At 43.2% G+C, this 142,323-nt stretch overlaps 8 protein-coding genes across 24 annotated transcripts; 3 read left to right on the forward strand and 5 right to left on the reverse strand.

Annotated features, from left to right (window-relative positions):
* The first annotated feature begins 18,859 nt into the window (after nucleotides 1-18,859).
* Nucleotides 18,860-21,728, forward strand: cryaa (crystallin, alpha A). The gene is made up of 3 exons (XM_040142372.1): nucleotides 18,860-19,057; nucleotides 19,684-19,806; nucleotides 21,519-21,728. The coding sequence occupies exons 1-3, from the start codon at nucleotides 18,860-18,862 to the stop codon at nucleotides 21,726-21,728; spliced, it is 531 nt and encodes a 176-aa protein (XP_039998306.1).
* A 6,730-nt stretch (nucleotides 21,729-28,458) lies between these two features.
* LOC120798051 (heat shock transcription factor 2 binding protein) lies at nucleotides 28,459-38,109 on the reverse strand. 6 transcript variants are annotated; one of them, XM_040142023.1, is made up of 9 exons: nucleotides 37,991-38,109; nucleotides 37,079-37,214; nucleotides 36,010-36,113; nucleotides 35,524-35,673; nucleotides 35,171-35,315; nucleotides 34,556-34,688; nucleotides 32,829-32,932; nucleotides 30,798-30,997; nucleotides 28,459-28,800 (listed from the first exon to the last, which is right to left on the reverse strand). In XM_040142023.1, exons 2-9 carry the CDS (start codon nucleotides 37,158-37,160, stop codon nucleotides 28,771-28,773), a joined length of 948 nt encoding a protein of 315 aa, XP_039997957.1. In that variant the 5' UTR covers nucleotides 37,161-37,214; nucleotides 37,991-38,109; the 3' UTR covers nucleotides 28,459-28,770. The 6 variants fall into 6 exon arrangements, with proteins under 6 accessions (XP_039997957.1, XP_039997960.1, XP_039997956.1 ...); XM_040142026.1 differs by lacking the exon at nucleotides 37,991-38,109 and adding an exon at nucleotides 37,660-37,981 and having other exon boundaries at nucleotides 34,571-34,688; XM_040142022.1 differs by lacking the exon at nucleotides 37,991-38,109 and adding an exon at nucleotides 37,660-37,981.
* Nucleotides 38,110-38,195: 86 nt separating this feature from the next.
* On the forward strand, nucleotides 38,196-52,646 carry ankrd10a (ankyrin repeat domain 10a). Its single transcript, XM_040142019.1, has 6 exons — nucleotides 38,196-38,418; nucleotides 39,362-39,514; nucleotides 39,906-39,997; nucleotides 48,676-48,905; nucleotides 49,636-49,716; nucleotides 49,864-52,646. Exons 1-6 carry the CDS (start codon nucleotides 38,221-38,223, stop codon nucleotides 50,262-50,264), a joined length of 1,155 nt encoding a protein of 384 aa, XP_039997953.1. The 5' UTR covers nucleotides 38,196-38,220; the 3' UTR covers nucleotides 50,265-52,646.
* Nucleotides 48,963-59,520, reverse strand: ccdc14 (coiled-coil domain containing 14). 6 transcript variants are annotated; one of them, XR_005708613.1, is made up of 13 exons: nucleotides 59,318-59,514; nucleotides 58,887-58,942; nucleotides 58,692-58,767; nucleotides 58,500-58,572; nucleotides 58,170-58,271; nucleotides 56,258-56,788; nucleotides 55,980-56,118; nucleotides 55,673-55,758; nucleotides 55,408-55,551; nucleotides 54,934-55,036; nucleotides 54,222-54,734; nucleotides 53,610-53,669; nucleotides 53,389-53,440 (listed from the first exon to the last, which is right to left on the reverse strand). XR_005708613.1 is itself a non-coding variant. In XM_040142015.1 (12 exons), exons 1-12 carry the CDS (start codon nucleotides 59,339-59,341, stop codon nucleotides 48,978-48,980), a joined length of 1,857 nt encoding a protein of 618 aa, XP_039997949.1. In that variant the 5' UTR covers nucleotides 59,342-59,514; the 3' UTR covers nucleotides 48,963-48,977. The 6 variants fall into 6 exon arrangements, 5 of the variants coding, with proteins under 5 accessions (XP_039997949.1, XP_039997952.1, XP_039997948.1 ...); XM_040142015.1 differs by lacking the exons at nucleotides 53,389-53,440; nucleotides 53,610-53,669 and adding an exon at nucleotides 48,963-48,987; XM_040142014.1 differs by lacking the exon at nucleotides 53,610-53,669 and having other exon boundaries at nucleotides 53,108-53,440; nucleotides 59,318-59,516.
* Nucleotides 59,521-60,133: 613 nt separating this feature from the next.
* Nucleotides 60,134-68,422, reverse strand: ddx4 (DEAD (Asp-Glu-Ala-Asp) box polypeptide 4). 7 transcript variants are annotated; one of them, XM_040141988.1, is made up of 23 exons: nucleotides 68,303-68,422; nucleotides 67,425-67,465; nucleotides 67,249-67,297; nucleotides 66,993-67,040; nucleotides 66,819-66,911; nucleotides 66,294-66,314; nucleotides 66,158-66,211; nucleotides 65,493-65,537; nucleotides 65,354-65,380; nucleotides 65,131-65,181; nucleotides 64,959-64,994; nucleotides 64,843-64,878; nucleotides 64,706-64,750; nucleotides 64,458-64,600; nucleotides 64,117-64,269; nucleotides 63,884-64,038; nucleotides 63,587-63,716; nucleotides 63,325-63,491; nucleotides 63,066-63,211; nucleotides 61,250-61,349; nucleotides 60,904-61,174; nucleotides 60,679-60,786; nucleotides 60,134-60,539 (listed from the first exon to the last, which is right to left on the reverse strand). In XM_040141988.1, the coding sequence occupies exons 2-23, from the start codon at nucleotides 67,443-67,445 to the stop codon at nucleotides 60,453-60,455; spliced, it is 1,986 nt and encodes a 661-aa protein (XP_039997922.1). In that variant the 5' UTR covers nucleotides 67,446-67,465; nucleotides 68,303-68,422; the 3' UTR covers nucleotides 60,134-60,452. The 7 variants fall into 7 exon arrangements, with proteins under 7 accessions (XP_039997922.1, XP_039997924.1, XP_039997926.1 ...); XM_040141990.1 differs by lacking the exon at nucleotides 68,303-68,422 and adding an exon at nucleotides 68,119-68,282; XM_040141992.1 differs by lacking the exon at nucleotides 68,303-68,422 and adding an exon at nucleotides 68,007-68,064.
* A 2,130-nt stretch (nucleotides 68,423-70,552) lies between these two features.
* Nucleotides 70,553-83,931, forward strand: LOC120798020 (ubiquitin-protein ligase E3A). The gene is made up of 11 exons (XM_040141923.1): nucleotides 70,553-70,861; nucleotides 71,547-71,591; nucleotides 72,620-72,924; nucleotides 73,095-74,347; nucleotides 74,453-74,597; nucleotides 78,289-78,494; nucleotides 78,626-78,790; nucleotides 79,767-79,922; nucleotides 80,023-80,096; nucleotides 80,472-80,615; nucleotides 82,887-83,931. The coding sequence occupies exons 1-11, from the start codon at nucleotides 70,785-70,787 to the stop codon at nucleotides 83,005-83,007; spliced, it is 2,691 nt and encodes an 896-aa protein (XP_039997857.1). The 5' UTR covers nucleotides 70,553-70,784; the 3' UTR covers nucleotides 83,008-83,931.
* A 7,871-nt stretch (nucleotides 83,932-91,802) lies between these two features.
* Nucleotides 91,803-96,696, reverse strand: LOC120797953 (cyclic nucleotide-gated channel cone photoreceptor subunit alpha-like). Its single transcript, XM_040141787.1, has 6 exons — nucleotides 96,625-96,696; nucleotides 95,703-95,755; nucleotides 94,848-94,920; nucleotides 94,330-94,431; nucleotides 94,141-94,247; nucleotides 91,803-94,045 (listed from the first exon to the last, which is right to left on the reverse strand). Exons 1-6 carry the CDS (start codon nucleotides 96,639-96,641, stop codon nucleotides 92,685-92,687), a joined length of 1,713 nt encoding a protein of 570 aa, XP_039997721.1. The 5' UTR covers nucleotides 96,642-96,696; the 3' UTR covers nucleotides 91,803-92,684.
* Nucleotides 96,697-113,541: 16,845 nt separating this feature from the next.
* Nucleotides 113,542-124,619, reverse strand: atp1b1b (ATPase Na+/K+ transporting subunit beta 1b). Its single transcript, XM_040142215.1, has 6 exons — nucleotides 124,297-124,619; nucleotides 121,084-121,212; nucleotides 119,013-119,168; nucleotides 118,309-118,493; nucleotides 115,432-115,515; nucleotides 113,542-115,229 (listed from the first exon to the last, which is right to left on the reverse strand). Exons 1-6 carry the CDS (start codon nucleotides 124,385-124,387, stop codon nucleotides 114,969-114,971), a joined length of 906 nt encoding a protein of 301 aa, XP_039998149.1. The 5' UTR covers nucleotides 124,388-124,619; the 3' UTR covers nucleotides 113,542-114,968.
* Nucleotides 124,620-142,323: the final 17,704 nt, after the last annotated feature.

Genomic DNA, 142,323 nt, shown 5'->3' on the forward strand with positions numbered 1-142,323 from the left:
CCAACTTCATGATGAATACAAGGTACCTCATTTGAGAGGCAGCTCCCTCAAAATGAAGTACACACACACACACACACAGAGAGAGAGAGAGAGAGAGCGTTGCGGTGCCACAGATACAGCCGATCCTTACATAACTCCTCCGGTGAGTGAGGACAATCGACAGCTGTGCCAGCTGGCCCCACCCCCGCCGCTCACACACAGACATACGCAGCAAACGTTTGAAGTAGGGCAGGAGAAAATCCATACACATTATGTAATGTGACATTCAGCGCTTGGCGATGCATTTGTTCGTCTTGACTCAGTTCAACGTCAGACAGGCTTTCCACAGATACTTAAGTATTAAAATTGTGTCTTTTACTGATTGTCCTGTAGCCTGCTGTCAGAGGCCAGACTCCATCCAAATCCCGAACTAGTGAGCAGACATTAAGAGAACTGTTTTTATACCATTATTTTATTACCATTATTAATTATTTGCTTTTTCTTCTCCCTTATATAGAGATGAACACTGAAAATAAGTAAATCCGTCTCATACTGGACACTCGATTAAGAAGTGTCTACACAGTGATTTATCACAAACTACTGTCTGTTTGTTGATTCACATGCCCGTTCCTGAGTCGTGTCTGTTCTGGTTCTCTCTCTCTTTTGGGAATGATCTCTCTCTCCTCCCAAAACGCAAATAAAACCATCTTCCTATCTAGTTAGAAAATAAGTGAGAGAAGGAAAAAAGAGTCACGGAGAGAGGGAGAAAGGGAAGAAGATAAAAAGAGAACGCAAGGGAGAGAGAAGGGCGAACATAAAAAGAAAACTTCTGTACAAACGCAAATGTAAAGATCCCCTCCAGACATCATAAAATACTCTGCTTTAAATAATACAGAAACATATAAATGTATGTATATGTTTCATTTCAAAAGTTTAGCTGTTTGGTGTCTGTGCACTGGAGGCATCAAATTTCCAAAACACACCTGTGTAAGTTCCATATTGGACCACAACTGGTTCCAAACTAGTCGTGATGTCATAAATCCTGCTGGTACATCCAGGTGCCTGTACCTGTGCCATCTACCACGGCTTCGCAGATACAAAATTGTCAGTTAGCATCGGCAAGCATCAGCATCAAGTCGACTAACCTCCAGCCTGTGCCCCAGCCAGTCAGACTCCAGCTTCTTTGCCTCCTGCCTGTTCCTCAACCGGTTACCCTTTTGCTGTCCTCTAAATCACCTTTCCGAATTTGGCTAGCTTTGGGCCTGCTAGCCTCCAGACTGCCTCCCAGCCGGCTAGCCTCAGGCCTGCTAGCCACCTGCCTGTGTGCCAGTTGGCTAGCCTCCTGTCTGCTCCAGGCTCTGAGTCGGCGAGCTTCCCGCCCTTGAGACCTCCGGCAGTCACCTTTCCTGGGGACACCCCTCGCGTCATAAATACTTGTTCATTTCCAATTACCTGCTGCCAGATTGTCTGTTGTGCCACACCAGCCGTAGAGGTCCAGCCTTTCATTCCAGTTTGTTTATCTTGCCTGCTTTTGACCTCCCGTCTGTTTCTTTGACTTTGACTTTTGCCATTTCCTTTTGCTCTGACCGCCTGGTGTTTTTGTGCTGGTAGACCTCTGCTGTCATCACCGTTTTCATTATAAAAGTTCTTTCACTGCACTTCCCTGCCCGCCTGTGTCTGTTTTTGGGTCCCCCTTCCTGACCCCGAGTTAACAGCCAGTTGATAGCCACCTTCATGATACTGGTTATCCAGGATGGCCGATTTTAGGTTCAGTGAAACCTAATAAGAGAGCCAGACTAAGAGCTCAGAGAAGCCTTCCCCCTTCAGCAGATGAATGTGAAAACACATTCTGTGCACACGTCATTCCTCAATGTGGTGGGGGAAATGTCATAGTCAAAGAAAAAGAAAAACTTTTATGACTGGAGGGGGACTTTTAACTTGGAGATTCATACTTGACCTTCGAAATATCAGCTCACCAAAGCACTCTTCAACACAGGGTCTAACTTGCTTTAGCATATGCACAGTGGTCACAGAGATGGTTTAGTTGATATCACATGACATATGTGACAAGTACAGAACTTTGGTCACATGATAACAAGTGATCTTATGTGAGGGGAAATGGTAACCCTGTTTGAAAAATGATCTCTGGTATCCAATGCGGTCCATCCAGTGACTCCACTCACACCTAACATTTTAATATCTCAATGTGAACTCTAACCATCACTTACAATAGAAAAGATAAAAGGATAAGTAGTAAGGTCCCTCCTACACTAGAATTGTTGTTCAAACTACAATGAGAGAGCAAGATTTACACCGATCCGCCACAGCATTAAAACCAGTTACAGGTTTTAACATCACACGACACAACATGGGAAAATATAAAGTGAATACTACATTCACACTCGGACCACCGACCATAGATGGACATCGCTGGGTTTCGTTCAAATTAATTGAACAAACTACATGTTAGTTAGAATTCGGTGGAACTTGAAACCTTTTTGAAAAGGTGCCAGCCCTACCCTACACAGGGCGCGAGCGAGGAGGAGGCGCAGAATATCCAAGGGGGGGAAACAGGGCCAACAGGTACAAGGAAAGATCAAGGACGACATTCACATTTGACACCAGAGACTATCGTTGAACAGGGACGGGGGTGACGATCTCTCCCCATATACACTTGTCACATGAGAAAAACTAAACTTTCTACACAACAACTACACAACTCCATCTGCTGATGAAGGCCACGTGACGTGGTTGAACGCTCCAGAAACAACAAGTAAATTAGAACTTTGTTGTCAATAAATCTAACTTTATTAGGCTTGTATTTCAGTTAGATACTGAATAAAAACTACAGATGAAACTCTCAGCCACAGTCAGGTAGCGTACTGCTGAATACAAGAAAATGTCAACGCGACGCGTCATGGATCTGTCACTGCAGACAATTACATTTCAGCATTCTACAAACTTTGATACCAGCTTGAGCACCACCCGGAGGTTACCACAAACCTCCAGCTGGTTGAAGTTCTCACCTTGCTGCAGTGATGTAGCAAGGTGTTAAGTTATTCTCTGAATCATTCAGTCTGTGTATTCAACATCATCCGTGTATTTTTCCGTGTGGGTTTGTTTGACTATGGCAAGGAATTACAGAAAACATTCAGGTACAGAGGGTCAAACGTCATTCAGCAGGTTTGTCTGGAGCAGTGAGAGGGCAGCTGTTAAGGGATAGGCCTGTTTACAAGGAGGGACTACAATTAGATTAGAAAATCACATGCACCAACAGTTTCTAAGGCAACAGACAGGCCAATATTTGATTCATAAAGACGGCTACAGCAACAGCATTCATATTGAAAAGACAGTGAGCTGTAACTTTGAAGTGTCCTGGAAAAACACAGCAGGGTAGGTTGGTTAAATCTAGTCTAGATTATATCCTTCAACTAGCTGTTGACAAATTGACTGCGCGTCAGAAAAGCTGCTGGTAAATGAACTGTTGGAGTTAGAACACTTGAAAATATTGGGCTGGGATCCACTACAGAGCAATGAGATCATTCCACCTCGGTTTCTAACTCTCACTCAAGTTTGGAAACGTGTACATTACCTGGTGCTAAAAAAGGGGAAATAAAGACGGAGCGAAACTTCCTGGATCCTGCATGTGGGCTGCATGTGGAAGGCTGTACGTAACTGACAGTGGCCTGGCAACAGTTCACATGACGGTTAAGTATGGTGACACTCAGGATTATGCCATGTGACCTGAGTCATTAGCAATCCCCGAACAAAACTAATTTGCGAAATGACTGCTGCATGTTTCCGTAAGATAAAAACCTGAAGATTCTATCTCCTCTTTTTAATATCCAGTATCTCAGATGATACATGATTTTTACCTTTACTAAATAAATCTACATCTACTGTGCATCACAACATTCTTCTCCCCGAACTCTCTCTAGGTGGTTGTTACACATTTGGTCGCTGTTTGTGCATAATTAGATCTCCAGCAGACCTCTGGTCAGGTTGCTGGGGGATTTGTAGCACTGCTGCAAGTCAACACTGTTGGTTCCTTACTGAGTGAACAATGCATCATGGACTATATGCGGACAGAGCCAGAGGCTGCATGGAAGATAGCTTCTGTATTTTCAAAAAAGTGTGCCACTCTGTAGGCGGTTCTGTTTCAAATCCAAGAAAAAAGGTGTCATGAACCACACCCACCACATCAGTACTGAGCAACAAAGAAGGAGTCAAAACCAAGAAAAGGGCATGAAAACTACTGATGTCTGATTTCAAAACCTCTGAGTGCCATTTAAGGCAGTAGCCTCTTATTTTGGTAAATATGCTTATCTGCCTTCTGACTTAGGACCGGAAGACGTCATGTCTGTGTTTCCAGTAAACATTCATTTAGGCAGTGTCTGGCCTAGATTAGCACAAACAATGGCAGCAGAGGGAAGCCGTCAACTAGCCCTGTCAGTAATGAAAAAAACACCCATCCCAACTCCAAAACCGTCTGAATCACATGTCATATCTTCAGCCAGGAAGTCCAGTCTTGACCCTCAGAAACAGGACATGGAACAAAACGATCTAAGCGTGAAGTCCGCTCACTAGCTTTCGCAGTGTCAACTGCCCATCGGATCACGGTGAGAGTTTGATTCGCCATTTAAGCGACAGGTGCTAGAAAAGGACCTCAGGTGGCATCACTTGACATTACTGTAGAATAATGTCAAGTGAAGCCCGGGGAAGCGAGTGAATGAACAGCGGAGACAGACAACATCTGCTGTCCGTGAACACCAGACCCAAACTGCTCACGGCGTCCACTGGGAAAGGTCAAAGATCACTGGGGCAGATTGTCACTGGCGGTGACCGGGATAATGGAGAGAGGCTAAGCAGTATGCTAAAGTTAGTTTAGTGCGTGCACACACTCAGACACACACACACACACACACACACACACACACACACACACACACAAATTCTCTGAGCTATATCATCTGTTTTGTTCGTATCACAAAATAAGAGTCTCAAACATGAGTGGGTTGTGTATGTTTATGGCTTTTCATCGTGTGTTTTGGACGGCGGTCGCCATATTAGAGTTGTTTTGAAAATCATTGCTCAATTTGTTTGTATGATCCAGTGGGAGGAACCCACCTTGTATTAACAAAGCTCCGACCAGAGCAGGGGCTGATTGTGTAGGAGACTGTGGTGCTGCGCAGACACGAGGTAAGCATAGGTCCAGTTTTCTGATGTCTGAAAACTGCTCTTTGAGCTAATAAGTCATTTTCCCCAGGTAGTGTTTTGGCCAAAATACCCACATTCAACGACAGCGAGTGTGACCAGGAGTCACAAGCAAAAAAGCTCTTTGTAGTTATACAACTCAGCTGTGTACACACAAATCTGATGGTGCGTTTGCACAAGACAGACGTGTGCAAACACACCATCAGATTTATGAAGGCGTATCGTTTGCCGGGGTGAATCTGACGGTCCCCCGCGCAAGCGTATATGTGGATACACCTTTAACATTGCCATCTGCTTCCCCTGGTTTTAAACATGTCCATGCCAATTACAGAATAAAATGGAAAGACTATAAACTTTAATTAATATAAATGGGCATGAATAATATCTCCAGTATAAATATAAAACAACATATGATAACATTAACCACATGCAATTAATTCATCAAAAATGTTATAGCTGCGCTTCTCACTGGCATTTTAAAGATCACTGTGTAGAGTGTCGGTAGAATCAGTCAAAGTGGGTAAAATTAATGCTTTTGACTGTTTTATTATTAGATTCTGTCTCTCGCCTCATGTTTTTATTCCAAGTGTAGACTGGTCTGAGGTCTGCGTGAGGTGCCCACATCCGCACACAGACCGGTTTCTGCGCAGGATGTGCCGACGTATGGTTTCAGGTCGCATGCATTTATTCTAGATCTGGTCCAAGGACTCCGGCAACAGAGGACAGAGAGGTAAAGGTAACACGGGTTACCATGTCCCCCATATATACAACCACCTGTTATCATGTGACGTATGATACCTAGGTCACATGATGGCAACTGAGTCACTGATGAAGACTATGAAAAACCTTTTGAGCTCAGTTGATTTTGAGACATCACCTTTATCTGATACTTATCTCTCAAACACACACACACACACACACAGTAACAAAGACAAGGCAACCTGGTGATGACCAGGCTAGAGTGTAACATTCAGGTAAAACAGGTTACCAGGAAGTGGCCCGCAGTCCACTATCTCTGCTGAGTTCTGTTTTGGAGTGTCCCCTACCTGTAGGACACCTGCTTCCTGAGGTTCAGCTGGACAAACTCCGCCTCCATCTGGGACACCGACAGCTGGCCCGCCCCCACCCCCTTCTCTCCCGGCACCTGTGGAAAATACATACAGAGACCAAGTCGACTGAGCTCATCTGGACACAACTCGCGCAACGGCGTTGTCCGTCGGTGTGGCCTCGACCAGCTCTTCTGGTGCCCGCACAGCGCAGCGCAGCGCACCGAGGGGCCCTGGCAACAGAGGGGGGCCACGGCTCCCGAGGCGACGGGGAGGCAGTAAAACTGTTGTGTTGCTGTGATACTGTCTCACTATGATGATGGAGGCAAACAGTAAAATACCCCGACGCAAACCCACCTGACAGCTCCCGGCGAACACGTCCTCCTCCTCGGCCACGTCCTCCAGCTCGGGCCGCTCCACCGCCGGGGCAGCGGAGTCTGTCATCATCCCTGCGCTCTCGCGGTCTCCCCCCCCTTTCTTTGGTTGGTTAATAATAACGTTATAATGTGCCGATTACGCCACCGGCACTCGACGGCTTCCCTATTGTGGCCCCAGTGCGTGTAGAAGTTCCTCCTCGGCGCGCAGCCGGGTCTCTCCGTCCCGTCCTCCGTGCACCGCGCTCTCGTTGAACAACCGGAGGGGGGGGGGGGGCAGGGTAGCGCCGGGCCGTCCGGTCCGTCAGGACACCAGATCGCCGCGGGGGATGAAGTGTGTGTCCATGGGGTCCCTCGGGCGGAGATGAGAAGTTGCCGTCGGCGGCAGGTGAGCGGTGTCCTGCTCCCTCCTCCAACTGGATGCGGAGGGAGATCAGCTGTGAGCTTGCTCCTCTCTCTCTCTCTCTCCGCCCCCCCACCCCCCTCTCTCCCTCTCTCTCTCTCTCTCTCTCCCCCTCTCCCTCCTCTTGCCATCTATTATTACCGATACTACAACTCCCAATAATGAATGAGAGGAAAAGCCGGGTGCCCCCCCCCCGGCACTCCGACCCCGCCCCACTGTGGTGGAACGGTACGCACTGATTTTATGGCTAAAATAAGTGTGTGTGTGTGGGGGGGTCGCACGCCACAGCTGGCAGGCAGGCCGCACCTGAAGAGTCCTTATTGACACTAGGGGAAAAAGCAGGTGCTTCAAGATTGGAGCTCATGAACACCAGAGAAAAACTCAAATTTATACTCTGGAAACGTGGGGACTCACAGTCCTCGATCAAGGAAGGACGTACTGTACCAAGAGAGCTTGGGATGGCACCGAAATGTCTGGATGACCTGGGTTTGTCTGTTGGCTTGGACCCGGGACCTTCCGGCAGTACTGAGCTACCTTGGCTCCCAAAAGGCGGCTTTGTCGAGGTGTCCGCCTGTCAGCTATCCGCTACGGCGGCAGGGGGCCGAGGAGTGGCAATGAGGTCCCGGTCAGCGAAGGCCGAGAAACCACATTCGGAAACCCGCGTGTTGTTTGGGCTGTGGTTCGGCTTTTGAGATTAAAAGGGGGATCTGCAAGGGGGAGAGAGAGAAAGTTGAAGGAGGGTTAGAGAAGCCGTTTTTGTGTCAGTGAAGAACCGGTCTAAGCACCTGGCAAATCAAAAATCAATCGTGCCCGCGTGGGGAAGTTCTGTTCTGGCTGACGGGGGCATCGAGTGGGGACCTGGCCGTGCGCCGGGCCCGTCTCCTGGGAGATGGACCTTGTGTCCGATCAAGCGAGCCCACTCGCCAGGACCCCGCGCTGATCACGAGCTTTGCCCCGTAGCAGGCACGGGTCGCTTCGGTCGACTGGATCGGAAGTCCGAACCCTTTTGACCAAAGGCGGAACCCCTGACCGGGGAGCACACAATCTGCCCCCCCTGACAGCAACAGACCCCCCGTGACAAAAACAGGCCACTGCCCTGTGACAACATCGACCCGACCCTTCAGGCCCTCGGGGCATGATGGGACGGGCCTGGCTCTCACCTGACCGAACAGCTGACCGGTGTCGAGGTTCGGCGTTCCACCCTTATCATGGACGACATGCAATCTATCACAGTTCTAATATGCACTATGAATAACACCGATTTAGCTCTTTTAGTATTAAAAGCAACGGAAAAACTTTTAGTCTGTGGGATGTGAAGATTCTCAGAATAACATCTGTGCAGATGTTTCAGCCCCGATAGTCTAAATATCTGACCGATCGATCATGAAAACTATTCTCCTGTGTGTCTTTCCAGTCCCACTGTATCTTGACTACTGATTAATGTTTTGAACTTATTATTGTAGTTTGAGGGGGGGCGGCAAAATGGGTTAATGGTTAATTGATTAATGGACTGACATGAAAGAGAAAACCAGGTAGCAGCATATATATATGTATATATATGCTGCTACCTGCACCACCACCCACTCTTCTTTTCTATTTTGGTCAAACTTTAAAACTGTAAAGTTGTTTTTTCAAGCAAGTTTTTTTACAGCAAAATTGCTGCCCTACAGCCTTTTAGCTGTAACTGGGTTGAACACACACACACACACACACACACAATTAAATACACTAATATAACAAGTATATCCAGAGAGGGAACTTATTATCGATTCTTATTATCTAACAGGTAACAAAAAAATGACAACAGCAATATTTCTCCAACTTCTCATCTCAGTAATTTGTGAAACTGGAGGTCTCGATCCACAAATGTCTGCAAAGGAGAAGAATCCAGGATGAAATGGACCTTTTTCATGCCCCTCTTTTTAACTTGCAAGGGCTCAGCTCCTTCAAGCATCCCGCTAAGTCATGACTTTGCTCCATTTAAACCCCTAAGAATATGTTTTGATCATGCATTTATTACTGGAAACTTTTTTCTTCATATATGCCGAATTGTATGTTTGGGGCCCGTTAAAAAAAAAAAGAAAACGATACCGATATACCCTGCCAGCGAGGCCCCGGACCCTCTTCTGATGTGGTGAATTACCAGCAACACACAGACTGCAAAAGAGAAGCGGGTTAAAATGGATGGTGCAGTTATTGGTGTAATTTCCAGATTAGCCAAGGCTTTAATTGGTAGTTAACACTAAATGAGGATAGGCTGAAGCTGGTGGTGTGGCAGGAGGTGAATCTACACATACAGGCTATCTATTTGTACACAAGAAGGCACTCCGCCATTATTTGGAGGCCGTAATGCTGACCCTTGGAACAATCACATGGCTCACATAGAATGTGTGCAAGAAAAAAATCCGTGCTTCAATTTTACTTTAAACCTGAGCCGTGCTAGCACGCAGTCCTGCAGCCTGATCGGAATCCAGGGAGACCACCGGGGATCCTCCTACAGCTCTTCTCCCAGCCGCTGGGCCGGAATCAAACGCTAAAAATATCACAGAATGTGATTTGAGAGTGCGACCACGCAGAAGCAGGCCCGGTTTCGTGATGTTTGTAGAGGATGGTATGATTATCAGCCCCTACAGACTTCATAGTGCAGAGGACGATATTACTCAACCATGACGTCATCTTTGTGGTTTATAAATGCGTCAAATAACACACTGTTAAAGACTGATCAGATCAGTGTGTGTTTCAAACAATCAGTTCAATGATCAGAAAAGAATTGTGTTTTTTAGAGTTTGGTTAAATATACTTGTTTAAACTTCTGCTCCCATCCTAGAGCTGTGACATGTTCGACAGCCATGAGGAATGTAGCAGAAATGATTCCTTCAGCTAGAGCTGCTGTTCACTAGTGCAGTCTATAGGAAGGCCTCGATGCCGGATGTGGAAACTCTCTGAAAGCCCAGAGCTCACAAATCCCAATTTATGGTAACGTCCTTATCCTTTTGGCATCAGACACGTTCAATCCAAACACCAGGAGGACGCAGTGTGGAGTGGAGGTGGGATGAAGGCCTGTGACGAGCATGCCAGCAGGGAGGCCTTCAGCGGTGAGACGCCTTCTGTGAGGGGGGAAAGGGACAGTTGTCCATGGTTAACAGATTTATACTGTGCACGTCCAAAATACTTAAAAGAAATAGCACAGCTGTACAAATACAGTCCGTAGCCTCAAGCAGAACTGAGGTCAGGGAGGGTTATAACTCAGTTCACCGGGTTGAAGCCCAGGTAAACCTAGGATCTTTGGAAACGTTAAGGTCTCCATCTCGGTCACGGAGGTTTGAGAGTTTATAGGGCGAGGGAGGTGATATGATGTCAGCCCAGCTGGGGGCAGCAGAGCTCAGCCTTTCTGAAAGTGATCTGACTGTGGAGAGGAACTCTGAAAGAGCAGCTTCATCACTGTTGGAGTTCAAATTTTCTCCTACCTGGGTACGAAAGGGGTTTGCTGTGATATAGCTGTGATCTCTGCCAAAAGGTTGGGTAACTAGGTACTGACCCAGTTTGGTGCCCAAAGTTTTAGACATGCCCACGATTACTGTCTTCATTTTTCTATTTTTTTAAGTTCATGAAATAAAAAGTGACATGAACATTTGAAGAGAGGCTTCATTCCGTGCAAAAGGTTTAGGTTGAGTTAATATGAGGCTTCAGCAGTGTGAGGTAGACAAATCAAGTGAGAATTTTCCAAAGTTACAGTCTTTTTTTTAGCATAAAAATTACCTCTCTAGGTTAAAGGTATTTAATGTTACAAATGAGTTTAGTATACAATTTTAGTATATGATAGAATTTCTAAAGGACAGATCTCAGTATAAATAGAATATTGATTACAGTGACCAAAAACTCTGGCATTTTAAGCGTGTGAGTGTTCTTTTGAGATAGACTTGGAAAAAATGTAAAATTGTCAGTAGTAAATAAGAGACACCTTTTTTTCCTCTTGCCTCTCCACAGTATAGCGTTCCCCTTCATATCGAGTCTCATTGCCTCAACGCAATAAGAGAAGATATGGAGTGGGTTCAGAAAATGGGTCTTGTACCTCAGCAACAACTTGATCTTTTAAGAAGACCACCTGCACGTGAGTCTATTTGAGAGACCGCGCAAAATGAGCTGGTTCGTACTATTAAAGACATTTTGGTGAAGGAAACTGAAGATATACATTAAAAAGGCTAAAAAAAAAAGGACTCTGTGATGGATTCCATTTTGAATAACATGCCAACAAACAGTAAGGCACAACACTTTTTTTTTCTAAAATGAATGCCTGAAAAGATATGACTTTTGGAACTCACAAGGAACGTTTGCCTTTAATGGAAATGTTGTAAAAGGGTCTCAAATGTTACGGCATCTCACAATGTTCTTGATGGATGATGACCTGTAGGTTGGGAGGCTTACTCAAGATTCTTAGCTATGTTGAATGTACCTTTATCCGTTGTACCAAGTCAACAAGTCGAGTTCAAAGAAACTGACCAAAACAACTACTATTATTAGTAGAAAACGATGATCAGAAATGGAGACAAGCCCCTTTTCACCTCCTAAAACGCATTTAACCGGATACATTTTTGAATGTGTGTTTGCTGTATTTTTTTATATTTTAAACAGAAATTTGCCACTGCAGAGTCATTTATTTAGATCCACAAAGTAATAACATCCAAAATCCAAAATCCAAAAAAATTCTTTTGCTGCATACAACAAAGGGGTGTATTTTTTTAACAAATGTACAAACCATAAAGTCATTTTTTTAGACAGGTTGTCCGTGTATTTTCTCATCACCTCGTCATAGGTGAGGCCTTTGTCCATTTGATGAAGAAAACGAATGGAACATGTAAATATGTAGGAGGATTCCAAGAGCTGTAAAACAATTAGCCCATACCATATTATTAATGTATACAGCTATCCAATGCTGACCACTCATGTGAGACGGTCTGCATTTATGATCATCATGGCTGGATGCTCTATAGTAAATGTGTTAGGGAGCTGATTACTGACATATACTCCTAAAAGCATCTAGCTGAAAGAATTATTTTTGTTACATTCCTCTTGGCTGTCGATGGTAAAAAAAAAAAAAAAAAAATTCTGTCAGTTCTGTTTTATCCATGTTGTAATTGTTTAAGCAGTTAGCAACACAGGCATCCTAGTGGCTCCTTTGGTAGAGCGTGTTCCACATATCAAGCCCGAGTCCTAACCACAGAAGCCCGGGTTCGAATCCCACCAAGGCTTTTTGCGGCATGTCATGCCCCCTCTCTCCACTGCCTTTCCTGTCTCTCTCTACTGTTATTGTCAATAAAGAAGAAAACGCCTTCAATAACCTTAAAAAGGAAAAAAATTGAAATAGCTAGGAGGGAATCATGAACCCCGTAAACTATTATATTTGTAGTTCGATGACGGGGACTTCTGAAGGGAATCTCAAATCTAACGTTACCTTTTTTTATTAGAGATACCTGATCGCTGCAACCTTCTTTGGTAGACAGGTTACAACTATATCCTCTACAAAATTCATCACGGGTTATTGATAGGGCCTGCGTCTTTAGATTCTTTTCAGTTGTTGGGCGGATTTCAACATAGACGCTTCTTTCTATACTCCTTTGTGTGGGCGGTAACAAGAAGAGATCCATATATCCGTAGCTCTTGTGACTGTCGTGTTACTGTGTGGTTGATACACATCAAAAACTTGTCTTAAACTGATTTTTTGCAGGTCAAAAGTGTAGTTTTATTATTACTTTGTCGTGTGCAAAAGAAATATGTTGATTCTGAACTGACTTCAGAGGTATCTCTATGTCATCATCATGTGCGATTCAGAGAGTGGCTTGTCATAAGTTCTTATGATCATTTGATAGTTTGGGCCTGCAATATGTACGATTCTTAAAAGAGGTACGTAACTGTCCCCTACTGTTTGATTATCTATAATATCGGTGTAGACAAACATGTTGTACATACCCACATTAATATCAGCAGGATGTGGTACCAGACATACATCGGGTGATATATTCTCATCATCTAATACACAGACCTCAGGGGTGTCAAAGGTAATGCCTGGTGGAAATCCCAACATTTGTGCAAGTTCTTATCTAAAAGTTACTTCCATGTCTCTTACTGGAAAAGCAGACACTCTGTTTGTAATGGTATTGTACTGATGTTTGTGGAAATTCATACTATTCTTAGATAAGCAATTATTTATTTCCATTATTATCTGTTTCATGCTTGTATAGAATCCAGGCGTCGCTGTTAGACAGACCCACCCGCTTGTTTGTTTTTTTGTCAAACACAACAAATTCATAGCAAAACGTTTGTCCATGTTTTTTGGATACTGTATTTTGATTAAACCCACGTTATAAGGTACTTTGAATCACAGGGGTTAACTGGAAAACGTTGTTCTACAATTAACTATTCTGTTGCTAGTGTAAAATTTTGAGGGGGAATTGCTAGGCAATGCTAGGCAATGCTAGGCAATGTTACAAAAAAACCCTTCTCCGTCCATGTCAGACAAAAAATTAGTAACCAAATATGCACAAAATTCCTCACGGCATTTGAATGACCTGTTTTTCCGGAAGCCGTGTGTTAATTTTCGTTGGCCAACCCACCCAGTAGCACGACGTTTCACCCTCAGACCCTTTCTATTTTCGAAATTTATTTTTAATTTTATCTATAAGGAATTTTTGCAGCTCTGGTTCATAAAATGTTCCTTGTAATGTTTCTCCATCGTAATATTTTAACTGGTAAACAGGAGATCTTCCTGGTATGCGTTCTTTTAAAGTAAAATATTCGTGAGTATTGTTTTGATCATAACCTTTTTGAACGATCCTCTTAATTTTGAAATTCAGACCATATTACCAACTATATATCTAAACAGATTTTACCCCTTGTCTAATATAGATAATCAAAAAAAAAATATGTTCATTGTCACCTGTTAGTTCAACTCCTTTCATTCTAAGGGCGCAGTGGTAACTTGCATTGTAGGGGCTAAATTTTGCAAAACGTCTACATGACGTCTGGAATTATTGGCTGATAAATACCTCCACATTTTAGATTTAAGAGAGCTGTAGAAACGCTCAGTAATGCTGGCCTTTGTTTCATGTTATTAGCTTTGGTTAATTCTTTAAACCTTTGTTTAAGAACTCTTTTCCCTTGTCTGTTTGCAATTTATTGAGTTTTTTCTGTAAACTGTCATGTCTACTAGATCTATCTGGAACTGCCAGTCTATTTTATTCACTAAAATTCTATTTCTCTTAAAATGTGCAGGTGCCATTTTGTGAAGTGTGCAAACATCCTGTTTTAAGAGACATTTCTCTATGTCAGAATCTGCTAAACAACTACTTTGATGAAGGTAGGATTTATTAGAGGACTGTTAGTTTCAGCTAGGCGTTCCTACTATTTACCAGATCGTTGCGTCATTCATGTTCAGCTTATTGTTGCGTTCTTACCATCCTGTTAGCTGTTTTTTCCTCTGCCTGCCTGTAAGCCCTAACTATCATCACCTCTTCTATTGAAATCACTGAACTGTTCCTGCCTGCTTGGTCTGTGTCTGCATTTGGGTTCTCCCTCCCACTGTACACCAACGGTGACAGTATGATCTGGCCTGTATGGACTCAGCAGACAGCCTTCGGTTCAGCCTGCAATTATCTTGGGTGGATTTTGTTGTTACCAAAGACACTTTTTTGAATGAAGAACCAGTCTTCCTACAGATGCTAGCCACCCGCTGGGAGTGGGACTCTGAATTCAGCCAAATAGTGGCTTTTTACAAATTTATTGCCAGTCCTATTCCAGGCCCTTTTCTGTGTGAGTTGGTCTTTGCAGCCTCTGAAGCGTCCTCAACCACCTGTTTAACCAAACCGCATCTTACCCTGAGGACTGCTAGCAACCAGCCAGCATCCCAGTTGGTCCTTTCAGCTGCCCAGCTCCTCGGCTTCTCAGCTGCCTCAGCTGCCAAGCAAACCAGAGCCACCGCTGCCCAGTGACATGACCGCCTGATCCTGAGTCAGCTGTTCCCACCGAAAGCCCAGCCCGAACCTGAGTCAGTCGTTCCCACCGACACCCCGCCTGATCCCGAGTCGGCCATGCCTGCCGAAGCCCCACCTGATCCTGAGTCAGCTTCCCCCGCCGACACCCAGCCCCTTCCTGAGTCAGCCTCCCCGGCCTTCTCTACTGTCGAGATTCCTGTCCAAGCCCTTTGTATTTTTGACATTCTGCCCCTGCCTCCTGCCACTCTTCATCTGCCCACCAGATGTCCTCGTACTTTCCTCCCCAATCATCAAAGTCCTGACTCCCACACCCACCTCACCTGTTTCCCATTCCCCATTCTGCTCAAAGTATATGTACCAACCGTCTTCCCCCAGTTATGTGCCAGATCATTGCATCATTCATGTTCTGCATGTTGTTGCAGTCTTACCATCCTGTTAGGTGTTTGGTTCCTGTGCCTGGCTAAAATCCCTGACCTACTTCTGCCTGCCTGGTCTGTGTCTGCATTTGGGTCCTCCTTCCTATGAACGGTGACAGAAGTAGATGTATGGCAGATTTGCATGCGCTGTGGGGTGGGTTTTATTGTTTCTAGCAAATTTTTTCATTTTCCCTTCCTCCACGTTTGTCCTATTGAATTTTCTTTGCTCCTTATAAAGAGGAAAAATCAGTGAATAAAACTGGGCATGTCCATCCTGCGGGTTGCCAGGTTGTCGGCCAAAACAGCTTTTCAGAGCTGTGGAAAGACAGAACACACAGCCATTGTCTGTCCCATTGATAAAAACCCAGAATGCTGACTCTGCTGAACCACAGCCAGTCTAACTGCATCTACGTCTAGTCTGCAGCAGCTAGCAACCCTGTACCCCAACAACCTCCCAAAACTGCCCCTAAAACAGCCCCAACCCCCGCTGCCCGGCCCAGTTGCTCTTGGCCTGTGCGTGCATGGAGCAGCTAAGCCCCTGTGCTAGCTGGCCAAAGCCCTGTGGGATTAGCCTAATGCAGGCGGCGGGAAGCCACTGGTGGTGAAACAACAGGCATGGGAAGTGACCCTTATCTTTACTTTAGAATGTACTCTTTTTTTCACATGACAGCACTCAACTCTATTTTACACCAAAGCGCATCTTCATTGTTGTCTTTTTCGTTACAAATCATTTGTTCTTGTTTGTTTGGTTGATCATTTTTATTCTTTTTCAGACAACTTATCAATGATAAAATAAACTAGAGGCCATCTTGCAATGAGATCACACTGTCACACCTGTCAACATGTTGATGATCTGACCCATGAGTACTCAGTAGTCATTTCTACATTACTATCTGACCCCACCCATTTTCAAACTTGCCCTTTCATTTTGATTTCAACTACATACCTGTAAAGTTTTGTGACTGTGTCTTGCACGGTTGCGACGCTATCATGGTGACAAAATCAGACAGACATTTAAACACCTGCCAAAATAATCAAACCGCCTCTTGGCAGTAAGCACTACAGTAGGTGTCTACAGGACCACATTTTGCCATGACACCCACACAAACAGACTCACATGGTTAAAAAAAAGTAACAACCACATTGTCAAAAGCTGGTAATTAACGTGGACACGAAAATGTGAAAAACCACAACCTCAAAGCAAAGCAAGGCAAGTTTATTTGTATAGCACCTTTTAAAAACAAGGTAATTCAAAATGCCCTACATCAGACAAGCATTTAGACAAGATGAAAAAGAGCACTGATGGTGCAGTAACTTTCAAAGCAAACTACCACGTCTGGATCAGAAGACCTGGGCCTCCTCATGAAGTCAGGCACTGATGGGGCTTATGCCATGGTGCCTGCTCAGGGTTAGCCCAGAGGAATGACATGGGGCTGCCACCTTGTGGGCCCGCCATTTGCAAGGCTAGCCATAAGGGTCCGTGGAGTGTCAGTTGGCCAGCAGGTGAAGGCAGGGGCCTCGGCGTGCTGACCTAGGCTAGGAAAACTGTTGTAGAACGTCACTGCTTTGGTGGAGAAGGATCTGGAGTTGCAAGAGATGGAGCTTTACCAACTACTGTAGATATAAACTCACCGAGCACTTTATTAGGAATACCTGTTATTATCCAATCAGATAATCATAACAGTATAATGCATAAACTCTTGCATATACAGGCCAGGAGATTCAGTTAATGTTCGCATCAAACATCACGCACTGCGTGAGTCCACACAAGGCCCCAGCTGAGCACCGCTGTGTTGGGAGTTTTCCCCAGAGAATAAGACGATCACCTTGATGCGACTGAGGGTTGGTAGTAAGAGGGCTCTGGCTGTTGTCTCTGCTTCTACACCGGCTGGCACTTTAGAGAAACTGGGCTCAGAAATGTAGTTTGGTTCAAAGCCTTTTTCGGTGCTTCAGAAACCATAATAGTACATAGTTTTGAAATCAGTTCTTTTATGTGACATCTTGACTGATGTCGTCCACTTTATTGTCCTAGTGAGGACTCTGTTTCATCTACCTTTTACAGAGACTTATAAAGACACCATTACAGTAGTCGAGCTTATTAAAGGTAAAGCCATGGACAAGTTTTTCTAAGTTTTGCTGAGACATAAGTTCTTTCATTCTTGCTATATTTTAAGGTCGTAGGCAGTTTTTTTTTTTTTTTTTTATTGTTGCAATGTGTCTCAGCATGGTTGGTAAAATGTAGGTTCAGTTTGGGATCGTTTTTGGAACCAAAAACAACAGCCTCAGATCTATCTTGGTGTACATGTACCTACAGGGAGTTAACGTAGATCGAATCGCTGATTTCCTCAGTGAAACTCAGTAACTGTACAGTCACTCAGGGAATGTTGTGTGTGTTATGGCCACACAGATTTACACCGTGATCTAAGACGGGCTCAAGATGTACCCTGAATGTCATTTAAGACCCTAACAAGAGCTGTCTCATTGCTGTTTTATGGTCGTCCAGACTGGAAATCATCAATGTGTAGGACAGCAATGTTTACAGCTGTTGACAAACAGCCTTTGCTGTGGTTCTACTTAGAAATGGGCCTTTAACCTTTCATTGGTGAGTTGATGTTAACTGCATGTAGTTTCATAGTTAAATAAATAAGTGAAGTAAAAAAGTGAAGTCTGTATCAAGAGGACATCCTATTAGCTTCCTTTCGTTGGGAAAGTTAACATATTATTTCCATTTTTGCCATTTAAAATAGTAATCATGATTTCTATTTAAAAACCTCAGTGGCAATTTTTCAAGTGCTACTGTTCTTTCAACTTGATTTTCGTGAAACAATTGCAAACCAGACCATCTGTTCTCATCTCTCTGTGTCGGTTGTTTTTGCTCTAGGCAGCATTGTTTCCAAATTTGCTCTCAGTCCAACCACGAAAGCAGAACAATACAGCAGCGTTATGTCACTGACTGACAGAAGAGATATGTGTGTATCTGTTTGATGCATTATAACTCAGGTAAAATCCCTCTGTGTCTTTAGTTGGCTTCCTGACCTCATTGTTTCTGTCATGCCCTCCTTCGGCAGGGTTTGTTTTGGCAGCGCTGGGTGTCTGGTGTGTGGGTGGCACTGGGTCGCAGCAGGGTCTGGACCTAGTAGTGCCCCCCCATCCTCAACCCTGATTCTGCTGACGGGGCCCAACCCACCATGAGATAATGCCATTCCAGAGGGATCGTGGCTAAAGCCTCTCTTTCTGGCTCTCAGGTATATAAAGAGGAGGCAGCTGGAGAGCAGAGGACAAAGCACTCTGGAAACATTCTTCACTCATTGCTTTTCTACGTTGTTCTGTTCTCTCTATCTTGCCTCACCTCCCTTCCTTCACCTGCTGGACTCCGAGCTGAGCAGGTACATCTGCCAATCAAGCCAAGTTGAGCTAGACTAAACTCTCTCCAGTCACAATGGATATTGCCATCCAGCACCCCTGGTTCAGACGTGCCCTGGGCTCTGTCTACCCTGCCCGGCTCTTTGACCAGTTTTTTGGAGAGGGCATGTTTGACTACGACCTCTTTCCCTACACCGCCTCCACCATCAGCCCCTATTACAGACAGTCAGTGTTCCGCAACTTTTTGGATTCTTCAAACTCCGGCATCTCTGAGGTAAGAAGATCAGACTCACATCATGACTCTGACTCCGTTAGTACTTTAGAGAAATTTGTAGACAAAGTTGGTTTAACTTATATGTTTATAGGAGAACAGATATAAAGACAGAGAAGAATTGTGTTCATCTCTGTATCCAAACAGCAAAGCTTAAATTAACATCGCTTAAAATTTAATTCAAAGTAGTAGTAGCAGTAAATGTCTTTTTATGTGTATAGTTTTTGCACTTTGTTTTTCCTAAAGAGAATGGTGCATAGTTCAGTAGAATTTAACACAATTTACATTTCAACTGGATTTTATCATAACTATCAATATTTCTGATAGTTATCAGATTCTTCCACCCTGTTTCCTATCCACTGTCTTGATCTTTGTGCAGTTAGTACATTTCTTTGTACTTTTATTTGGTATCCTAATTTTGTTTGGTCTGTACAATGACAGCCCTGTGACTAGTTGCACTACATCTCAGCATAACTTTTACTGACTTAAACGCAATTTAAAGTCATAAAATTAAATTTAAAAAAAAAAACCAAGAAATTAAATTTCAGAGGTTCAGACCCTTGAAAAAAAATCCTATTTTGACAATGTCGATACAATGGACCCTCTCTATGCTTGTGTGTATCCCTCAGGTGAGGTCTGACAGGGATAAGTTTACGGTTTACCTGGACGTCAAGCACTTCGCTCCTGATGAGCTCAGTGTAAAGGTCACTGACGACTACGTGGAAATCCAGGGCAAGCATGGAGAAAGACAGGTAGAGCTCCTCTTCCATCTCTTATACACACATCACTTACAAGAAATTAAGTTAGTAATAGTGTTCAATAAGGCATGGGATCAATGTATGCCGACAGGGGCTATTTAACATTTTAGTTAATTTCCATCCAAACAGTAATGTAACCTTGATCCAAAAGCAACTTGATGATGACTTTACTAACAGAACCCATTAACACCTCGAGGAAACACTGACAGAGCCCAATATTTTGTAAAACATGCATTGGAAAAAGTAATGTAACTGCGTAATGAACGAGGTAACGATAAGAGGCAGAGTGTCATTTTCAACATAATATATTCTAAGAGGGGGCTCTATAGTTGAAACATTGTCTGCTAATTCATATTACCAATAGAGCCGGACTGATGTGTGTGCGTGATATATATATATATATATATATATATATATACACATACACACATACATACAAATATATACATAGATATATATACACGCATATATGTTAGAGTTATATTGAACAGGGAAAATGATGGGGTCATTGTTTACTCACTTTCCACCACTGTATTTCACAAACTAGTTAGCAACGTAGCATGAAGACACCGCTGACACGTACCCTGTTATATGTGCTGCAGACAGTGCTGAGAATATTGTAACCAATGAAGTCGGAGCGCACTCTGCTGGACAAACTATGTGATGGAACTACTTCTAAATTACCCCAAGCATCTTTTTCTGCATTATGTTCTACAAAAAAAAAAAATAAAGTTTTCATATAAGCGCATATCGGGCAACATATACGCCGATACTGATATATATCTCTGATAGGCCAATATCGATAAATCAGTCAGGCTCTAATGAAGTGTTTCAGAACATTCAAGCCAAGCTTGCTGGTAGAATGGGGCCTCTGCTGGAAGGTTACCACTACGCAGCACTACTGAATTCCCAATTCTCAGTACGTTCAAATTCCTCCCCTAATTCCAGTACAAAAAAAACATGTGGCAGGGAACAAACAGCAGAATTTATGCTGGGTATATCTCACTCTGATGTGTCATCTTCAGACTAGAAAAATGCCTACCAACATATATTCTACCATTATCAGTCAATAAAAAGTTCATACAACCTCTTGACCCATCATGAAGGCAGCTACTGCACTTCCACCACCACACTGCTGAAAAGTTATCAGCCTGGTTGGTAGATTTTCAGTATATGTCTCTAAACACTGTAGAGAGACTCTACTCCTATGTCGTTACTTATACAGTGAACAATGTATAGACAACACTGCATCTGTGGTCTGTCTGAGGGCTCCTTTAACCTCTTGTATTAACTTGGCAAGATAGCCCATTAGAAAACAAAAATCCATTACTTTCAAACAGGTTTTGTTCAGCTGCAAAATATCTGAAATGTGCTGCAGGAGCTGTTAAATAGTTCACTTTTGGTGCAGTTCCTCATAATTCAGTTCTTCAAAATCCAAAATTTTTATCCCAGCCTACTGTTTGTCTTTTATTTTGAAGTTCAACTCTAAGATATGTTGAGTTTCAAAACATCAGCAGTGAGTTGTAAGGAAATTTTGGTCACTATTTGGTGTGATAACAAAATCAATAAGTATTGTTTTGAAAAGAATTTATGGCCTTCAATATAAAGATAGAATTTCAATCTAGGCGTAAACTGTTCCTTTAAGCAGAAAAATTCTTTGCCCAGACTGACCCTGCCATCATTGCATTAATTCTCCTGTTTTGCAGGACGACCATGGTTACATATCTCGCGAGTTCCACCGCCGCTACCGCCTCCCCTCCAGTGTTGACCAGACATCGATCACCTGCTCTCTGTCAGCTGAAGGTCTGCTGACTCTGACCGGGCCAAAGGTCACCGCCGGAAGCGAATCCGGTCGCAGCGAGCGCAGCATCCCTGTCACCCGTGACGACAAGCCCAACGCTGCTGCGTCCTCTTAGAGGCCAAGTGATGAGGGTCGACCAAAGATGCTGGAGGGGCCCAGCCCCCCAACAACCTGTATCAAGTGGGACGGACGACCACGGAATTCTTTTTCTCCGTTTCACTTATCCAAGTCCTCCCACCTTCACTTTCTCCTCTATAGATTCTTCTTAGCACACTCACAGTATTATTAGCATCATTGTTTTGAGTTTTAACAAAAATCTCCCCATGAGGGTGGTTAAGTGAGGGCGGCTGGAGTTTTTAAGGAGAAAAGTCATCTAAGGACGAGACATTCACATGACCTGACACTTCATTCTACTGATTGTTGTTGATTTGTTTCAGAGCAAGCCCTCTGACAGCACAGATGGTTGGAGTTAAGCTTGGAGGTAAATGTCAAACATGTCTTGTCCAAGATTTTCCATCGGTGAAGTTCTCTGAGCCCTGGCTGCTTCCATTCCTGTGTTGATTCTTTGAACCCTCTTCGCTTTTGTCTTAAATATATCCTGTACTGTAGTCTAGGCCTTGTTCAATGGATACCATACCTGCTCATTACTGAGAAGTCCATACTAAAGAAAAATATAATAAAGCTGTACAATTAACAAAAGGCAACTCCTGCGTGGATTTGTCGGTGCGTGTGTGTGTGTGTGTGTGTGTGTGTGTGTGTGTGTGTGGTGGGTGGGGGAGGTGATGTAATCAATTTATATGTCATTGTGTGGAAAAAACACTACGGGATTTGTATTCTACTTCACAAGCTTATTTTGTGGGTGACATAAAGGAGAAACCTGCTTCACGACGTTGTGTGATCTTGAGGGGTAGTATTACATATTAACTGCATATAGCTGCACAGAGAACACATGAAAGCAGCCCATGAGCATCATAGATAATACACACCCAGTACATTTTCTGATCAATCCTGTCAAACGCAATATCGACTGCAGATAAAATCAGCTGCACTGACCAGGTCAGAGCGGTGTACATCTGTTAAAAAAAAAAAATCACAGATGAGAGGATATCAGATTTTAATTTGATTTCATGTATTTTATCATTCATTGCAGCATTAGAAATGCTTATGGTTATCTATCAAACTGATAAGACCATCCCAAAAGCTACATTTTGTTCCACCTGTAGGCGGTAAGGTCACCTTTGGTGGAGCTACCCCCCTCCTGGCCCCCCTGTAATTGAACACTACTCTAACAAGCTTTGCTTTTTGGTTTACCCCTACATAGGTTCCACCTCGATATAGTGAGACAGATCTCGGCACTCACTGCCCAATCAGGAAGTAGCAACCACACATCACACACCCACTATAAATCCCCAGAGCGTCCTGCTCGTCCCCCTTTGGAACTCAGCACCTAGAACTGAAAAAACAGGAGCCACCTGGGCATGTGGTTAGATGGCTACGTACAAACTGATAGAACTGGACTTTCATCTGGGTAACTACTATTTCTATTTTGTATGTGCTGTGCCCTCTAAAAGGCCTCGCTATTTGTAACCACTAAAGGTAAAGGCTGTTATACTCCCAGCTGGACATGGAACTGAACGCAACTAGTCCAGGCCCAAATACTGACTGGGTGAGAAAGAAATCGAACAGCCAGGCACTTGGTGCACCACCTGCCTAGGGGTCCCCTACGGGTCCCACAGGTGAACCAGAAGCTCCAGCTAGGAGCTGAAAATAACCACGAAGTGTCAGTCTGACACAGATGTGTCCTCCACAGATGCTGCACCTAGTACTGCATGAGACACAGTCAGATGTCGTATCCCTGAGATTTGACTGCACAAAGGTGGAAGTTGAAGACCAGGATGCTTCCAAACAGATATCCTCCAACTGACATGCTCCTAAACAGGGCAGCTGATGAGGCAATGCCTCTGGTGGAGTGCTACCTTTGACCATAACCTCGTAGCCCCAGTTAACATCGCAGACCTAGTGGGCTAACTGCTGAGACAAGAGGAGTCCCCTTGACCCTGGGCACCGTAACAGACAGTTGGTCAGACTTCCTGAGGAGCCAACTGTGAAGCCAACTTAACGGTAGCATCATTTTTGAAAATTATATTAAACACATTGCAGGGTCGAATTGTAATTTTTTGGGTGGGGGAATTGACAGGTCTTTATCTTCTAATGTCAGAGAAACTGTTAACCTCTGATTTTGTTTACAGTGTTTACATGTTTATTTTTTATTTCTTTAAATGCGAAATGCGATAGTGCTAAATAATTATTGAATTTAGATTTGATGCAATACACACAAAAATAAGAGTTGGGAAAATGTTAAAAACTGACTATTAGTTGATGCAACCAAATTTTCACTGGAATTGTCCTAAATTTAACTCAAGTTTGCTGACTCCTGACTTTAATAAAGTTTGTTCAACTCGATTTGTTTGTTTTTTCATGTAGGCTCTACATGTATGCTAAGTTTTTTTGTACATGTAGGCTACGTTTTTTTTAAGTTAGCTGTAAGTAACAGGGTCATTGTCATGCTAAAAGGTGAAGCGTCACTCCAGTCTGAGGTTGCGTGGACTCCGGACCAGGTTTTCTTCAAGGACCTCTCTGTATCTCTCTCTCTCTCTCAACACATCCGGTCGGGGCAGAAGGCCTCCCACCATGAGCCGGGTTCTGTTCAAGGTTTCTCCCTGTTAAAAGGGAGTTATTCCTTGCCGCTGTCGCCAAGTGCTTATTCAAGGGGGAATGATGGGTCTCTAAATATAACTACAAAGAGTATGGTCTAGACCTGCTCTACATGAAAAGTGCATTCATCCTTCCCTCAATACTGACCAGTCTCCCTGTTGGGTTCTTGGTCAACTTCTTGACCGAGGCCTTTCTTGCCCAGTTACTCAGTTTGGCTGGATGCCAATTCCAGGAAGAGTACCGGTGGTTCCAATTTTTCTTCCATTTCACAGTTACTGAGGTCACTGTGCTCCCGGGAATGCTCAGAGCTTTAGAAATGGTTTTATACCCTGGTTGTGATATATGCCTCGCCACAATTTTATCGTGGAGGTCTACAGGGAGTTCCTCAGATAAATTTTTATTTATATAGCCCAATATCACAAATCACACATTTCCTTCAAGGGGCTTAACAATCCGTACGGCATACCTAACACTCTCTGTACTTAGACCCTCGATTTGGACAAGTAACCCTCCCCCCATTTAGGATTTTGTATCTCATCAAAAGCACCTTAACGTCTGATCTGATATGAAAAGGGAGTCAATGAGGGTAAGCTAAAATGTATGTAATGTGGTCGAATTTTTTGGATTTAGCTGAATTCTAGCTACAGTATTCTGAACCATTTGAAGACTTTTAGTTCTAGTATGTGGTAGGCCTGAAAAGTAAACATTACAATAATCCATTCTTAATGACACAAAGGCTTGAATTGGGGTCTCCGCATCTGCCATGGGCATAAAAGACCAAATTTTAGCAATGTTACATAGATGTAAAAAGGCATTCTTGGTGATGTGCTGATCAAAAGAGATGGTAGGATCAGACGTAAGACCAAGATTTTTGGCTGGTCATCTGCATTTACAGGCCCATGGAGCTGGGTGTCATCATTGTAACAGTGAAAATTAATTCCATGACTGTATATAATTTGGCCAAGAGGTGAAATATAAAGAGGGCCGAGAACAGAGTCCTGGGGTTCTTAATAATTCACATGAGAAAATATTGATGCAGTATTATTATAGGATGCCAACTGTGATGGTTTTCCAATCAGTCTAGGAGTATACAATGATTTACAGTAAATAAAGCTGCACTGAGATCGAGTAAGAGAAGCACAGAGGTGGAATTTGAATAATAGTAAGTGGAAACTCCTTTACAACTTTAGTGCAGTTTAAGTGGAGTGGCAGGCCCTGAAAGCAGATTGAAAATGTTCAAAAAGATTACTGATTATTAACTAGAGAATGGTTGATAATTATTAAGAGACCCTGGATCAAGATTTAAGACTAGTGGGGATGCTGCCAGTTTTAAGTGATAAATTAACAATATGTAGGATTGCAGGTCCAAAAACTGGCCAGAGATCTCTGGAAAGTTTAGCTTGTAGAGGCTGGAGGCGGCAGGTAGTAGGTTTCGAAGCCAACACCAGCTTAGACAATGATTCAAGACATATAGTCTCAAAATTTGTTAAAACAACAGCATTATGCAGCATTATGTTGAATCCCCTGTTCAAAATAATGCTCAACTGGCTCTGCAGAAAAAGATGGAGATGAGGGATTAATTTTGTATCTAATCTCATCTATTTTGCTGCAGAACAAAGCTAAAAAAATCATGAGCCAAAAAGGGCTGAGCAGCTAAGAGAAGGCTGCTTTTGCTTAAGTCTGGCTGCAGTGTCAAAATAAAAACTAGGATATTGTTTAATGTTACTGACTGAGAGAAATATTCTGGTCCAGCAGCGGACAGAGCATGCTTGTAAATCCGTATTACACTCATGCCGTTCGTTACAGGTGAAAACCTTCCAGTATGGATTTTCGCAATTTGCGCTTCAATCTCCTGCAGGCCTGCTTAAGACAACATTTCTTCAGTAAACCACGGGGACTAGACAGACCTGTGTTTAACCCACTCGTATAATTTTCAACAGGGCCCATCGCCACAGTAAAAGGATTCAGGACCACTGGTAATCACTCACTAAGAGCAGTTAAGTTGATGGACCTATGTGTCTAGCGGTAAATACATCAGCACCGACGTTACGAAGGACAAGAAAGTGATCTGACGTAATGGATGGGATGGGGGAGACAGTCAGATCAGAAACCACTATCCCACAAGACTGAATCAGGTCCGGATTGTTACTACTGTAGTGAGTCGGTTCACACGCAAAGTGGGTGAAACCAAAAGCATCAGTAAGTGCCAGAAAGGCTTTACTTAAAGGATCACAGGCCTTATTCGGGTGAATATTGAAGTGACCTATAATTAGAATCTAATCAGAATGAGTAACAAGGTCTGAGATAAATTCACCAAATTCTTCAAAAAAATTGTGAAAAAGGGCCAGGTCATCTATAGAGTACCACAAGGTGGAATGATCGAAGTATGTTGCCCTGGACAAAACAATTTATAGCTGATGGGGATGGTTTTTAATACAAGAGTCTCAAAAGAGTTAAACATAATATCAAGTTTGGAGGTTAAATTGAAACTAGACTTGTAAATTAATGCAACACCCCCACCATGTTTAGTAGCCCAAGCAACATGGGATTATATATAGTCAGGTGGGAAAGCTTCATTTAATGGTCGAAAGAGATTTGTTTTAAGCCATGTTTCCCATTAGCCAATCATATCCATATTATGCTGAACAATCAAATCATCAGTTAGGTTTCAGTTGATAATGATCTGATATTATGAAACCAAATTTGAGAGTCTTGTCGAGGGTAGTGTTATCAGTAATAGGCCTGTAGAGCTACCAGTAGATGATTTATTAATTGGAATAAGACGCCTTATATTTTTAGAGGAAAATTTTGGTGGCCTGAGCACAATTGTGGTGGTGGTGGCATTTAAATACAATTGTGATTACCTTGGTAATTTGGTTTTCAGCGATTTTATCAAGCATTTTCTGGTATACTTCACCACCAACCGTGGTTGGGATGATTCAGATATTTAGGGACCTTATGAGTACTATGGCGGAGGAAGGAGACAGTCTCAAAGTTGCAGACCTGGCTGTCAGTCTAAGGATTTCCTTGGCTGGACACATGTCGCATTCATGTGCTCCTTGGATTGTCCCATTTTCCAAGTTGGGAAGTCGGTACACCTAACAGGATATCTAATCACCTCTGCCGAGCTCCAAATCCCAAATGTCAAACCTGATTTTAAGCACCTGTCTATATTTCTAGATAAAATAATAGCATCAGCTCCAGTAGGATGAAGGCCGCCGCTTTCAGGAGGTCCCAGAATGAAGGCCAGTTATCACCAAAACTAAATCCCTGCTTACTACAGTGAAAAGCCAGCCAGCGGTTCAGTGGACTAAGCATACTCTTCATCTCATTGCTTGCTCTTGCCAAGCCTTTCCACAACAGGAACACACTCCGCACCATCTGCCGACGAGGCTATGCTGGTGCTAACACTAACAGGCTGACTATCAAGCCTGTGCCTAACACTATCTACAGTGCCTGTCACATCTGAGGTAACGTAAGGGGAAATTAAATGATGTGAGCTTCGCACACAGTGAGTAGCAGAAGATAAATATTGTTATGAGATTAGAAATTGAAAGGAATGAAGAGACTAAAGAGAAACGAGTAGGAGCAGACAGCAATTATCAATCTCACGGAAAATCACGATGTGCGTCACAGGAAGCAGCATCACTGGAAATAATACAGAAACTAATTGATATGGGCTACGTCAATAATAACAAAGATAACACAGGTGTGTGCCTTTCTAAAACATGTCCAATCATTTCAATTTGCCACAGGTGGACTCAAGTCAAGTTCCATCTCAAGGATAATTAAAGCAAACAGGATGCATGTGACCACAATTTGCAGGCATAAGTAAGCATTCTGAATACTTTTTGAAGAGTCTGATTTTTAATAAATTTGCAAACATTTCTAAAAACACATTTTCACTTTGTCATTATGGGTTATTTAGCGCAGACTGATGGGCAAAAAATGGCTACTTTATTTGTTTAAAATTAAATCTACAATATAATAAACTACACAAAATGAAGGAGTTTTAAGCTATGAAGCTATTTTCTACTATATCGATAAAAATTGTATCAGTCTCAGAAAATTCATAGGATGTTTCTATGAAAACAGAAAGACAGTGCGCTGAAAGTATGCAAACCACCATCTTTAATATGTCTTGTACAAACCAGTACTATCATATTCATATTAAGCAGGTAACAACCAATTAAAATACAATATGAACAAATCTGAAGGCTCAAAAAGTTAGAAAAGTTTAGATATAAAAGGTTCTCTCTTTTACTTTAATATGTAGGATTACCTTGAAAGAAACTGAACGAATGAAAAGTTTCATCTCTAGATTTTCTCCTCACTTTTCACATGAAGTACTAATGAGAGCCAAAACACAGATGGCTCTAATTTGACATGAACGGAAGTTAAAACAGGAGGAGGAGGACTGGACTGAAGATGTTGAATCCACATCAAAGGCTGTTCTGTTTACATCCCCGAGCCTGGAAACACACAAACACTCCCACACTTTACCTTCTAAGTCACACTAAATCATTAATTATTTTTAATTAGGCCCACCACAATTTACACGTTAAAAAATAAACTCATACCTTTTCACTTCTTTCTTTAAATAAATAGCCAAAAATAATGAGCTCCAAATATTACCCACAAGTGTCACATTAAGTCAAAATCATGGTTTTCCCTCAAGTCCCCTTCCATTCAAAAGTGTGTTTTGCTTATTGTTCCTTCACTTGGCTTTTTGAGCTTCACTGGACACAACGCGTAGAGTGTGTTTTCACATTCATCTGTTGAAAGGTGAAGTTTCCTAGTGCTCACCTTAAATCTCAGTCTACATTAAGCTGTCTAAATTTTAAAATGCTGTTGTCATGTGAACGCGACTTGCATCCACAAAGCAGTCAGCAATCGTTCCCACATTACTGCAGTGCTGTGATAAAATGCTTATTTTTTATTTGTGTAATAAACCGACATAAATCCAGGTTGATGGCAACAGCTCTGCTGTGTATTCAGTTATACTGGATGAATGATCACAGAGAAAGTTAGAGAGGGCTACAGGCTGTCATTTTAACTTTACTGTTTCACTGACCCCGAGACCCCTGCTGAGTATCATTGTTTTGGAAAAGCTGGTTACCCTTTGCCCCTGTGCATGGAGGATTCAAAAGTGAGAGGGAGGATTTGTTTGCAAATTTGAGCAGCTAAAGTGGACATACTATCAGTTCAACACCTGCATGTACCAGGATGTGACATCACGACTACTTTGGTGCCAACTGAGGTCCAATATGCACCTTACAGAAGTGTGATGTGGAAATGTGAAGCCTCCAGCGCATAGACACTGAGAATGGACTTTTCAGTGATGCAGAGACATCTTGTGTACAGTAGTTGAACTTTTGAAATGAACCATATTTGCACAATCACTGATTCTGGATTTTTCAGTGAAGTAGAAGCTAATTCTTAAGAGATAATAGAACTATTCTGAAGAAAAACCCCATCAGAGACAAAATTATTATCCAAAGCAGAGAAAGTGTACATGCATGTGTCTAAAAACATGTCTGGAGGCAATCTTTAACAATAAACAGATATACATCATCATCAACGTATACATCAAATATAGAAACTAGAATGGAACTTATCTCCACCAAGACCAAACACTGAAAGAAATGTGGAGAAATGCCCAGTCTCGCAATGTTAAGGAAAGTGATAAAAAAAAATTCCCGGATCCGGCCCTGTAACCAGATCTGCCCCAAAATGTCATGGGTTCCCACCACAAATCAGTTTGGTGCAAATCAGTTCGGTAGTTTTTGCGTAATCCTGCTGATGAATACACAAACCAACAAACAGACACAGGTGAAAACATAACCTCCCTGCTGTGTTTTTGAATTTCTTCAGGTAGCAGTGCAATTATTTCATTACCAAACACAAAATCTCCAAATACAACAAGCTAATCTTTAACAGCACATAAGCGGGCTAATGTTTACTGTTCGTATTTAGTTGGATATTTTTTTTACACCTTTCTAATGTTGAAATGCTGATGTTAGTTACAAATGTCTTATATCTTCATTCTTCTATAAAAGAATTAAGATAAAATCGTATCTCCCCAGAAATACCTGAACATTTCACTGGACGGAGGGATGGATTTTTATTTCACTTATATCAGATTTTTAACATTTAAGATACTGTTGCAGCTCTCACTCTGAGTTAAATTAATGTAACACATGTGTGAGGTATGTTTAGTTGGATCCCCTTTTGCGTGTCAGATGCATCAAAAGCTAATTATAGCGTAGACAGTAGCTGGTGTGCTATCGGTACCACTGACTGGTACTACTACATACTGCACAATAGTTTGTTCAAGATTCAAGACATCTAAATGTTATATTTCTTTGAACACGTGTATTTTAACACTAATCTCAAAAAGCACTCCTTGGCTTTGACTTACGGCTTGGAGGAGCGACAACGGGTTCAACATATTTTGTGACTGTGGTACCTGTCGGAGGGCCTGCAGATCCTCCAGGGTCTGCTGGGCAGCCAGTCGCAAGCTTGGTTTCGCACTAGAGCTGAGCTGGCTGACGCGAGCCTGGAGGTCTGGATCCAGCAGAGAGGAGCCCAGCAGGAGCAGCACCTCCTCCTCCAACAACACTGACTGCAGGAGACGCAGAGAGTGGAGACACACCTCCCAGTCTCCATCTGTCGGGAAAACAGAGATCAGAGCTGGTGTGGACATCTGGACACTAATTTTCAGGGACACTGTCTGTAATAACATTGTGAACTGTGTAGGCCTGCAACTGATGATTATTTTCATTATCGATTAATTGATTAATCGATTAATCATTTTGTTTATAAAATGCCAGAAAGTAGTAAAAAAAGTGCCCGTTATAATTACCACAGACCAAGGTGACATCTTCAAATGTCTCGTTTTATCTGGCCAACGACCCAAAATCCAAAGATCAAAATAGTTGTTGCTTAACTTTTTGTAAATCAGCTAATTGATTCATTGTAATGATATACTAATAACAGCAAAGTAAACGTGGTGAATGAAGAGAGTTGATCAGTACACAAATCCAGGCCAAACTCCAGAATGATATATTTTCAGTGTATTTGTTGCTTTTGAAATACAGCAGCTCCCCATAATTCCATATGTACACATTAGTTTGTATTGTACTATTGATATTATTTTGAGTCGAGCGACGGGTTCAACATCGGACCTGCCGTCTCATGAGCCACATGCACCCTATTTAAGTGGCTTTTGCCAAACTCGCAACGACAGAGCAAGCAGCACAGACACAGCCAGACGGGCTGCAGCCGCTGATACTGTAGACGGCTTCAGCTATTTTTTCCACTGACACACGCCTGAGTCAAAACTGACTCCCGCAGGGGGAGAGTCTTGGCTCTTCTTGAAAAGCGTGTATTGACCTCCATATTGCCCGCTTCTATCACGTAGCTTTATTGCATAAATTAAGAACAACCTCCTCACTGAGTCATGTAAACTCTTAGTTTTCCGTCACATGTGCAATTATAAATGAAGAAGTTAGTGTGTTACTCCCACTGAAGTCAAGGCCCTCCCCCGGTGAGACCACCTCACGGCCCTGCAGCACTACTCTGTTATGGCTAGCAGTTAAGGCTGGCGTTATTAGCCTTACTGCTAGCATGTTAGGTTTTTTTTCAAGACTTATAATATATGGCGCATTGCTCAGGAGAATTTCACACTCCTCATAGTGTAAGGGGTTCAAGAAAAAGTCTCCTTCTCCCAGACCGTGGGAAAAAAGACCACTGTTCCCTGTACTTTGAACTTGCAAACTTGCAAACAGTTGTTGCAGATCTTAGGACCTGAGGTTGCTTTGTATGGCCCAAGGTGACATCCCTGACATACGTAAATCTATTAGGCGCTTCCTCAGATCTGTACAAGCTCTTTGAACTCTCCCATTGTGATGTTTGTGGCTCCTTTGAATGCCTGCAGTCAAACGGGCTCCAGAGAAGTTACCAACTGTAGTAAATCATGATTACTGACAACAATTAAGAGGCAATTTCATGAAGTTAAATATATTTATACATTTTTCTAGGCCCACAATATTGATAATATACAGTATGTATATATAATTTTGAACTATCAACTTGTCATATTTTTTAGAAAAACCCACAAAAGATTTATGAAAGAAACTAAATTTATTTTTGACAAAGTACATACCCTGTCACTCTTTTAAATAAAATGAGCAGCTGCAGAAATAATTGAAATCCCCAAAAGGCCATGACATAAATGCCCATTACAAGTGAATACAAACTTTTGATCACAACTACACATACTGACTTTTCAATGTTCTTGTATCAGTGGTGCTTTTGGTGCACAAATTGTATGAACAAACCTTGGATGGGCTGAGGGAAGCTGATCCCCGTATGGTGGAGACAGGAAGCCTAACTATGCCGTACGCAACTATGTGACATCGATGTGCGTGTCTTGCAGTCTGTATCGGAGTTCAGTTGCTCTGAACGAGACTGGCGTGTTTCCTGGTGGTCTTCTTACCGTTCAGCAGGGTCCAGATGAGAGGCAGGAGTCCTGGGTTCTCACTGATGTACTTCAGCCCTTTAACACTGATGCTGACATTATACAGAGCCATCAGCATCAACCTACGGCAGATTACAAAGCATAGTCAGTTTTGCTACAACAATACCATGCAGTAAGGAAGTACAGCACTGACACCCACTGCCCACATCTAGATACTAGCATAACTGACTGAATCTCTTAGTTCCTTCATTTGAGCTTTGAATAACCCGTACGTGATGGATGTGCACACAAATGCTGGCTGGTCGACACTATGTAGTTCAATAAGTGACCGTGTTTCTTTATTCTGGTTAGAGCTTTTGCTTAGAACATCGCTGCAATTACAGCTACAAGGTTTTAACTTAAAAGAGGTTAAGCCATTCTTTAAAATATAGGTTAAGATTTTTTCAGGTCTATCAACACTCACATGCCATATGAACACTGAGCTCCCAGTGATCCTTCCTCCTCTCCACACTGGCCAGAGGTGTTTGGTACATGAACGAACGAATATTTAACACCGAATCTTCAAAGCGAACTGACCATACCGCAGTGGAGCGCCTCATTTGTGACTGTTGTGACTCAGATGTTACACGCAGTACGTTACTTTCTTGTTCAACCATATCAAAAGACTGCAAAACAATGACGTTGTGATACATCTGTTGCGGGCCGTGCTTGCACAGGTTAGTTTCGTATTGAAACTGAACATGACAGCTTGAAGCAGTTACTGCTGCGCGATTAGAAAAAGAGTGAACAATCAGACAAGTCAAGTAGGTCGTGTCCTGGCATTTGTGTATCGCTTTGTTTTCGCAACAAACCCGCATAAACATCACCCTCAAACACAGCTCAGCAAGGAAACACTGTCTGTGGAAACCAAAGGATGGAAAAACCGAGGGAATTTTGTAATAAAAAGACCACCTTTGGAAGATACCCACTTGATTTGTCTATCTCAGGCTGCTGAGGCTTCATATGAAATTCAGCTGAACTTTAGAAGTCATTTGAATACAGAACAAGGACTATGGATTTTGTCCCCCATTTCTTACGGTGTCATCACCCTATAAAGTGATCTCTTCACAGCCAGCATGGACAGGAAGAGTAAGTTATAGTGACCAATAATTCTTTCATCATACACATGGCACGTGAGTGTTGTATTAAGATAGACGTGCAAAAATCTGGACCTATCCTTTAAGAGGCCACACTTATTTCTCTCCTGATCCTCTCTGCAGTATCTGATGTATATATTTCTTTTAATGTTTACCGGAATTCATTCACTAGCTTTCGAGCCGTAAAGCTTGATAACACTGGGACAGAGCCACACCCTGTGAGCACACAATGCGCTTCAAGAAATGTAACGCGTCGTACAGGGTTGAAGACTATTTCACTGTTCTTACAGGTTAAAAAAAATCAAATCATGTAGTCATGTAATATAGTGAAAACAATAGGATTTAGTTATTCAAATGACTAATTCAAAAGACAGCAAAGTTGGTGTGTACTGAGGATCTAGTCCTGTTATTTTTATGATGATTTATGGATCAGATGATCAGATCAGATGCAACTTTATGTTACATATTGTAAGTCTAAAGTCGACATTTCTCTATTTCATGCCATGTTCATACTGATAAAAAATTCTTTATGAAGGCAAACCAGGAAGTATATGAGGGAACAAAATTAGCAACAATGAAACGACCGGTGGTTTGTGTTATGTTTTCTACCACAGTTCCACGTACACCTTCAGTTTGGGGAAGACACCAGGCTTCATCAGCTCCAGAAGCTTCATCAGAGTGTCCAGTAGGATGTGAGCCGAGCTGGACAGGAAGTTCCGCCCACAGGTCGCTGCTGCTATGTCTGATGGATGGGAAATAAAGACACGGTAGGTGACTGGTCTGCGTTTGCTGTAAGCCACTGACACATTTTCAGTTTCTGATGCACTCAGATCCCGCAGGAGGAGTTTCACAGCTGACATCAATGACTTTTACGATGTCGACACATTTTAATTTGTTTGATATAGTCGCAATGTCGTGACTGCGGTTTTCTGTTCTGTTTTTCTCCATCAGCCTGAGAAAGGACATTCTGACAGTACACCCATCTTACACTCTGCTGTAAGGCCGGTACAATGACTAATGAGCTGCATACGTATTAACTGAGGTCAGGAAATGAGATCCACATCTGAATCATATCAGCTGCTGTGACTTAGTGACTCCGTGGATCCAGGCAAAGCTCAGCTGTATGAAACCTACTGACCAAGAGAAAAATGGTGCAAAATACGAATCTTAAAAAAGTGTGTGTGTATAAACCAACATGTTGCAATACAGAAGCTGTGAACTCACTAGTAATGGTTCCAGCCAGAGCCAAAACAAACTGGTGCTCCTGGGAGTTGTGGTCCTCAGTTTGAGTTTTCACATCCTCATCCAAAGACCTGACGAAGCTCTCCAGAGTCTGAGCAGCTACAGTCAGAAAAGACTGCAGCTTCCCCTGGCACCATCAACACACACACACACACACACACACACACACACACACACACACACACACACAAGAAAATACAGCTCCACCAATCAGCTATCGGATATTAAATTATGTCAAAGTTTAATATGAAACTCTGAATGTACAGTTCACCCTGATTGTCATTGGGATGAATATAACACACACACCCACAGACAGACTCGTGGAGACAACTCACATCAGCCAGCCAGTGTGTGACCGTGTCCTCAGTGGCAGAGCAGCTCCACAGCAGGCTGCAGGTGGCAGATCCCAGACCGGAGCAGAAGTCGGCCTGCTGCTGCAGCTCTGCCGCACTCTGCCACAGCTGTTCACGCAACAGCAGTTTCTCCTACACACGCACACACGCGCACACAAAGGTGTCAAGATATAATAAAATAGTGAACGAGGTAAAGCCAGAAAAATATGTGGGGACACGTTTCAATGTTATTGTTATACATTCACCATTGTGTTAATATCAGAAGGATAAGTTATCTGCATAGCTTTATGGCAGTACCAGACTGAGCAATTTTTTCTTTGTGTTTGTTTAGCTGAAACAACCCTTTAAAGCCAGGTCACTGACCTCAGTGTTGTGTAAAGGAATATGAGTCCAATTTAAAGGCCTCACACACACAGTGCGAACCTCACATATCACCAGTCAGACATCCTGTTGCCGGCCCGCTCTCACCTCCCTCTCTCTCTGACAGTCAGACTGCAATGCATCCAGTCGGGACTGAAGGTGCAGACACTCCCGTCGCAACTGCTCCTGTTCCTGCGCAAGGTGGTCCTTCACTACGGACAGGGACACACACACACACACACACACACACACACAATGTCTATACAGGGTTGTGAGTTTAGCTGCACAAGTAAGCTGTAAATTGACAGTAACTCTGAATGCTTTACACTCTAGAAGATGTTTAACCAAGGGTGTAGATTTGCTTAGTTTGGAAGTTAATGGTGGTGGTTCTCCACCAGCCAAAAAAATGCAGCCACGCCACCTGCCAAGGCTGCCTCCTGCATTTCTTCCCACACACATAACAACATGCTAACACTAACAGGCTACGTGTAAAAATAATAGCAACAACCGAGTATAATATTTAGAAATGCCACATTGATTTGTGAATTATTAATGATGTAACCTTGTGGAACATCATTGATTATTATGGAACAAAATTTATTGATGATACCACTATGATGACATCTTCAATCACACAATCTACAGCCCTGAAAAGCTTAAACAGGATTTCTGCAGTTAAACTGACGACTTTTTAATACATTTTAGTACCATATAGAATGCAATTTAATACCGGTTTCATAATCATACTGACCAAAGTATTAACGATATCAATGAAAAGCAGTAGGGACATCCCCACTGGTTGATATCTTTCATACTTTTCATGCACTTGGTGAAGTAATTCTACTAAGTGATTGAATTTCTTGATATTTATATTCATTAGTGATTAAACACAACCTAGACCTGGATAAGCCTCAGCAAATGGCTGGATGAATGGATGGATGGATGGATGGATGGATGGATGAATCAGTCAGGAAATAAATAACACAGCGGGCAGCAGCATCAACCAGAACCCTCACGTGAGGTTGTCTCCTACCACAAAGCCTCTCAGCGGACTGGTCAAATGTCTTCAACTGTCGTCATTTTGCGTCTCCATCGTAACTGTAGTATTTCTGGTCTTACAGTCACCATATAACACAAACACAGGCCTGCCTCGGGGTCACTTCCAAGGGAAGCGTACCTGTCAGAGTTGCTCGAGCTCTATGCAGCAAGTCAATCAGGTCCCCACTCAGAACTCTGGGCAGGAACTCCCTCAGCTGCATGACCTCTGTGGTCAGCTTCTCTAGATCTCTCTTCCTCACCCTGACAAAGCCACCCTGAAAGGAAAAAACGCCAAACCTCGATGCAAACATGAAAATGAAAAGATGTTCAGGTGACATTTTTCAAAGGTAGGACCCCTATCCACCCACTTACTAAGATAAAGGGTTTAGACATGAGGTGACACATCTCATCATCCTCTGGTTGGTCTGAGTTTCTCAGTAATCCATACACTGGCATGAAAATAATCAAGAGGACTGCCTGGACCGCAGCGGCAAACATTTACTCCAGTTTACACTCAAGCATCAAGCACTGTCTGCTCTGCCTGGCCTGTGGAGCCATCTTTAATTCTGCGTGGGCTTCGAGTAACCCTGGACGGTCGCCAAGCCCAGTTGCCTTTGATTTAACTCTGCTGTATTACCCCACTTGGGTGGCCGAGAATTACCACAGACATACAGAAAGTGTTTGTACAACCGTGGTGAGTAGCTATTTCTTCCCCCTTACCTTGGCTCCGTGATTCAGAGCCGGCGATTTCCCGCCTAAAGACGCCGACATCTTATGGCCAATAGGTTTATTGACTTCTACCTGTCCTGTTGAACTACTTTTCCTGTGGGGCTGTTAGCATTAGTGGTCACCCTAGTTTAGTATGTTCGTCATAAATTTGTAATAATATTACACCCCCACATGCGCCGGCAAAACTAGCACCGTTATAAAATTAGCTAAAAAAGTATTTCAATGTTTAATGCAGAGAACTAGCCTGGAGTTGTTCGGCCCAGCATTAAGGAAAAATTTCAAAGACAATTTTATGAGTATAGGTTCAAAGTATCCCTCCGACCTCCAGGGGGCACGACGGCGGATGGAGTTCCTGACCGGTTTTTAGCCAAAACCGTACAAAACGAGTCAATTGCCTCGGTCTGCTTGACTCCTGTCCAGGTTTTGTGATTCTCCAACCAGGCAGAGAAGCTTATCTCCTCTTCCTTTGTATTTGAACCTTTTTTAGTCTGTTATACGAGACCGGGAACATTGGAGAGAAACGTCTCTGCCTGCTACTTTCAAAGTTCACTCATGTCCGTGCGACAAGGGCCCGACTTCTCCGGTGATGAGGTGTTCGTCAGCCGATATCCCATCCATCGCGCCTGCCGGGATGGAGATGTCGGAGCTTTGGTCTCACTGTCACAGCAGCTCTCGAACCAGGCTCATCTGACTGCCGAGGACTCCTGCTACGGATGGACCCCCATACACTGGGCAGCTCACTATGGACAGGTAGGGATTGAGTTACGGGATAGATTAAGAGATTTACCTAGCGAAAGGTAATTTTTATAAGGGGTAAAACTGTAAGTGAAGTTTTTTTTTAACTTAGCTACAGTATACCATACAGTGCTTCATTTAACAGCGGTCAACTTAAATCACGGATTCGCTAATTGTCCTTATAAGTCTTTTCAACTAACATGGCACTGAACAGTAGCGACTAGCACGAACCATTTCAAAAGGGGGATATTTAATGGAAAATAAGTGCTGTTAGTGAAGTCTGCCGCACCAGAACCACCGCTTTTACTTTCCGAGTGTGTATAGCTTGCATAGTGCCCTAATACAGTTATGTCCGTTTGTTACTGTACAATAAAGTTCTGTTGGGCGAAAAAAATAAAGTCAGGGGTTGCAGCATTTCCATTGGCTGCACTGGAGCCAATGACTATTCAGGCGCGAAAATATCTCCAGGAAAACAGGAAAAGGTCCCGTCCATTTTATGATGCGATACTGTAACCCTTAAGCTTCAGTACGCGCTGACATGACATTGTTGGCAGCACCCTGTTGTAACAGTTTCTATATAGAAAATAAACTTAGCCCTGACACAGTAATGATGGCACCTTTCACAGGGTTGCATAGGAATGGCACCAAAATCAATCACAGGTTAAAATGTGATGGACACAGGTTTCTTGTAAAAACAAAGCATTTTAAATCTGGTATTTTTTTTTTTTTTTTTTTTTACAATCAAAACTCAGCTAACGCGTTTAACAAAACCATAGCCCTATGCTTTATTTACACCAGCATCTCTCAACCTCGGGGGAGATTCCTTACAGTAAAAGTGAAAAATCGGTGCACACTGGAGGACTTCACTGACATGAGCCCCCTGGTGACTCTTTAGTTACCAACACATGTTTTCACCGGTTGCATTATTGGCCCGCTTTCTGTGTTTCCGTGCGCACAGCTGGAGTGTGTGGCGCGCCTGGTGCAGATGGGTTGTGAGGTGAACACGGTGACCAGCCGCTTCAACCAGACACCAACACACACTGCAGCGTTTGGAGGACATCCTCACTGTGTGGTTTGGCTGACTCAGGCCGGGGCTGACGTCAACAGGCAGGTCAGTCCTCCAACACTATCTAGTAGCAGTGTAACCAGATGTCCTATTGTGCATTTACATTTAAATTGTGTTATATTTGAATCTGTTATTTTGTAGAGAGAAAGTCTTACTGAGTATCTAGTAAACACAGGTGAATGGATCAACACTAGTCTAGTATATGAAATAAATGCAGTGAAATAGAAGTAAAGTCATTGAAACATTGAAGTAAGGTATGAGTACCTGAAAATTCTTCTTAAGTACAGTACTAAAGTAAAAATGTACTTTATTACTTTCCGCCATTGGCAGTGATGGTGTAGTGACATGTCGCGGTAGTGTTCAAAAACACAATGCTGTGTTTGTAAAAGCCTTCGTTATTGCTGAATATCGCTACAGATGTACTCTGTGTTTTCAGGACTTTGTAGGTGAGGCTCCCATCCATAAGGCGGCTCGGTCAGGTAGCCTGGAGTGTATCCAGGTCCTGCTGATAGCAGGTGCTAAACCACAGTAAGTATCCTGCAGTCTGACCTGTGTGCGGCAACACAGAGGCTCTGTCATGCCGAGTGAGAACCACAGCAGCAGCTACGCGTGTCCCGGCTCAAGTCTTCTTTGAGTCTCTCAGACCAAATCTACTCTAACAGGTTTTGTAACAATAACCACAGCTCCTGTCCCATGTTTACCGTGTAAAGATACACTCACTGATTTTGGTGGAAAATCTTCCCAGCTAGTAAATCAAGAGGAATTTAATAAGATGGAAGCAAGCAGCATCATATACACCCACTCAGTTTTGCATTTGCTGTATGTTCTGCATTGTTTGATCAGAAATCTAACATCAAGTAAGTAAATCTGAGATTAAAAATATCCCGAATTAAGATCAAACTGGGTTTGGCTGCCAGCCCTATGCATTTATATTTCCTTCAAATGCTGACATGTTTCCTAACATTGTAGAAGCTCTGCTGCTGTGGTGTATTTTCTTAAATCTCAGTGTACTGCTAATGTCACATCAGCTGTTTGGAAGGAAATGGGCCACACTGGTTTACTTTCTCTTATAGTCATCAACCACTTTCTAAGCATTCCCCATAATGACGTAGGACATTGTTACCAATGGTGTTTTAACCGTTAAACAACACTGTGATTCTTAAAGATTCATTCAAGATCGCCCCAGTTCTCCACATTTCCTCCCAGCTCACTGTTGTGTTGATGCTTAAAAAACTCAAATGGGTTTGAGGTCAAAATGTCAACACTGAGTCTGGAAGCAATTTGTGGATTTGGAGCAGTGCTGAGCACTTACAAAGTGAGAGCACCTATCTTTAAATACTGTTACAGATACTTGATATAAAAATGTCACCAATGATTTGGAACTTGCGCCACTCTAAGTGGGTATCATAACTTTCAAGGATTACACTTAAAAAAAAAAAAAGAAAATCCATTCTATAATTATATACTAAAATCTTGTTTTCTTAAAACTAGTAAAAACAAGTCAGAAAGCAGATGTTGGTTCATGTCACTTGTTTCCTAAACAAATCAACTTGTTCTATCAAGTGGTATTTCCTTGAACTGAAGTACAGTGATGTGGTTTGCCTTAAGGCCTGAAACGCACTGTGGTTTGGAGCTGTCCCAGGCAAAAGTTGACAATCATGAAAAAAACACAGTGAAATCCGTGGTCCAAAATCAGTCCAGTGACCAGCATCTACAAACGATCCAAATCAGATTACGACAGGAAATTACACTGAATACACTGGCTGGTGCTGATGTTCTAAGGCTGTTAAATCTGATACTACCTGACATGATGTTTTTGTAGTGTACCAAAAAAAGGTAGTGCTAGTCCTCCCAACACACCAGGATTTGAAGTGTAGAAATATTCCAGATGTTTCATTTGGCCGTTCTCTTCCAAACTAGCTGATTTAAAGTGGATTCATACAACTGAGTCATATTTTATACAGTCTTAGTTAAAATTATAGTAATTTTATATGTGTTGTGTGTGTGTGTGTGTTGTTTTTTCTTCAACAGCTGCAAAGGTAAAAATGTTCTCATATTTATATGTTAGAGTTAGTCCATCAGAATGTTGACATTATGCAAAGGCAGAAAAGCTCATGTGTTTGTATTTACACGTGGCACACTGACAAAAGGCGTTAGTTGCACCTGGAGACAAATAGGGGAAAGTACTGCATTCATGTTGATTCAAAAAGAGATTGAAGAGATCTATAATTGAATAACGATGTTAAATATATTTCAACTGTTCCTCTCGTTCTTAAATATACGTTATATCATAAAAACTGAGAGGGTGAGACTGAGATCAATTCTGGTTCTGATGATTTTGTGCAATGTAGTGAAAAAGTGGTTTGTTATGGAAAATGGTATTTTTAACATTAGAAAACAAGAACTCTTAACAGTGCAATTAAAATGTAGAAGCTGAACGTATTCATTTGGAGTTATTTTATCAAAAACGATGAATGTTGCTACTTATTAAAAAACATGGATACTCAAGACACATAAGAGTAAAATTACTCCACAGAAGGACAGATGCATGTTACATCTGACTGCACCTGATGATGGTAAAAGCAAAAGCAAAAGCTTCAGAAAACGGCCACCAAGCCTCTGTCCTTCTTTGGTGTAACTTTACTCTCATATGCTGCTTATAGGTGGAAAGGTTTTGGATTTCTCTTTGATTTCTCTTGAAAAGCAGATTCCGCTGCCTCTCTCCATTTATTTAGACAAAGCTCTTGTCTTGTAAATACTGATGCATTTAAAACCTTTGGCTATTTTTTTTTTTTTTTTTAGTAAAATGAAAATATTCCTCAAAGTAAGGTCTGAACAAAAACAACATTTAGTATTATGCAAATACTTTGGTATTGTACTGAACAGTCAAGTCAACACTGTGGTAAAAGATCAGGGGCTATACAAAGTTCTCTATTAATTGAAAAAAATTTGAGTTAGAAGTTGAATAACTTGAAATTAATACAATTTGCATTTACTTATATATTAATGAGAAAAGATTCCTGCAGGATATTTAACAGTGAATCAGCACAATGTTTTTAAGTTGACAACCTCTAAAAAGTTAATCTGACGCATTGCTCAGTTGTTTTATTTGAAATAATTGTTTAATTTCACAAACTATGATTTAAGTTAATATAAGAATTATATTCATAAATAGCCACACCGCAACTCTTCCCCTGCCTGGGACAAACTGCAGGAGATGCAACCAGAAACGATCGGTTTCACTAAATGTGTGAACGTTATTTGTCTCTACAGCTTCAGGGCATGTTCTCAGAGGGAATTCATCTCAATTCATATTATTTACAGACGATCAAAACTTGAGAGCTACAAGAGAAATTTCATCAATTTTTGAAGATGTAGCTGAACATCTCTACAGACGTCACCGGGAGACCGAACATAAAAGCGTCTCTTTGGACATGAGTAACAGTTTGAAAGTGATAACACTTAACCTTTAGTGTGTTTACAGAATGTGAGCTGGAAATATGCAGTGTCCTTGTTGAATTTTCCCAGGCTTGTTAATGGGGAGGGAACTCTATACTTATAAAATAAAGACTGAGAAACATTACGTCATCAAACTAAATTTCCTGACATTATCTCAGGTTTAATTAAATCTTTTATCAGTGAACAAAGAAATTTGAGTTGCAATTAGTTACAATTGTAAGTTGTTTTAATTGTCAATATAAAATAACACAACTCATTAGAATTATGTTTGAAATTTAAAAAGTTGAACTAAATCACATTTAGTTAAACAAGAAATTACCAAACAGGCGCAGAAAAATAGACTCGCATAGAGGAAAATTGCATAAAAACTGCATTTGCCCTGGCGCAAGTCTTATCTTACCATGAAGAGTTCTCCTAAATGGTGTTAAATTAAAAATGGAATCAAATTATATTAAGTTAAAAAAAAATTCAATTCAATTTCTATACAAAATCAAATTAAATTATAAATGAAATCAAATTTGATCAGATTGGTCCGTGGGTCCGTGTAATTTTGTAAGTTTCCTTTTAGAAAATGAAACAAAAAATGAAATGGAAAAGTGTTACTTGATTTTTATCTAAAGACACATTTTGATTCTAGAGTAAAAACGGCAGACATACACTTAAAATTAGACTTAATTGTCATCCCTTGTTTTTGATTTAAACAATGAAAGTAAAATGACTCATAAAATAAAAACACTGCTGCAAACTTGCATGGATGTCACTTTGTACAGGTGGTTCTTCCCATTTATGTAATAAGGACTTTAAAATGGGTGAAAGAAACATGAAGTGCCTGACTATTTAAATGTTGCATGCGGCGACAGGGGTCATCAGAAACTGCGACCTTCATTCTGCTTGGACTCACTTGAGCAGTACCTGGAAATTAAAAAAAAAGCTTCACTCAGCAGTTGTGAGGTACTTGGCATTTAACTCACCTGAATAACACCAAAAACAGCAGGGTTTCATTAGGATGGTCACAATTTCTGACACAGGTCATCAGAATTTGTGACCCTACCGTGCCCCGGAAACAGAACAAAATTGTGGAGAGAAAAGAAAAGAAAATTAGAAAATTACTTGTTTTGTATGTTTCATTTTTGCTTTTTGTAATTTGAAGTCAAATAAGCCTCTCTTTTAAATTTTAGTTTCTGAAAGGAAACTTCAAATACCAAAAGGTACACGGACTGTCTGTGTATTATTTCAGAACAAGCAATCCCGCAGCAAAAACAGCCTGAAACGTGCACACGCTTCGCAGGAGCATTCAGACTTGAGGAGAAGTCAAGGCAAATTTTAGGGGAAAAAAATTAGGAAAATGGCTGCTAACGAGAAATAATAACCTTAACTGTAACAGCCTTAGCTAGAGACTGTTATTAACAGAGCAGTGACCAATTACATAGACTCAGATAGCATTTTAAATAGAAATTTGCAAGGTTTCCTGACTTTTAATTCTACTTTCACTGTTTCACGGGTTGTTGCTATTAACATTATTCACGTCCTTAGAACATGTAAAAGAAAGGTGAAGTATCTAACAACAACTCCGTTGACCTGTACCTGCAAATTTAAACAAACTCTGTGGCATCCGTTGACATCAGGTCGGCGTGTCTTTCATCCTCTTTAAAGACTGAATCGCCCCAGAAAAACTATCAGGATTCAGCGTGTTCACATTAAGATCACAATTTTTTGATCACCTGTGCCAGAAACTGGGACCCTGCTATGCCTGGGAACAAAAAAAATGTGCAGCATCTAAAAATTGTCAGGTGCTTGGCCTTCCTTTCACCTGCTCTAAAGTATGAATAACATTTATAGCAACAAGCACTTGTACAAAGTAACGTCCATGAAACTGTGGTCACACTTTCACTGGCCAAACAGTCACTGAATGCACCCTTAATATTTAGTTAACGCTAATGCCTCCTCTTTTTTTGCATGAACTTTAAACTTTTCTTCAGTACAGTTGGTATTGGTGCCTAATTTTCAAGAGAAATCAAATGTGCGCTGGTTGATTTGGACATGGAACCCATGTCAGTAAATGCACCCCATGAGCTTTTCAGCCTCAGGGACTTTCACAGTCAGCGAGAGTGAAGAAGGTGTGTAGAAAACTTGTAGTACCTGTGACTTTTAATTTGACACTGTTTGATTGGTCCTAACGAATGTTTCCTTTTGAACTCAGTATTTACATTTGCATTTGGATCATGTGCTATATTATGTAAAGAAAGGATAACCATGAGCTTCATTTTCAAACTGTGCTGGCAGAGTCACACACCCTGCACGTTCTGATGTTTTACAGCTATTGAATTTGAACATGATTTTCTCAAGTAATCCCAGAAAGAGGGAGCAATCCATATAGGCACTGCAGAATCTGGCACACGTGCATCAGCGAGCATCTTACAGTTGTGGCAATGAGTGTTCACTATCGCTTCCTACAGTTTCTGCAGCTGGCAAACTGGCGAGGTATTTCCTGCAGTGATTGGTTTCCATGCTAAGAAAGCACTGATGATGATAATCATGTCTAGACCTGCATGCTTAGCCTACAAACTAACTGTTCTCAGACACTGTGCTAACAAACTGTGAGCTTACTGGCCACGCCTCAAGAGTTAGGATAGAAATCACAGGAAGCTCAGTCTCAGCTGGAGGATGATTGTGGATAATGAGATATGTAATGAATGAAAGCATGTCAGGAGATGTATAAAATGAAATGCTTCTTTTAACAGTTTCTTAACTAAATATCATGATTTGACTGACCTTTATGGTTGTTAATACGGGGTTTCTACACAGTCTGGAAAATATTGTACTGTCCACCAGCTTCTGCTTCAGACTTCTGATGTTCATGTTCATGCGCTGATGAGTGATGGCACTGTTTATAACAGCATCCATTAAAACATTCAGTCATATTGTATGGAAAGTGTGACGAAATAATCTCACCGCAAATGTCCACTTACGAGCTTTCTCTGAGCATTCGCCCGCGTCTCACAGTCTTCATCAGCGAATCACTCGTCTTGACCTAAGCAAGTCACGTGAGGACATCTGAGCCATCGCTGTGACAACTGGACAAACTCATTTTGGTTTCTTTACTTATGAAATTATTTGTGATGTTTAAGTCAGTCCAGATCTGCCTGCTTTACATGGGGGGAAAAAATGATTCCTGTAAATCTGATGATGAAATTATTGTCTGCTTAAGAGTTTAACGTACTAATGGGGCAGGAATCCGCTTTAGAACTTGCCCGAGAATCATCAGGTTGTTCGGATTTCTACAGTCTCAAAGTAATTCAGTGATAGTTTTCAGTACATCCAATGGTACATAGCAAAAAGGAACTGCTAATAGCTAATTTGGAGTACTTCATTTTCAAAAATGTAAAAAAAAAAATAGAGCCAAAAAAAAAACTGTGTAGCTGTACTGCGTACATTACTGCAGCAGGAATTGGAAAGCTTCAGAACATTGAAAGCACATGGAGGAGGACAGCAGCATAATACATCTCTGGGGCTTCTGTGACAACAGTCTCTTGGTTAGAGTTTGTTCAGTTGGAGTTTTCAATGTTAAAGACCCTGAGATGCGGTTCAGAGCTCAGAAAAAGCTAGTGAGAGGACTGTAAATTGAGATTTTTTTTTTTTTTTTTGGTCACATATACTGAGCCCAAGGACAAGAAGCTTCCATGCTCAAAATCAGTAGAAGAAAATCAGTGGAAGATTGCACTTGGAACTGTGTAGGAACTCTGATGAAGCTTCTCTCAACACCAGACAAGACACATTTTCATACGTACTGTAGAAGATGATCAAAGAAAAAACAGCCAACGAGTTATCGTATTGATTTTCTGACAGTAGAATAAATGTTCTACTGTCAGAAAATAGCTAAAATAGCTAATGGAAAATAGCTAATTATCCATTAGGAAAATAGCTAATGGAGAATGTTCCATTATCCATTAGCTATATCTGCTTATCCTTTAGACGGTTGTTGGGGGGCTGGATCCTATCCCAGCAGACATAGGGCGAGAAGGCGGCGTACACCCTGGACAGGTCGCCAGTCAATCACAGGGCTGATACATAGAGACAGGCGACCATTCATGCTCACATTCGCACCTACGGACAATTCAGAGGATTTAGAGCTTCCAGTTCAACTAAACTGCATGTTTTTTGGTCTGTGGGACCCCTAGGGACCCCTAGGCACGGGGAGAACGTGCAAGCTCCGCACACAAAGGCCCGTCCTTGGGCCAGCGGGCAGGTTCGAACCTGGAACCCTCTTCCTATGAGGTGACAGTGCTAACCACTGCACCACCGTGCCGCCAAACTAAATGAGCTTTGATCAAAACCCAAGTTTTGATCAAGTTCCACTCAGTTTCTCTGTTAAAATCCCCGTATATCATTTAAAATAGAGCCTGATCTATAAGCCAGTATTACATGGTCATTAATATATCATAGCCGCATATACAGTATTGTCCTGATAAGCTTAGAATATGGACATAAATAACCAGAGTCACATTTGGGCTTTTCAGAAAGAGGGGCAAAAAATACACTACAAACAAGAAACTGGAAATGGGTCGCAACTTGGGCTCTCTGTAGGGCTTTTCCCTTTAGTTCTGGTTTCAGCTTTGCGCTCAGAACCCTGCGACTTGCAACTTCGTAGTGGGATAACCGGCAATAACTAAACCCCACTTTAGACATGCTGTACGTTATCCCGTTCTATTCAGGGCTATCCTCAAAAACACAGGATTAAGATTGTCAGTCAGGGTGAAAACCAAAGCATCGTGTACCGTGAGAATTCAGAAGTAACTAGAGCCCCACAACTCAGAATGTCCCATATGATACATTTCATCACAGTTATACTCTATATTGGTTTTCAGGTATATGTGAGCTGGTAAGCGTTGGCTTTAAAAAAAAAAATGAATACCAGCCGATATACTGATATCAATTTCTTTCAACCATCAAATATCAATATGAGTATTGGCCCTTAAAAATCCACTATCATCCGGGTTCTGATGCCAAATCTTGGAGGCTTGAGTACTCTATGTTGGCCTTTGTTAAAATAAAACATTGCTTTGTCGGTCCATTTTCATTTTGTCTGGTATTGAGGAAGATGAATCATATCCAAATTTGATGATTTCAGACCCTAGTTAGGAGACATTTCATTTTATGTAAATGACTTAGAGCGAGGATTACTTAACTAATGTCTCAGTTAACAGGACTGTGTTCTTTAAACTGCAGACTCATCTGAAATGTACTTTATTGTCAGGTTTTGTACTATAGAGGATAGATCTTCTGTTGTTATCTTGTAATCTTTTTATTTAATCTCTTGGCCATAAAACATTTCATTAATTCCATTTAGTTAAAATACAATATCTTAAGATATTTGAAAGTGTAACATGAATTGTAATCTTGGCTTGGAAACTCATTAATGTATTCACAAATATGGCCTTTCTATTTTATTCTATCATCTTCTTTTAAGAAATGAGATATCATTTTACCAGCAGTATTTTTTTATTCAAGTAGCAAAGTGAAAGGGTTGCAGAGGGAGACTGTCAAGACCCGAACAAATTTAGGAGATGCTGACGTATTCTCTGTTGATGGGTCATGAGGATCTCTCCCTGCAACAGTTAGGCCCTCTTATTTTCAGGCCTATATTTGATGTCAGTGATGAGTGCAGGATGCAGTCAGGCAGCTAGAGATGAGACACTGTAATGGCCAACAGGGAGCGGTTTGTCTCACTCTTCCCTCCTCTTGTTCAGTTTAAGGAATGCCAGTGGGCAGACGGCGGCGGACCTGGCCCACGCTCACGGCTTCCCCGACTGCTTCCGCTTCCTCTCCAACGCCCAGAAGCACCTGCTGCACCTCAGTGGACTCCATGTGAACGGAGCGCAGAATGGAAACGCCCCGTGTGGTCAGGGCCTGCTCAGCCGAAAGAGGCTGCTGACCACCGCGGACTCTGGACACACGAAGAAAGCCAGGAGAGCCGATAGTAAGAAATGCGCTGGCTTACTGCACCACACGCTGTGAGCCTCTGTCTCCACCAGGACTGGCGATGGTGACATTAGTGTGAGCTTGCAGAAACAAAAAGAAAAAACCGACAATTTCATATTTCATGTTAGTACTGAAAGACTTGTAAATGTTCTTTTATGCAGCTCATAGGGAGGGAGGGTAGGTGGGTGGGTCTGTGTTCAGGTCTGATTGTGTACAAATCCTCCAGCTAATGTTACGCCATCTGAGGATGTTTAATTGATAGTCAACACACTTGGCTAACACCAAAAGCCATTTAACTTCATAGCATGGTGAAGGTGTTGCATACGTTATTCCTTTCATTCTTCGTAGTATTGTCAGAGGATGTATCCTGTCATCTCCTGTTTGGCGGTGCCCGGTTCATTTCACACCGAGTGTAGTTATTTTTAATTGCCTCATATTGTATCATTCTTGTAGTTCATACAGTCTGCCTCAAAGCTAACAATACCACAGCTGTTACCAGAGTTTGATTCCAAAAATTGCTCATTCCTGATTGGTGCAAGGGCGTACATGACATCACCTTTTCTGACCCAGTCCAGCCATTTCATCTGTTTTCCCACCAAACGTGATTAGCCCTAACCGCCCGGCTACAGGTCAATTCATACAAACAAATAATCAGATTCAAGACATGGACGATGGACGACATGCACGTATGTAGCTTTTTTTACCATTCTCACTGTCTCCTGCTGCAGATATGTCGGTGCAGGTGCACAGCGGCGGAGGTGAGGAGGGGGAGAGCATGAACATGGAGGCTGCCCAGGAGCTCGGCTCAGGTGGGAACTGGAGCCTCTATGTGAAACATTTGTTTTTTTGCTGATGAAGCTAAGCTTGTGACGTAGCGATCACAAAATAGTCAAGTACAATGTTGTTGCTCACAAAGAGATTTGCTTTCAAATATTTTTGTCTTTTTAAAAAAATAGGAGGTGATGACACCAAAGCCATTACCAACGGCCATCATCACACTCTGCCTTACGCTGCCCGGGATGACCCCGAGCCGCCCAAAAGCCTCTCCTCAACATCTCCCCGTCCAGCCCATCAGCTGGCGGGCGCAGGGCCGACTCAGCGCTCCTCAGCCGAGATGTGTGGCTCCCTGCATCTGACGGGGAGTCCCAGCAGCTGCGTGTCCCAGCGGCCGGTCTGGTGGGCGCTGACGGGGGCAGACTGCGGGGACTTCCAGCAGTACGGACACTACCACGGCTTCGGAGACACAGCGGAGGAGCTGAGCGACAGCAGCCGCCTCGAGTACAACAGCAGCGTCCAGGCCGAGCGCCGGTACAAGCAGGCTGTGGCCAGCACCATCCACCTCTACCACGGCTCATAGACACGGAGGGTCTGCCTCCACAGGGAGGGATTAGCCTTTGATATGCTTTTCACTCAACTTTAAAGGAACAATGACATTTCGGACAAGTCATTAGCTGCCTAACCTGGAGTGGCTACTACAGATATCCAGGATATATTCACCCTGGTTTGGTAAAATCATCCTTTTTTCTTTTTTTTTTTGAGCTTTTAACCTCATCTCATTGTCTGTATCAGCAGATGGAGCTGACTAGGGAAAGATGGAGGAGGTCGTCCACCTCTGAAGCTAAAGATAATCTTCAAACAGAGACGGGGGCTACGATCCCATCTCCACCCCAAACTAGCTTCACCAAAAGAGAAAAAAAATCTGTCCCCGGAAAACTCAGTGACTATACCCTGCACATACTATATACATTATTTACCAAATACTCATTTTCATAACTAATACCGATTTGTAAGTCAACAGCTCCTCCATTTTCTCTGTGCATTGCATTGTTGGGACAACAGTGCTAAATTTGTTCCTCTTTAGTACGATCGGACTCTCTTCAGAATTAGGGTTTATTGTGGAATGGGGGAATGGGGAACAAACTAGTATCTCAAAATTGCTGTCCTTATAGTGGGGTTGCCAGGTATCCATCCTGTCTGACCCCGAAACTAAAGCCCTGCGACTGGTTTGCAAACATTAAATCAGACGGCTTTGTAGCTGTTGGAAGGTGTCGTTACCTCCACCGAGGTTATGCAATCACTCGTGTCTGTCCGTTTAGTAGTCAGCAGGATTACGCAAAAACCACCAAGCCGATTTGCGCCAAGCGTGGTGGAGGGATGGGGCAGGGGTCAGCGAACAGCCAGACATTTACCAGACATTTTTTATTATCACTTTCCTTAACATTGTGAGATTGGGCATTTTCGCACATTTTCCGCAATATTTGGCCTTGGCGGATGTATGCGCTCTACCGAGTGCCATTCTAGGTTTTTACTTCCGATGGAGCCAGGCGGTCTCCCCTCTGCTTGTAGTCTTTGTGCGAAGGTGGGCTAAACGCAGTCCAGACCTACAGTGTCTCTGCGCTCAGAGCACAGGAATCAACTGATACGTATTTAAAGGAAAGCAAGAGACAACAATAACTAGAGTGGCACTCAGTAGAGACCATACCTCTGCCGAGGCCAGTGTCAGACAACATACGCCAGACTTCAGAGAAAAAAATTCAAGTTCATAGTAGAGGATCCGGACCTGCCCCAAAATGTAACGGGTTCTTCCCTGACCCATGACTCATGGCTTCACCAAGTTCGGTGCAAATCGGTTCAGTGCTTCCTGCGTAATCCTGCTGACAAATGAACAGACAGACACAGGTAAAAACCTCCTTGGAGATAACAATACTCGTGTTCTCAGTGGTGAGAGGAGTTTGCTCAGTTGTCCGGAAGATGACTTATATCTACCCGAAACTGATAACGATCTCCTCATCCGACTCTTAGTGAGACAGCAAACTTTTCTCAAAATGTTAGACCGCTCCTTTAAGGCCGCAGCCTTTGCGACGTTCGTATTGTCGGGTTTTACACAAAAACGAAGATCGGGTTTGTGACCTACTGGCTCACCAGCCTCCAGCGTGTCGGAAAACATCCCAGCTGCTCGTGCGGCATCGTAACAGAGCATGTTGCCAATGTTCGGTTCTTCAAAATGAACCGCCGGCGGTGTGGATTGTCAAGGCTCTGCACCCCGGACCATGCGACAGTTTCTGTAAGGCCAGTGCTGATGTTACTTTTACTGAACTGCCTGTCACCTTCTAATCTCCATATAACCTCCACTGAAACCAATGCAAAGAAACACACACAAACACACACACACAGGCCCTGCATTTCCTGCAATGTATTTCTGCATTTACAGCAATGATCTATTACTATACTGCTACTGCTGGCTGTTTTGCACTATTAAGGGCTGTTTAGTGGGATTATGTGGTGTTTTTTTTTTTGTGCGTGTGTCTGAACGGTAGTTGAAGCGTGTGTTCGTGGAGGCTGTCCTTTCTGAATGTGGCCTGATCTGCTGTCCTTCAGCAGGGAGGAACAACTGCACTGAAACAGAAAACTCCCTGCTAGCCTTGATCTACCAAAGGGAATATTTTATTGGTTTGTGTGTTTTGTGGCTTTTGAATTGAAATCATGTTATTTATGTTTTAGAGCAGATGGATGTCTTTGTTCAAAGCTGTACTCTCATTTTCTAAATCATACTCTAGGCTTTTTGGGAGTCTTCTCTCTTATATAGACAGTGTGCTGAAGACATGCTGTCTCTTTTGTAAACACTATGTAGGCTTTGTGGGAACGTGCACTGTGTGCCAAAACTGACTTACCTGTTTCTGACAGCTGTTTTATAATTGTTGTGTTTTTGCCTCTTTTCCTATTAAAACCTGTTTTACAGTTTCATAAAAAAAATGCACAACGTGATGAGTCTTCGATTTTTTTATTTATTTTTTTTAATGTATGATGCAAAAAACCAAAAACATCCAGTGAGCAGCAGTTCTGTGGACGGAAACGCCTTGTTGGTGAGAGAGGTCAGAGGAGAATGGCCAGACTGGTTGGAGCTGACGGAAATGCTACAGTAACTCAGATAACCAGTCTTTACAACTGTGGTGAGAAGAAAAGCATCTGAGAATGAGCAACACGTCCAACCTTGAGGTGGATGAGCTACAACAGCAGAAGACCACGTTGGGTTCCAGAACAGAAATCTGAAGTTTCAGTGGACACAGACTCCCCAAAACTGGACAGTTGAAGACTGGAAAAATGTGGTCTGGTCTGATGAATCTGGTTTTCTGCTGAGGCAGCAGGTGGTAGAGTCAGAATTGGGCATCAACAGCATGAATCCATGGACCCAACCTGCCTTGTGTCAACAGTCCAGGCTGATGGTGGCGGTGTAATGGTGTGGGGAATGTTTTCTTGGCCCCTAATACCAATATATCATGGTTCGAATGCCACACCCTGTCTAAGTATGTTGCTGACCATGTGAATCCCTTTATGGCCACAGTTTACCATCTTCTAGTGGCTGCTTCCAGCAGGATAATGCACCATGTCACAAAGCAAAAGTCGTCTCAAGCTGGTTTCCTGAACATGACAATGAGCTCTGAACTTCAGTGGCCTCCCCAGTCACCAGATCTGAACCCAGTAGAACACCTTTGGGATCTGGTAGAAGAGGAGACTGGCAGCTGCACATTCATGCTGCCGCCTTCAACCATCAGCATCAACCATATTGCTTGCACATTTTTTTCAAAAAGAAATCACCTCCAAATACTCACTGAAAAATAATAATAATAATAATAATAATAATGCACAAAATGCACAAGTTATACTGTATACGTATTGCTGCTCGCCACACGAGTATATTCACCTCTGTTATGTTGGGGTGGAGGCAGAAATCTTTGGACAGGTCCAGTCAAACCCTAACTATCTGCATGACACACACCAGTAGATAGAAGTGACAAAATAAAACCACCCTTTAAACACCAACGGCCATTTTTTTTAATACTAAAAGTGGAAGAACTTGTCAAGTTTTTGTTGTAATGTTCTTTTTTGTTGCTTCCTTCTTGTACAGAATTAGCCCAGTGTTTGTCTAGTAGAACCCTATGTGATAACGATATTTTCACTGCAATTTGGCATTTTAATTACAGTTGAATCTTCTCAGCGTAGTGCTGCCATGAGCTCTGAATGGAAAATGAGGAAAAAGTCATTTGAGAGAAAAAGGTTTGAAAAACCCACCCAGGAGAAGTGGGAACAAAACCAGGCTGCAACTGAAACCTTTCCTGTCCTGCGTCTCCACCACAAGCAAGAAAAGATATTTTTAAAACTGCTTTATTTCCAAACTTAAATATCACTTCATATCATAAATTATTAAAGAGGGTAAAATGCAGCATATAGAGGCTTTGCATAACAGAACTTCAAACAAACACAATGCAGAGTGAAGCTCGTTAAAAGCTGTAAAGTCAAGCTGAGTATGGATCACCCCCTCAAATCCAGCTGAATAGTCTTCTGCAGACTGGCTATGCTGGCGTCCAGTGCTGCCAGGCCGTCTCTGAACGCTGCCTCGTCTCTGGTGTCAAAGGTCGACCCTGACCTCATGCTCCAATCAGACCACACAGACTCCGCGTCACACTGGGACAGCGTGGAGTTCAGCGGCCGCGGCCCGCACGACTGGACTCCGCCTGAACAGCGTGCCTGCTGGGAATGAGAGTTGTGGTGAGGGGCTGGAGTCTCTGCGGGCGCGTCGCCTTGCTGAGATCCGACATCAGCATGTGACGGCGTGTCCCTCAGGTGGACTGAGGTCTGGTTCTCTAGCGGGCTTCCTTCCCTCTCTGCAGCCACGCACTCATGCTCAGCGCGTGGGGGGTCCCGCTGGCCGAGAGACATCAGGTACTGAGTGATGCGCTCAGTGGGCGGCTCTGCTGGACGCAGGGCGCCCGGCACCGAGCCGTCAGCAGCGTCGGCAGAATCTGAGGAATCCCGGTCCTGAAGGATCCTGAAACGGACAGAGTGGAGAAGGGGCTTAAGGGTGATTTTCTCCGAGTGATCTGCCACGCTCGCGTACAAGGCATTCCTGTGGCCGAGGAGCTTTCTGCACTATTAGCTTGCACTTCTCAAACCAAAGCTTCAGCACCGTCATTCTGGAAAAGACCCAGAGGGTGTAAACACACACACACACACGCACACAGTCCTACCTCTTAAGGTTTCCTATCTCTTCCAGTCTTTGCTGGGCGAGGGAGGCCAACTCACTCTTCTCTCGCTCCATGTCCACCAACTTGCTCCTGGCTGCTTCCAAGTCTGCACACACATACACACCATAATCACTACGGCAACACGTTTACATTACATAATAAGCCCAGCAGTGTCCTCGTCGCTGTCTTTTTATTAGAAACATGCTGATGCCTTGATTGGTCGAACGTTACCACAGAGCGGGGCCCGCACAACAACCACTACTGGTATTGGCTACAAAAATCCAGTCTAACTTGGATCATATGTTCCCCACGCCGGTGAGGAACTGTGGACAATAGACTGAGCTTTCCAGCTGATGAGGACCACGTCTTTAAAAAAGACCCCGCAGCATCAGGGCATCAGCAGCTAGTGGTCTACGCAAGACTGTACGTTATGTGGTCACCACACGGGGTAGATCACAGATCCCGCTAGGTCTGAACCTGTCTCGACAACGGCATTCTCTGCCTCTCTGCCTCTCAGCCGGCTCCGCGTGTCCTCAAGGGCTTTCCGTAGCTCTGCGAGGTCATCCTGGAGCTCCTGCAGTCGGGACTGAGCGGCGGTGAGCTCCTCCTGCAGAGTCATCACTGTGGAGACACACGATTCAAGTTCTTCACACCCCCTTTAGTCCTGTGTGGGAACTTGAACAAGAGAGCAGCGCACGCACACACACACACACACACACACACACACACACACAAGCTTTACCTTCTGAGTTATGGAGTGTCTCCATGTTCTGTTGTTCCTCTGCTTCCTCTTTCTCCTTTAACTGCTGTTTCAGAATCCTCACGTGCCTGACACACACACACACACACACAGTGATTTTTTTTTTTTTTTTTAATAATTTATAAATATAGCCTACTGCTGTGGGTACAAACACACACACACGGAGTCGTCACAGACATTGTGTAGTGAGGGTCCATTTGTGGAACCTTAAGTGAAAGCCAAGGTACGAACTGTGTGAGTGTGTGTGTGTTTGTGAGTGTGATTGAGTGCGAGTGTGAGTGAATGCTACCTGCGGAGCTCAATGTTCTGGTTGTGTAGTGGTGACAGGTCTGGAACACGCTCAGTCTGGATGTTTGAAATGCCGACATTCATCAGTGGTGAGGACACTGTCTGCTCCAGATGACTGAGCAGTCTCTCTGCTACACTGCCTACACACACACACACACACACACACACACACACTTTACTGCATCATAGAAACATACGCCAATGTAATAATCCCTTTTTATTTTTTATTTATCTATATAGTGTGTCCATAGATTGTGTACTGAGAGACTGACAGGTTACCTTGTCCAGCAATCAGAGCCTTGAGTTCTCCCAGCAGATACTGGACTGTCTTCGCTTTCACTTCTGTCTCTGCGCTGCAGTTTTCCCCGCTGTGTGTCCCCTGAGGGATTTCAGCGACCTGCCCCGGCTCCAGATGCATGTTTGACATGTCGGCGGTACAGGTGTATATGCGTGTGACAGCCGTGTGTGTGTCTGCGGCAGTGCTTTGGGTATCGATGTCTCTCACGGGCACAAAGTCCTCCTCCTCCCCCTCTCTGTCCCGCGCTGCTTTGCAGTGAGTGTGTGGCCCTTCAGAGGCAGACAGGCCGTCGGTCTGACGGAGAGGCGGCCGAGGAGATGACTGGGGTTCAGAAGGGAGGATGGAGGTCAGGGGCGGGGGCAAATGAGCCCGCAGCGGGGCGGCAGGATGCCTCTGAGGCGGATGCAGCGTCACCCCTGCGTGTGCAGCTGGAGCGGTGAACTGGTGTGTCGCTCTCGGAGTCGTGCATCCTGCTCCACGCTGGCCTGACTGAGAATTCCTCTGGACTGGAGCTGGAAACGAGGGGGGGGGGGGTGCCAACGTTAGGCGGAGGAGGACGGTGAGACCAGTCCAGTTTCTGAGGCATCACCGCTGATATTTGCGCTGCAACCACTAGTGCCTGTAAGATTTTCTGCTGCACCCACCGCCAGCCTGCTGTCTTCATACTGGACTGAATCTCTCTATTAACTCTACCATAAACAACGGCTGTGTGTGTGTGTATATGTGTGTATATATATTTCTATTTTAGGAGTTTTTTTTGTTTGTTTGTTTGTTTGTTTGTTTGTTTTAACTACCAGGGCCTAGGAAGTGTCATAGGGCACCAAAGAGACAGAAGAAATGTTCCGTAATTCATTTCAGGCTCCCGAGTCCCTCAAACTGGTGTCCAATGCTGCATTTCATTGTTACGAAGACCCCATTGCTCAGCATGGGGGGGGGGGGGACACCTGCCGTCATGTCATTGTCTATAGCTGCTTATTTTCCGACGCGGTTTTTCCTGTGCTCTGAACTACCATCCTGGTTTCAGGCAGGATGAGGCGGAAGGGAGACTAGCGTTCATGTAAAGGCTCCTGCTACTGACATATGATGTTGACTGTGCGTCCGGCCCTACCACACTTTTTGTCCCTCTTCGACGTGACCGAATTGGAACTGAGCCCCTAGGCGCGCTCGCTGTAGAGACGGTCCGTCCCGGGGCACCGCTGTGGGGGGCCGGTGCCAAAAAGGAGGAGCACCGAGTGGCCGGCGTCGCCTGACGCGCCCAACGCCACCGCTGCTGCAGGGAGAGCGTCTTTCAGCGGGACACGCTTGGAGGTTTTGCAACAAAACAATGCAATGGGCCCAATAGTGCGACAAGAAGAGCGGGGACTAAATCGAGAAATATGGCGACCGGAAAGGCATAATGGTCACGTTTCCACCTGATACCAGGAAGTAATGTAATAAAAGTCATACGTTAAGCCTTTTGGACGCATTTTATTGGTGCATTTCCTGCAGCACTTGCGCGCGAGATTTAATAAGTCACACGTAGGCTTTCTGGACTCCTTTGCCCACGTGGAACCTTGGGCACCAGGAAATCGGCAAGGTGCCACGCCGCTTTGGCTCCAGCCTCGAAGGGCTGGTGGACGTTTCCCGAACCACCGGATGTCACTGGGATGCTGCGTTTGAAGCCGCGAAACTTGGACTCTTTTTAAAAAAAATCAGCACAAAAAAAAGGAGAAAAACCCCGAAGCTTCACCGGGGCATCATCTAACCATCACTAGTTTTCCTGCTAATATGATGGACTCCGGGCATCTTCAGTCCCCTGTCATCCCTGACATTTGGCGGTGGAATGGGATTTCATGTCCCCCTTCCCACACTATCAAGTCAACTAAACTAAACCTCTCATCAACACACACCTACCTGTCTTTCTCGGTGGTTTCTTGATGGTCTTCTTCCCCAGCGAGGGGGGTGGTCTCGATTTGGCCGCTCCACCTGTCACTGCTTTAAGGAGGCGTGGCGAGGCTTACACACACACACACACACACACACACACACACACACACGTCATTATGACAGAATAGGATTGTGTGTCATCAGATAAATCATTAAAAACAAGAGAAAAGCAGCAAATCCTCCGAGCGGAGAAGCTGCAACTAGAGGATCAAAGGATGAGGCGAGTTGTTGTGGATCGCTTTTCCCTCGATCAACTAATAAACCGATCGACTCATTGTTGTAGGAAGCCCGCCTGACCTGCCTTGTCAGCCCGAAGGATGCCACCGAGCAAGGCAGCACAGCGGTCCAGGCCCTCGTGGAGAGTGGCGACCTGAGGGGACACAACACAGCTGTGATCATCAGCAACACATTTAGTTCCATCGTGATGAAGCCCCCCCTTGCCCTCTTCTTCTTCTTCACCGACACTTGTGCACATCATGCCTCTGTTACCTGGTCCTCTGAGTCTGTGGAGTACAGAGAGTAGGCCGGCTCGGGGTGGGCTGGTGGCCCTGGATTCGGAGTCACTCTAACAAGTTTGGGGGGGGGGAGCACAGCACACGAGTTAGGGTGGTGTTAACAGGAGCATAGAGTGTATTTAATATGAATGTAGAGTAAAAGGGGAAGGGGCAAGGCCGGTGTACTCACTGTCTCCTGGGCGGCTGCTCTTTGACTCCTCCGGTCAGCCTCCCGGAAGTCACCACCTGCCAGCCACGAACATGTCATCACGACAAACCGCTTTAAAACCCGTCGAAAAAGTGAGACGACTGCCAGGACGGCTCAAAAATAAAGCTAGACTTCTTTTAAAGCCTTTTGCGTTGACACGAAAATCGTGAAAACAACCTGAGGCCCAAAAACTACGGACCCTGCGATTTACTGCGTAGCAGCAGATAAATACAGAAGCATTCGTTCAAAACGCAGCTAAGGCAGATGAGTAAGTTCAGCCGAGGCTTTGGAGAAACCGAAGGGAGTTAGTAGTATCTCTGCTCTGGGAGGTGGGGCTACTCTGAAAGACCAAACGACCCCGAAAGACAGCTCGTTGGCTGCCGCGGTCGGTTTCGACTCTCTCTCGGTCTCACCTTGCGTTTCGCTGCTCCTCTCATGGTCACCGGCGACGGCTTCTTCTCCGTGCCGCCGGACTTCCGCCGGACTTCGGCTTCCAGGCTCGAAAGCTTTCTCGCCTCGTACGGCTCCAGCTCGTTTTTCTCGCGGTTCCGGTCGCCAAGCACGTTTGAAACGGGAACCCCTCTCGGCCAGCCAATCAAGACGTTCCTGTCAAGATGACACGGCCGTGACGTAGGCGGAGGTACAGGACCAGGAAGGATTTGTCCGGCTGAAAATGTCAGTGTTAGTACAGTAAAATCCACTGGTTGTCTGATGAAACTTGGTCGATTACGTTTTCTCCGTCAATTCCATTTTTCAGCAAAAAAATTTTTTTTTTTAAATTACGAATTACCACAGTGGGCGTGTGCGTCACTGACCGTTGCTATGGAGACGACGCCAGCCAGTTCAGAGGCGCCTGAGGTCTCGCAGTCCAGTTCCGTTTCCATTTTATTCGGTTCCGACCAAACTCGGCGAGGGACCGGTGAAGCTGGACTGGGGTGCCGGGTGAACATCTGCACTTGTGCATTTCTCAGTGATGGACTTCAATAATGCAGTGAGGGTGTTCACCCACAAGCTCCTATACAGGGGGGGTTCACTATCTTTCCAAGCTCAGACGCAATGAATTTATCCCATCAACATTCAGTCCTTTTAGATTAGGCAGCAATGAGACACATTGGAAGTTACATTTTCTTCGAGGAGGACCTGCTTTAAAAGGATCAAATGCTTTTGCAGATTAATTCGCCAAGGACTGAACCACCTTACATTTAACACATTTGACAACGAATGCAGGCTTTGCTTTGAACACATTTATTTATTGGTGATTTTTCTCCTCAGACATTTAAATGTAAATGATGATTACAAAAGAATTAAAAATTAAAACTTTCCACAATACACTGGTAAGTGAAGCCTGATAAAGTTGACAGATCACACAAAAGATCAGGTTTCCCCGATTAACATCTCACTTGACATTTTTACCGTTGTCCAGCCTGTGAGACAAACTATTTTTTTTCCCTGAAACAAAACCACCGATAAAACTACAACAAGCTGAACACCTGAAAAGAAAAAAGAACTCAGGTCAATGTGTGTGGGTGTGCTGCTCTAACATTCCCTCTATTCCCACTCTTCCTCATCAACTGCAGCCTGAGCAGCCTGCGGACTCTTCACAATGCTGTCTTGAAAAGATCCTCCCTGTGGACCCTGAGGACAGAGGACACAAAGTATGGACCAAAAGGGAAGACACAGTGCGGACAGATGACGCAGTCAGGACCACCAGCCTCACTGACATCACAAAGTCAGAAAAAAAAAGAGCCTAAAACAGAGAAGTCAATCCCATTACCTTCCTGGTGTCTCTGGATGCAAGGTTCTTCCTGGGAGGGTTGACTCCTGTGGTACTGGGGGCGCTCAACGCGTACTCCTCTAACCATGAGGGCACTTCCTGCTGGGCCTGTCGATCCCAATCAACACAGACTCATGCAGGTGAGCATGTGCCAACTAAGTATGAATATTCAAATTACTGCTTATGGGTGAAATAAAAGGCTCAGTGTGGGTGGGGCTGTCTTACCTTGGACAGGATTGAGACCAAGGAGCGAGCCAACTGGCCATCAGCATCTGGGTCATAGAAAGACACCGCCCTCCCAGTGTTGCCACAGCGGCCAGTTCTCCCAATACGGTGGACATACTCGTCGATGTTGCTGGGGAGGTCAAAGTTCACCACATGCTGCACATCTGGAATATCCAGGCCACGGGCAGCTACGGAGGTTGCCACCAGGACATGACACCTGCCAGAACGGAAGTCCGCCAGGGCCTGCTCTCGCTCCCGCTGCTCACGGTCACTGCCACACAACACAACCCATCACTTTCTGCATCAAAACAAAGTGGAAATGTAGATTCCCGAACGCGTCATTTACCCATGAATGCTGGTGGTTGGAACCTTCTCCTGGCACAAGAAAGTGGCAATAAAATCCGCTTGTCTCTTGGTCTCCACAAACACCATGCTGCGTTCCGTTCCTGCCACCAACACGAGAACTGTCAGACGATCGACACCAGCTCATGTTCCGTTTGTGGATCAGTTACATTTGGAGCTCAGTGGCCAAAACATATAGAGCTTTAATGCATAATTCAGCCTGAACAAGAGGTGCAGAGTGCTATTTGTTTAAAAGCCACATCCAGGAATGTAGTACTGTCACCAGTAACCGTACCATACTAATTTCAAGCATGTTCATGTACAGGGTTTTCCCTTGGTTTCTGGAGGGCTTGGGCGCTGTGGTGGTTGCGTATTGCGAAAACATGCATTTTCACAAGTTGTTGTTTTTCACACTACACTCAGAAACTAGCAAGAAGAGTGGAGCAAATATGCTCATTGATGAGGTGTGCACTATATCCTCAAGTGATCCCTCACACTTTTTTCAGTGAGTGAACGCACACTGCGCCATGTAAAATAAACACTGGTACAACAGGACTTAGTGAATGGATTTGAACTCCAATTTTCTCACCCTCCTATAGCCATCTGGCAATCTAACAGCGTTCGGCTGCTGACCAAAATATTCGTTTTGGGTTGGATGTCTACAGACAGCTCACTTTCCCGGTGGTCACTAGTCAGCTGACTGAGTTACTGAGCTGCATACCAGTAACTACTTTCTCTGACAGTTAACCGTTTCAGACTTTTTCAGTTTTTTTGAGCTCGTCATCTGTTACAGACCTAATTCTTGGCTTTCTGACAGATTTACCCCCCAGCTTTTTCTGTAGTAAAGACGTTGAGAGACGTTCACTCGTCATGAATTTATTTCCTCTTTTGCAGGAGAACGTGCTACACCAGCCTCCAGGAACTCCTGCATTTTAGGTGGGCCAACCAAACACACCAAACGCATGAGGCTGATTAACTCTGAAAGACTCACAATAGAAGGACTCTAAAACGCTAACTAGCCAATTAACATAATAATAATGCAACACTCTACGAAAGACCATAGTTACACTGTTAATCCATGAATGAAAATGTAATTGTCTAGTCCTGAAATATAGGACCACCCCCACTTATTTAAACATAAGATTCAGGAAAATAAAAATACTGTCTTATATTGGGGGCAAGTCTGGTACCCTCTCTCTCTCCAGAGCAGTAGAAAACTCAGCATGTTTTTTTTCTGTTCATTCAGTTTAGGCCTTGCGCAAAAATGCTCAAGCGCTGAGCTCAAGTCTTATAATGGTAGGGAAAACCCTGATGTACAGTTAGGTCCCTAAGTAGTTGGACAGTGACGCAATTTCCCCAAACTTTTGCATCTGTACATCACCAAGATGGATTTGAAACAAAGCCATCAAGATGTGATTGAAGTGTAGACTTTCAGCTTTAATTCAAGGGGTTTAACAAAATTATTTCATGAACCATTTAGGAATTTCAGCCGCTTCGTTTCAAATCCATCGTGGTGGTGCACAGAGGCAAAATTACAAACTGTGTCACTGTCCATATACTTACGGACCCTACTTTTTAAATGAACCCTTTAGAGTTTCTGCATTTACAAGGAGTACTGTAATAAGCCTTTTAAGCACCAGAAAAATAGTTTTTTGTGTTTAGACTACTACTTAGCTGTTTGGATTGTAATTATTCTGGAAAAAAATATTCATAAAATAACATTGAAATTATTTACCTTGCTATGTTTAGAGGTTTTGTGAACACTGAAAATCAAGAGGCTCGATAAAGCTGCCGCAAAAAAAAAAAAAAAAACCAGTTACCAGTGGTCTTCAGGAGGTCAAGAAGCTGCTCCCTTTTGGAGAATTTGGTGACTTCAATAAATGTCTGCTCCACATCACTGCAGGCTCCGCCCACCACACCCACAGCTAAGAACAAATAGTTGGCCTTCAGGAAGTCAGCCGCCATCCTGTAAAAACACACTTCAACGTTCATAAATGCTCACCAACTATCCCGCTCACGTACAGAACAGCAAGCGGTCCACAGTAAAAGAGTAAAAGCTGTGGTAGACGAAGAACGGACCTCTGGATGTCCTCTGGGTAGGTGGCACTGAACATCAGAGTCTGACGGTTCTCTTTGGATGGCATTCCGGAGGAGCCCACCAGGCGGCGCATGTCAGGCTCAAAGCCCATGTCCAACATACGGTCAGCCTCATCCAGCACCAAGTACCGCAGCTTCTGCAACCCGACCTGAAGCACATACACAATTTAGTTACAAGTTTAACCCTTCAAATAAAGACTGAATGACTTTGATGTGAAGACCAAAGAATTCTGAATTCATTTACCTTTCCTTTTCCCATCATATCCAACAGTCTCCCTGGTGTTCCACACAGTATATTGCATCCCCTTGATATTTCTTTTATTTGGTGTCCAGTGCTAACTCCACCGTAAACAACCACTGAACGCACACATGTTCTACAACATTCAAAGGAAACTAAAATTAAAAGCCAGCAGAATGTGAAACTTCATTCATGGCATCTTTCATTTGTGTCGTGTATTTAACATCTTGCTGGTCAATTACGGTGTTTAATGTTTGTTTTTTTTTTGTTTGTTTGTTTTTAAAATCAAAGTCTAAAATGTACCCAAAGGCAAACTTCCTGGCCTCCAGGTAAATCTGGTTGATGAGCTCCCTGGTTGGAGCCACAATGATGGCTTCAGGCTCCTGCAGCTCACTGAAGCTACTGGCTGCCACGCCATCTACCATCAGCTGCTGCAGAATGGGGAGCAGGAATGCAGCCTGGAGGAAGGAAGACACAATTTAAACTCTGTCCACATGCAAACATGCAGACCGGGTGGTGATTCTCTCTCATCTCACCGTTTTACCAGATCCAGTCTGGGCACAGGCCATGAGATCTCTGCCAGCAGAGATGATGGGGATGCCGTGCTTCTGCACAGGGGTCGGCTTCACATAACCAGATTTGCCGACGTTTTTTCTCAAGGATTCGCACAATGCTGCCTCATCAAAAGTCTGAACACAACAGATGAAACATAGCAGTTCATTGTTGCCCTAAGGTGGTTTGAGTTACTCACTAGTTACGGGTTTTACGCTAGGCCATCAGAAAAGTCTAGGAGGAAATCTTCAAATATAAACGACTGTAACCCGAAGCGGTTTATCAACTAAATCATGAATTAAAAGATTACTTAAGCACTTCTTACCATGAGTGCCTGTGGTGGGTTGGCTCCACAGACGTCAACCATAATGTCATCATACTTGTCAAAGTTGATTCCTGTCTCATAGTGGGCAAAAATGGAGTCTTCATCTTCAGAGAGGGTTGGCGGAACGTAAGTGACCCTCGGTCCTGTGGGTCACCACAGAAACTCTTTAGGTGGGGCAGGAGCGGAACAAGCTTAACCATACTGCAGGATTGCTACATTTATTTACGGTGAAAAGTTCATTTACTTACTATCACCACCACTTGCATCCTTCTTTACCAGATCTCTATCTTCCCCTGCATCGCATACAGATGTCAATCACATAAGTGAAATGTCTAAAACTGAATGGCTAAATCATTCAGTATTTTATCAAAACAACTATTGCAACCTTGAGCAAAGATCTGTTCGTCTTTTCCACGGTAACCTGCAATGACACAAGACACTAAACATGTACTGACATGAAATAAATCACTCATCCAAAAGGTTTAATGATTGCTCATTTACCTCCTCCAAAGCCTCCTCTGCCACCCTGGTCACCACCTTCAACACATTATCAACCAATAGTCATCCGCTCTTCACATTTCTAATTAAGACCCGAATACTTAAATAGCCATACATTTCTTAGCATTTTAGAAAACTAACAAAGATCAATGCGTAACTGGGTTGGATCAAGTACCTTGTCTGAAACCTCCCCCTCCTCTGCTGCCTCGGCTTCCTCCTCTGGACCCTATTCACAACATACAGTACAGAACTACAAGCATTCACATTCAGTGGATAAAGTGTATTTCTTTGTGGAAAAATACTAATTCAGGTTTAAAATAGTCAAACTACAACTAAAACTTTTTTTTGTACTTAATGTGTACGGGACTAACAAAAGAAAAAAAAGAAAAAACACTTGCCATTTTCATACATTCCATCGTTGTCTCCTGTAAAATCAAGGCAGTTAACCTTAAGTTGGCTGATATGTCTTCAGATTAGTTTCACTCAGAACAGACATGTTTCCAGCCGCTTCAAAACCAAACATATGAGAAACATTACCACTGAATTCACTGCGGTCCGTCCTGCCAAATCCTCTGCCTCGCCCTGATTTAAAAACAAAAAATCATCATCATAATGTCAGGACACGATTTCAAAAACGTAGTTGAAAGAATTGAGTTTTATTTGAAATCTACCAAGGGATCCCAACATAATCTGCTAGGGCACTTTTCGCTCTTCACAATTGTTCAGATGGTTTAATGGGCAACTTCATAATAAGACCATTGTCCCTGGAAGCCTACGACTGTCTTCGGCTTTCCTCCATCTCATCTGAGATGTTTCCTTTAATGTTTGAGGTTTGAAAAGTTTGGAATAATGTGATACTTTTCCCGCTGTGAAACTGAGGTGGTGTTGGAATCCTTTGTAACTGTAACCTGACTACAGTTGACCTGCTCCAAGAGCCAACTTTCAAGCCTACAGCCGACTAGTGTTTGATAGTCAAAACAGGTTTTCAGGGGGATATATCTTCCAAGTCGAAAACCTCTATGTCGAGACAGAAAACATGGCCGTACATGATTTCGTTTGAACTATTTGAACATTTACTATCAACAGGTTTTTGTTCCACTGTATTTAACATTTTGCTCAGGTAACTCAGAGTCAAATCTGAGGCGGAACAAAATATTGTCTGTATGTGTGCGTGGGAGAGTTAATCACAGTTCACGTCTCACCTCGACCTCTGAAACCACCTCTTTCTCCTCCTGCATGGTTCAAGCTGTCCACATCTATGAAGAACAAATTGGAGGGTCAGTAGCACTGAGGACTGAGCTAACTGACACCTGTTGCTGGAATACCGCTGGTACTTACCATTCGCATTCTCATCACCACCTAAAAAACAAAAAGGTAAAAGCAGCAAAGTTAGTTTCCTTCTACAATGCCAGTGGAAGTCAGTGTCTTCCCATCTATTCATTACTTTAAACTCCTACTCGAGGGTTTCATTTCAAATCCACACTACACCATATCCTACAACATGCTTACTGGTTCTGTTTGTCTAAAAGCAGCAACGGTGCTTCTTCAGGGTTGCTTCAGTTTGGTGAATGCAACACTAAAACGTTAAGACTAAATGCTTAGGTACAGTTTTGCACACTTCAGTGGCTCACTGATGCTTTTAATTTTCCCCGGCTTGTATCAGAGCACACTGTCCATGAAGCTATGACCAACATTTCTGAAATCGTCCGCCAATCTATTTATAATTTCCAGTTATGCAGTTACGCTTTAGTCTGTACAATGTCTCAAATCACACAATATTGAGATGCCAAAGTGACATCTTGCAACTGACATTGTTACAACAAATTATCACGTAATTGATAAATGCTCAGTCGCTCAACTCACATTTTAGTGCTTGTTTAATAATATGGGATGAATTGGCGTCCGTGGAGAACGAGCTTGTAAATCCTCGTCTGCCTCTGCCTCTTCCACCCCGACCTGGTGAGAAAACAGCAAAAACAGTCTGTATCAATGTCCTCTGGGACAGCGGCAATCGCTGCTCATCCTTTCTACACTTACCCCTTCCAAATTCGCCACCGTCAGTTATCAGGGACTCTCCTTGTGGGCCTAAAAACAAGGTGTTAATTCCCAATACCGCATCATTTTAACTTAGCTATAGTTATCCAGTCATTCTAATTGCCTGCACCCTTTATGCCCACTGTCGGAAGGGAAGTTTTCAGCATATGCTAAAAGACAGGACAATCAGTTTCAAATGTTAAATGTGGATGCACAAGCACGATTAAAGGATCATTTCCGTTCAGAGGGGTAAACGTACCTTCACTTGGGGCATGGCTGGTTAGCGTAATAGAACTAGTAGTCGTTCCCTGTGAACATGGGTAAAATGTAATGTCAGGTGTTGACTGTCTGGGTCCTTGGCAGGGACTACAAAGCTGGACGTAACTGGCAAATGACTGGTTTTCGTCGGCGCTTTGTCGGGTTAAACTCGCTTACCTCTTCCTCCCACTCGTCCATCTTTCGTTCACCTGAAAAATCTATGAAAATACAAGTCTACATTCAGATGCTAGAATTGTATTACAAATTGCTTTAGACCTGCTAATGTTGCCACATATGACAAGGTCGGTTATATTAATCCTACCCAAGTACTGGGCAAAGATATCCGGCCGAAACAAAGTATTTCAATTTAACTGATTACAACAACCGTACACATAAATAACATATAAAGCAATAATAATTATCTCGAAACTTCTTGGAGTGTCTTTGTTAGAGTAACATCCCTTAAAAGTAAACTTTTCAGAAGATTTTGGCACTGCAGGTTGTCGGAAAACCGTGTGACTTAATTGTGCAGCGTTAATTACCAGCCTCGTGCCTTTTTCCAAACTGGTGTTAAGCTAACATTAGCTTAAACTACAATTTTGAATTGTAAGGGGAAGCAACTAGGTCCGATATTAAATCTGTACTATACACGCCCGGTTATCGGTTGGTGCTTCAGTTACCCATAAATATAATCTCGGCCCCTGTACAATCAACTTTATCGAGGTAAACTACGCGTAGCTAACGCCACTGCTACCATTCCTTTGCTAGCGAGGGAGATTATCGCGACAGACTCCGGTGGCAAAGAGCGGGACGTGTCACTGGTGCCTCGATTATGGCCGCAAACACTAACATGACTTAAGTTTAATACAACCTAGACTCGAAGGTGACGGCACACAACTGACGCCAAAATTGGCTAACTCGGCATCAATAGCGAAGTATATAAATAAGAAGAATAAAATAATTATTATTGATATCTTTTCTGGTATCTTAAAGTTATTTTAAAAAAACTGATAGCGGCCATAAAGACTAAATTTCTAACTCATGCATAATCGTACTTGACGAAAAGCTTCCCAGGTAGAATTCGTAGGTTATCGTGGCGCAGCTGGGCTCTGTAAGTCTCCGTCAAGGGTCGTGTGCACTGCAGACAGCTAGCTAGGGTTGCCAGTTCCGCTGCTTTCCCGCCCAACGGGACTACTTTGAAAACACAATTCGAGGTGAATTAAACTGAAAAATAATAAACTGCGGTGTTAGAGGTTTAGGTGTCTTTTCTGGAAATGAAATCTCCTACAAAAAAGCATTTTTGGTATTTGTTTATTTGGTAAAAGGGTTAATCTGTCAGATTTTGCACTGATATTGATGATGATGATGATGAGTAGAAGGCTGTATTGTAGGCTTCCCGTCCTCTTCTTAAATGGTGCACATATGCAATCTCCTTCATTTCCGTTGGTAGATTTGTTCCATCAGTCCTGCTCTCCTCCTAAAAATCAGAGGTATCTGGTGAATTTGCCTCCACCTACTACCTCCGCCATCAAGCTTGCCTTACACCCCCCCCCAGTCATTGAATCCTTTGATATGTCTGTGGAAATGGGTACTTATTATAGTCTTACCTTACACTTGCCTTACTTGGATAAAGTCTAAATTTACCAAGATGATTTTTAAATACCATAAAGCCTTCAGTTCCACAGCAGTGGCTGAGGAGCAGGTTGCTCAAAGCAAGGCGCTTTCCTGGTGAGGCCTCCAGCTGAACAGAGCAGCGGTGACCATATGACTCCAGCTGTACTGGGCAGGTTCCATATGTGGATGTGTGTAACTGTTCTGAGGAGTATTTTTTGCTCCTTATCACATTTTCTGAACTTCATGGTGCTCATTTTTTTCTCTCTTCCATAAAGCCTGTCATTTTTACAAATTATATATGTCACTTGTCATAACATATAGTAACAGAGGGCTTGTCATTCTTTCTGAGGTGTAACCAAAACCCAGGACTTTGATTTTATCTTACTCTATTGAAAAGAAAACAATGAACTTGTCCTCCACTTTTAAAACTTTTAAAACAGCATTTTTCCATTCTCTTGAATGGTAAAATGGTCTCAGAATTTTTTGATCCCATTGTTCATATAAATAATGAGCAGGCCCTGTTGATTCTGATTCTGTATGAAGATGGCAAGAGGAAAAGATCTGAATGACTTTGAAAGAAGGTTCATTGTTGGGGCACGGATGGCAGGAGCTTCAGTCATAAAGACTGCTCAACTGGCTAGTGTTTCAATAGGAACAGTAACTAAAGTGACATCTGCATTTAGATCTAAGGGAAAGACGTCAGTACATAGGGTCGGAAATTGTGGTCAACAATGCGCATTTGAATACTCGTGCATTAGTGTGATATGCTAGGAAAAACATTTGGCCAAGTCTTTCTCAGGTGACTGAGAATGTCAGTGCAAGACATGATCAGACTGCATCATCAAGAACAGTCCGTCAACAATTACATAGAGAGGTATATTATAGTAGGGTTGCAGGGCATAAACCCCTCATTACAAAGATGAAAGGACATTTGAGAGTTCAGTGGTGCAAAAACCAAAGGCACTCGTCTACAGATACGTGGAAAATAGTGTTATGGTCAGATGAGTCATCCTTCACCATATTTCCAACAAGTGGGCGAGTGCATGTATGGCCTACTCCAAGAAAATGGTACAGGCCCTTATGCTTGACCCCTACAGTGAGGGGATCCGATGGCTCTGTTGTGCTGTGGGGGGCATTTTGCTGGTGTGGTTTGGGTCCACTTGTCCCCTTAGGGTTAAGGGTCAGTTCTAATCAGTTCAAAGTCGTTCTGACTGATCACCTTTATCCTGTGATGAAACATTTCTATCCTGAAGGGAGGGGTCTCTTCTAGAACGAAAATGCCCCCATCCATAAGGCACGGAGGGGGGTCACTGAGTGTCTTGATGGGTATGAAAATGATGTGAATCATATGCTATGGCCTTCGCAGTTGCCAGATCTCAACCCAAATGAACACCTTGGGGAGATTTTGGACCATCGTGCTAGACAGTGCTCTCCAAAACCATCTTCAAAACACCAAATGAGGGGATATATTTCAAAAGAATGGTGTCCACCCCTCTAGTAGAGTCTAGAGACTTGTAGAATCAATCCCGAGGTACAATTAAGGTGAAGCGGAGGCATATGGTGGCCCAACACCTTCCTGAGACACTTTATGTAGTTTTTTTCCTTTAATTTGTCACCAATCTGTGCGTATTTTTGAGTCCTGTTCCTTATAGTATTCTGATCCACTCCACCAGGTCTTGTAGCCAGAACGCAGTGCATTGTGGGACGCGGGCTGATGGTGAAGTCAAGATGGCTGCGGACCTGAGGCAGGGTAATGAGCCTGCAGTGGGAAGGCCGTGTATGAAGTTTTGAATAGAAAATCCTCCGCCGCTGTCCGTTCATACTCAAACCATCGTGCTGTTGAAGTCGCAATCAACCCGCCAAGGACTTGATACATTCACAAACAGCAACAGAATAACAAAACAACTGAGGATAAAGTCTCGTATGAATTCCGACGAGAAGGAGGACTGTGAGTGTGCGCCACCACAGGCCGAGACTAGCCCCGCAGGAGGACCCAATAGGTGGGGACGCCAAGAGGAAAGAGTCGGGGATGCCGGGGATGCTAGGAGAAACACTGAAAGAGATAGCTAGCTAGCTGTTGCTGGTTGCAGCGCGGTTGCTCTTGCTCTGTTGTTTCTATCAGCATATTTAGGCAACATTCACAGCAAGCATTGGTTGGAATGAAAATTGTTACTACTCTGGAAACACCAGTCCTGCATGAATAGTAGTTGAAATAAGGCCAGCGAGCTTGCTAGTATTTGCTACATTAGCTTGCTAAGTCAGCGTCAGGATGTCCAAGTACCTGACATTTCTCCTGCCTGACTAGCCCCGTTGCCCCGTAAAATTACGGTGTCGGTTTGTGTTTAACGCTTATTTGATGTGAATCAGTAACAGGGCACGGTTATTAACAGTCATGCCTGCACATTTAGCAGAATACACAGATCGTTACCCTTATCACTCCAAGAGTAACCTGGTTGCTTCTAGCTGCAAGACACCGGCACTGATGCTGCTCTTTAGCTGGCAAGTCATTTAATTAGCGTTCCAAAGGCATAAGTCATTTTCTAAATCAAAAAACGTTTATAAATGTTCTCCCAGCTTACCCAATGCAACCAGCACAGCGCCGGTAGTATTTATTGTACAGATCGTGTCCGCGAGGCACATCGTGACCTTTGCTGTTGTTACAATTGTTGTTTGTTGTTCAATTAGAGAATACGAGGAGCCTGAAATAGAAAACCCAGAAGCAAGCCGAATGTAAGTTGAACTCATTTTGTGCTTTGACATAGATGTGTCTGTGAGCATGTATCCAACACTGACCTTCCACGCTCGCAGCACTACTCGTGTGTTTTTGTCTGCTGCCTTTTCTCACTGTTTCCCTTGCTGCCCGTTATAGGCCCAGTTGACTGTGGTTGTTTATAACCATGTTATGTTATGATATGTACACCACGAATCATGAGAACTTCGGAACAAACACAAACTGACACTAGCACGCTAGTAGTTTATTCTGCATTGATCCTGTTGCAGTGCTGAGCACTAAGCAGCACTGGGCAATTTTTTGTTTTAAACATTTTCAGGATCATTTGCATTATCCGAGGAGCATAGTTCAGTTTCTCAAGAGCAAATGGTCTTCATCGGCAATAAAGACTGATAAATATGGTTGAAAGTTCTGGTAAAAGCCAGTGCTTTAACTAAGCCTAGAATTAAAATAATTTAGTCACCACGATCATGAAAGAACTTTAATGTTCAAATTTAAGAGCTTTAGCAAACATGCTTGTGTACATTTTGTTTTTACGTTAATAAATTCGTACCAGTTGACATCGATATGAAATTTATTTAACTCAAAAATCTTTATCCATGTTGGCCTAAAAAATCCGGCCAGGTTCTTTGCAATACCCAGCTGTATGCTGCAGTTATCAGATATGGGAATTATTTTAAATAGCTGTCTCAGACTTGTAAATAATGTTCGCATCAACAACAAAGTCAGAAAATCTTGTGTTTCACGTCAGCCACAGTCCGTTATTTAAAGTTATTTAACCCAAATTTAATGGATGTAGCAATATATTGTCAAGGCACTGTGTTTTTAACACTCATACAACCAACATTGCAGACATCCAACTGTCTGGAGTTGTCCAACGGTATGAACATTCAATGATTTCTAAGTTTTAAACAAGGAATCATTCTCATCTCTACCATGCATCCCATATTGAACTAAGTGCTGTTATGATGACTGAATTTGAGTCGCACAGTATTTCTAACTTGTTGTGCCTTGCCTCTGAATGCAGGAAGCGAGCAGCTGCCAAACATCTAATAGAGCGCTATTACCACCAGTTAACGGAGGGCTGTGGGAATGAGTCGTGCTCCAACTCATGGTGTGCCTCATCAGTTGGCTTCAACCGCATGGATAATAATGCAGCAGCGGTCAAAGCCCTGGAGCTGTACAAGGTCAACGCTAAGCTATGTGACCCCCACCCCTCGAAGAAGGGCACTGCTTCAGCCTACCTGGAGAGCAGCGCTCACAGCAACTCAGCCTGCAGCAACAGGAAGATGAACCATAAAGATGTCCACTCTGTACGGGACAATTTCAAAGGTGAGTAGATGCCAGACATTCAGGAGTTACAAATTGTTGGTGAATGAAATGGAGCAGAATATAATTTTCCCTTTATATACTTTATGAATGGTGGAGTTTAATCTGTTAGTTTAATCAGTTTTGTTTTCCTTTTAATTTTAACCACCTTTAATGTGTGATTCTGTGTGTAGATGTAAATTACCTGACAGAGGAGAAAGTATATGAGATCTTGGACATCTGTGGAGAGAAGGAGGATTACTCACCTCTGATCAGGGTAATAGGTCGGGTGTTCTCTAGTGCTGAGGGCCTGGTGCAGAGCTTCCGGAGGACCAAACCTCACACAAAGGAGGAGCTCAAGTCTCTCCAAGGTAAGGATGAGGACAAGGACGAGGATGAGAAGGAGGCAGCAGCCTGCTCTGCTATAGCTATGGAGGATGATTCCCCCGCTTCCTCTTCATCATCAAGGCTTGGAGAGGGCTCTTCAGGGGAAAACGATGTCCAAAAGCTGGCCCCCGATGAGGTGTCGGTGGACATCGAAGCTGTGCGTCGGGTCTATGAGCGCCTGCTATCCAATGAGAAGATCGAAGCCGCCTTCCTGAATGCACTGGTCTACCTCTCACCTAACGTAGAGTGCGACCTGACATACCACAATGTTTATTCACGAGACCCAAATTACCTGAACCTGTTTGTTATAGTGATGGAAAACAGCAACCTCCACAGCCCAGAGTACCTGGAGATTGCACTCCCACAGTTCTGCAAGGCCATGAGCAAACTCCCACTGGCAGCTCAGGCCAAGCTGGCACGCTTATGGTCTCACTACAGCGCCGAGCAGATCCGGCGCATGGTGGAGACCTTTCAGCAGCTCATTACCTACAAGGTGATCAGTAACGAGTTCAACAGCCGCAACCTGGTCAACGATGATGATGCAGTGGTGGCAGCCACCAAGTGCTTGAAGATCGTCTACTATGCAAATGTGCTGGGTGGTGACCTCGACATGGAACACAACGAGGAAGAGGATGAGGAGCCCATCCCAGAGTCCAGTGAGCTCACCCTGCAGGAGCTGCTGGGTGAGGAACGGCGGAACAAGAAGGGCCCTCGGGTGGACCCACTGGAGACAGAGTTGGGAATCCGCACCAATGATTGCCGGCGGCCGCTCATTCCTTTTGAGGAGTTTGTCAATGAACCTCTGAACGAGGTTCTTGAAATGGACAAGGACTACACTTTCTTTAAGGTTGAAACTGAAAACAAGTTCTCCTTCATGACCTGCCCCTTCATCCTAAATGCCGTCACCAAGAACCTGGGTCTTTACTATGACAACCGCATCCGCATGTACAGCGAGCGGCGTATTACTGTACTCTACAGCTTGGTGCAGGGTCAGCAGCTCAACCCCTACCTGCGGCTCAAAGTGCGCCGAGACCACATCATTGATGATGCTCTGGTCAGGGTATGTGTGTGCCAGTTCAATACATTCAATTCAATGCCCCTTTTTAATAAATGTGGTTTAGTTGGGGGCTCATTGCACTGATCTGTTTTGCTCGTGTCTCTGTAGCTGGAAATGATAGCAATGGAAAATCCTGCAGACTTGAAGAAGCAGCTATATGTGGAGTTTGAAGGAGAGCAAGGTGTTGATGAAGGAGGTGTTTCCAAAGAGTTTTTTCAGCTGGTGGTGGAGGAAATCTTCAACCCAGATATTGGTAAGAAAACACACAACAACTAGCATTTATGTCGCAGAGCTCAGTGTAAAAAGGAACCTCACATATCCATAGCAGATACTTTAGTTTGAGATGCCTTAGGCCTGATTTTAAACAAGCTGTTAAATATGCTATCATCTACAGAATGGTTTTGTTGCACATACATAGCTTGTGCGCTATAGCTATATGCCAGGTTAAAGAAAAACTCAGTGGATTTTACTTTCATTGTTTTTATTCCTATCAGGTATGTTAATGTTTTATTAATTGAATTTGTGAGATATGGTTTAACAGGGAGGCTGCTTTTCAACAGATTATATGTGGAATCATCACAAGGCTAGTTTGATCACATAATCTAAGCCCCTTAGTGAGAAGTGAACACGAAGCTGACTACATTTGAAATGTCTTGTACAATTATTCCGTTGCATTCCAAAACTTTATAGGGCCTTTATTATTTATTCTGTCAAAGAATAACAGGAAGTAACTTTCTCAAAATGTAATGGAAATTTACAGTGGACATTTAGGGTAATAATGTTCACCTTGAACATGTGGTTTCATTTTCAGTTCTAGTGGTAGATAATTGGGTTGAAGTGGACGAAATGAGAGCATTTTCAGACAGCATTTCATGATTTTTTGAAATTTAATTGAACCTATTCTTTTTTATGGATTATTTTTAGCATTTTTGCCTTTACTCGGTAATAGACAGTCCAGATGATGACATGTGGGGAAATGTGGGGAGTGTGAGAGGGATGATATGCAACAAATGTCCCTGGCAAATAAACAGACGCTGCATCTTAGATCACTATGCCACTATGACAAAGTTTCATCCTTAAATCAGAATAGAAAAGGTTTAACCCATTCTGTTCCAAGAGAAGTAAATTTCATTTGGAGTACCCCAGTTGATGTGTGACATTTAATTGTGATATACTGATATTCCTAATACAGTAAAACGGTCTCAAAGGCTGTGTATAGAGCACTACTGATGGTTCTTAATGCTGCGTTTTTATAATATCACTCAGGATGTAACTACATGCAGCCGCATAGGAAAAACCATTCATGTCAGCCTCCTAGTTGTAATTCAGAGTCACAGATACAATTTGGCCACACTTGGGCAAATGTTGTCAGCTGATGACAATTCCAGAGCTTGACTCTTCCAACCTTGTGGTAACAAGAGAAACGTTATAAGAGAGGATACAAACCACTTAAAGCATTTTGAATAGAAAATGTAATGCCATAGATGACGGTTGAATGACAAATATGCTGCCCCTTCCCACAAAGGCCAATTGTCTGCTTTATAATAGCCAAACAGGAAACACATCTAGCCAATCATGTCGTTTTAACTGATGCAACTGTGGAAGTCAGGACAAGATGGAAGACCACATCTTGTGGTCTTCCAAACTTCCAGATAAAACTGCAGGTCTGCTGGGCAGAAAGGCAAAGCCACACCTCCATCTGACTGCAAAGGAGCACCTTTCCACAGTGCAGTGTTGATGCACAAACAGTACACTGAAGAGTCATCAGAAGGAAACCTTACCTGTGACCTCATCACAAAAGTCAACGTCTGAAGTATCCATGACAACATCTGGTTAAGCCAGTCTTTTTTGAAAACAAGTGCTGTGGACAGATGAAGCTAAAACTGAGTCCTTAGGCCGCAGTCACCAAAGGTGTATTTGGAGAAAAAAAGAAGCAGCGTTTGATGAAAATAACACCTTGACAACTGTTAAACCTGGAAACTTGCCACGGCCTGGATAGAGGGAAAAATTGATTGCAGTAAATATCAGTAAATCCTGGATGCAAATGTCCTGCAGTTAGTCAAGAGAGTGAAGCTGAAAAGTGGCTGGTTTCTGTAACAGGTCAATAATCCAAAGCAGACCTCCAAATCCACCATGAACTACTTTAAGAAACACAAGCTGAAGCTTTTTGAATGGCCCCCACAGTCCCCCTGACCTGAACATTAGATCTTAAACACACTGTGCATGGAAGACAGCTTAAAGACATCTCGAAGTGATCCGCAGGAAGAGTGGGTGAAAATTCATAAATCAAGAATAGAAAAACTGACAACAGAAAGTGTTTGCAAGCTGTGATATCTGCCAAATGAGAACGAACTGACTTAGTAGGGGCTCAAAACTTTTGCAAATGACACAATTGTGTCATTGGCAAATGACACAATATAGTCATATTTTAGTTCATGAAATTTGTAACATTTTTAACAGTTTTAGTCACAGTTCAGAGCCCCCTCTATAGAAAGTGCAACCCATTAACACTGCCTACAGTATACTCCAGGTGCTATTATACAGTTCGCTGATTTCAGTTGGTTGTAACTGAATCATAATTTCGACGAGTTGACTCTGACTTGCCAGTGTGGACTGACAATTTCTTGCACGGTGTTCCTTTTTGTGATCTATAGATATTTTTTTGTTTTTCCCAAAAAAAAAAAAAAGATTACTGATGATTTTTAGCCAATACAGCTTCACAGGAACAATGAAAAATACTATATTATTGAGAGCTGCTGCCCCAGACTTAGCCCCCTAATTGCAGTCTACATGTCAGGTCTGACGTTTTACCAGTAAGACTCCTTGTTTATGATGTGAACATTTCAGATTTCCTCACAGTCAAAGAAATAAATAGTGTCACAGTTTTCATAGCTGAGTAATAAAACCTAATGTATTGTGGAGCATCTCTCCCGATTGGCTGCTGACAGCACCGTCAGGAAAAGTGTTAATCAAACTGTTAAGTTAACTTCTCAAGTATGCAACACCATAGTTGTTCTAACCAGCAACATTTAGGGGACCGCCCGACTAACATATTACTACTGGTCAAAGGTTTTAGAACATCTCAATTTTTCAGTTGTTACTGAAATTTACATAGTATCATGTCTCAGTGTACTCTGAAATTGAATCATAAGACAAATAAATAATAAAAAAAAATTCTTGAAAAGGAATGATGGAATCTTAAACCCTAAATTTAATCTAAAATTTTCACTCCTTCAGCAGCCGAACACACTTATGGCATTGTTTCTATGATGGAAGTGAAACACCGTTCAGACAGTTGGTTTCAAAACTGTTGCGGAAGTTCCCACAAATGTGTTGCACACGTAGGCTGCTTTGCTTTCACGTTCTGTCCATTTCAGCCCCAACCAGCTCCGTGGGGTTTAAGTCTGGAGACTGTGCTGCTCTTCCACCTACTGTTTTGGGTCATTATCTTGCTGTAGGTTGAACCCTTGACCAAGCAGTCTGTTTTCCTTTGGTACTTGCCTTTTTCTCACCATTCTGATAGCAATATACAGTTCTACTTCCTGCAGTACAGTATTGTCCTGATAATGCATCAGAGTTTGTAGTAACCGTTTGTTCCAACGCTGCCTTTGTACAGACAGAGAGTTTGTAAGTCATCAACTAAAGTTGGCATCTGTAGGAATTGTTTGTATTGAAGTTCAAGGCTTCATTTACTTCCATTGCTGCAGGAAAACTGAAAATGAACCAGTTTCTTAAATCACTGAAAAAGTTTTAGGCAACCTGATTTTTAAACACCTTGGGCAGTTTACCACTGACCTCTTTACCATTAAATGTTATTCACTGCACTTGACCTCGTTACATTTAAATAAAAACTGGAAAAATGGGGGTGTTCTAAAGCCTTTGACCGGTAGTGTATGTTATACATTAATTAACTTTTTTTTTCATGTCACATTTTCCTTCTGCAGGCATGTTCACGTACGATGAGCGCACCAAATTGTTTTGGTTCAACCCATCATCTTTTGAAAATGAGGGCCAGTACACTCTGATTGGCATCGTTCTCGGTTTGGCCATCTATAACAACTGTATCCTGGATGTCCACTTTCCTATGGTGGTCTACAGGAAGCTGATGGGCAAGAAAGGAACTTTCAGGGACTTGGCTGATGCCAACCCGGTAAGAACTACCTCAGCAAGTGTTGTAATTGCTCTTTCTTTTTCTTTTCTTTCTTTTTTGAGTGGCCATGTTTTTCACTTGATGAGCAATGCTAAATATGATATCCGACTGTGCTGGGCTGTTTGGGAAAGGTGCTGTACCAGAGTCTGAAGGAGCTGCTGGAGTACGAGGGCAGCGTAGAGGAGGATATGATGATCACTTTCCAGATTTCCCAGACGGACCTGTTCGGAAACCCACTCATGTATGATTTAAGGGAAAATGGGGACAAGATTCCAGTCACAAATGAAAACAGAAAGGTAAGCCAAGAGCATTTTCAAACTGTCCTGCCGCTATCATTGAATTCTCAGTGTGGTGAGTTTTGATTTGACAAGAATGAAGGACTATGGCTGTGGCCATACTTACTAACTCCCTCTGTCACTTATTCATGGACAGATGCAGCCTCAGCCTGCAGTCTCTCACTGCAGCCTACTAAATCACTTTTTTCTAGAACCACCAAGATATTTAGTGCATCTATGACTGGCACTGGCATTTCAATAAACTAGAGTAGCTGCAACTAATTATTCATTTTTAAAAATACATATGCTTTATTATTGTTTAGTCAGTAAACTTAAACTTAACTTTCAAAAATAGTGAAAAGCGGCCCTTCCCTGTTTCACAGTGGCCAGAGTGAGCTCTGGTGTCCATTTGGTAAAAAAGGAAAAGGGAGGTCTAAAATGGGTCAGCATTTGAGTTTTGGTATTTACCCTGATAGATCAGAAATGCAGAGGGGACGTAAAAAAAGAGGTAGGCTGTTTGGTTCAACAGTTCCTGGTAAAAAGTAAGTGAATTAGAGTGACTACTTCATTGACAGACTTGACACTTTCTACCAGTTTGCTGCATTGATCTCAAAATGAGCCATGGACTTGATAAAGGTGCATTATTTACAATAAACTACAACCTCAGAGTGAAGTCTTCAGTAATATTTATCTATCTACTGATAAATGTGAGATGTGTAGATTATCCCCAGTCACAAGGACATTTCTTCTAGTAAGGCATTTTGCTGTTGAATGTTTCAGTGCTAAGAAAAATAAAATTCCATTCACCCGCATTATACTGCCGTTGCAGCAGATGTCTCAGTGGTGGATGGACTGAGGCAAATATAAACAAAACTGTCCTCGAGGCCAAATACCACTAGGATAAGTGGGGAAAATGTTGCCTTGAAAGGTTAAAGCATCATCAGGATTTTGATTAGACATTAAGTGGTAACCGTCTCTGTTGATGTGTGTTTGGCAGGAGTTTGTGGCCCAGTATGCAGAGTACATGCTGAACAAGAGCGTTGAGAAGCAGTTCAAAGCTTTCAGGAGAGGCTTCCACATGGTCACCAACGAGTCGCCACTCAAATACCTGTTTAGACCAGAAGAAATCGAGCTCCTCATCTGTGGAAGCAGGGTGGGATTTGTTACCACAAATTTGAATATGTTAGTAAGTCATTTAAATTTGCTTAAATGCTTAATGTCCATCCCTGTTTCATCCGTGTCACATGCTGCAGAACCTGGACTTCCTAGCACTTGAAGAAACAACGGAATACGATGGCGGTTACAACAGAGATTCTCGAATCATCAAGTAAGAAAGAGTGTGCGGGCGTGTGGGTGGGTGTGTGTGTGTGTGTGTGTGTGTGTGTGTATAGCTACAGTATGTACAAACCCAGTGTACAAGACCTTATTAACCTTGAAACAAGTTCCCTGTTAGGATAATTGTGAAAATAATGGGGAAGTGTGTTTGATATTGCATCTGATAGTCACGTGTAGTATCAGCCTTCCTATAAGCTGAAATATTGATAGGATCACTCTTAAGTAAACAGTTGTGCTGTTAAAAGGAAACATGCTGTTTGGTAAAAATATAAAACACAGATCCGTCTGTCACAGTTAATGTTGTTTGATGATAAGACTGCCACACTGCACATATTCTGACTGTCAGGGATGTTTGTTTGCATCGCAGGGAGTTTTGGGAGACATTGCACTCGTTTGGTGAGGAGCAGAAGCGTCTCTTCCTGCAGTTCACCACCGGCACTGACAGAGCCCCCGTGGGTGGGCTGGGCAAGCTGAAGATGATCATTGCCAAGAATGGCCCTGACACAGACAGGTGAGCCGCCTCTAAAGATAAGGCAGCTCTTTGGCTCTGCCTGTAACGCAGTTTGTGTAAAGCGGGCCCTCACTTTGTCCAGTCATTTTGTTAACTGAAGGTTTACAGGACTTTTTGTTACATCAATTGATTTACTTAAATTTTGAATTAGCTGCATCACTTTCTCTAACATTGGTTTTTAAAATGGGGGCGTCCCTTTGAAATGGAACCTTTTTCATAATTAGCAATTAAGTCAACAAGCGAACCTGGCGGACTCACTGGCTACAATATGCTTTAGGTAACTGTCGGCACCCGGCAAGCTATTAAAACGGACCTGCTTTTGTTTTTCCCTGGGCTTTCACTGTGCCAACACTGATCATATTGCAAAGAATGAGGAGGCTGCTTTTTTTAATACAGCACGGAATACTGCCTAAGTCCTGAAATCAGTCTGGGTCTTGAGTTGTAGCAGACACGCAGAGTTGGTGTTGGTGAAATGAGACAAAAAGTGTATATACATATCAACGGCGGAGGGAGAGCTCAACCACCAGATGAGTGAGAATCGTCAGGTGGCCCCTAATGAAGTAAAGACTTAGGTCCCTATAGAAAGGGTGTGGAAAAAAGAGTTAAAGACAGCTATTTACAGATACTGCCAAAGCAGCTTGAATAAGTTAGAGTACGACTACCTGTAATCTGTCTACAAAGACTGAAGGCTTTGTTCTCAGGGTCTTAAAGTTATGCAAGGGATTAACAAGAGTCCTGCCATAGATATCTACAGCACAGGCCACGAGGCGTCACTGGATGTCACTGGATGTCACTGGATGTCACTGGATGTCACTGGATGTCACTGTTTGTCAATGTTTGTCACTGTTTGTCCATTGCTTCTTTCACTTTATGAAGCGGCGGTCGCATTGAGCAGAAGGTTTGAAGTGGATTTGGCTTTGCTAGATGTATGTTACCTCAAATGAGAATCCTACGGAGTCATTTCACTTTGCTTCTCGCTGAATTCAGAGCAAAATCTCTACCGGCATCAGAAACATGTAGGAGAGAACACAAGCTGAGCGATCGCAGCTGCTGTAGTTCCTTTTTTTTTTTTTGAGGAGGCGTGCATCAGCTGCAGCATAAGCCAGTGTTGTAGCTTCGGAGTTTAGGCACAATAAAACCCCTTAACACAGAAGTGTGCAAGTCCTGCTTCAGTTTTGAGAGATTGAATACTTGATGGCTGATTTTCACAAAACAATATTAACTTGTAGTTCACTTAATAGGTGTGTCAGACCTTCACCAATACAACTAGCAAAATATTTTGTCGAACTACTATTTTTAAGGATAAGAATGAACGTACATGTAGACCTGAATCAATTATTTGATCAAATAATTAACTAAAGTCAACTAAAGTCTCATTTGAGCCAAGTTGTCTGGTTCCAGCTTCTCCAGTGTGATTATTGCTGGTTCACTCAGTCTTATATGATATTAAATTAAATGTCTTTTGTTTCTGGAATGTTGGTCAAACAAAACAGGTAATTTCATTATGTCAGGTTGGGCTTTGGGAAATTGTGAGAGACATTTTTAAGAATTATTTTTTCTGATGTTTTATGGACCAAATAATAAATTAAGAACATTGAGAACTGAAAAAATAATTGACAGATTAAGCAATAATTAAAAGTAATTGTTAACTGCAGTCCTATTTTCACGCTCAATCAACGGCTCAGTGTTTCTTTTTTTTTTTTTTTTTTTTTTTGTACATTTACAAAACATTCCAAGGATGTGTACACGCTGCCACTTTGTTCTGCACCGATTAACAAGAGTCTTTTGATCTGAGCCTTCAGCGAGACAAAATGCCTCGTATGTTTTTCCTCGCAGATGAGCGTAAGATCAATTCAATTCAGTTTTATTTATACAGCGGCAAATCATAACAGAGGTGATCTCAGGGCACTTTTCATGTAGACCGTACTCTTTAAAGTTATGATCATGTCCATGTGTGGTATCGCGTGCTCGGTTTTGTCTGTTTATAGTCATTTGTGCAATCACCCAGTTGTAGTTATGCGTCCTCTTCTCTCTTTGTGTGTTCAGTGATTATTGAGTGATGTTATTTAAAAGTTTCAGTTTTTAAACTTTTTTGTTTAAACGTATTCAATTCAGTGTCTGGAATTCAGACTATTTCGCACTGACATCGTTGCAGAAGTTTAACAAAATTACAAGAGATATCAAATGTTGTTTGACCATACACGTGTCTTAAAGACTTGGGGTATGTGCGAGAGGAAAACTGACCAGCTGTGTGTTACTGTGTCTTGGCAGATTACCGACGTCTCACACTTGCTTTAATGTGCTGCTGCTGCCTGAGTACAGCAGCAAGGAGAAGCTGAGAGAGAGACTGCTGAAAGCCATCACCTATGCCAAAGGGTTTGGCATGCTCTGAGCCCCTGCTCCAAACACTCAGCAAAGGGACTCCTTCTCAGAAAGCCCATCAAACCCTGCCCCACCCTTCCTTTATCAGACACAATCTAAAAAGTGACAAAAGACAGACCAGAGTATATTTCAAGGAAAAGCAAGTCAATAATGAAAGAGGAGACATGGTTCCAATAGAGTGCTCTAGTAGTTCTTCTACTGTGCCTGCATCATCCCACATCAGTCAGTGTAAGCACAGAGACCTCCTGATCAAAGTACCCACCCCCACATCCACATTATGTGAATGTGCCGCAGCCTCCCCTTCTTTTTTTTTTTCTATGTACAGAGAGGATCATTTTCCTTATTATTTATTTTAAGGCTAAAATGGGTGATTTTTTTCATGCCTGCCTGCTCCTCCCCTACTTGTGGAAAGGGGGAGGGTTAATATTAAACTATGTAAATTTAGGACAATGCGTTAACAAGTCAATATAAACCCCATCTATTGAACAAAAAAACGTGTTAGAGTAGCCCTGAACTCCTGTTCACCGACCGTCGAAAGAGGAAATCTAGTTTTAGAGTAGTCTTGAATACAAAATACTGTATTCCTCACTGAAAAAAGAGCTCTTGCTGACCATTCCACTCTCAGCCATCGCTTACTGTCTCTACCAAGTCCATATTTGATCAAGGTAAGCATTTGGAAAATTACTGTAATTTGGTCCAAAATGGCACTATCAAATAGCTGTTTTTTGGTTTTGTTTTGGGCCTTTATTCCTTTCAGGGAGGGGGGGGCGGACACCGCAGGTTAGACTAAAACCTTGTCAGAGCTGTGTAAGTGCACTTAGACATTTTCAGAATGTTTGTTTTTTGGCCACAGGTTGCCATGATTGTTTGAAGCATTTTATTTCCATGTCTTCCTGTGTTGACGATTCTAAATAAAAACAGTATTTATATATCAGTGCGGTTGGAACTATGATACCGTATTGTGCATGTTTTGGAGGATGTACACATGTAACCCCAGTCACTGATGATGATCTCAGATAGAGACATAGAGCTCTTCTTGTGCCAACCAATACAGTCAGTTGATAGGTAAAAAACCCAGTAAGCACTTTGTGTTATCTGTTTCTGGCTTAGTCTTGTACGAATAGACAGGTAACACTGCAGAGTCTCTGGTTAGTATAACCCCAGTTTATCTGGAACCTCCACACATACAGTCAAGAGGGTGGTGTGTACTAGAGAAAGTGTCTACAGACCTTTTCATTGTCACCGACAAGCTTTGGTACCTTGTAATATTTTGTCCATCGCACCTAAATCTCTGGCTTTGGTTACACCTGTCATTTTAACACAGCGTTTATCCTGACCTGACACATCACGACAGTGTTTTGAATTCACAACACCGCGCCAGATCCCAGCACGGGCAGGGTGGCACTGTGATCGGACACTGGGCAAGTGAGGACAGCAGTCTAAGCACAATCTGAGCAAAGTGATTGTTCCGTCCAAGCTGCAGTCCAGGGTCAGTCAACCCTGAAGCCACTGAGTCTCACAGAAGCCCCTGATAGGTTCCCATCAGTGCTTCCTTTGCTGTTAGACCCACAATCGTAAAATAACAGTGTCAAGCTGTGGTTTGATCAGACGTCTCACTGATATATGTTTAATAGAGGTGGGATAACGACATTTAAAGGAACAGTGATATTTTGATAAATGTGCTTGTTTACTACTTTATCAGCCATTAAATAAGAAGATGAATTTTAATGTTCTCTCGTTTGCCTCTAGATGAGTGTAGCTCAAAGACTGGAGGCAGGCAAAAACAATTGCCCAAGCTCTGTAGAACAAAAAAAGCTTTCAAAAAAGATGTCACATTCACGTTGTATATTTTAGTTTAATAATACACAGACGCGAGGCTACCTGTTTCCCCCTGCTTCCAGTCTTTGTTCCAAGCAAGGCTAAACATGCTCTGGACTTATATATCTCTGTACTGTATACACAGAGATAACATTGATATTGATTGTCCTCTCTGACTCTGGGGGAGACGGTACTGTGTGGACACATCACTGTGATCAGATTTAGATTTGGATCTGTGACATGCAATTAGAATGAAAACAGGTGTAACCACTGTCTAACAAAAAAGTGTTTAATAGTACTTTTTTTTGTTTACCAACATTAATTGGAATATCAACTGTGAAATCATCCCCCCACAGAACAGGCAGATGTTTTGTATTTTTTTGTCTTTTTTTTTTTTTTTTTTTTTTTTAACCATTGTTTTCATTCAATTGAATGGGCTGTAATTGTGAAGGTAATTTTCATTTTTGAACTGAGAGATTTCATACTTTGACACTGTCAATAGAGTGCATCAGGGCAAGCACCACAAGTCATCAAACACCCAGACAGGTTTGAAATGAATCTATAGTTTGAGCAAGTTATTTAAACCACTTATTTGAAAGTGAAAAACAAAATGGGCACACCTGAAATCTTGTAACAGCTGTAACAGTTCATTCCATTGTGCGCATACAATAACTGTGCTTTGTGTAGTATGACAAAGATGATCCAAGAAAGAGCTCTGCCAGTGGATGTTTCCCATGCACTGTTTGTGTAATATCCTTTTAAAGGATGATTTTTACTCCATTTACTAAAAATTATGTATTCACAGATACATTACAAACACTTTTTCAAACCACAAGCTATATTGTAGAAATTAGATTTTTTTTTTTTCTCCACTTCCTTGCATCGACTAGGTTCCAATCACTCAGTAAAATTTGATAATCAATTGGCAGATTTGTGAAACTTGGTTGAGTTTTGTAAAGCATCAAAGAGAACTTCAAGTCTGCCTCTTGTCCATGTTAGATTATCATTATTAGGTAGTGCAGTGTAGACTTTTTCAATCCAGTCTTTACTTAAACTTCACTACCGGGCACTGACAAAAAATAAGGCTGACTTGATGTTCGTTGTGATGGATTACACAGCTCAAGCTCATGGAATCTGATGGAAGCCAATGGCTACATTGAACAGTGTGAAAGTAAACGAAACACTGAAACATTTTGAACATGATCATCAGAAATGTGAAATATCCACTAGAACTTGCAAACACACAAACCTTTAACATTTACCCTTTGTTTTACTTCCAAATAAGTGGTTGGGATAATTCTGGAAAACCGGATAAAAACAATGCACACTGCTGTAAAGCTGTTTTAACAGTTTCCCCTCATCTTCAGATTTGGTACTAAAGGGTATAGCATTCATGTCAAGGTCTGCTTACTAGCTTTTCTGAGCTTTCAACCACAGCTCATAGTCCTAATCAGTAAATGAAGCTGGCTCAGCTGTCATCATATGACCTATGTATGGAACTTACGTCACCAGTTTCCAAGTGGTCATACACGGGTGGCAATAGTAATCCCTGTCTCTGTTCAAAGGTGGTCTCTGGCATCAAATGTGAATGCTGTCTTTGATCTTTCTCCAGCTGGTTCAGTTTAAGTTTAAGGACCATCCAGTGATCAAACAAACACCATAAACAGACATCAGCTGTCTGAACACCGAAACGAAACTGCTCATAGCATCCACTAGGAAGAAAATCAGAGTTTAATGGACCAGGAGTCAGTGGTTGGCTGGAAAAAGAGCAATGAGGACTTTCACAACAGACACCAGAGACCATCTCTGAAAAGAGAGGGGGTTGCCATTTCTCCCTCATATATAACCACCTCTTGTCATGTGACCAACATTCTTTTCATTGGTCAGGGGATAATGACTAAGCCAACTTCATGACAACCGAGCAAACTCCATCCACCGATGAAAACCAAGAGATGTGGCTGAAAGCTCCTGAAAACTGTTAAGTGGACCTTCAGTTAACATTTTCTGTCAAGAATTGGATTATTAAAAAAAACATTTCCTTTAACCAGGACTATAAAAGACAGAATATATCCTTGTTAGGGAGTAGTGATACAAGTTTCTGCATTGCTACAATCAAAGCTGTGCGTTGTCATGGGCACCTAAGTGGTGGTGGTTGTTAGGAGGTTGAATCTGTGACTTCTTACTCAGACCATGAGATGCTGTCCTAGTGATGTGAATGAAAGACTATCTGATATTTCAAAACAATGTGCCGCCTGTGAGCGTGATGGTGCCCACAACATGCCACTATACCACGGTGCTCAGACCACCGCAGTACACAACAACCCTGAGCCATTCTTTGTGTTCCGTTGCTCTGATTTTCTCAAATTCATGGTTTCATCCAGACCTGGGCAAAATCATGTTGGAGAGTACCATTCACTGCTTATTTTAGCCTTTATTGGAGTCACTTTGGTCAGTACAAGGAGTGCCTGAAAATGTGGACAAACACTGGACTGTGTTGCAGAGTCACTACCGCACTATACTACATGTATGTTTGTGTGATTAACAACTTAGCTCGCATTGTTATACTCCAGTAAACCTCAATCATGTGGAAGGTTAAAACAAAGGGTTAAAGATTACTTACAACTGTTATTGAGCCCAGATCTGGTTTCAGCTGTTGAACATTACTTTGTACCTCCGTTTTGTAATGCTGAAGATGCTGCTCACCTGGGCTTTAGAGCCTAGTGAAGGTAAAAGGTGAAAGGTCAACCTGATCTTGGAAAGGGAAGCAGTTTTCATAAATTGGTTTAACTCAACAGTTACATTCTAAAAGATAAAAACTGATGAAAGGCTAAAAGTATTCAGTGTTGTGAAAACATGCTAAATAAAGATGACTGCTTTTTTCCAACTTCTATTGCATTATAACCCTGATTGAAGTCTACTGGTACTTTGTTTTCATGAAAATGATTCTCACCATGTTCAGCTGCTTCTAGTAGCTTCCAGTCAATGTAGCTTTGACCAGAGACTGGCAACTGATCCACTCACCCTACCTCTGTCATTAAATTATTTCCGCTGAGTACACTCGGATATTTACATCAGGAACATTAAATGTGTGTTACGCTAAGAAGTTTACCTTTTCTGACCAGTTGTTAATGGCTTTAACAAAGTGAAGAATCTACAGACATGGCTTTGAGCTAAATGCTAACGTAAGAGTGGTAACCTGCACATTGTTAAAGTGTTAACATGCTTTCATGTAACAGGTAATTTTACATTAATGTTACCTTAATTTCCATTGTTGCCATCATAACATGTTAATATGCTAATACTCCCCAACTAGCACTAAAAACAAACTGCAGTTGACGCTGATGGTCATTACTTTTGTAGACATTTGGCCATAAACCAAATACAAATTTGAACCAGTGATGGATGAATTCACACTGAGGGGGACATAGATAAATTTCATAGCAGTCCAGTTGCTGTCGAGACACTTCAGTCTGACCCAAAAGTGTCAACCTCGTGGCAGTAATGACAAAGTCAGGGCACTACCAAAGTCAGTAGGAAACATCCTCTGTGAACCATGTACAAAATTGTGTGCTAATCCATAGATGTTAAGATATTATACTGGATGAGATCCAAACTGTGACCTGCTGGTGGCAGTAGATAAAAATTCGGGATTAAGTCATCAGTATTCTTCCTCTAGGGAACTTGAATATTTGTACCAAATGTTGTAGCAATTTTTTTGAGATATTTTAGTCTGGTCCCAAGTGGTGGAGCGACTAACCAAAATTGAAATAAAGCCACACTAGCATCCCTGATAAGTAGCTATGCGCTTTTAGGGTACCCTTAAAATAGAAAATGCCCCTGAATGATCAGGGTTGACCCTTAAAGCAGGCTGGTAGAGTGCATATCGAACCCCAGGGCCCAGTTGTTCAGAAGTAATCTGATCAGATTTTGAAAATGCTGCTCAAAAGAAAAAAAGGATTCTGAAATCTGATTAAATCACCTAATCCAGTCCTGGATTTGATCTGCATCAAACTTTCAATATGTGTTGGTTAAAACTTTTTAGTAGGATCGGGATGCCTTTGATCCAAAAAATCAGGATTATCCTGATCCCATCTGAAGGGTGGATTCAGGATGGATTCCAGGAACAGAATATAATAAAACCTTAAAACTTGTCAAATAATACAGCATTTGTATCATGTAATATATATATACACTTATTTATATGTTGTACTTGGTTTGTTTAATCATTACATTGATAAAGCAGATAAAGTAGACTTTAGGCTACCTATTAAGCCTTTCAATAAAGTTAAAATAATCCCCTAAACAGTTGTCAATATCAAACAAATTGACACAATCAACATAGATGAACTACTCAAAAATAGTTTCTAACAATTGCATCCCTTATTGCACATCCAGTCAGTCCCTCATTCTGACAGATTGCCAGAGGTTGGTTTGTGTCTTCAACAGGCTAAGGCGCATCATCATCATCATCATCACAGAGAGGGACATCATGCCTGGTAGCGATGTTGTGCAGGACAGTACAGGAAAGTATTATTTTGCACGGTCCCTTGGGTTCCTCTCTCTAGTAGCTAAGGCATGCAATGCGCCTCCTCAGAACTCCATTTAAGCGCTCCATTGCGCATCTTGTTTTGCAATGGGCAGTGTTGAAGTACGCCTGTTCAGGTGTGTTTGCTACAAGAAAATAGGTCATCAGCCATGGTAGGAGTGGATAGGCACTGTCTCCTAATATTATGCAATCCGGTCTGTTGATTTGGAGGTCTGTATAGGGCACTCTCCATCAGGATTCACACATCACGGACAGACCCAGGCTACTTCACGATGCAATTTGTGATGATGAGGTCAGTGTCGCCCACAAGTTGGATGTTGATACAGTGCCTCTCCTTTCAGTTGACATACTCCCATTCCCTTACATGAGGTGCTTGTATAAGCACGAGTGCAGCCGATAACCCAAATACTACTGGCATGTTTTCCAAAAGGAAATACTTGCGCTGTCTGGACAAACTGGTGATTCTTCGGAAATGCAACAAATTGATTGACCAGGCTGGCCAATGCGATTGACACAGTTGTCACCACATCGCTCACAGTTGTTTTGTCCACTCCTATATTGTCGCCAACAGGTTGGTTGGAAGTCCCAGATGCATGGAGGCGCAAAGCAATGAGGCCTTTCTAAGGAAAGAACGTGACTCCTTCGGGTTCTGCATTGAAGCATTACCAGCATTACCAAAGCGAAACCATACAGTTCCTCAGTGGTGTATTGCTCCATTGGTTTTGTAGGCTGCACGTTCACACTTTGACAGTATTCTCTCCTACTAAACTGCTGGTGGCAATGGGCAAGACCTAAGTGCCTTTCTTTAAGTCCTCTGAGAAAGGCTGAATAAGATGGCTGTATAATTGGACTTTTAAAACACAGCCCCTTTAAACATCAATTAGCTGATGTGCTTTGGCTTGTGTTCAATTAAATCAATCATGCCCAAGGCCTATAAACTATATTTTCAATACAATCCTAATTTCACAGTTACGGAAACCCATACATTGCTGGAGAGTGTTTTGTGCCACTATATCTTTAGAGTAGTAAGTCTTCTTTCTACTAAGAATGGAGAAGAGATCAACAAAAAGAAAAAAAACGTTTGGGATGAAATCAACCAACATGTGAATTCCATTGGGTGTGGCCAGAAGGGGCACCATGGAGCAAGTGAATTGTAGGTGAAAACTTGCATGCTCTGCACAGGATTCAAGGTGTTATATGGGAAATCGAGCCCATTATTTCTGAGGAAAGTGAGCCAGTTCCTCCTAATGCAGATGAAACATTTATTCTGGATCTCATCCATGTTATAGAGGAAAAGTTGGATCCTCAGTGGTAGAGCCAGTAGTTATTGCATGAGAAAGAGGCTGGAAGCATTCTTTGTCAAACAAAGATGATGATGCCTGTATGTAACCTTTTAAATCAGAAACCGAAAGAGCAGAAGTACAGATACATCCGGCAGAGGAACAAATCACTTTTGCCCAACTACAGTAAACCAAAGCCAGACTCTAGATCTGCCTCCTAAAAGCAGAACTTAAAAAAACTGCTCTCTCCACAACTGAAGAAGAACTTGGAACGTTCTTTATTTTGGTAACTGGTGGATATGTAGCTTTTTATTATTTAAATCGTGTTCAAAATATCCACAATGTGTTTGTGAATAACGTTTGTTTTTATTTATTTGTTGTGGGTCAGATGAGGTGTCTGACTGTTTAAAAGGTATTGAAAATTGAAGGGGATGTTTGTATTGTTTTATTCTGCTGTTTTCTGTCTCTTCATATAAAAACACTTAAATTGACCACATGTTGGCTATTCTACCTGTTTTCTTTACATAGCTAGTAGCCTGCACGGTGACATGTGGTCCCATTTAGAGCACTGGTAATCTGGATTTGGTAATCTTAAAATGTTTTTATCTGGATCAGGGTGATCCAATCCAATGCTGCTTTGGAAAACAACATGTTTTGCTATCCCGGATCGGGATAGCACACAAAACATGGTTGATTTCCAAATCGGGATCATTTTGAACCAGATTAAACTGGGCCTAGTTGGGTACATGCGCAGGACAAAAGCAGCATACAAAGAAAATGGAGAGGAAAACCTCACGCTAAAGTTTGCATCCTCCCAAAAATGTATTGATGCATCATATTTATCAACAACGTCTTCAGGCAAATGGACAAACTTATCAGCCACTTACCAAATAGAATTTTAACATTTGACTTATTTTCCCATAATTACTGTTAACTTACATTTTACTTCTTAAATTGACTCAATTTTGTTCTGGTGTTATTGGTTCTGGAAATAGAAACAGATGCTTCAGCTGGTAAAATTTAACAAAATCTAAACCTATCACCCAACCTAAAAGTAAAGCAATACCTTGTGGTCACCTGCTCGAATTAATGTACAATACATACTGTGTCAGTGTCTAATAAGACTGAAGAACATAGTAAAAGCATTCATGCAACTTTTATTATGAACATTTGAAAATTATATTACAACTGAGCATTTGTACATGTCATCAGCAGAAGAATGTTGTAACTGCAAAAAGTGTCGTGTCTGTTTACTGGAACTTAAAATCTGTTATATTTCAAACTGTTCTTGAAAAATAGACCAAGGCAACATCACTTCTGCTTCTAGTGTTGGTTTTTTAAAATCATGTTACAAGTAAGATAAATGAAAATGAAAATGAAAATAGACATGATTTTTTTGGATCAGGTACAATTTCTTGTCAATATGGGGGGAAACTGCATTTTGTGGAAGATCTAGGCAAAGTGGTGGTGGTGGTTGTAGTTTCGGTATATTTCCTGATTGCTTTATATAAACATATAGCATTGACAGATGCTTTTGTAATTAATTACAAAAATGCATTGCTAGGGATAGTAATCATTCAAATGACTTAATTACAGGTGTGAAAATGACACAAATTTCAGTTCTGAGACCAAAATGGTACCTTTTTTGATACCTGTTCCTCAGTACTAACTTTTTTTTTTTTTACAAAAAAACTTTTGGATGGTGGTGTAACTGATGGTGTAAATCAGAGAAAATCTGTTTAAAGGACAAGAAAACAAGACTGAGAATATGACCAAGCATTCTGTACCCTATTGTCATACCTGACAGTATTTCGATACTCACAATTCACAAAGTACTGAGGTACCCAGTCCGATGCATACCTGTGTTTATGAGAATGCTCAACTTTTAAGACAACCTTATTATTTTGCCATATATTCCAATAATGAATGGAGACAGCTGCTGGCCATTTTCTGTGTACAAAGAGTCCTACACTACCATGGGCGTGACCACAGAGGGAAATGGAAGAGTCCCTAAGCCTGGGTGTAGTAGTACCAAGCCAAGTTCTACTCATCGTCTACTCTGAGGGTTCGGACCTGGTTCACCATATTAGTGAGCCGCTGCTTGAGTTTACGCTGGGAGGATTCATACTGTTCTGTCAGCCTTCGAAATTTGGTTGTCATGACCTCCAAACTGGCTTCAATCTTGTTGACCTTTTCCTCCAAGTCTTTGGCATCAGTAGCAGCAACCAGCGACTCATCTATGAGATTGTCTTTCATCAGGATGGCCCTTCCCTTGTCCTCCAGTGCATATTTAGCATCAGGATACTCAATGAGTGCCTCCATTAGATCGTCTTTAGACAGGGCAAACAGATCAGAGTAGCCCACACTTCGGATGTTAGCTGTTCTTCGGTTTCCTGCCTTACTGCCCTTGATACCGAGGATGCTTATTTCTCCAAAGTACGCCCCATCACTGAGAACCACAAACTGGGTAACCCCATCATCTGCTACTACAGCCAGTTTTCCTTCTTTGATAATATACATTTCCCTGCCAATGTCCCCCTTCTTACAGATGTAATCGCCAGGACTGAAAACTTGAGGCTGAAGCTTGAGGACCAACTCAACGAGCAAACCTGCTTCACAGTCTTGAAAGATGCGCACTTTTCTTAGGGTCTCCAGATGTACGTTGATGGCTATCTCAGCCTTTAGCTTGTCTGGCAGGTTCTTCAGCACCTGCTTCTCATCACAGGTTTTCTCCTCTGTCCACAGGTAGTCAAACCACTTCACCACCCTTGCCTCCAGGTCTTTGGTGACCTTCCGAAATTGCATGTACTGCTTGATAGAGTCAATCTTAGCCTGGAACTCTACACGTGCAGCATTCATGTTGGAAATCATTGCACCAACATTGCCTACAATTGTAGCAAAGATCAGAACCCCAGTGAGGAAGTCAATCACCACAAAAAAGTATTCAATGTCTCGGACTGGCGGTGGTGTCTCACCAATAGTGGTCAGAGTAAGTGTGGACCAGTAAAAGCAGTAAATGTACTGTCTGGCCAGACGAGCAAACTCAGGATTCTTCTGGATGTCTGGATACACCCAGGTGTCTGATCCTATGCCCAGCGTCTTGGAGATGGCAAAGTAGAGGCAAGCATTCCAGTGGATAATGATGATGATGTAAAGTACAAGATTACCAATTCGGAATATGTTGGGGAAATTGGTTCGAGTTTCAGTCCGATCAAAGAGCTCAAAGAGTCGGGCTAACCTAAAGAGACGATTGAACCTCCACTCTGGGTTGTCAATTCCAATTTTGATGAATACAATATCAGTTGGTATTATTGATATGATATCTAATCTGAACTGGCGTGTCTTCATGTACTTTTCTTTCAGGAGCTTTGCATCCTTTACAAGCAGTCCTTGCTCCAGAAAACCTGTTGATACATTAGAATATGATTAGCATCATCATATATTCAAAGTTTCCAGTAATTACAAACTTCACACATTCAGCAGAGTTCCCATCACTGACCTGTCCTGGCTCTCACAAAAGTGTCAATGTAGTACAGGACATCTGAAATGTAGTCCAAAACCATCCACATTGTTGTATTTGTATACTGTAGTTCATTAAAACAAGCCCTAGAGGGAAGCAAAAAGATGAAAAAGACCTTTGAAACAACAATAAGTTAAAGAGGAAAAACAAAATGCCATGAATTCAGACCTGGCCACCAGGAGCATCAAGTTGTAGAACACTGGGATGGATATTGTGCACAGCCAGTAGTAGTACATATCTGTGGCAGGGTCCATGATCCACACTTCCTTTCTGAATGAGAAAATGAGGTTTTTTGCTTAAAAGCATGTTTATGCTCAGCAAGGTAAGGTGTTGAGAAAATGTGTCGGTATCAGTTCTGAGGTTCATATGTTACATTGGCATCAGCATTGAGTTTCAACCCATGTCAAGGCCTACTTGTACTGTAAACTACTGTCTATACTGTATAGGATCCAGTTTAGAAAAGCCGAACTTTTGGAAAGGGTTAGAGTCCTTTGTCTTTCCAAATGAAAATGTGATTTTTGTATGAACAGATATTTTTACTCTTATCACAAGAGGTACATCAATTTTTTTTTTATATCTGTCAGGTCAAATTTTGAGCAAATGTTTATAAAATCATGAACAACAGACTATAATATTCCCATTTGATGGACAGTTGTAGACATAAAAAATAGTAAGTGATACTTAACGGTTCATCCTTTTTATCATCTTTTTTGTCATCTTTCTTGTCATCCTTCTTGTCATCCTTCTTGTCATCCTTTTTTTCATCCTTCTTGTCATCCTTCTTGTCGTCTTTATTGTCATCATTTTTTTTCTCATCCTTTTTGGGCTCTTCTTTCTTGTCATCTTTTTTGCTGTAAATGTCCATAAACAGAGGAAGGTGGGGTAAATAATCTTTAACCTTGCCGACATTCAGTATTGTCAGAGAGCCTGAGGGGGGCGCTGTGACACAGTACATTTATTTTACTGTGTACTGCCATTGAAGGCAGTCAGTCTGAATATCTGTCCAACACTTTGGTCCAGAATGAGATGCTATATCAACTACTAAACTGATTGCCTTAACATTGGCTGTTAATATACAGTATGTTGTACCCTGACCATGAACAATAACAGTTCTGGGGACCCTATGACCTTAACTAAATTTCCCTGACCCACTCTTTGGCCCAGAAGAAAATATCTCAAAATTTCATGGTGGGATCATTTTTCTCAGAGGGCTGAGACATTTCCTGAGCACATTCAAAACATAAACACTGAATTATATCAGCCAGTGGTCTTTCCTTATGTCTCAACCTAAAAGTCTACTTGTTAGGGTGACACTATTGGAATGTTTCTAAGAACTGCAAAATTGCATGGTCACCCCGGATTAGCAAAAATTGAATACACATATTTAACAAATTAACCCTTAGATGTGACAAGAAAATTATATTTAATGGAATTGAATTGGCTCTGATGTCCTTTCATGGTGTATAAATCTACTCTATATCAATTTAGCCAAGTGGTAGTATTAACTGTGCGTGAGAGGATCCATATACCATCTTACCCATCATTGTTGTTGCAGTTGTTCATGTTTTGTGCAGCCAGAGGCCACCGACCATCACTGCAAGAGGAACAAATAATTGCATGAATTTCGATGAAGACTCAGTATCATTAAAAAAAAAAAAAAAAATTTACGTTCTTGACAGCTGGAATAAATATACCATGATGATGTCAACAACTGACTGCAGCGCTACGAATGTCGTCCAGGAGAGACTGTCTGGAAATGTGCAGGTCATTTCTACTTCCAACGAGAGCCCTATATTTTCTACTAAATGTTACACGTTTTCTCTCGGTAATTTGCCTACTCCTGCCCTTCGAAGGAGGGGCTTCTCTCTTTGAATTGCCTTTTCCTAAGGTTTCTCCCGTACCTTCTTCCTTATGTCTTTGCCTACATTACATGGGGTCTGGTGAACACCAAAATTAAGGAGCCTCAATCCAGTACCACAGTGTGCCAAACCGTAACCAGGCTCAGCTCAGGTAACAGTACAGTAGGTGTTCGTTTGAAAAGCAATGAGCTATGCAGAATATGTGAATGCATAACCACAAAAAAACAGTAAATAAATTCAACAATCTTTGACTTGGAGAACAGCAGGTTGATGCAATACGCTCTTAAAACGCTCTTTTTCTCTATCTGTCTCTCGATCCTTCACTTGTGTTTTACCTCATGCACCTGCACCTGTCTTCTCCTTCATCTACCGCGGCTTGGGTGGTCACGTATTTGTATGTCGCTTTGGACTGAAGAATCTGCCACACGAGTACATGTAGATGCAAACGTAGTGTTCATTCAGTATGTCTGATAACTATAACCAGACTTCTGAGGGATTGTAATATCCATGCATGTTGCCTTTCCAGGCACCTGAGTCTTTCTTTAACCTTCATACACTCATCGTTACACTACTGTCCTCCAGCAGTTGTGGTCCTCCAACCCACCTGCTCCTGCTCCCCATGTTGCCCTCTGTCCTCTGGCCGAGGAAGCTGGACTCTGCAGGGCCAACACTGCTTTTCCCTAAGTGCATCATGTGGGACAGCCTTAGAAAAGAGATCAAAACAACATTATTGGTTTTTCAGCAGATGCACATGCCGGGTAGGAAAACATGGACTTAGTAATGCCTGTAAATCATGCACCAGAGATCTGTGTCAATTTAATATCAGTTCCCATCACTTTGCGCATGCTCTGCAATGAGTGGAGACATTCTCTGATGTACATCCTGGTGTTTCTGAATTGAAGTGTAAGCACAGAGTCATTAATGAGGCTCACTAATGAGGACAGCAGTCCTGTCCCTACTAAACATGTCTGATCCCGCGGAGCAGGAGAGTCAGATGAGCTCACAGTCACAATGACTTTGTCGGATATGACAAGAAATACACCCATTGACCCCGGGTCCACGCGTCTCATCAGTGTCAATGAGAAGGTACAGCAAATGGATGGATAGGAGTGCATTGCCCTTGTGCTTTGAGGCAAAAGTGCTGGGAAAATGGTCGCTTTCAAAAGAGAACGTGCTGGCTGCCGAGAAATCCCTAGTATGACTTGTTGTTTTAAAAGCTTCACTTTGCCCATGTTAACCTGGTAGAGCTGCCCTGCTGTTAGTAAAGCTGCATACCCGGGACCACATTCACTCAACTTCATCATGGAGGCAGCGGCGCGGGGAGCTTCTCTATAAGTCCTGCGTATTGTGCGCTTAGCCAGAAACGTGGGGGTGTGTAATGTAGCATTTCTCTTTTTGCAGAGGACCCTAAATGACTCCTAGTTTATTAGTCTTAAAGTGGGGGTGTTTTTAATGTGTTTTCCAAGAGAGTCTATTTGAATTTCCCAGTGATGTGGCATTCGGGACTTAGTTGGTGGGAATTTTTTGAAAGTGCAGAGTTCACAAGTTGTGATCCTTTTAAAAATATCACAGCCCATGGAAGTTACTTTTCTTTTAATAAGTTACGATTGTTATATTTCCTTTATTTGTTCCTCGTACATTGAAATGCAGAAATAATTTTTTCTGGCTGCCGCGGTGACAAATGCGGAACAGCAGCCTCTCGTGGACCGAGTAAAACCAGCAGAGCACCTTTGATGCAGTAAAACTCAGCCACAGCCACCAGGACCCTCTGAACACTGGCGGAGTGAGTAGGATGGACTGTCCAGTGGGAAATGGAGAACAGCTGCTCCTTTGCTTTCTTTCTGGACGTGGCCATCGGGCTGGAGGGGCTAACTCGCTACCTCGGTGGTTAGGGTTAGGATGAAGCCAGGTTCTGGTTAAAGTGAGAGGAAACACATTCTGAAGGGGAAACAGACTTAGACCCAACACCGGCCATGGACCACTACCTGCCGGGGGAGTTCCCTGACGTTGTTACTGCAGCAGTCTACCGCAGTAGTAGACTACAAGAGCCGTACGGTTGCACCAGTGTTCAACGGCGGATATTTCATCATCGCATTTCGTTTCTCTACATCAAGGGGTATGTGTCGAAATGACAATAAACCTGAACCTGAGGAACCTTGTGTCAAAGTGCGGCTCAGAGAGCTTGAGTAGCCAGCTATCTCAGGTTACATTGTGCTCACACCGTGCATCTTGCTTTTTTTTGTTGTCTTCACTCTGTGAGAGCTGGGTTCACGTTCTCAGTGCCGAGCTTCGCGGTGAGCAGTGGACTTCAGTGGGGATGCACCCAGCCACCCCCTCCTGTTTTTGATCTTTATGGTGGGGATAAAGAGGTGCAGCTGTTGAGACCACCAAGGTGGCATCTCGAGATTCAAGATTTAAGGGTGCTCATTTGATATGTGCGTATTGAATGTGTTCCTTGCAGACCACGTTATCGGTTTTGGATTGAACACCCAGGCCTCGGTCATCAACTGTACGTGTTAATTTGACAATTATGGTAAAACTGCAAACCCAAAACACACGTCCCAGATAGGGTCTACAAATTCAGAGTGTTAGTCAGCTGGTTGAACAGAGGCAGACCCGTAGCCAAGGTTTTAGAAACCGTGAGTCCAATGAGACCAAAAACAGAGTTTATGAAAGGTTATTTATTTATTTCTTTATGTAGAGAACTGAGTTTCCGTCCCCAAACCCTGAGCAAAGCACCAAACTGGTAACTATTCCACTGGACTTGAATTTTCACGCACGCATTGTGATGCACCCCTTCACTTGCTGTTTTTGCCTCAATGGTTCTTTCCTGTCCATAACTACATGTCAGTGCTGATGTCTTGTCCAGGTCTCCGTGTAAATGTAATCTCAATAATCCCATACATACATACATACGTACACACTGGACATACGGATACTTCAGATAGAGTAGGTATACACAGTCAAGAGGAAGATTGACTGTTAGTCCTGCGACGGCTACCTGACAGAGAGTAAAAGAGCTTCTGTGTGTGTTTAGTCTCATTAGCTCGGCATGTCTCTCCTTTAGCACCGTTAACTCAAATCCTTCTCTCCCAGATTACATCCGCTAAAATTAGATTTTCAGCCCGGTCTGACTCGTCCACCTCAACTCCAGACTAGTTCTTTTCTTGCAAACAGACAGTAACATGAACAACAGCCCCTCTCCACCCTGTAAACTTTGCTCACCTGAATGTGAGTGATAAAGATGAGGCAGTCCAGACAGTGAGGAGAAGTCAGGACGAGCTCTGGTGGAACCTCATGCCGCTCCCTGGTTTGTTCTCCGTCCTTCCCATCAAACCGGAGACCGACAGCAGAGCCGAGGACTCATGTCCAGATGCACAGGATCCTGCTGTGAAGGAGTTAAAATCTGTCCTCTAACATAAGTTGCTGGAGAAAAACGCACTCGTGCTTTCCTGTGCACAAAATCACCCTCGGCTGCTGCGGAGGAGGAGGAGGAGGAGGAGGAGTCCCTTCTGTTCATCCACACTGCAGCACCTCCCAGCAGGTGATGAAGGGAGGAGGAGGAGGACGAGGAGGAGGAGACAGGAAAGAATTATTTTCTATGTGAGAATCAGCCAGCGGACTGTAGTGACGCAGTATATCACTATCGTAACTACAACCAAATACTGTCCAGGATTGAGGATATAAAATCATGATAAAGCTTAACTTTGATGGATTGCAAATGTTGCCACGCGATTTCTGAGCCTATCTCACTCTTCAATCTCCAAAGTGTCTGCAGCGTTGACAGAACTAAAAGACCAAACTAAATTGACTGACCCTTCATTGTGCTGGTGATAAGGGTTTTGAAAAAAAACGTACTTACATTCTAATATCAAAAACATATTCAAAACCGCTCTTTTGGTTTGATCATGTTCCCTACACCATAAGACACACACACACACACGCACACACACACACACACACACACACACAAATAATTTCATGTTCATGAAATGTTCCAGCACTGATAAATATAGCAACCACCTCTTTTTTTTTGCTGTTATTATCCCTGGGTAGATAACCAGGACTGATTGGGGTCGGAGCTACCTCTTTATTTATATTCCTTCCAGTAAATCCTCTTAGAGAGTGCACAGCTAAAGTGAGACATCAGACTCCCCCCGCGGCTCCCGGAGAGGAGCGGGACAATCCTCCAGCAGCCTCGGCTAATCTCAGCTCTGCTTTCCGCCGCGCTCCTCAGCCTCCCGCACCCTGAGCCCCACTGTGTGACCCTGACGGCTGTGAAAGTGTCAGCGGCTGATCAGTTGGAGCTGCAAACACACTGAGAGGCCACACGCAGAGAATACATCACGGGGGGGGGGGGTTCATCAATGTCCGTGGGCCAAAGAATATGGACAATCCCCGTGGGTGCTAACGCCAGCGCCACCCTGAGCGTGAAAACGCGCACAGTGGGGCTGGCGACCGGTCGCACGCGAGCGCTTCGGCACGAGGCTGCAGGGCCGAGACAGCAGAGTGTCGCCGAAACGTAGCAGTCATCGCCAACACGGGTCCGACCGATCGGAGGGAGCTCAAAGCACCTGTGCAGGCGGGCAGGGCTGTTTAAAACTGAACTGACAGCGCTTGGCTGAACGACGTGAGTTCGATACAGGAGACCGGCAGAGTTGAACCGGTTCAGACGTGTGATAACCCTCTGTTTTACAGATCTGTCATGTCCCGATGATCGCCTTGAAAGCTGTGACCTCTTGGCCCCACCATCTCCAGTCATCTTCAAGTCTCTCTATCAAATCCAACTACTTCCTCAGACCGACCACTCGAACCCGTTTCAACAGGAAAGACATCACATTAATGTTAACATGAAATTGGCCTATACAGTGTGTGTGTGTGTGTGTGTGTGTGTTTGTGTGCGTTTAACGAGGGACTGGCGTCCATGTTGAGTGCATGCCGCCGAGGTTGGGCCGCAGCCGCACAGCAGAGTCCGATTAGCTGCTGTAAATGAGATTAGTCGTAATCTCCCGATGCGAGCAGACGGAGGAGAAGTGATGGATCACAGTTCACACTGATGAACGCTCTTCGGTGTCCCGGTGTAGGCTGGGACCAGGATCGATAAATCGTGTAATAATAAGTGACTGCACATGTCAGTTGCTAACTCAGAAAAGAGGATTTAGTGTTAAGTTCCTCTTTACGGAACAAAGCAGGGATGAACTCGGACGTGAATTTCGCTCGGTTGATAAAGTAAAATATGTGGTGAATGCCGGAGCGGGCCACTCCGCCTGCGGCCCCGCCGGGTCTGCTCCTGCGGGGATCTGACCCAGGCGGGCCTGCAGCACTCATTTCGTGATGCGCTAGGCCATCCATAGATAATCACCGGCCCCCTGTGCACTTTTTAATTGCAGCGCTGCTCTGGATTCATCTTGTTGTCTCCAGTATGTCCCAGGTTGCGCTGCTCGCTGAGCCGCGCTGCTGGTAGGATAATGCGAGTGGGCCCTTCAACGCAATGGCTCAGAACACGCGGCTCTCATAGAACAACACGTGTAAATAGCTGCTGGTATGACTGCGTTATCCTTCACTGTGTTGTGGGTTGTAATGAAAGCCACGGCCTCTTGGGGGCAGTACGCGGCCCTCACACCAGGCCGGGCGTAGAGCACCATGGTCCTGGATGTGGATGAACTGAATGAGGTTCAGTCTCTGTAGATCAACTGTGACACATCACTGCTGTTACCAACTCCCAGTGCTGCTGATGTGTTAACAACCTGCTGACAGCCAGCGCTGATCCGGCTCACCAATTAAATCCACCACAGCCTCGGTGTCAGCTCCGTCGGAGCTCCCATGGGGCCGTCGTGTCGAGGGTTGGCTCCTGCATCATCCGGCGTGCTGGGTCAGTGCAGTTCATCACCCGGGAACTACTGTACTGTCACGTGGAGAAAAAAAAACAAAACAGAAACAAGGGGCTCTGAGTCCTCAGTCTGCTAAAAAAGCCCGTCTGTCGGTCGCGTCACTTGCAGAACTTTTTCAACCATAGGTTAAAGCGAAAAGGGAGCCAAGACTCTACAGGACTCCTGTCAAGTTTCCTCTCTTCTCTTATAGACCGAGACTACGAGGTTTCCTAACCAAGGGTGGTCAGCTTCTGTGACAGCACCGATCCAGATGCTGTTAACCTCCTGAACTCCTAAGACACCAGACCATGTATTATTCATCTTTGTCCATAAGATGCCGTAATGTGTGTACACATTGGTACGGTCCTGTTTGTTTTATGCCACTGATAGCGATCCCTGTTTATTTTAGTTAACCATTTGTTAGCACAAGTTTTTTTTTTTTTGTGGATTTGGTCACTGGATGTTTGGTTTTATGTCGTCGGTGTGGTCGTGTGACATTCCGAGGTTTCTGTTTTGTTTCGCGCGAACGCACAAACGCAAAGTCTCTTTATGCTTATCAGAGCTGCGATAACGTATCGGATTTTGAAATATCCACATCCTTTTCTGTCTGTGGAACGATATTTCTGAGTGAACGGTGTACGGCTGTCGCAAGTGCTTGGTAAAGGCAGAGCCGGTACATGATATTTCCCGACTCCAAACCATTAAACAAAAGTGTACTGAACTAAACATCCCAGCAGGGATGATACGGGACCTACCACAGCACAATAACCACCTGCCATCTTTTCCTATTCCTCTGTCAGCTACTGTCACTGTCGGCGGAGTGACGGGGCGCGTGTCATTTGATGTTTCCGACGCCGCACTCCTGCCTTCTTGTGTCCGGAATCAACAAATAGATTTAGTTGATTGCCTGCGCTCCCAGAGCTCTTCGTTAGGAACACCTGTGCACCCGCTGACTCATGCAGTCATCCAGCCAGCCAATCACGTGGCAGCAGGGCAGGGCACGAGAGTCCTGCAGATGCAGGTTTGGGAGCGTCGGTTAATGTTCATCAAAAATCAGAATGAGGAAAAATGTGAGCTCAGTGACTTTGACTGCAGCGTGATTGTTGCTGCCAGGCGGGCTGGTCTGAGGGTTTCTGGGGCTGCTGCTCTCCTGATGTTTAGGAGGGGCCTGATTTCCTGTCAGCCCGAGAACAGAAATCTGCGGGCTGCAGTGGGCACAGTTCAGGTTTAACATCCTCGATCCAAATGCATCAACTCAGAGAATGGTCTCAGAAGGATTTAAGAATATGATAGGAAAGGCCGCTGGGATTATGTAAATAACTGTGTTGTATACATTTTTGGTTTGGAAAAAAAAAAGAATGTCCATCACAGGAAGATACAGTATACATATGCAGACGGTCTATGGATGGTTGGACCCCAGGAGTGTTTCCCATGCAGACATTTTTCACAGACGTCATTTTAACATGTCCTAGCATTATCCCCCGGCAGTTTTAGAGTGAACTCAATCAAGTGGACCCCGGGAGAAATAGCCACGGGCGTAAACGTAGATTCTGTCACCGACACGTAAACAGTCACCGTGTGTGATAATTATTTAGCAGCGCGTGGTTCCCGCGGGCTGCAGCTAATCACGTGCATGGTATCAGGGCGACAGCGAACCAACCCCTCCTCCTGCCAGCCAACCGCGCAGCACGCGTGTGTCACGTGATAAAGTGTGATCAGCGAAGATGACCTTGCGACGGCTGACAGAGTGTGAGGGTAAGGCTACTCCCCGCCTCCAGCCCATCAGATCCGGGGAGTGTGACGGTGGCCCTGCAGACAAGTGCGGGCGTGTTTGAACGAGAATTCAGATGATAAAAAACATTTCCACTCGCATGTGTAATTCTGCTGGTTTTATGATTCAGCCTCGGGGGTGTGATGTCATCACTGGGATGGCGCCTCCCCACAGCGTCGGCCGACGGGGTGACTCCTGCTCAATGCGATCCTGTGACATCTGTGCTGGGCGCCTGGCCTGTTGCCGTGGAGCTTGTTTGTTGGTGTCTGTGATACCCAGGCTGAGCTCAAGTGTGCGAGTGAATGAGCTGCAGCACTGGTCGTACCTACCGGCAGGATGTGCTGGGTGAGCGCCCAGGGGCCCAAGGGGCCCAGGGGATCAGAGCATGTGTTTTACAATCCTCATACCAAGTTTGATGTTATTGTACTTTCCCTTATACAGCTGCACAGTGTTTATTTAGGCCACAGTACGCCAGCATTAAAATGAGTAAAGCATCAAAGTATTTATGAAAGCTGAATAGCTCTGCTGAGAGAAAACAGGACCTCCATCACATGTCTCCTTTGATATTGTGTAGTATTTAGTGTGATATCTGTGGAAAGGAGTGTCAAATCAGTGTCCTGATTAATGGGCCAAAAATATATCTATCCAACAAGAAGAGGTCTAATATATTAAATGTATTTATATCCCCAGCCCGATACCTGAGAGTTGGATGGAGCAGACAACATCCTGATGATTTTCTCATCAGGACCGACCAGCAGTGGAGCTTAAAAATGTGTTTTTTCCTGAGGGTGTCACCAGTGGAGAGGTCGTGAATGACCTCATGACCTCTCCACTGGTCTAAATGGTTTATTCTCCTGGGAGCACGGAAGCCCAGTCAGCTTCATGGTAACCTACCTACAAAATGCATCTTTCATTTTTTACTGACTTCTCTTTCCAGCTTTCTTTTCTTGTCCTTTTTTCTCATTCACTTACAGATGCCCTGTTTGTCTAGGAACGTATGTGTAGATTTATTGTGACCTGTTAACTTGTTGACAACGAACCGCCCGGGATGGGCTTGGTCCGCTGCTCTGTTTCACTGTGATAATGTGCTGACAGATCTCAGAAAAAGAATTATCAGAAGCTGTGCAGCAGAGGTCAAGATAGTCTGACTTTCAGTCCCTGGAATGAGTCAAGCTCCAAAACGCTGACTCCTTCATTTCCTGTAACGCAGAGCAGCAGCATCTTTTCATTATCATTCAAATAGTTTTACTGAATTTTAAACACATGAAGGATAAGGAAAATTAGGAGGAGAAATAAAGAGGAAAAAACACCCCACACACAACCACTTGCACGAGAAAAAAATAGAATAAAATGAATGGATTAAGAAAAGAATTTCCTTCATGATTAATTAACAGGGTTTGGCTTTGAAGTTAAAGTAGTAATGGCTGCCAGGTGATGAAGGCTTTTTCCAGCTGAGCAGGCTCATCCACCATGCAAGCAGTGTGCAGAAGGGCGCAACCACTCTGCGGTTAGCTGATATTCTCAAGTGCTGCGGGGCAACGCCGAATATGGATCACATGAGGTTTGGGTGAACCCGTGTACCACCCACATCTGAGAGGACTAAAGTCCTCTATCCAGAAATCCCCCAGCTTTGGGCAGGCCCAAAACATGTGGCTGAGGGTGCCTGGATCACACCTACACCTGGAAAAGTTTGGCCAATCTGCTGCTGGTGAGGTGAAGTCCATGAACTACCTCAAACTGTAACAGCCCATGTCTGATACATACCGGTGATGCATGCACCAGCCTGAGTGCCGTGTTACTTCAGGTATGTCTGAGCCAAATTCCACCCCCAACTGTTCCTTATTATGATCCAGTGAAGGGGACAACGCAGATATAGGTCCCCTTTGCAATGGATCAGTACTCAGATAAAACTGCCCTGAACTGCCTTGTTTCCAAAGATCAGTTACAGAAGCCACACCCTTTCTGGTCCGAAGCTGAAATGCTGAGTCAATAGGAACGGCAGGAAAAAAGGGCCCTAGATAAGATAAGTGCCATGTGCAGGGCTTGTCTACATTTAAAATGAATCCTGAACTGTGCCCAGACCTTAAGTGTCTCCCAGTCACTGGGTTGTTTGTGAGAAGATGCTCATTCAATGGCAATGTGGCACAGATTAGAAAGCTCAGTGATACTGGGCTGCTGGAATGTTCGTAATCCATAATTGCCCAGAGGGGCATGTGTTCGTCTTCCAGTTCCTGGGCCCAGAAAATGAACTTCTAGACGATAGCAGCCCGGTAATAGTGCATATAATTTGGTGTCCACGCCCTCCATCCTCCTTCTGTCTCTCCAAGAACTCTCTCCTTATCCGTGGTAGCTTTTTGTTCCAGATATATGTAGATTAGTTCAGTGAAAAATGACTTTGCATTGACTCTAAGAATGATATTGTTTCAAATCAGAAACAAAAATTCTGGCATAGTCATCATTTCTACCAAACTGATTCTCCCAACAAGTGACAAAGGAAAAACTGACCATTCTTCCATGTCTGGGGTGTAGTGTTGGGCTTGATTCAGGCCTGTTTTGAAATTGTTCTCCGAGCGCTCTTTACACCACTTGGTTACTGACCCTGCCAAATAGGTGAATCTATCTTTGCTGCTTATGAATGGCAAGGTTTCAAAAGGCATTCGGCTCACTTCGTCTTTGGTGCGGACTATGAGACTCTTTGTCGTGCCCTGATATCGTCCCAAATTCTGTAGTATTTTTGAGAGTGTTTGGAATGGATCTATAAGGATCTGCAAAAAAACAAAGGAGGTCACTGGCACGCATCGAAGGTTCGTGCACACGTCCACTCTTGTTGATCCCTGTCAGGCCAGCACCACCTCTCCATGCGACTCTCAGGGGTTCAATAGCGACATCAAACAGGAGAGGTGGTAAGGGGCATCCTTGTCTTGTCCCTCTTAAAGGAGGCAAATACTTGGATGTTATGTTATTGGATACTCTTAACAGCAAAAAGCTAATATTTATGCTCGAGATAGGAGACTAATCGTGTGAAACACCTGGTGGAGATAACTGTATGCCTGTTTGCCCATGATTAACCCAGTTTGGTGAATGATCTTGCCTATGACCCATAGCAGTCTGTCTGCCAGTATTCTAGTTAAGATCTTATAATTGCAATTCAATTTCAATTCAATTCAATTTTATTTGTATAGCGTCAAATGATGGAATGGTTTAAATCTGGCCGGTAATAATGTCGCCTACATCATCTCTAACTGCCGATGGTTTAGTCCCCGAACATTCCAACTCACCATTCTTGTCACAGCCCTACCCATTCCTCCGCTGCTGGTCGTATTGATTAATTCAGGGACGGATGGTGCAGGTGCCGAAGAAAAGGCCCAAGCCAAAATGGTCAAAGCGCTTCATCGGAGCTGCTGCTGCTGCTGCAAACCAGGTTTACAAGGAGTGGAGTTTGTGGGCCGTAAAACCAAAATGAGCCTAACGAGTCTAAAAAGATCAGCAGAGCTAAGGAACTGAGGAGCTGGTGATAATTCTCTGTAGGTTCATCACTGCAGGCGATGTACAAAAAAGGCAAGTAAATAAGGTGAAATGTTTTTCTCAAAACAACTGGTCACTGTATATTCATCAAACGTTGCTCAAACAGGAGAAAATACTGCAGTTGTTGGGGACTATTTTCTGCAGCAGATCAACCCACATTTGGTGCCCCAGTGAGTATTTGGGGCAGCGGGACAGTGTGTGTGAGAATTAGTTAAAATAAACTACAGTGTGTGTGTTCATGGTGATGAAGGAACATGTCACCCAGTGCAACAGTGTGGCTCAGTGCTGGGCTTTTAATAGTGCTGGGCAACATGAGAGCTCACATTCATTGTTGGTTTGGGTCTACACATTGAGTTTTTTTTGAAAATAATGAAAATATAGAAAATCAGAAGACTTATCCTTTAACTAAAGGTTGCAATTCAGCAATTGAAAGTATTGCATTCAAAATGTATTGAATAAACATATAAAAGTATTAGCAGTAAAATGTATCAAATGTAAAGGGACTTATTATGCAAAATGGCCCCTTTTAGAGTGTTATTATATACACTCACTTTATTAGGATCACCTGTATAACTGCTTGGTGCCAGATGGGCTGGTTTGAGTATTTCTGAAGCAGTTGATCCCCCGGGATTTTCATACACAACAGTCTCTAGGGTTTTTCACTCAGAATGGTGCCAAAAACAAAAACATCCAGTGAGCAGCAGTTCTGTGGACGGAAGTGCCTTGTTGATGAGAGAGGTCAGAGGAGAATGGCCAGATTGTTTGGAGCTGACAGAAAGGCTACGGTAACTCAGATAACTAGTCTTTACAACTGTGGTGAGAAGAAAAGCCTCCCCGGAATGAACAACTTGTTGAACCCTGAGGTGGCTTGACCATAACAGCAGAAGACCACATCGGGCCACAATAAGTGTTTCAGAGTAAAAGGAGACAACATGGGTAACTTTTGACCTCTCAGGACCTTACTTCACATGTGCCATGACTTTAAAAGGAATATGTGGCTACTTGAGCTTAACAACTCTGAAATCAATTACTCACATGTTCCAGTGCTGTGTGGAGAGGATGAATTATAAATAAGAGCTCTCCCATGACAGCACACTGAGCCCAGCAGGTTCCCAGGGGGTCAGAGGTGGCTGTGGTGGGACGAAATTGTTCTTCATGTCCTCCGTATCTGTGTTGCTCGGTATTCAGTAGAGACATTGTGATGCTATCTGAGGCCATGTGAACAGACTCCCTGCATGTCTCTCATTCTCCCATCCTCCATGTCGCCACTGTCTCCATCTCTCCAGCCGTACTGTGGGGCTGTGCAGCGACACACTGGCCAGAGTGCACACGCTGGTCATAATGTTTCAGCTCATCAGTTCATGTGTAAAAGTCTAAAATGACAAGGAGCTTTCTGTCGAGTACAGATATAGTATGCTGTTCCACTTAGAATATGAAGAGACTATCCCAGTATTATTTTTCATTTAGACTGTTTTGTGATATGTAATGCTTGTCTTAGTCTGTTTATGTTGTTTGTGTAGTATTTATTGCTGTAATTGTGTTTTTATGCTGCCTTCTTGGCCATTTCTCGTTTGAAAAAGACACTTTAATCTCTTTAACAAGACTTTCCCCTTGTTTAAGGAAGAAAAATGAAGGGCAGGGTGTGATTGGTTGACTCATGAATGAATCTGCCACCTGGCATTCAAATGGAAAAAAAAAAAAATTCAGCTACAGCTGTGTAAACGTATTCAGAAAGATCTGAGACATAAGTTGTTTCAGACTGCCGAAGCACGTACGCTTTTGTTCAGCCTAACAAAATCCTGCGTTCATCTGCACCTGTTTATGTATTAACTATACCTAGTACCTAATAAAATGGAAACTGGATATGGCTTCAGGCCTTGTTCAGGGTAACCTCACGTTCCTGGGGTGGATATAGAAATAGGCCCATACTGTACATGTGTGTGTCAGGAAAGTCAGTCAACGGTTACTCTTCAGCCTCCGCAGACTGACAGTTCAGTATGTCAGACAGATCATTGTTAATTCTGCTGGTTTTGAAGGTCCCACCACCTGGAAGTCACTCGAGTCTTCTCTGATCCATAGCCTTTTTGGTAGAGTTGTTCTTTATCTGAGTCAGGAGGGTTCCATATGCTAAGAACGTAAAACCATCTGAGGTTAATTTGTCATTTGTGACGTAGTGCCACTGTATAGAAGTAAAACTGATTTGACATGTCTGTTTTCCCCTTGGTATAGCAGTTCTCCACCTGTCGGGTTGTTTGGCAGCTGAATGTTTGTGAAGGGGGGTGGTATCACATGAATCTGTAGTATAGGTAGATAGTATCAAGGGTTCTAATCCTGCTTCACTGAAAAAAGTCAAGACAGTTTACACACTGTGACTTCAGAAAGAAGACCCCTTCACTTAATTGCATTGTAGATTTAACTTTAAATGGATAAAATTACCATTTTTGCCCATCAATCTACACTCAGTAACCCATAATGACAAAGGGAAAACGTGTTTTTAGAATTTTTTGCAATTGTATTAAAAATCAAAAGCTGAAATCTCTCAGTAACAAAAGTATTCAGAGCCTTTGCTGTGACACTTTAAACGTTGATAAGGTGCCTCCTGTTTGCTTTAATTATCCTTTGGATTTGTCTAGAACTTGATTGGAGTCAACGTGTGGCAAATTGAATTGATTGGGCAGAGTTTAGAAAGGTACACACCTGTGATAATAAGGTCCCACAAGTCGCACTGCATGTCACAACAAAAACCGAGACATGTTTAAGGAGCTCCCTGTAGACCTCCATGATAAAATTGAGGTGAGGTACAGATCAGGACAAGGGTAAAAAAAAAACATTCCTAAGGCTTTGAGTGTTCCCAGGAGCACAGTGGCCTCAATAATCGTGAAATGGAAGAAGTATGGAACCACCAGGACTCTTCCTGGAGTTGGCCGTCCGGCTGAACTCAGTAACCAGGCCGGAAGGGACTTGGTCAGAAAAGTGACCAAGAATGGTCACTCTAACAGAGAAATCCTCTGCAGAGACGTGAGAAACTGCCCGAAGGATGATCATCTCAACAGAGACTCTATCAATTAGGCTTTTATAGTAGAGGGGCTGGACAGAGGTCACTTTGAGTAAAAGGCATATGACAGCCCACTTGGAGTTTTGCCAAAAAGCATTTAAAAGACTCTGAGAGCATGAGGAAAAAAGATTTTCTGCTCTGATGAGACAAAAATTGAACCATTTGGGTAAGATTCCAAGCAGTATGTCTAGCAACCACCAGGCACTGCAAATCACCTGGCTAATACCATCCCTAATGGGAAGCATGGGGGTGGTAGCATCATGCTGTGGGGGGGCTTCTCAGCAGCAGGGACAGGGAGACTGGTCAGAACTGAGGGAAGGGTGAATGCAGCCAATAACAGAGAGGTCCTTGAAGAAAACCTGCTCCAGAGTGCACACAACCTGAGACTGGATTGACCTTTCAGTACCCAATGAACTGAAGCATACAGCCAAGACAATGCTTGAGTAACTTCAGGACAACTCTCTGGCTGTCCTTGAGTGGCCCAGCCAAAGACCAGACTTAAACCCCAGGTACCTGAACATGACAGTTTACAGCGGCTTCACATCCAATCTGACGGAGCCTGAGAGGATCTCCCAGTAAGAATGGGATAAACTGCCCAAATCCAGGTGTGCAAAGCTTGTAGAGACTTTCCCAAGAAGACTCGAAGCTGTAACTGCTGCCAAAGGGGCTTCTACAAAGCTCTGAATTAAGGGTCTAAATACTTTCATAAGTGAGAGACTTCTGTTCTTGATTTTTAATATTTGCAACCTCTTCTAAAAAAAAGTTCACTTATTCATTATGGGTAACTGAGTGTAGAATGCAAAATGGCAGTTTAATCCATTTACAGTTCAATCTCCAACACAAAGTGTGCAAAAAGTGATGGTGTCTGAATACTTTCGGAAGCCACTTTAACTGTTACACCTCTACAGCAAGTCCAAGAGACCACTGCTGCAAAAATCACTGGATAATCTCAGGGGAATGTATGAGCTATATAAATCAGATCAGCAAGTGATTTAGTTGTGAAAGACTCGGGATCACCAATCAAATAAAAAATATGCTTTGATACCACACAACTCCCACAGCACTGGACAATGCATTGGTCTCAGAGAGGAAAAGTTCTGCAGCGAATGGCCAGTTATGTTCCATATATGAATTAACACATTGATATTTCATTCAATACTTGAACTTTAAGCATTTCATGAGAGGAAATCTACACCAGTTTTATAGTGTGTGTGAGACATACGGAGCCAGCATCTGGACCATAAACACCTAATTTCTTCATTTGATTATTTTGACTTGATCGGTCAAACAAGGTAAGGAAGGGCAGAGCTTCACTTTCTTTTCTCTTTTGTTTTCCAAAAATGTAAAAAAAAATTCCCATCTCTCAGTTCCTTTAAAAAAAAAAAAAAAAAAAGTCCTGAATCTAATCAAGTCACTTGATCCTGAAACTTGAGTGTGAAAGTTCAGTGTCATTCATTCAAACTCTCTGGTGGTGAAGACCAGGAGATGTGATGGAAAGCTCCAGAAAAAGCTAGAAACTGCTAAAAAAAATAATAAAAGGTGGTCGTTGGGTTAAATTTTTTTTTTTTTTTAGATATCTTGCTATTAAACAAACAAAGAAAAAAAAAGGTACCAAACACATAATCTCCTGGGTGGAGGGGATAGAAAGAGCCTACTTTATTAAGCAGCTGCCATTTGGCTGGCTGTTAGCCTGCTTGGCTGGCTTTGTAGGCCCCTGTGGCTCCCAGTGACTTAATACCTGCTCTCTGGTGGTGCCTGAAACAACATCCCTCTGTTAGCTACTACACAGCGGCTTCCTCCTGTAATTACAGAGCTGTGTGTCTGCCATTGATCCGGCAGCCTCGTCCTGCCTGCACACTCAGAGCAGAATAACTGAACAGTAACGGAAATCGTCCAGTCCCTCTGCCCTGCTACCCGAGCCGACAACAGTTCATTCATTCATGTCTGAGGTCAAACATGGGGTTAAAAGCTTGTTTCGCAGACAGAGAAAAGAAAGTTAGGAAATCGCATACTTGGGCTGCTTAGGGAAAAACACCATGTAGTCTGACTCTTATACAACACCATGTTGGCAAGGGCTGATGTATCATTCGGGTGGAGTTTCTCTCAGTTGCAACTTCATTAACTAGCTTTAAAGTTACAGGAAACGCGTTTGCATTGTATAACAGCGTCCATACACAGTACATTAGGTTCCAGCACAGACACATTTAAATCTAGGATGCCATGTTTTCATGCTCTCTATGGCTGCACCTTTCCCGCAAATGCAAAGGATCTAGAGCAGCGAGTCCCAAAAGGGGGTTGGGACCCACCAAGAGCAAGACTACACAATATTTCAGGTTGTGGCAGGTTTAATAAAGGGCCTGCCTGCTGGGATATATTGATGCATACTATGAACTTCATATTGAGCAGTTGGCAACTTAGATCTGACTACAACTACTAAGGGTCTTCGGTTTGTGTAAAAATTGTGATTGGACCCAAGACGACAATAGAAGTTGCTTCTAAAGTCAGCAAATCAAAGCCAAACTAATCACTGAAGTAAATGGTTTCATTGTCTTAATGAGATTTGTCTCTAAAGATTGTCAGTAGTCCAGTAAGTCAACTACAGACATCTATAGCTGCTGCTGGAGCTACCAAAACATCCAACTGCCTTTTACTTAGTACAAACTGTATTTCTGAAGCGTTGCATTTTGCCCAGTAACTAGCTAAAGGTATTATTTCCTGTAGTTTTCTAGCATCCGTTAGTTTCACTATAGTGCTTTTTATACATATCTGCATCCTCCTTGACTGGATGATTGCCTCTGTTTAAGGCCTGGTAGATTGAAGTGGAGTGAAGCACCCAGGGAAAGATTTAATGGGGCAGTTTGGGGATAATTGGCCAATATCCAAGGTTTTGCCGAATGGTTCAGAGCTGGAGTCACATTGGTCCATTTTTTTTTTTTTTTTAAAGTGCCATATGTGTCGATCTTGGGTTTGGGTCAGATGGTCGCAGATCCCTTCAGGCCCGGTACAAATTTTCAGCAACATTAAGGCTGTGTGCGCCACTGTAGAGTAGATGCTCTTTAGTTTAGCAGTAACCTGAGATTGCTTCATTACTGACAGATGTAGTCTCACATGACTGTAACTGTCTATAATAAAATGCAAGACAATAAATATAGAGCGCTACACAGTTAACAGGGAAGGATTTAAAAACACCCAGCCACGCAATGTATGGCTGGGTACTGGACAAACACATTATGATCAGCTGTTGTAGTTCAGAATTTGAGAGAATGTCACAACATGGAAGAAAAAGAAAACACAAGAAAGGTCCATTATGATTTTATTTGTTTCTATCTTTGAATGACACAGGTGGATGAACTGTTGTGGATGAACAGATCCCATGGAATATTAAAGCCAACATCATTAGTCATCTAAAGCCTGGAGCTCTGTAAGAACCATCTTTTTTTGAAATGCATGAAGGTCAGGTCATTGTAGAATTAAACTGCCTGTTACCTGTTCATTCTACATCTAACTACATTCATGGCTAAAACACAAATCAAGAGTTAACCATTAAAAAGTTGCAAGACGAGACATTGACTTTAGCACTTAACATGATGAGATCCTAAAAAAAAAAAAACAGAACAAAAAAAAACAAGTACTCCATTGCTTCTGGTAAAGACTTTCTTCAAGTTGTCACTTTGGTTTTGCATTTGTACATTACAATATTCTGCAAAGGAACAAAATGTACAACTGCATAAATATAAAATTCTTCCACCATGTTTAATGGCTTAAACATTCAGGGAGTTACACCACAATGCAGTGATGAATCCAGAAAAGAAAAAAAAAAACAAAACAAAACAAAAAAAAAAAAAACAAGAAAAAATAAAAAAATAAAACAAAATCTTGGGTTAGCACCATTGCCCTTACAGCAGGCCAACGTGTCTAACAGGCTGGACACACAACTCTACATTCAAGGCAAAAATCAGAAGTAAAAGGCATGAAACCAAGTGATAAAACCCCGTCACACATTTAAGTGATTTAACAAAGCACAAAAAGAAAAAAAGGCAAAGTAAAAAGAGTCTCCCTTGATCAGGTGTAAAAACACAAATAAAAAGAGGAAAGAAATTCCCTGGAGTGCAGCCTTTTCCTTACACAGATCAGAAGAGTGTACCATGTTTAACTATTTCAAATCATTAAGTAAGTGGGAGTGTGTGTGTTCACGTCTGACACACACTTGCCTAGAACTGCTAAAGCTTGCTCAGAGAAGAACATGAGAACAACGTGGTTTCGAAGGACCAGATGTTTCAACTACTGCACACTCCAAATATATCTACTGAAGCCACACATGGCAGCGATAGGCAGAGGGGACAAACACAGCTCGCTACACATCAGAGATGGAATTACACTTTACAGTCATCAATGAACAATGTCCCATGGCTTGTGGAAAAGTCTCATTTACAGCAGAATAAATATTTTTATTAGGCCTATTGCTACTCTTCCTCTAAATTACATTCTAATGCTAGACAGAAGTGTAGAAGCTAGCGATGAAAGCAGACAGATTACGAAATCGGTCCTCTATCAGTTTTTTTTCATTCAAGACTAGTTGTGATCGACTTAACCGCTACGACCTACCCCCCTCACTTATCATCTCCTGCATTAGATCGGTATTTGGTTAAGGACAAAAGGGGTGGAGGGGGTGGTGGTGTTGGTGGTGGTGATGGTGGTCAGACAAAGTGCTATGGTTTTGATGACAGTCATAAACTGTTAACCTGGATCTTGACGTCAAAGCGTCCCTGGTAGCGGTCCTTGTCGCTGTAGTGGATGTTGTCTCCGAACACTTTGCACTCGATGCGCACCTCGGTGTTCAGGGTCAGGTTGCTGAACTGCAACGCCACCAACGGTTGCAAGTACTGAGGGTGCAACAGCTTGCCGTAGTACGGGTAATACTGCAGGGGGAAGCCACCGCCGATACCGAAGTACTTAATCTCCCCAATTTTATCAGCATCCTCCTCTTTCTGAAAGGATGAAATGAGGCACATGTATGGAAGGACAAAACTACAGAGCAAGCACAAATGTTTCAAAGAATTGGGACAGATTTGTCACATGCAGAATTAATTCTGTGAACAGCCAAAGGAAATCCCACACACATTTGTACTGAGGTCTAAAGTGGAAAACAACAACAAAAACTAAAGAAACAAATGAAAAAAAACTGTGTACCTTGTTGGTGCAGTAGATGGGGATCACATTGGGCTGCACCTTGGGTTGAGCCTCTTCGGGGATACTTTCATTCGAGGTAGGAGGCTGAACACAAAAGACCAGTTAGCAAGTGGACGGGATACAAGGACTACTCTGTTTTTCCATGGAGAGACTCCATTTCTACCTGGTACTAACATGTGATCTGTGTCTGGTTCAATAAAAAAAAACAAAAAAAAAAAACACATGTCACAGGTGTAGATGAACGCAGGATGTATTGCGGTTAATATCAGCACTGAGCTCCCGATTCGTTATCAATCCAGTCCAGAAGAGATTCCTTTTGATTCTATTCAATTCAATTCTTGATCATTCTGATAACATCAGATAAATACCAATGTAGGAGCACTTATCCTGGAAACTTAAATTTCTTGTACATTCAACAAGTGAACAACACTGTTTGTTCCTTGAATATAAAATTGTGCAAAGTCCACATTATTGGCTAAATAGTTAACATATTTCCTGGTTGTAAAACTGTGGAGCAAGGGTTTATTTTGCTTGGCAAATGCAAAATGACTGTGTAAAACAGTTGAGTAAGAAGAATAAAAAAAACCTGCAACACTTACAAGAGCATCATCATTCTGCTTATTTTTAAAAATAAATGCTGTCCCATAGATGCTTCAACTAAGAACAGCACATCCCCTTTAATGATCACTGTGAGAACAGACAGGAGAGAAACTGAAAGTCTGCTCACTAATTCATCTGAACTGTTTGTGCTGACAAGACATCAACCTGATACCTGCAGACAGCTGTTAGCTGGTGTTCGCTCCCCGTCAGGGACAGACTGGATAAAGTAGAATCCGTACGCTTATCCTTCGACTTCCACGGCCTCAAATCTCATTGTCAGAGATGATAACGTCTTCAACAAAACCCAAACCGAGTCCAGATCAGTGTGCAGAGTCTTTTTAATCAGTCTGTCCCTCCAGCAAATGCCATCTCTAGATTCGCGACGAGATGGCCAGAGTCAGCTGACATCTTGATTCACGATTGTCACGGAAACTTCAGCAGGTCCACAGAGACTGAGACTATAACGTATTTACGCATTTACTGTACAACAAGAGTACAAAGGACTTCCGTGACTCACGGCGGTTCATATAGCAGGCTACCATCTACGGCACTTTATACTGCCTACACATAAGGTTTAGCGCAGATGTACATGTTTGCTGAGAAAGGGCGAACATGCAACCATCGATCCTGGGATTTTAAGAATAGATACTGGATCATCAAAAAAATAAATAAAAAATATCGCTATTAATGTCACATTCATTTATTAATGTAAATGAAATGGTGAATGGTTAATAACATCTATACGATTTGGACTCATTGCAAAAAAAACAAAACAAAAAACAACAACCTCCAACCGCCAGGTTAAAAGGTCACCTGACTCCGCCTCTTCCCATTATGTCAAGCTGCCCATCAAAAAGCTGCAGACAAGCTGAGCTCTTCCTCTGCAGAGGAAAATAAGTAGAGCCCATACAGCGGGATTGTTTAGAGCATATATTTCCATGTGTAACACACAGGGTAGCCGGCGGCCGGCTTCAGCTGCTCGTCTGGAGATGCTGACGGCTGATGACAATGCAGGCAGAGGCCTGTGATCAGATGTCACGATCCAGACAACAAATCCAGAGATACGGATCACAGGTACAGTGGCAGCACTTTGCTTTCCCACCACGGTGTGTTTGCAGCCCCCCTGCTGGATAACTGCAGTAAGTAACTGCAGTCCTCGGACTCTGCTCGAGCATCGTAAAAATCCAACATGCTGTTCTCTTTACCGCTAAGAGTGTGTTGCATGACAGCGCTCTCCTCGCTGCTCTTTGTGGATGCAGAGAGCAGACCCAAAGCAGCTTGTGAGTTGTCTCACTGTATTTCATATCATGCAGGGGCTGCACTGAATAAGCAACCATTATCTTTTTTTTTTTTTTTTTTTTTTTCTTTATACACAGGGTTTTCCGACACTCAGTCAAAATCCATCTACTGTATAAACATGGTTAAACACAGTTGACGCAGAATTCTCAATGAGTAACAGAGTAACAGCTAAAGGTTAAGAGGAAAAATTGGAGCTGGTTAACAGCTCTGTGCATGAGTCTACTATGCACAGATCATGGTGCATGGCTGAAGGGAGCACAGCGTCCATGCCGGGGCACCAGGGAGGAGGCCGCTGCTCTCGCCACAGGGCCACAGCCCTGCAATTCGTGCGCTCGCCATCCGCCTCCAGGCGAATCCACCGCCGTTTAGAAAATGCACTGCATCATCTATTCCAAAATCACATTGCTTCTAAAGAAAATTCAGCCACCGATTACGTCTGCCATCGCAATGTAATTGGTAAAAAAATTTAGTACTATGTAAAATAAATTTCTCGAAGACTAGGCTGCTCTTTCACATCAAACCGAGGGACTGCAGGCACGAGAGTCAGCCGTCCCTCGCTGCCCTCATATTGCAAGCAGCACAGTATATATTTTATAGATTGAGCGCGTGCCATTATCACAGTACACAGTACTACACTCAAGTGCTGCCACTGGAAATACCAGATGGAAGTTGGGTAGGAGGCCCCGGCCATGAGATAGCACTGTAAGAGTGAGTAGCTCTCCTCATATGGCAGCAAGAAAAAGCTCCAGCCAGCCTCTTGTTTAACACTAGATTAGTCACTGACATCATGACTGACGTACACTCAGAGTCTAACGAGCACTGCTGATGGTCTATATCAACTTGTGGACTAATAATAATCAAATGTCATTTTCAGTCTGGTGCTCAATTGCAGCAACCAACAATTTACGATTGAACACAGTTCAACTTTTTTTTTTTTGTCTCCAACAAAACGCGATTCCATTTGCGAAAAGACATTACCCTTGGACGGAAGTTGACGATCCTGTTAAGCTTTACAATCAGGCAGGGCTTTCCCTCCTTGAAGCCGAAATCAGGGTCCTTGATGCCGGAGCAGGGTCCGAGCAGGCTCCTGGAGAAACGACAGGCCTTCCTGATGCCCACCTCGCTCTCCAAGTCGCCCCGGTTCTTGTATTCTGCGGGCTCATCTGGAGGTGGGAGTGAAGGGTTAACTTGGTTTGGACTCATTATTAAGAGTGTCCCAAAGTCCTGCCTGTCAAACCTGGGAGCGTCCCTTAACACCTGTGGTGAAACCCTGACGGGCAGTTAAAGAACGCCAGTATTCTGATGTCTGCCGACGTGCCTTCGCTTGAAAATACAACAATATTACATTCTGTCCACGATCAGATTTAGATTTAGATTAGAGCTCAGCCAAGATCTTTCTAGTGTCATGTACATGTTTGCCCAGAGCAGAGAATGGTAATCTTTAATACCAAAATCTTTAATACTAAACTGTCAGAATGAAGTTTGGGGAATGATGCACAGGAATATCTGTCTGGAATATCTGTATTGGACGTTTCTGTTGCAGCCATTAAAAAAACATGGCCTCTTGGATTTTATGTGTCTTACCATGTAGCATGATGAGGCTTCATGTGAAGCTATGAAATAATGGCTTGTTTTCTAAAAGAAAGTAGAAAAAGCCAAAAGGGACCTTGAGTAAAACCTACCTCCACAGTCCTCATATTTCATCTGGTCCTTCTGGTTGTCATCATCATACTTTGCCAGGAATTCCCTCAAGGCCTTGGTGTAAGGCAGGTAGGTCTCCACGTCGCTGAGGCTGAAGGACACTTCAGATTTGTCTGATCGTGGGGTGTGCGTAAGGCCTGCAGGAACAACAGATCAGTCGCTTGATATTAACAGTAATACTATATTATTTATATTCTTTGTCCTAAACTACAGTCCAGTACACACACTAAACTCTTGTTTTACACAAGACTCATCATCTTCTGTGAAAACGACAGGTTTGTACACAGTCATATAAATAAAATGTGTGCATTGTGATCCCAGAGAATAAATCAATTTAAAAAAGTCATAAATATAAACCTCATATCTTTTATAAAAGCAGAAAATTACATTAACTTTGAAAATGTGACAATTTTAAATGTGAGTTTAGATGTCTCAGAACGACTGTGACACATTCAGGAACCCCAACTATGTGGGAAATGCACATTTTTGCCAAATACTGCAGATTCAGACAGGATGATCAATATCATGTCGATACATACAGATAGTTCTTCCTCCTGCCTCCAATTTCCTGTGCCAGGACAAGCTGAATACGCTCCAGACCTGCAGTGCCACTGCCCCGGACTCAGACGAAACTGATAGATCTCATGTGACTCGGGGTAAGCAAGGTAACGCGTGCTTCATAAGAATGTCAGAGCGGTCCTCTAGGCCAGTGAGCCAGCATTTTAAGGAACTCATTTCATCTGCTGACATGTGTAGTTTCGACTCAATCCATTAGCTGAATGTTTAGAGCACTGAGTCAACTCTAATCAGCTGACCAGAGATCAGGTCATTGACAGTATGTAGCCTTTGGACACAACTGTGTTTGGACAACCTTGCATTGTGACATCATGAACACAATGCGCGAGGAGATGCGTCTCCTATTGGAAGCTTTACGGCTTTACTTTGGAACTCTGAGTCGGACAGTAGCCGAGTGCCGCCAGCATTCGTTCTGTCAAACAGTAGCTCTATCGAACTGTATTCCGCACACGCGCAGTGTGGCCTGGTGAACCCCGGCTGGCCTCCCCCTCCATGGAAACCGGGCGGCAGTGTATACACACAGGAGGCTGCGCAGGGACCATGATGTGTAGATGTGTGAAGATTCAATTTCCAAAACAATATGCAGCCATGTTACATAAGGCCATGTACTAACACTGACACAGATCACATGTTTTAAAAGGCGGAACACTTCTGCTACCGCTACTATCAGATTTGGAGAACCCGGTTTATAAGCGTGTAGTTTTGGAAACCTCGATAAGGCCTGTCAAGGAATCAGTGACACTGTAGCATGTAGCATTTCGGATCGCTGTCTGTGACCAGGTCACCTTGTAGAGTGTCAGTAAAAAGGATGATAAACAATGTGATGATGAATCTTTGTTATTTCTAATATCTAATCTTTAGATTTTCCATCTTAATTATACTAAGGAGATAACTTAAGTGTGCATAATTTCTGAATGAAGAATCAGTCTGACTGTACACAAGTGCATTACTCAGGCAGACTTTTGTAGAAAGATAGAGAAAAATACAATGAAGTGTTTTGGACTGGTCAAATCTATTTAGGTGTGCTGCCAAAATAAATAGTGTCATTTGTGTAGTTGTATCAAGAGAAAGAAATGACGTCCCACGTCTAACCTTGTTTTGGAACTCAATGTCATACATAATAATACAGTCACTTCGACAAAATATTTTACACATGCACTCATCCTGGGACGGTGATTGCAAAACAATCTTGTCATGTCAACAAGGTCAGTGAGAGGGCAGCTAGTGATCCAATCGGTAAGCACCAAGAGGTCAGAGCGGATCTGAAAATAGACAAAACTAAGGAACTGGTCCCACAAAAAACATCTGTATTTGGAAAAAACTGTCACAAGATCCTCCTCTGGGCATAACATGACCCCATTTGTGTATTTACTCATTGAACTATTACTAAGCGATGTGATTATTTTGACCTCTAGACTCAGGGGCAGATCTGCGTCATGGCATCCGGACAGACCGGAAGTGGGTGTCACTTCTTACCAGGGGGGGCGACTCTGTCCTGCCAGGTGGGCTTGTAGCTGCTCAGGGTGAGCAGCATGGCTTGGATGGTGCCGATGAAGATCCCAGCCAAGCAGCCGTAGAAAATTACATAGAACAAGAGAATTTTGACTGTGGAGGAGAAAAAAAAAAAAAAAAAAAAAAAAGGATGAATGTGTCAGTACAGCTGAGCAGAGACAGAGATGGAAGGTTTTTTCTACTGCCATGAGGGAAAGGACAAGGACAGGACTTTAGGGCACGACTGGGCCATAAGGTTGAAATCAATATCTAGCAGAATGCAAAAATCACATAAAAGAATCAGTTTGATATTCAATGCAAGGAATTGGTTTCCACTGTTGACATCACTTCATAGAAATCTTTGCACATATGTAAACATATAAATAAAAAAATATATATATATTATTTGGTTCTATAACTTTCAGTTAGCTTGGTATCATTTACCTGTCCTACACATTTTGTAAAACAATAAGACAGCACGATCATATCATACTGTTACCATTCCACTAAAAAGACGGAGGCAAAGCATTGCCGCCTAGGCCCAAGCCTGGATGGTGTCTCTAGAGTTTGCACTGCGCCGACCACTTGTTCTCACTGTGAGGAGTTGTCAAACTGGAAAGAAACCGAAACCGAAATATTCCCTCTGCAAACAGGTCAACTTTGCAAGACCAACATTACCACCATGACACCCGGTAACAGTTACACAATTGTGGAGGGATACAGTGTCTATAAAACTTTTTCATGCCAGGTGTTTGTGAACCCGCCCCCCCCAACGCTGAACTCTTTCATACCAAAGTGAAAACAAACACAAAACAAATAACTGCCTACAATTGCCTGAACACCTTTGGTCTAGTCACCAGTGCTGCAGTCAGTTGTTTTAGAAGTCACATAAGAAGTTGGAGATCACCTGTGTGTACTTAAGATGTGAAAGGTCATGCCATGTTTTAAAATAAATAAATAAATAAATAAATAAATAAAATACAGTTTGTTCGTCCACTAATGACCCAACAAACTAGCCATCGTCTGTGCTGAGAGGAGTGTTGAGGGAGGCCTCCGAGACGTCTGTCTCCCTTGTTGAGCCCCGTGGCTGCGATGGGAGAAAAAGGAAGTGCCACATGTGCTTTGCCATCACGGCTGTATGGCGGAGTGACAAAGATGGAGCTACTGCTGAAAAACCTCGAGCACCCTGCGAGGGGAACCAACCCACACGTAAAGCCGGAGCCACACAGGAACCGCTTCAAGCGCAGAGAGCGCAGACCCACTTCCGATCCAGTATTTGTAGCTGGACTTGAAATATGGCTGTTCGCTCACAGTCCCCAGGTACCCTGACAAGAGCTTGAATGATTATGCAGAGACAAGATGTAGGAAAAACTGCACGGCTCATACAGATCCAGCATTATAAACGCTGCAAGCGGGGCATCAATTGAATATTAACATTACTTAAGTCTCTTCAACATGAAGGAATCTTTCATCAGATGCTCCAGCTCCAGGGATGTCTGTCAGACACAAACATGCTATTAGCGCCAATGTCTCCGCCATCCATGCAAGGACGCACAAAGCCAGCATTCATTCGAAAAAAACAGTCCCACAGTGGCAGCCATTGTCTTTACAGATTTAGAGGAATTCAACTGCAAAGCCCGCACGTACTGGATCGTAATTACCAAACACACTGTGGGCTCCTCAGTCTAATCAATTTTTAGCGTGGAAGATGCTGTGGAATTACATGCAGCAGAGCGTTGCAAGGCCATTATCTGTGCTCTGGAGCAATAAATAAAGCGCGGCTGGAGTTAACCCCGCAGCTAGCAGGCTATACATTCATCCTGTCAGTCCCTTTGCTGCATGAGGCAATGACAAAAAGGTCACGGCAGCCCGAAACCAATTAATACATGACACATTAGGTGGGCCCTGCTAGATGCAAGGGCATCCAATCAAAGCTCGGGCCCTATGGGCATTGTAAACCTGACATTCCTAGATATCTGTAGCACCTTATCTCAGCTACAGATGAGCCGCAGCATAAGGACAAGGTACATTCCACTCATGTGCGTGAAACTGTATGAATCAGTAAGAACAGATCTGATTTCTACTGTTTCAAACTCATAATTTTTTTTTTTTTTTTATACAAAGGTGGTCCCACATTGTCCGGATGTCCTCTCATCAGAAACCCCTTCAGCACAGCACTGCGCATGGCACGCCTCCAAACGCATCAGCAAATTTCAGATGACCTCAGAAGGACGAACGCGAGCCCCCGGGTGCCGCCGCACACATCGAACCTCACTCAGCGGCGGCTCCCCGCGGCACGCCGGCCGCCTCGCGCCTCCTCCGGCCCCGATCTAAGCCGAGCCGGCATCGTGTCGGTGGATACAACGTCCTACCCAGGTGTTGGGTGTCTAGACAGGACCGGGGAGCCGCTTGACATTGAGAGGGGTGGGGGGTACAAGGACATGCGCACTGCCGCCGCTTGAGAAACGGGAGAAGAAAGGTCGAAGTTAATCAGTTGTGTTGTTCGTTAGATTACATTGACATCTGATCAGAGGAACCCGACACGGATCGATAGTCCTCTCTCTATTTCCGAGTAGGCCCTATCACCTTGACTCACCTTGGACTATGATGCATTTTTAACCCTTCGACTGCCCATTCCAAAACGGCTGAGAGACAACTTGACGTTTTTTCCCCCCAACAACAACAACAACAACAACCAGCCAATGTGGACCCGACTGGGGTCCAATCATTAACTCGCTCTCCACCGCCGCGGCTGCACCGCAGCGTCTACGCTCTCTGAATCTGCAATAAGAACTCGGGATTCCGACTGACGAGCTAGCGAAGAACAAACAAACAAAAGAGCCCCGTGAACATCGCGACCTTTTCTTCACGCGTTACGAAGCTTAATCAGTGAACCAAAGCCAGTTCAATTTGTGGGCTCGTGCGTTTCGCATCACAAAAAGTGTGTGTGTGTGTGTGTGTGTGTGTGGAGGGGGGGTGGGGTGTAAGAATCGAGTGAAACTTGGTAGGTATATTAGCTACAACGAAGCAAAAAAAAAAAAAAAAAAAAAAAATTACGGTGTTGCCGGTTTGCTCCTGAATGCAGCAAAGTCAAATCAAACAGGTGGCAAAGAAACACCAGGCGACCGGCGCGCGCTCCTACAGCCCGGAGCGCGCGCCTACCGCTTCACCACGAACACAGTGAGCAACCATACTTACACCAACTGCCTCCGGTGCGACCCAGCAGCTCCCCTTTCTCCGAATCCCACAGGAACTTCTTCCATCCGCCATCGTCTTTATTTGAAGGCATGTCGACGTATTCCCCCGTAAAAAGTTGTCCCCTTCGGTCGTTCTTCGGCGGACTCCCTCCGTGTGTCAACCGAGTCCCAGCCCCGTCGCAGAGGTACCCAGCCCCGTCCGCTGGAAGGCTCCCCAATATAAACCGTCCCTCCTCGACTCCGCCCGAAACTCTCAACAAGTTACCTAGTAGGAGGGCGGGACGGCGGCGGCTAATTAGGGAGCGGAGAAGCCGTGCGTAGCTCTGACGTGAGGAAGACGGACAGAACAACCTATAGAGGCGGACGTCCAGCGCCGCGGATTTCCTGGCTGAGCCCTGCAGGATGGGTCCGTTTTAGGCAGAAAGTTAGTCGCTGTCTTCAGGTATGGCGGCAGAACACGCGCGCGCACACACACACACACACACACACACACACACACACACACACACACACACACACACACACCTCCGCCTGCGCCGTCCGTCCTCACAAAAGAAGTGCTCCGCAAAGGGTCGGCTGGCGGTTTGTTAGGAACCCCGAGCTAAAACTAACCCAGTCCAATGCGACGGTCCCGCAATAAATCCTCCCCCCGTGAAGGTTATAATGTCCCGCTTTCATCCGAAATTGCATTAGACAGCATCTGGTTTGTGGTGCTGTTGAGCCGCATCCCAGTGTACGGAGAGGTGTTGCTGCTGTGTAGCCTGCCTTCGCTGACATAAAAAGGGATAGAAACACCTATAGCCACGACACAGTTCGACGGCACCACAAACTGCAGCCTCCCAGGGGACCATAGAGATGAATCATCGCCTCTCTAAAACAGGTCCGGTACAAGCTGAACCCTAGAACCCCCACCAAGGAGGGTTTATCTCAGGAGTTTTTAGCTGGGTGTTCCTAATAAACTATAATAGCTGTACAGTGTATGTATACACATGTTCATATACATTTCCCTACATGCATGCATACGTACATAAATACACAAAGGTTACTGAAGGGTATTATTCAAAAGACAATGGTCAAAGGTGACCATGAATATTGATAAAATAAGCTTCTGGGTCTCTTTTCGCCCCCTGGTTCTTCTGTTCAAGGCGCACTGTACGCGTACAGCCTCACCTCCCAAAAACCCAAGATGTGCACACTGCAGACTACATGTGACAACATCAATACGTGCACCATGTAAGGACAAGGTCTCGGTATTTCAGTCGGTATTGTGGTGTATAATTTGAGCAGTGTAACTGATCTCTCGCGTCAGTCAGGAGTCCCTGCTGGAAAGCCTGGGTCCTGGCAGATGCGCTAAACAGCCCTCACGTGGTGAATATTGATAAAGCTCTTGGTCCTTGGAATTATTCTCTTCCCCACACCCCCCCCACTCCTCATACCCTGTCCCCAAACAGCACCCCTCTTCCGGGGATCCAGCAGCCACTTGTCCTGAATACTGAGTGCAGATAAGTACGATGACTCCGAACCGAGATATTCCAGGACATACAGCCGTCTCGTGTCAGACACCACAGAGGGACGATAAGCCGGTCAGAATTTTCCTGTGAAGCTAGCGTCTGTCAGTAAAAGGCATTTCCAGGAGCGTCCCCTGAGAAGTGAAACAGTAAGGTTTCAACTTCATATACCAGCCGTGCCAGTAGAAACTGGATGGTGGGCTTTGTACTTTAGCCCAGATTTGTTCTTATCTTACAAACTTCAGCACAGAGTAGGGTTCGGGTGCGATGACATGTCCACTTGTTGGTGTGACTGACGAGATAGTTTACGGAGGAAAACAAAGCAACATACGTCCTACTGGTCAACAGCCTATTTGGCTAACGGGGTCCATTTTTTCATTTGACAGAGCGGAGGCTGAAGGCTTGTAATTCAGCATGACTGCTCAGGTTAAGTCACTGCATCGCCAACAATCACAACAAGGCACACGCAGAATGCCGGATTACAGTGCACCAACCTACAATTCTGAATTAGGTCGGTTCCTCTAAAACAGTCATTATGGCAGTCATTTCATCCCCCCTCACTCAGAACTGAGCTGGTTTAGCTGAAGCCCTTGTGGCTCACACTAGTATCTGTTCCCACTTTAACTTGGTGGGTGTCCTATGTTGTTGTGTGCAGTGGATCCCTCCTCACAGCCACCCCCCTCACACCACAGGGATAATAAGCTCTTGTTACACAGCATTGCCAAGTATACACATAGTTGAAACCTGAATATATATCCTGCCTTCTACATCCTTTAACCCCTCTCTAAAGCCAGCCCCAAGGGCATTTCTGCTGCCAGTACCAGGGGCCACATGATGACCCAATTTTCTATCTGAGCTCGAAATAAGAAGCTTTTTAATTTATGCTGTGTTGCCTAGTACTGTGCAGCAAATACCTAAAATGAATTAATTCTGAAAATGGTTCAAAATTTGATTTGCAAGAAACGACTAGAACCAGCGCCGCCTAAGCCAACCTGCCCCTCGCCCACGCGGTACACACTTACACACGCTGGCTACACAGACGCATGTAGACCCCATTCAACTTCACATTCTTGTCTGGCTGTGTGAGCTGTGTGTAATGCGTGTGTTCATGCATGCATGTGTGCAATCGCTCAGCAATGTGCTGCCATCTGGGCTTCGTGATCTGTGTACATTTGTTTGAATGTAAACGTGTGCACATAGGTGTGGTTGGTCGGGATTAGACACATGGGGGTTTTGACCTTTAAATATCACCCCAAGGACAAGACGAGTCAAATCACTAATGTTGTCCAGCACTGTGTGACCTCATCACGAAGGAAAGACTGATCTTCTGCTCACAATCAAGTCCCATCGTCCCACATGTCTTGAGACTCTAAACCTAAGCAAACATAAGCCCAATATTACATACAGGAACTGAAGCAAACCATCCTTCAGCCCCCCCCCCCCCCCCCGATTAATTGCCTGTGATAGTCTTCACATCCAGTTGCACACAGAGGATCACTTTAGGTGCTGATATCTGTGTACATATGGATGAAAAAAGGCAGAGCAGGATTTAAATCAAGTATGGATATTTAGCATATATGTAGGTTGAGCTTGAAGGGTCATTATTGACCTTGGAAGTAGCAGTTGCGCAAAAAAAAATATCAGCAGAAATTTTGTCCTGATACAACTTGTACATGGAACTTGTTCATTAAATATTTTCAAGAGCTTAACAACAGCTTCTACCCACCTGACATGTGGTACAGGAATGTGGACAACATTTTGACCAAAGTGCACCGCTCCGGCATGGAGACTTTAATAACATCACCATGGATGCCATTTCTAGACACCCTTGTCCATGTGCAACGCTGTCTCCTGGAGATGACCTTTCTATACAACCTGACTGCAACAGCAAATACATTTTGTAGGAAAGGTAGGCCATTTTGGACCGGATTATGTTTTCTATAGACACAATGAGGTCATGTTAATTTATGTATCTGGCAAGTTGCAAATAGGATGATAGTGAACGTATCAGTAAAATTGTTCACCGACAATGCACTGTATTTGTTTTCCGCCAAAATATCAGATCATATGTTACAATATCCACTTAGTGACTCCAGCATGATTAAACTTTTTTATGGTTATGTTTGGGAACTGGCAGCATTTGGTTAAGGTTCGGGAAAGATCCTGGTCTGGTTTGATACAAAAAATGTTCACATGACGTCAGAAACAACCTGTTCATTTACATTTAACAAAACCCACCATCTTTCCCTAAGGTTAACAAAAGTGCCGTTCTCGCGTTATCTTAACTGTAGTGTCTCTGCTGCTGTTAATGAATGTGGCGCTCCATTCATTCGAAAAATATGTTGCCTATGGGCTGTAAACCAGTCTGTGACCGGGAGCAAAGGGTGGAACACCATATCATGGCATACAATTGGAAAATGTTCCGGATTCCACCTCACCTGTACCCTGGCACATGTCTTCCATAGAGTTAATCAAAGGAATGAAATGAGAATCTTAGATTTTTACACGGCCCAATTAGGAGTTGACGCGTTTCTATGTATTTTAATTTCTATTCAGATGTAGATGTAGCAGAATATAGCAAATCGCAGTCTAATTTACACTAATTTCATGTTACGTTAGCTTTAGAAAGTAAATGTAACAGTTTTTACGACAGTATGCAAGCATGTGCAAAATGGAGTGTAAATACACAGAGTTTTGGTGGCGGTTGAGGTTGAGGGAGAGAACAGTTCATGAATTTTGAAAGATGTGGTCACTAAATGTATTTTGTGTCAAAGCCATGAAAAGTGATTCACAGTTTAGTTCTCACTGGCTGCTGTTGAGCTGACTGTGTGAAGAGCTTTGAAAAAGTATAAAGAATTGTAAAGAATCCTGCTTATCATCATTTCATATTATTTAGTGCCTTTTGTGAAGTGCTTGTAGTGAAGAACTTATAGAGAATTACTGTATCACCAGCTCTGCAGTTCCCCTCTGCTCTGCTGAGGTTTTTAGTCCTTTTTTAGCTGGGGCTCAGAGCGCAGATAAAGTATTGAGACATGGGCCAACGTGTTAGTTTTGGCCTTTTCATGGGATTTGTTGACAATAAGAAAAATACAGGCTAGAATATCTCCAGACTTATCCTTTAACCATAGTTCATTTGCTGTGAGTGGATACTGAAGGAAGGAAAACCCAAGTGCAAAACAATTGCAGTCAGTGTTTTCATATGAAAACGCTGTGTGCGATATACTGGAGACAAAAGCCATCCATGTGACATTGAATAACCTTCAAAACATACTTTACAAATACAAGTGCAAAATGTTTTCTTAATAACTGCAAATATTTCCCAGGTGCAATTACTGTTGCACTGCATTTACATATTGGTCATGCAGCTGCAACTCATTTGAGAATGCAGTGTTAATCTGATCAGAGTATGAGGACTGTGGAGTCTACTACAACAGATACATTTTATTTAGAGCTACACCTATTTTTAGTTATTTCCTGTGGCTATTTTAACTTTCTATCAGTCATAGTCCCACTCATCTGCTGCCCGAACATGATGAGAGAAACTCTTATAATTGCTGAGAACCATGCTGCTACTGTATGTCTGTCCTGATCCAAAACTGGTCGTAATTTGCACAACTACAATGCTCATTTCCTGTGTTTACATGATGAAGCTCCTGTGACGGTAACCATTAGGCTGGAACAACAGAGGCCGGGTTTGTGGAGAACCCAGTAAGATAAAGCCTGCCATTTTTCTAATGATACAGTCGGGTGTCTGACAGCAACCACACCTAGCCAACTGGTGCCTTTTGTCAGCTTGTGTACACAATAAACATGTGTACAGTGTAAGGTTGAGTGGGGGAGGGTGGACTCAAGGTGAAAGTGAGTCTTCCTATTTGAGGCCTGCACTGGTCGCAGGCTACCGTTTACTCAAATGCAAGCTTCTGTATCTGGCCTTCAGTAATATTTATGATTGACATCGGTGTGTGACGCTGATGAAACTGGGTTGTAGCTGCTCCCCTCATAAACATCCTGTCTAAGGAAAACACACAGATCAGTCTCACTTCAATGTCACAATTCTGCAGTATCTTCCTGCTGGAAGAAACTGGAAATTTGCCGTCAAAGTTGACTTTAAAGGAGCATCCTGGTATTTCTTTTTTCTTTGAAAATGTGCTACAATTCATGTGGTAACTCCCAAAAGGCGTACGATTCGTCCTCTGGGGACCATGAATGTGTGTACAATTTTCCATGGCAACTCCTCCAAAAGCTGTAGAGATATTTCTGACAGTGCCATCCCCAGGTTGTAAAGTGATGTTCACAAATCACTTTGTGATTTGTGAGTTTGTAGTTGTAAATCAACCTTTGCAAACCTGTAAAATAAGTCTGCATGAGAAATTCAAGTTTGTGCATGTGTAGAAAAGATTTGTATTTGTTAAAAAAAGGTGCCTTTGCGAACATGTGTGTACAAATACAAAGCAGAAAACTGTGTGTCAAACTCCGTGCTCAAAGTTCCCACTCTTTGCGTGACAGTGAAGTTGCTAGTATGAATTTTGGACCTGTCTTGGCACCTGAATCTGACTGGTCAATGACAATCCAATCACAAAGCAGGGTCCAGTCAGAGGGCAGGTTCCCTGAAGGGTGTAGTAGATTTTCAAGACGGGTTTGCATAAATACACAACACATTAAATGTTTACCATTATTTTCTGCAGCGTCATCAAATGTAATTAGAGCCAACTGGGTGGAGCCTGCGCCGTATGTAAAAAACAGGTGTACGGAAAAACACCTTATGAGGGCTTCAGAAAATGGCTAGTAATGATGTAGTAAATGAACTAAAGAATCCCAACATTGGTAAGTGAAGACCATAGTTATGATGGCCAAGGGCACATGCAGAAAATGAATGAGGTAATTCGCGATTAATTCAAGTGCTATAGATTATTACATTCTGTTGCCTGCTGGAAATTCAAACCCAAAACACAATTGGTTATTTGGCCTCACACTTACATCCAAGAGAAATATTCTACATGTCTTGTGCATCACTGTGTGCATTTATTCCCTCACTATCCACTGAAATGTAAAATAGGTGGATTTGTCCCCCTCACATGAGGTTGCAAAAACTGATCCACTACTGGGCCTGGCGGGGTCAAAGAGGCTAATTACTAATTAATTAAAATGAAGCTGTGGATTATAACATTCTACTATAGAGTTGGCTTTAATAACTGTCACTTGCAAAACACATTACTCATGCCGCTTCAGTATGAACTTTGTTAGTATGTTGCCAGTATTACTCATTACTTTCATATTATAAATTGCTTGTTTGTGTCATATTCTTCTGTTCATTATTATTTTATCTCTACTATAACTAGCAGTTACATTTGGAGGCTCAGATTCACTGTGACTGGTGATTCTTGATACATCCTCTGATCTCCTGTTTTTAATTCTACTTACAAATGCAGTAGCAGAGAGTCATAGTTTAGAATATAGACACAACACTACGGGATCATGTCATTTTCACTTGTAAGCTCCTGACCTTGACCGTATTGTTTACTTTAATGGTAGAGTGTACTCTGCAGCTGTGTATAGGTGAAACATTGGGAGGAATGCCATCGTACGTTTTGTTGCAGGATATTGGTGCATGGCATTTCAGCAGGAGTGCAGAGTTGAGGGGAGGAACTGGATACACTGGGAGTGGCAGTGGCCAACAGAAACGAAAGTAAGAGCAGGACAGATGCCTTCTCCGGTGAAACGTAGATAAAACTGAAATGACCGTCTTTGGATCCAAAGAAGAACGATTAAAAGTCTAACGTTGAAGACCAAAAACCAAGCCAGAAATCTTGGTGTAGTCATGGGCTCAGAGTGAAATTTCATTCATTCACATTAAGACAAATACAAAATCAGCCACCTATTACCTTAAGAATAAATATAGAATTAAAGGATTTGTGTCTCAGCAGGATTTAGAAAAGCTTGTCCATCCGTTTATCCTCAGTAGGCCCGACTACTGTAATGGAGGGGTTTACGGGTTTTTTCTAAAAAAGTCGATCAGACAACTGCAGCTGATTCAGAACGCTGCTTCTAGATTCTTCGCTAAGTCCAGGAAAGTGGATCATATCAGTAAAGTTCTCAGATCTCCACCCTGGCTTCCTGTTTTTCAAAGAATCAACTTTAAACTACTGCTGTTGGTTTATAAAGCACTGAATGGTTTAGGTCCAAAACACATATCCGATCTGCTGCTACGTTATGAACTGTCCAGACCTCTCAGATCGTCTGGGACAGGTCTCCTTACTCTCTCCAGAGTCAAAACTAAACATGGAGAAGCGACGTTCACGTATCTGGAGCAAACTGGACAAACTGGATGGAGAAGCATATAGGACTGGGGCCTACAGAGGAAACTGGAGGTGAATGAACATCGAAGGGAAGGGACACATACTGGCACAGTACCTAAACGGTGGTAATGTTTTTCCTGCTGCCCCTCTTTAAGATAAATACAGGAACATGTTGATGCTAAAGCCACTCTGTGCGTCCCTTTCACTTCCCTGTATAGAGTGTCTGAAGTCCTTTTGTCAGTCACAACCCAAGGCCAAACCACAATGCCCCAAGGTCAATAATTGACAGAGGATCATTATGGAAAGTTTAAATGTCTTCTCTCAAAGGCACCGGTTAATGTGTAGAGATGTGAAAAGAATCCGTGGTTACATTTAACTAACCTGAACCCTAACCCAGACTGCTGGAACCTCACCATTCATAAGTGAAGTGAAGAAAAAGACAAAAAGCATTTGTACTCTTGTGAACCATGAAAGGATAAAAGCAGTAAAAAAAACCCAATAATGGTAATTAACAGTATAAAGTCCAGGTCTGCAGCAAAGAGGACAGATATCAAGTGTGTTTGTGGAATGATTTCATCTTGATGTCGCTGGAGTGCAGTGGAAAAGTGGAACATATTCCCTGACTACTGGCTGATCGTAAACACAAGCAATGAAGGTAGACATCGGCAGCCTCATCCACCAAAGAGAGTTTCTTTTGAGTGCTGGCTCAAAGTTTTGCTCAAGAGCAACATTTGACCAGATGGTAATGCTGAATGAAAGGTCAGGTGTGGCCATGAGTAACCATCCCAAATGTACACCGTGCTGCGAAGTGCTGGATGGCTGGACTGACTCACTGACTGCAAGAGGCCTAGGAAAAAAAAAAAAAGGGAGCAAAACCTCGATGCTTTCAGCAAAGTGCAGAGTTATGATAATTGTAAACAATGTAAATCCTGAATCTGACGCCTGTGTTAGGATAAATCTGGTGATATTCTATATTCTTCTTCTTGTCAACAAATCCCATGTGTAGACTCAAACCAACAGTGAACGTCTCCTACTACCAAACATTATGTTTGTATCCAAAGCCTGATATATATATTATTCATCTGAGCCATAAAGCTCCAATGTTGACCAACAACTATTAAAAACACATCAGTGATTCACATCGTTCCGCTGGGCGACATGCTCCTTCATTACAATGAACACACACTGTAGTTTATTTTGATTCGATCCCACGCACACACCGTCCTGCTGCTGAAAATACTCACTAGGGCAACACATGTGGATTCATCCGCTGCTGTAAGCGAACGTTCCTGAGTCTGATCTTTCGCCAAAAAGCACACATGAGCTGTTTCAATAAAAAAACACGCTGTATCACTGATATGCCTGCATTTGAGTGGCTCTGTTGCTGATACACTGAGCCAAGTGAGTGTTTTTCTTTGTAGGGACTCTGTTACCCAATCACCCTGAAGGCAGGACATGATGTCACGACAGAGTGAAGGTGGGAAGTAGACACGGTGGGGCTGGTCACATTTCATCAGGTCCGTCTCTGTCATCAACATGCACATTTGCATATAAATGGTGGATACAGACGAATAATTGTACTGGGCGGGGGGGGGTAACGTTGGGAAGTGAAGCCTGTGCAAAGGAAAAGCTAGAAGTGAGTTTGCCTTTATGACAAACAATCAAATAAAACAAAAAGCAATCTAACTGAATCTCTTTTTTTTTTGTCTTATTCAGTTATACAGTGTCTTATTCAAAGTTTTAGCTCGTGGTCATGCGCCAGTAGCTTCCGCCAGTACAGTATACAGCAGAAGGTTCATATGGCCAGCCGCTGGTGTCCACTGTGTAATAACACCCTCCCTATTAAACTTTCATTGTTTTTCCCTCTTGTCTGCCCCGCCACTGATCTCCAAACCTGTTCAGTGCAGATCACACATCCTGAATGGTCACTCTCCCGACGCTGTGGTGAAATATATGCTCTTGTGAAACGTTGCGCTGGTTACAAATTAATCCACATCTCACTCATATTTTGCTGCTGCCTTACCCCAGTACAAAGTTTAGTACTCGTTCCTTCCAATAATTCATGTAATGGTTAATATTTGAGCCAGATAGATAACCTGATCTACAGATTTTGACTCCGACTCTTTGAACCGGGAACAATTTAGCACTGCATGGTCACACTATAGAGGTTGTGAAACTTCCCTTTTTCAGATGAAGGCCCAGTGTGGAATCTCAGTTAAGTTTCAAAGAGGACACTCTTCTTTTAAGCATTCTGGATGATCTGCTCTTTTGCAGTCTTACCTAAAGTCAGTTTTTTTGTGGTTGTAGCAGCGGTTGGCGTCGGAGCTATTTGTTGACCAACAATAACGTGGTTCGGAGACTGCAAGCAGCAGCTCAAAACTCTCGTCCTCATAGTGCTGTCGTCAGGGATTGAGCTCTGTCTGCATCATGAGGCTCTCCTTATTGTGCTGTATGCGTTTGTATGTTTGAGTCAATGATACGGTCGGTAACCAATTAAATCCCCAGTTATGCTGCTAACATTGCCAGTAATGAGAACGTAAACATTAATTAAAGCACCATAACAGTTGTTGGCATTGACCACCTCACTGTGATGACTGGGAGTAGCAGGTGTCAGGTGATCATCCAAAAACTGTTGCACCAAAACACAGATGAGTGAGTCGGGTCTACAAAGACAGCACTGCATATTACATCATTTCAAATTTCTGTATTGCTTTTATTCCATTTTTTAAATGTATTTGATTTGTTTTCATGAAGACAGTGGGACCACGGGTGGATTATGAAGTCCTACCCTTGACTTCATGACATTGTTCGGAATGTTTCCTCGGTGTCTCATACGGGTAACGCAGAGTGATCCCAGTCCCTGGGTGTGTCTTTGGCAGAGCTCCGGTCCCATGGAGGAGCAGTTTGACTTCATATTAACGCCTGTTGAAAGGTAGAACGGAGTATTTGGCTGAGCATGAGAGACAACAGAAACACTGTGGGTCTACCTGCAGCCATGATGTCCTTGAAGCACAAGGTGAAAGTAGCACAACCCACCCTGTCACAGCTGCTCTGACCTGCAGTCATAAAACACACAACCATTAACAGACTCTCTGGTAGATTGATAAGAGGATCATATACTATAAATAAGAGAGCAGTAAAACTTCTGATTCCTGCTCACTCATAGCCCTTTAGTGCTCGTTTCCATACAATCCTGGAATCACTGTTGTTTATTACAATTAAAAACATGTTGGGGATGTTTTTTATCATAAGGCAGCACAACCGAAGCTGCCATGGTATCAGTCTGAAAAAGCTTTTGCATCAAGTTTCTCTCCGTGAAATCCTGTAGTGATGATTTACCGTATCAGAGCTTTATCTGTTTAACCAAGGGAAGATTTGTAGATAAATCAGATTGGGGGGGGGTGACATCGTCAGCTTCTATTGTGACGACAACAAACTCGCTGTTACGGATCACCAGTCAGTTGCACACAGTGTCAACAAAGTCTGTTTTTAGAGGAGGACAATCTGCCTCCGGCCTGCCCTTCACCTGTCTGCTGTTAAAAATGGCAGCATGTGGTTGGATAAGTCGTCAGGTATTTGCAGCTAAAGGGGAAATCAGATGATTTAGTATTTCACTTCCAAAGAGTTGGGCAATTCATGAGAGACAGATTGAGTCACAACGTTGAGCGGGATTGGCTTCCAAACTAGTTGTGCCGCCACAAATCATGGCCCATAGGTACACACTTTAAACTCAGATTTTAGGTGAGAAACTTTCGTTCTTCAGCAGATGTCAATAAGAACAGCCTTTGAACATACATCATTCTGCACAGTGAAGGTCAAACATCCAAGAGAATTAGCAATGACCAAAACACATATTTGAGTGGAGGGGGACTCTAAAAGCTGACAAACTCCAATGAGCAGAGAATCAAATAGTCGCAGTGGGCCAACCACCCGGTTTTTGGGTACACTCATGTTACCTTACGTGAAAGCGATTCCCAGCGATCCCGGTTGTCTGCTGATCTACGGGTTGGCGGTTCGAACCCTTGCTCCTTGAACCCAGCACAAGCCAGTTCATTCTTAGTGCAGGTCCCAAGCCCAGATCAATGGGACGGTTGCATCAGGAAGGGCATAAAACCGTAAAAAAAAAAAAAGAGCCAATGCTAAATCAAACATGCAGGTGTTGATCCTCTGTGGTGACCCCTAACAGGAGCAGGCAAAAGAGGGGGAAGAAGAGGTTTTAGTTTTTTAATACATCAGCAAAAAAATTCTAAAAACGTGTCTTCCCTTGTCACTATGGGTAAATGAGTGTAGATTGATGGTCACAAATGGTGGTTTCGTCCATTTACAATTTAATCAACAAAACAAAGTCTGCAAAAAGTGCAGGGGTCTGGCCTAGCACTTGTTGGAAACTAATGTATCTTACTCCTGCAAATCAAGATGATTCCATGACAACAGTACATTCGGAAAAACGAGAGCACTGGTATTGGGTTGGGCTCTGGGATTGAGATATCAGAGCCTGCATCGCAAGAGAAAAAGCTGGAGCGTTGCCAATAGACGGCGGCTTTGGGCCAGGGCTCCGACACTTACTTTTTCACATGGCTGAAGTATTTGTTAATCTGCCCCATGGGCAAAATGTCAAAAGTGGAAATATAAAGCAAGCAGATCCTTTACAATCAAATTGCTTCTAATATTCCTTGTAATAAAGCGGTAATATGGAAAACTACCTAATACTGTACATTATTTTTACATTTCATTATACAGAATAAGAAACCAATAACTGAGTATCCTGACAAAAGCCTGCTGGCATCACAGAGCTGACGTAGCAGCACAATATGTTTGTTGATATCTGGATTATTTCACACATACTCTGGTGTGTGACCTCTACAGTATATATTTAACCAGTGTGTTCACAGACCGTCTTCAGTGCCAAGCTCAGATCAGGCATACGATGGTCTGTCAGGGTTTCACGTGCGCAGAGGGAAGAGAGAGGTTCCTAGCATGCTCTGGCCAATCTGCTGTGACTGATTGTCTGTGGTGAGGCTCTGACACCATACTCAAAACACTTCTCCATCACACCGGAGCAAACCCTCAGCTTTGATCTTCGGCAAGCTCCCTGCACATCATTGAACCAGACCACAGAGAGGCAGACAATGGGTTTGTTTCCTAAGCAATCATATTTACCTCATGATGTAATCTGCTGAAAACATGGAGTCTCGTTGCTAGAGATTCCCTTCGTCCCTATACGCACAAAGAAAAGAAGGAAAAGAAGAGAAGGAAACATTTGATTGCTCCACTCTGAGTCTCTCTGGGACGTTATTTCAGCTCAATAGCAGCAGGTAGTGAATATTATTATTACAAACCAAATGTGGACTATATTGCGGGCAGTATATTTAGATCTGAGGTTTATGAGAGAAGCAGCATTTAGTCCGAGACCGTGCGTTATCAGCGGCAAAGTGAATTGCATTCTGAGATACTGGGGAAGAGAGAGTTCCATTTTTTCTCATAGGCACCGTTCAAAATAATTATAATAATGCTGGGAAGGCTTTGACTTTTTAAACGCACCCCAATAATGTTCATACAGTCCCTGACTTTTATTAGCTTTAAATCCAACGTGAATGTTTCCCCCTGCCTTTGCCTGAACCTGACACACTTACACCTTCACCTTTTTATTTCTCAGTTTTTATCTTTGGTTTTATTGTAAAAAGGCTTTCCATCCTTTTGATTTGCGTTTCTGTGTTCTGCGCGGAGCTTCCTGTTTAAAGTTTTTAATGCGTTATGTGAAGCACGTCGAATCGCCTTTGTGTATGAAATGTGCTATACAAATACAGTTGCCTTGCCAAGATTCTGCTTAGAAAAACAGTTCCACGGCGTCCTTGGGGCCAAAGAAATTATGGCGCTGACCATGTAATCACAACACCCCCGGGTCAAGTCTGGCTGGAGCCTTTGTTGCATATCCCCCCCTCCTCTCTCTCCCATCATTTCCTTTTGTCTCTCTGCTATCACTGTCAAATAAAGGCAAAAACGACCAAAGCGATGCTCATGATAACTAATGTTATTAAATATATATAACCGAAAACTGCCCTACAAATTAGGCAAATTCCATGAACTACAGAGCTCCCCAGGGGCCATGGTGAGAATTTATCTGCAATAAGCTTGGCATTGCATGGTTGTGCTTCCTCACCGTTGTATCGGAGCTACTGTATTCCTGAACTCCCGTGGTATATCGGTAACACAAATGCGTCAAATTTGATAGGAGCACCGTAGGTTCCGATCCCATTCGCCTCAGCAGCGCTTTCTCCTCTAATGTGAATAGGAGCAGTGAAGAGCAGTCACAGTACAGCTACTGTAGCTGTGTCCGTAGCATCATTGATTCACCGCAGCTGCAGACTTAGTCTCACAGGCTCACAGTCAGTGGCTGTACACTGTTGGAGCGCTGCCTTTTGAAAGGAGTAATGAGCGATAAATGCATGATCTCTGCTCCCCCGTAGCATCCGCAGACAGCATTTCCTTAAACTGGCACTGTGATAACACTGGACAGGAACAGTGGGAATGCAAAAAAAAAACCACTCAACACGAGTTACTGCGAAAGCATTCAAACCTTATTGCAAAGTAACACAAAAGTATTGCAAGGGAACACAAAACTTAGTAGTTCGGATTCAAAATTCTCAATGGGACTGAGACCCTACTCAGTATGAGGTGAAAAAAATAATGCTTAATATCTTCCTGTTTGCGTACTCCACAGTGACACTTGGAGGGTGCTTCACATCTACGTCTACCTAAAGTCAGGATATTTGCCTCCATGCAGAATACAGAACGTACAATATGGCTACAATCGGCCCAACACAGCCAAGGGGTATAAAAAGGTATGAAAGGGGACGCATAAGCACATTTTCATACCGGTCCCTGCACTCGGGCTGCTGCTCAACCATAAATACGTCCAGCAACTGACTCCCTCTAAAACCAGAAAGGGTTTTTTTCAAAATTAAACAAAGATACAATGTGTTGATCAATAAGCATTAGAGCTGATGGTACATTCAACGAATCCAATGAACAGACCACAACCAAAAATGTGTTATTCCGTCTCCCAACAATTGCCTACCCTGTCTGCCGCTCTCAGCCTACAGCCCACTGGTTCCCACTTCAGGCATAAAGCTTAAAAAAAAACAGTTTGCAAATATACAACTTCTTTTTAAAATTTTTTTTTTTTTTTTTAAGAAAGGGGCTCAGAAATTGCCCAAAACAGCTGCTCACCGTAGCTGTTTACAAATGTTACTCAAGCTGGAAGAAACAGCGCATTGGTTGGGGACTATTTTCAGTGGCAGTTTAATCCCCATTTGCCGCTCGCTAGAGTATTTGAGGCAGCAGGATGGTGCATGTGGAACTGAGTCAAAATAAACTACAGTGTGTGTGCTCATGGTAATGAATGAGCATGTCACTCGGGGCAACAGTGTGACTCACTGGCGTGTGTTAATCGTTTGTGGAGCTAACGTGGCCCAGAGGAACAAGATATGTCAGGTGTCGGATACACACACGCAGTCCTTGATAATGGGATACATTCAGCGTTGGGGTGAGTCTGCACATGGGATTTCCTGACAATACGAAAAACATAAAATACTATCAGACGTCTTTGTCCCTTGTAGTGAGTGGGGGGGGGGTTACTGTCATCTATTAAAAGGCCAGACAGCCAATCACATCATGAGGTATGAAACACCAGCGGTAAAATATATAAGGAGCTGATGTATTTATTTTGTGTTTCACCCGAGCCTTCTATGTTGCATTCTGTTCTGCGAAGAAACGGCTAAATGACGCGGCCAGCTGTTCAAAACTGTGTGGGATGTGTGATACAAACATTCCCTGGGACTTTGTTCAGGTTTCACTCATTAAGAGACCTTTCCAGCAGAGGAGTCACCTTGTCCCGGCAGCTCTTCCTGTCTTCCTCTTCCTGCCTCTCTGTCCTGCCCCCTACTTACTACTACCTCCTCTTTATATCTGCTCAGCCACATCCACACCACTACACCTGCACAGCCTGCTGACTGGCAGAGCTGACCCTGGCTCCTCTCATGCGGGACTGAGGCCACACTGACCTCTGGAGGTTTGACGTAGAAGAGGGGGACATTAGTACTTCGCTACTGTGCTGCATGTTGCAGCTCTCCTCCGCAAGGCCGTCCCACGAGAGGAGCGAAATCATCCCTGGCCCCTGCAGATCACCTGAGCGGAGAACCAGGAAATACGGACTGCGGCAAATGTAGTGTCCTTCGAGTGCTCACCTTCAACTTTAGACTGTGCGTTTGTTCTTTGCATACCATAAAATAGCATATGACAGGTAGATTATAATGAGGATCAGTGCACTGGCCAAATACGTTAATGATTATCTTCAAACAGACACACATTTATAACTCACAGCAGAGGTCTGCTGGGAAACGCACACACTCATCATTCTGACATGTCTGCTCGGGCAGTAAGTTCCCCCTGCAGCACACACAAACCCACACACTGACACACACACACACACACACACACACACACACACACACACACACACACACACACACACACACACACACACACACACACACAGACACAGATATACCCACTCTTCTTTTACCAGCATCACGAAAAGTGTTATTAGTAGCAACAGAACATTTCCATGTACAAGAAAGAACACGGGAGAAGACGGAGGGAGAGAGAGGGAGTGTCGGATTGCAGCGGGCGCTCCAGCAAGAGGCTGTGTCCTCCAGATGTCACCGCTGATGGAAAAGTACCGCCACCGCCAGTGGAGCCTCACATCCTTCTCTGGGAGAAGGGATTAAACGATTAGCCCGTCCTCACTTTCATTTGCTCTCTTCTGCTGTTCTCTGACTGAGAAAACTGCTGACTGGCACATTCTTTTTAGCTCCTGCTGCACGAGCAGAGAAAAGAGTTCGCTGCACTTCACCATCCCACATTCAGACATTATGTGCCACGATGAACTCATTACAGTGTTACACGTATGACAGGTCACAATGGCTGCCAAAGGACTATTCGTATCAAACACCATTTGTCTCTATCCACTCAAACGTCGCATTTCTCTCACCATTTAAAAAAAAAAAAGACTGTGCACACGTCTCTTCATAAACACAGGTGACTCCATGTGTTTGTATAGAGAGCACCGTCATTAAAGGGCTCCAGTGATTCCCCATTACACTTTCAGAATGTTAGATTCAGATTAAAAAAGGAAAACATCTCTTCAACAGGGATCAAAACATCCTGCCTCTTAGTCCTTAGTATGGGTGAAGCTCTAAAAACTCTGGATCCTACACTTCCCATAATGCAACTCAACAGTATGATTTTGTTGGACTGTCCCTGTCGGGTAAACGGACACTTTGGAGTTTGCAACATAGGTTTTCGTGTTGTACATCTTGAAGTCTCGGGCCGAGTTAAGATACACCTGGTGAAATCACTGTGACATCGTCCGGGTTATTTTCTCGGACTTGACAAACCTCCTCCCGGTTCTTCCACACAAGACACTGGTAAACTGTTTACACAGGCTGAGAAGGACCCCGCGTGACAAAATAATGTCATCGTTGTGTCTAAAACTGGCGAAGTGTCCCTTTAACTCACGGTTCACTCACAGGCCCTTTCAGGCGCTTTAAGCCCCGTCCCAGGGCATTTTTATCAGTGGACTGGAGTCATTCGGTTGTCACGCCAACTTCAGTAACAGCTGAGCCGCCTTCGACCATACGCTTGTTTTTTCGTCAGTGTAGAAGATAAATAGTTAAAAAAAAGTCCTTCTCCTTACTACATGAAAATATATTACATTGTTGATACATGGCAACTCCCTTCATTAAAGGCTTCTTCAGTACTAACCAGGCCCCGGAGCTCCGGAGGCCCTGAGAGCTCCAGGCTTTTAGTGAGTCAACTGTTTGTGCTAATTAAATTGAAAATGTGTGCAACACCAGAGCCCAATATCAGCTGACATCACGAGGGCCTTATTACAGCGGTAGAGAGTAACTGAGTACATTTTCTCAAGTACTGTATATGTATACTGTATTTTCAGTTACTAGCATTTCAGTTACTTTAATTTCATGCTTTATACTTCTATATGCAACTTCATACTTCCACTCTAACATTTCAGAGGGAAATATTGCATTTCCTTATTCCGCTACATTTATTTGGCAGCTGTAGTTACTGGACACTTTTCAAATATAGGTTTTACATGGAAGCATTCGATAAGCGTATAAAATACAATCCGCTGTTAAAGATTAA

The sequence above is a fragment of the Xiphias gladius genome, chromosome 13 (genome assembly GCF_016859285.1).
Source record: "Xiphias gladius isolate SHS-SW01 ecotype Sanya breed wild chromosome 13, ASM1685928v1, whole genome shotgun sequence".
Lineage (NCBI taxonomy): Eukaryota > Metazoa > Chordata > Actinopteri > Istiophoriformes > Xiphiidae > Xiphias > Xiphias gladius.

Coding starts and splice junctions, on each gene's coding strand:
- cryaa (XM_040142372.1), top strand. CDS start 18,860: ATGGATATTGCCATCCAGCACCCCTGGTTCAGACGTGCCCTGGGCTCT. Junction 19,058..19,683: donor CAAACTCCGGCATCTCTGAG/GTAAGAAGATCA, acceptor TGTATCCCTCAG/GTGAGGTCTGACAGGGATAA. Junction 19,807..21,518: donor GCAAGCATGGAGAAAGACAG/GTAGAGCTCCTC, acceptor CCTGTTTTGCAG/GACGACCATGGTTACATATC.
- LOC120798051 (XM_040142020.1), bottom strand. CDS start 37,437: ATGTTTGCCGCTGCGGTCCAGGCAGTCCTCTTGATTATTTTCATGCCA. Junction 34,689..35,170: donor TCTGGCTGGAACCATTACTA/GTGAGTTCACAG, acceptor CCCATCCATCAG/ACATAGCAGCAGCGACCTGT. Junction 30,998..32,828: donor CATCTGGACCCTGCTGAACG/GTAAGAAGACCA, acceptor TTTTCCCGACAG/ATGGAGACTGGGAGGTGTGT.
- ankrd10a (XM_040142019.1), top strand. CDS start 38,221: ATGTCCGTGCGACAAGGGCCCGACTTCTCCGGTGATGAGGTGTTCGTC. Junction 39,998..48,675: donor ATAGCAGGTGCTAAACCACA/GTAAGTATCCTG, acceptor CCTCTTGTTCAG/TTTAAGGAATGCCAGTGGGC. Junction 48,906..49,635: donor GAAAGCCAGGAGAGCCGATA/GTAAGAAATGCG, acceptor CTCCTGCTGCAG/ATATGTCGGTGCAGGTGCAC.
- ccdc14 (XM_040142014.1), bottom strand. CDS start 59,341: ATGAGAGGAGCAGCGAAACGCAAG. Junction 55,552..55,672: donor GACACTCCATAACTCAGAAG/GTAAAGCTTGTG, acceptor GTGTCTCCACAG/TGATGACTCTGCAGGAGGAG. Junction 53,441..54,221: donor ATTCAGCTGGATTTGAGGGG/GTGATCCATACT, acceptor TGAAGGCGGCAG/CATGAATGTGCAGCTGCCAG.
- ddx4 (XM_040141987.1), bottom strand. Junction 67,298..67,424: donor TGGACGAGTGGGAGGAAGAG/GTAAGCGAGTTT, acceptor CCATGTTCACAG/GGAACGACTACTAGTTCTAT. Junction 64,270..64,457: donor ACCCACCACAGGCACTCATG/GTAAGAAGTGCT, acceptor TGTTGTGTTCAG/ACTTTTGATGAGGCAGCATT.
- LOC120798020 (XM_040141923.1), top strand. CDS start 70,785: ATGAATTCCGACGAGAAGGAGGACTGTGAGTGTGCGCCACCACAGGCC. Junction 71,592..72,619: donor AACCCAGAAGCAAGCCGAAT/GTAAGTTGAACT, acceptor CTCTGAATGCAG/GAAGCGAGCAGCTGCCAAAC. Junction 78,495..78,625: donor ACTTGGCTGATGCCAACCCG/GTAAGAACTACC, acceptor TGTTTGGGAAAG/GTGCTGTACCAGAGTCTGAA.
- LOC120797953 (XM_040141787.1), bottom strand. Junction 94,248..94,329: donor TTGATGCTCCTGGTGGCCAG/GTCTGAATTCAT, acceptor GCTTCCCTCTAG/GGCTTGTTTTAATGAACTAC. Junction 94,046..94,140: donor TTTTGTGAGAGCCAGGACAG/GTCAGTGATGGG, acceptor ATGTATCAACAG/GTTTTCTGGAGCAAGGACTG.
- atp1b1b (XM_040142215.1), bottom strand. CDS start 124,387: ATGCCTTCAAATAAAGACGATGGCGGATGGAAGAAGTTCCTGTGGGAT. Junction 119,169..121,083: donor GGACAGAGTCGCCCCCCCTG/GTAAGAAGTGAC, acceptor TTGTTCCTGCAG/GCCTTACGCACACCCCACGA. Junction 115,516..118,308: donor TCGTCAACTTCCGTCCAAGG/GTAATGTCTTTT, acceptor TTTTGTGTTCAG/CCTCCTACCTCGAATGAAAG.